At 38.6% G+C, this 144,179-nt stretch overlaps 1 protein-coding gene and 1 long non-coding RNA gene across 12 annotated transcripts; one reads left to right on the top strand and one right to left on the bottom strand.

The window, feature by feature from the left end:
• Window positions 1–54,151: 54,151 nt before the first annotated feature.
• On the bottom strand, window positions 54,152–107,214 carry PXYLP1 (2-phosphoxylose phosphatase 1). Of its 6 annotated transcripts, XM_062005442.1 has the most exons (8): window positions 107,125–107,201; window positions 100,523–100,582; window positions 98,938–99,631; window positions 90,328–90,459; window positions 68,674–68,835; window positions 67,626–67,752; window positions 57,730–57,869; window positions 54,152–56,464 (listed from the first exon to the last, which is right to left on the bottom strand). In XM_062005442.1, exons 4-8 carry the CDS (start codon window positions 90,404–90,406, stop codon window positions 55,533–55,535), a joined length of 1,440 nt encoding a protein of 479 aa, XP_061861426.1. In that variant the 5' UTR covers window positions 90,407–90,459; window positions 98,938–99,631; window positions 100,523–100,582; window positions 107,125–107,201; the 3' UTR covers window positions 54,152–55,532. The 6 variants fall into 6 exon arrangements, with proteins under 6 accessions (XP_061861426.1, XP_061861425.1, XP_061861424.1 ...); XM_062005441.1 differs by lacking the exon at window positions 100,523–100,582 and having other exon boundaries at window positions 107,125–107,188; XM_062005440.1 differs by lacking the exons at window positions 98,938–99,631; window positions 100,523–100,582 and having other exon boundaries at window positions 107,125–107,214.
• On the top strand, window positions 72,042–98,919 carry LOC133626428 (uncharacterized). Of its 6 annotated transcripts, XR_009819499.1 has the most exons (5): window positions 72,042–72,188; window positions 77,185–77,299; window positions 84,541–84,610; window positions 84,744–84,923; window positions 86,743–89,196. It is a non-coding gene; the product is annotated as an uncharacterized LOC133626428 (long non-coding RNA). The 6 variants fall into 6 exon arrangements; XR_009819502.1 differs by lacking the exons at window positions 84,541–84,610; window positions 86,743–89,196 and adding an exon at window positions 95,186–98,919 and having other exon boundaries at window positions 84,744–84,880; XR_009819500.1 differs by lacking the exons at window positions 84,541–84,610; window positions 86,743–89,196 and adding an exon at window positions 95,186–98,919.
• Window positions 107,215–144,179: the final 36,965 nt, after the last annotated feature.

Raw genomic sequence — 144,179 nt, 5'->3', positions numbered from 1 at the left:
TCTCTTGTGACACTAGCCCTTGACAGTCTTTCACTCTTTCCACACACACCCTTAGCTTGCCTCCAGGAGCACCTCTGCCAAAACACTCTGAAGTACTTACACTCCACATGTCTCAAAATTTGTGCTTAAAAAAATTAAATTGATTGAATTCCAAAGCTTAGGTTAGATACCTAAATCTTATTTCAAGAACTAAAACCTTTCCAGTAGGATTGTGATGTTTTTGTTCGCCTTTATACCACCATGCACATTTTCCCATTATCTGCAATGTAATAAGGAATAACTAATGCTAAATAGGCTGTCAAGATCTCACATCTTTAACAGAAAATGTGTATTGTTTAAAGCAAAAAGGTGGGGTGTGGGGTTAGAGTAGGTTAACTTGTTCAATGGTATTTTTGCAGAGTTCAATGCATTTAATGAGTAAAAAATCCACATCTTTTTTTAAAGTGATAAATGCTTTTTTTAAAAGCATAGGAATAAAGCAGTAGGATTCCAAAACTCCTCTCACTCTCTCTCCACATTATTAATCATGCCTGATGCTTGCTTGAGGCAATCTGAGAACCTGTATGGATTGTCTGTGATCACCATCAGGTTCAGCTTAGTTCCTTCTTCTTGAAGGAAGAGCAGATACTGTTACTGCTTTCAAGAGTTTTCCTTCTCAAAATTGGAGCTTGCTGAATCCAAGGAGATGAGTAGGTCTACAAAATACAACTCATACTTTACCTCTAACTCCATGTGAAGGGTTTGAGTGTTAAGTAAAATGATCCTATACTATGGAGAGATTGGTGAGAATTTTGCATCAAATATTTACTTTCTGAACATCCTACAGTGCAAACAGGCTGTTAAGTAACTAAGGGTCAAGACAATTTTTTTCTACGTGATGCAGCTCAGTATGTATTTATATCATTCCTTCCCTACTCAATAAGAGTATATTGGATGCTTTGGCAGGAATAAATGCTACCTCAGGCCATATTATTCCCACGGATGATCCTACATGTGCACAATCTGCTCATACCTTGTCTCCTGGGCATCACAAATACCCTAGACACAGAAAAGCAAATTCCACCTTTCCTGGAAATTATTACAAGCTGTGTTCATTATATCTTTTCTATCTTCCATGTCCTGGGATTTCTAGAGGTCAATGGAACTAATGAAGTAGAAATTCTCCATTTAGGTCAGGAACTTAGTGTGTTTATCTAGGGTTTCAGGTTTTCTTTCTGCTCCTGGACTCTTAAGTTCAGGATATCACTTTACTACTAATAATTATTTTCTCTTCAGGCTCACTGTTTTTCAAGAGTTGCCCTGCCTCAGGTGTTCAAGCTTGCTTGAATCTTCCCAAAGGACTAGGTACTACCCTCTTCCTAGGAACAATATGCAAGAACCTAATCACTAACTTAATTCCTCTTAAGTCAGCCTAAATCAGGAAAGTGCCCAAGTCAATCAAGAGTATAGATACTATTTTGTACCATTTCCTGTCTCAAAGTCCTCAAAAAAATTATTTTCCTTAGCTACTCACTAACTGTTCCCTAGAGTCATCTTTTCCTTTTCTAAATATTTTTTTTTTAAATATTTGAGACAATTTGTCCCTCTCAAATATGGAACAATATAACCAATCTTGCAAATCTTCAAGGAACAGGATCCTGCAAAGTTAGTTTTGGGTCTTTTGTTGAGTGTTAATAGCAAGAGTCAAGTAGCATGAGATCATGCTGTCTACCCAAGAAACCTCTGAAATTATCTGCCAAGTCTCATTGACTTGGATTTATTTTCATGCAGTCCTATATAGCAAAGATGTATTGTTACACCTATTTAATATATGTCACTTCTTCCAAATTCACTCACTGAGATATTCACAAACTGAAACATCCTTAGAAATGCCACACTTCCACCAAAATACCTACTGATTCCATAAAAATGTGTCTGGGTTATATACTGCAAGTCTAGTTGAAACCATAGAAATCAGGTACTCCATGGACCAATGCAGGAATATGATGATTATTTTATGGAACTGTGATCTTACCTGATTAAATATTTGGGTTCAGTTATGCATATTCATTTAGCCATTAGCCAAGTAAAAATCTAGTTGAAAATAACTAAAATTGTTCGAAATTTAATGAGTTAAGACTGAATTTCATATTCACTTACTCGTTCCATGGACAACACACCTACATCTATTAGCATTTTCTTTAAGTGAACAGCTAGAGAGACTAAACAACTCATGTGAAGCAGAAACTCATAACAATCTGGCATATGAAAAAGTTCAACATTTGAGCACTGACATTTGGTTTCAGAAAAGGAGAGAATTAAAAATGGTTTTTTGCTACTTTGCAAAATATTTTACTTGCTGAGTTATATTGTCACAAGACAGATTAAAGCCTGAAACTGAGTCACAAAGCTGAAAAATCAGACTTTAACACTTCTATGAGTAGCCAGACAAGATAAAGAATATATATTTTTTTTTTCCAGGAAAATAAACAAATTAAAAAAACCCACAAAAAACTTGCAGCTACTTTTTTTGATTGTAGAGTAACAATATTCTCTAGGTGAAGAAAGTTCTTCATTTTTGTACTAGAAGCAAGACTACTGAATTTGATACTTTCAGTTTCAGAACAGTCTATGACAGAGAATATTAAATACAAGTTACCATTTAGGCATATAAAACTTGCAGAGATAGATAGGATTCAAACAGAATAAAAGCTGCAAGAATATTCTCCCAAAATTTTATTCCTACTCCCACCAAGTATCCTTCATAAAATAAGCACTTGTATTATACTGCGTCCACTTTTATCACCCAGGCAAAAGATATGGAAGAGGTAACCCAGATCTCTGTTTCTCTTCCCCTACCAAGTGGTTTGCTTTGACCTCCCAGTTCTTAAGTCTGCACTAAGTCGTGCAAGAGAAGGAATTAGCTGCTCACAGTCTCAGACTCTGAAATATAGACTTGAAAAATATTGAAGAAAAATGATCATTTGTCTGTTAAGAAATTCCAAGTCTTTCAGTCTCAAATACCATTTAGCTTCCACAGTCATTTAGCTGGTGCCTGGGAGAAGTTGGTTAGTATAAAGTGCTTATTTTTTCTGTAGAGCTATAAAAAATGGTTCATCCATATGATAAGTACATGTGCTATGTGAATACATGCTTTTTCACAAGTTTGAAGAAGCATACACTTAAGTGTCAACAAATATGATTCAGGCCCTACCACTATCTGTGAACATCATGCAACAGCTTTTCAAAATATGCCTGGACAAAACACTGGAGAATTAACTACACAAAACAATCCTGGTTTACCACATGTATTTGAATGATACTTCATAGTCCCTTTCCATCTGTAGTTTCTAGGATTCTGTAACTGTTCAGAGCTTCCAGATTCATAAAATCCTTGAGCAAATTGACAATAGGCTGCAACAATTTTCCACCCTTAAATCTACTACAGGTCACAGACCTCCCTGGGAAAAGTACAAGGGAATTACTGTACCTGAGAACTAAACTCACAAGAAGATATTTGTTGAGTTCAAATTCTCAGATACATCCCAGTGACATCAATATGTAACTAAGGGGTATGAACCCAAACAGCCCTATTTGGGTTCAGCACGTTGGTCAATGCTTCAAGAGAAAAGGCTCTACTTTCAAAGACAGCATTTTGCAAAGAAGGAAAGTGATGTTTCTTTGATATAAAATCAGATATAATCATGGTGATCCAGTGAAATATTAACAAAACATTTATCTAACCTCACTTAAGGATCCAACTTACAACACAAGTTGTGTTTTCAGACATACAAAGGAAAGCAAGACATTTAATAGAACCCATTATGGAACTGTCACCACCCTTAAGATTAACTCTTTGCTGTATAGACTTCTGTTCATTTGAGGGAAGAGGCATTAGAAAGTAGAATTTTGCCCCTGTATGCAGAAGGTTACCCCAGGCCTAATGCATACAAGAGGCTAGTTTAACATAGCTTAAGGACTCTTAAGATGCTGTTGGTTACAGGGGTTTGTTAGGTTCCTTACTTGCCCTGTTTTCTATCCAAAATAACCCCTCTACAACAAACTCTCTGTTAACACATACAGTATGTTGGGGACAGAGGAGAACATCCCTTTCTTGGGAGTATGTATACTACTCCACTACCCTTAGTATTACTTCATGAGCAGAAACTCCACCTGAGAGTACTTCATCTCGTTTGGCCTTTGTTATTAAGACCTAGGTTTTATGTCATCTCATAGATTAGTGCAAGAGAGCACAGACCACAAAAATCCCCAAATAACTGTACTTCATACTTGCCTGCACAATGATGTACATAAAAAAGGTAAGCAAAGCCTGTACCAGATTTTAGAGGGTCTCTGAACTGCCAATGGGAAGAACTATCATTTTCATTAGTCTCCATCAGTAAGTTTGGTTCATTTTGGCTTAAACAGATTTCATCCGCAGTGATTTGTGCAGAAATGACTTTCCAGTTTGAGGCACTCTCTTTGCATTTGGTAGTTCTTGAGAGATTTTTCTTCCATGCATGTAAGTCTTCTTTTTATACTGTGTAAGTTTCTTATAGCCACTGAATCTTTCAGTAGTGAGTAACACAGTTTAACATGATATTACAGGAATAACTCACAATGTTTGTTTTGATCTTGTTGCTTCATTTACATAAGTTCCTGTTAGTATCAGTTACTACATTTAAGTCATAGCATAAGAAGTTATCTGGGCATTTTTATATTAATGAAAGAACAGAAGCTGCTTTTATTATTTAAAATAAAACCCAACAAACTAACAAAACAATTAATGTGCCTACACAAAATCAAACCAGCAGAACAAGACACACATTTGTGATACAGAAAATCACTGTATGGAAATAAATTAAATTATATGACACAGTACGTGTCCTTGGCACATTGGTGTAGGCAGTAAAACACTACAATGTAGAGGATACGGACACGTTATTTCCTTCCCCTACTACATTTTGATGCCACAAAATAAAATGAAAGATACTTTATCATTACTATAAATAAAAAGAGAGAAATAAGCAATAGGATTACCACAACAATCTTTGGAACTAATGGGTCTCTTAAACATATCAGCAACATGCTCTATGTCAGACAATAACAGGGCAAGATATTTGAATCAAAACTAAACCTAATAAGATGATAGAAGAAACTGTCTCAAGAGAACTCACAGCTTGCTGCTTAAAACTGTGATATTAAAGTATCTTACATATTTATCTATCATATCTCAGGATGTTTTTCCTGCAACTTCAGTAAAAGAGTCTGAGGCAGTGTGCAAAATTAAAGACCATAACCAGAAAAAACATACAAATGGAGAATCTCCTGGCTAGCCAACCATACAATGCAGCCCATCTTGTAAATTATAGTTTAATAATACTTTCATATATGAGTTATGGATCATGGGGTATTAACATAACGATGCCTGGAAATGGGAATTTTACGATCTCTTAAAATGCAGTTCTCACTTCAATTGGTTCATTGTGCCTTACTGTTATGGGTAATTATGGCTACTGTCCTACATTAGGCAAAATTACAATTGATGTGAGCAGGTATTTTGATCCAAGGGGATTCTACCTACAGTTTTACTCCATGTCAATCAATGCTGTAATTATTTAAAAGGAAAAAAACACAAGAAACTGAACACCTGATCCCAAGGAATTCACATCAGCAGCAAAGTTTTCAACCTGTTTGAATGAGTTTTGGGGTGAGTACTTTCACATGCAACTTCTATATATTAGCAATGCTAATATATACAAGTAGAGAAGCCAATTTTTTATTCCAAAGATGGTATCCTGAAATCTGAGTTCATGACTTATTTCCAGGTTTGAAAGAGGTATACTGCATTATCTACATGGACAAAAAGGGGTCCGAGTAGTAGAGAACAGAGAAAATAAAGATTATGGACCCATCCCTGGAAGTGTTCAGGGTTTTGAGCAATCTGGTCTAGTGGAAGATGTCTCTGTCCATAGCAAGGGGAGTCCTAATGGCTTTGATTTGTCCTAATCTGCCACTACATTTTAATTTGGAGTCAAGTATTTCCCATCCACCTTTTTACACAAAGCAACATTTGTTGGAGTTAACATATGCATTGCATGTGGCTCAAGCTGCTTGCAAACAGAAGATGAATGTATTTACTTACGCTGTCTCAAAAGTTGATTTTCTAGAATAGATTTTTTGTGTGGCTTGGTAGCCTTCCAAATGCAAAGGATTAAATCACTAGGAAGTGCTATCTTTCCGTTTTCAATTCCTTTTTAAAATGTGTTATTTTGTGATGCCATCGGATATCAGTAGTGATGCTTGGCAACATTACATACTGCTGTTTAATTGCCTTAAAAACTACTTCCCTAGTAGTATCATTAATAATACCAAGCCTAAATTGGATTAAGCACTACACCACTATAAAGTTAATTCACTGTGATACTAATGAAATGTCATGTGAAGCTTCCTGTAAATCGAGCTAAACAGTCACTGCCAAGGATCATTAAATCAATGGCATGTTCAACTATTCTGCTTATAAAGTATTGTTTTAATTGCTACCAGGTGATTTTCATTAATGCAAGCATCTTCTATTTTACCAACTTTTTAAGTTTGATGCTATATAGAGCCTTTTATAGTTCAACAATGACAATAGTTTGCCATTGCTAGGAAAGGAATGAAGCTCACTTGAGAAGGTGGTTGAACTGGAACAGTAAAACTTCAATCAAATTATTCCACTGCATATTTATGAAGCACACAACTAAAGACCTACTCTAATTCTCAAGCAAGCTAGGACTTTCTGGAATGAATATCATCTGAAGCCATCTGAAATGTTAAGTATCTACAGCTCCCACAGGAGATTTCCCATTGGGCATCCAAGTTGGCAAATCCTCAGTCTTCACCTCTCTGTACTCAGTTACTCAGGTAGAAACTAGAAATAGAACTTCCCTGCCTTTGTGAAATATCTTTCAACTCACTGGGGGAAGGATTGTGACTGATATTGTAAGTGCTAGGCTCAAACATAGCCTGAAAGGGTTTGTTAAGGGGCTAAAGGGTTGCCATGATCTTGACCTGTATGTCACATTGCTTTAAGTTTATTGTTCACAGCCTAAGAAAGAGATGTCTTTTTTTTAGTTTTGCCCTGAATCCCATTATTTTTGCTCTACGTTTTCCCTTACTTTTCAAAAAAAAATTACAAGCCTGTGGAAAATAGTCCTTCCAAGCAGAAAATATCTATTGGCCCTGAGGTTCATTCATAGCAACAATTCAGAATCTGAAGACTGTGACTCCAATCATAAAGAGAGTTAAAAATATATAAATAATTAAAAGGAAAACTACTTCCTCAGAGAGGAAAAACAAGGAGCAGGAATGTCCAGAGGAGCACAGCTCACACACACACCAGCTGATATACTTTTCAGATATGTAAGGTAAGAGATACAGATTGACTTACTGTGTAGAAGTAAGGAAAGGTAGCTTTAAAAGGTGAAGAGTTTTCACCCATCTCTGAGCCTGCTGGAAGTTACATGGTACTATGGCACTAAATCTCTCCCTAATAAAGCCACCTCTCAGCAATCTGTCTTACTAGCTTAATATCAGGCCTAGGCTGATGCAGGACACTGTTTATTCTGAATGTTTTATGAGACCTTGTAGGAGAAAACAGGATTTTCCCCCCTATTTCATTGATATTGCACAAACAACACAATGAAATCTATGTCTTCCTAAAGAAGAGTTTAATTGAGTGGAAATCTCCCTAAACAGCTTCAATTGCAAGTGTTCCTTTATTCTTAACAGCTCTTCTTTTTAATAATTTTCATCCAAATCAAGGCAATGATAAAACTTCATTTCAAACAAACCACGTTCAAGGTTAGTTTTGGCAATGACATAGTTTTAAATCTTGCTAATCTCATACATAAAATCATTGGTAAAAATCTCTTTTTTTCTAGTAGAGACATTCTTCAGCAATACTTACACTGAACGGCAGCATTCTTTTTCTTCTCTTATGACCCAGCCTGCCCAAAGAACTGTTAAAGTGGATAAGCTGTAAATCAGAAAGCATTGCCAGGCAGATCTCATTCCACATCACTCACTTTTGTAGTCAAATTTGAAATGAGGAGGGGTCAGAGCCATTAAGCAACGCCTAGTAATGGGGAAAGGCATCTCTGAACCACCTGTGGAGAATTTACAATTAAGAGCTAATATAGCTACCAGAGAAAATCTTAACTCTTTAAGCAACAGAAGGACACAGACCTGGCTTTTTATCCTCACCTCTATTTGTCAACTTTCACAGCTATTTTAGTTTTACAGGTAATTTGACTTTTAAATAATATTTTTAGGCATTCCCCTGCAAAAATGAATATCATCCCAGAACATCATGAAGTCTGAAGTCTTGTCATGGTGTTTCTTTGATAAGTAAAAGTCCTGGTTGAACACCTGCCTCCTGAACCCGTCAAGCAACTGATGGAAGTCTCAGGTTTCATACAGCTGAGTTCCAGTTTGTATCAAGTATGGCAAAAGTGTTTCAGGGACTGCTGTGGCTGTTGTTATAATCATCACAAGCTCTTTGCTGGCCTATGGATGTTTAGTTTATTTCCTGAGCAGTCAGCATAGCCTCTTGCTACAAGGGAGCAAACTGAATAACAAGAAAGTCAAGGACAGTATAAAGGAGACTAAAAATAAGTTGTTTGATGCTGGGACAGGAACATGGCCTTAGTATAAATGAGGAGATATTTAACATTTTTGCCTTAGTTTTCACTTTATGAAGCTATTTAATTTAGTTTTTGCTTGTAATATACTATGCAAATGCCAATTCTTTATATGTACATATAAAGACATGTTTACACTAGGAAAGCTTATTCATAATATCCTAAGTACAGTGGTTTTGCCTAAAAGTCCAGAAAAGCTTAGTTTCCTTTTGTTAGAGATCTTTAGAGTGGTATGACAATGTTTCTGTTTTCTCATTCTTTTCACCCTATACCTCCAGGTTAGATTTCAAAAACAGTTAAGAGTACTCAAAGTAAACACAACATCTGTGTTCAGTGTTGCCACCTCTTCAGCTCCATTTCTCTGTAACGGTTATTCTTTTGTCATGAATGGTTTATCAAATGTAAACTCCGTCTCTCTCCAGACAATTAAAGGCTATAGATCATACCATAAACTACCCCACTGTCAGCTGGCATCATAAACCACAAGGAGACAGTTGTTGGATGTCATCCAGCCTCTGACCAGAGGCGAGGATGAAAGCTGAACTCTGACCTGAGTGATTGAGAATAAATTGTTTGCCACTGTCTACAGAAAACGTGAACTGCCTTCACTGGCATCCAGACTGGCTAAATTTAGCTCCCTGATAAAGTCTTCAGATTAGTGAAACCTTTCAAAGAGGAGATGATACTGCTTTGTGTTTTATCCCAGGATAAAGTTTAATCACGTTCCTTCCCAAGGGACCTTACAGCACGTTTCTGAAATAATAAAATTCTGGATGTGTAAATTTGGAGACAGTCATTCAGATTTTATGCTCATGTAATGGGATCTGAAACCCAGGCTTGTCAGTGCAGGAACTGAGGCTACTTAAAACATTCCATCACAATATCTGGCAGTTTATCCTCACATAGCTATGGTGTTCTCTGTATGTGTTTTCAAATACTGGCCTTCCATGCATATATTTTACACATTTCTTATGACTCAGGAAGAGCTGCAGTTATGAAAACATTTGAAGCAGAACTGAAAGCTTGGTGGTAGTGTTGTTGCAAGTTACTGTCAATACTTGTCAGTCTTTGCTGGGCTTTGACATAATTTCTGAATGCCCTATCAGGAGGATGGAAGTGCAGTACTTCCTCTAAAACAGTAATTCTCAGCAATGTCTCTTCTTTCAATCTCCTCATTTTACCTCTCTAGCTCACATATGGGGAACTATGTAGTGTGGTGCTCTCAGCCATACAATTTGCTGCCTTTTCAGAGGGTACCCTGTAGTCATTCTGCACCAGAACTTATCCTCTTAGCACCTACCTCTGGCCTAGTTATCATACCTTTTTTACTGAAATAACAGGTGTAACTTTTACCTTGGGATCCACTGCTGTAAAATGCAGAGCTCACTAACTCAGAGGTATCAGTTTAGTGATGTCCTACCATTTCTTCCCACACAGAAAGGTCTACGAGATTTAAGGTAATAGTGAAACAACTTCACATTGTTTCACTAGCACCGAGTGCTGTTCCAGCTTGCATGTAGGTCTTCAGCCTTCCTCACTAAAAGACTGAACAGTTTCCAAAAATCCTGGTTCAAACACACAGCTATAAAGGCTATCTTCTCTGCCACGTACTCTATGTGAAGACTTTCAAAGACAATAGAAGGAATTTTAATGATTTTTTTCCTTACACATACACAACTCATGTTTGTGTATATGTAACAGATTTCTAATTATGCAGATTTTAGTACATTGAGCCTATCATAACCCAGTATTAATGCTTTCTCTCTCTTCTCTGGGTTGTTGTCTGCTTATTTGTTCAATACTGAAGGTGTAATATAGACATGAGCAGCACTGACTCATAGTAGTTTGTCACACAGTAAGAAACATTACAAAATACAAGCCTTTCTGCACCTTCATGCCATGAGAACTGAGAAGCCCTATGTGACTGCAGGAGTCAGTCAATATGCATGAACTTGAAGGAGCAAAGTCTCCGAGTACCTAATTTTGTGCAGCCAAGGAAGTGGCCCAAGGTCAGAAAGTAAGTCATCATCACTCAGAAATAGAGGCTCTGACTCAGTCCTTTGAGATAAACACCCAACCATGCTTCATTTCACATCTTTCTAAAGAGTCATTAAATGTTTCTTCAAGTGAGCATAAAATTTGCTGTATTCCATGTCTAGTTTTTATTCTCATACCAAATTTATCAAGTCTGATGTTTTATTAGAACACCTCAGAAAAATCACCACTAAACAGAAACTGAAAAATACCAAAGTGGGAATCATTTATTTTCCCATTTTAGTGGGGAAAAAGCAAATACCTTTTTCCCTATAATATATTCACTAATGATATGCACTCTTAATTTAAAACATAGAAAGAACCATTTTTTGGAAACACAGCAATACAAGATGACCTTGCCAGATTTAAGCTCATATTTGGAATTCAAAAATTGGTTTGGTGAAGTTTCAAAAGATATTTCTGATAAAAAAGCCATTAAAATGATGTGACACTGTATGTATGAAACTACTATGTTGCCTAGCAATTTCCAGCTTCTTCACTATTAAGGTTTTAGATGTCATTTCTTTCTATTTGACAAGCTCAGCAAAATCCACAAGCAACGAATATCAAGTTGGTTTAAAGCTACGTAAATTGTGGAATGTTCCAGTGTTTCTAATTTTCCACATGTTTGCAAAATTACAATATTTTGTTTTCTAGCTTGCAGTTTTAATTACAACAGTAAATAGTTCCACCAGAAAAAGAAAAAAGAAAACAAAACACAAAAAAATACATTTGGTGCTTCAGAACTTACTTGTAATACAATTGCAGATAGGTGATAGGGACTGAGATTCTCTTCTACTGCTTATTACTTAACCACAACAGGGAAAGAATATGTGTATATTTGCTTTACTAACTTAGAGTCTACTGACTGGATCAGACTGAGGCTACTGGATAGACACCAGTTTCCTAAATCCTGTCTCACCACTGGGACCCCTACTTTACATACCAGAGTTAAAATATCTGTTTGCTCTATAAGACAATAGTATCTAATCAACTGAGGTGCTAAACCTTACTGACTCCAGCACACACCTTTACAAGCTCAAAGGAAGACCAATCCCTTCCAATGTCCCTGTTTTCACCCTGATGTCCTATTCACCACACCACCAACATTTTATTATTTTCAGGACCCAGTATGTATCCACCATATTCCATATCCACCATTCATTGTTTTTTCCCTATGGAGTATCAAGGAGCAGTAGATGTTGCATATAGTCACAAGGGAAAATAATAACAAAAATTTTAAAAAGATAACAGGAATTTGAAATCCAAGTTGCTGCTTCCCTGACAAAAAAATAACACCACTTGCAGTCAACTTTATTTTTCCCTTATTTACAACTGTTGAATGAGTGACAGTAATGTACTAGCATGTTATACACAGATCATTAAATAAAGGAATTTTATCTTATGATGACAAAGGAGAAGAGTTAACTGTACAGAACTGATGTGTCTTAAGCTGAATCCTGCTGAAGGATGGAGCTCCCAGGTTCAAGTAGTATTCTTGTTTATAAATGCATATGAAGTTCTCAAAAATTAATTAATGAAAGCTATATGCTCAAGGAAAGAAAACCAGAGCAAACATTTTCAGTGAATAATTTATGTGATATTTTTACCCACATCTGAGAGAGCAGTCTTCTTAGAGACAAATTGACCTGCTTTATTTTAAAACAGCATTTTAGTTTTTGGAATTCTCAAGCATGAGTTGCTATGTTGCCACATGTACTGCTCATTTGTACATGTGACTATACTGCTTATTTGTACATGTGAAGCGTAATTGGTTAGATAAGTTATTCTGTGGGTTTGCATGACATCTTTATGAACACTTCCAACATGAATAGACCAGACCCATTCTCTTTCACTTATGCTAGTTACTTTAACTCTCCACAAATACTGTGCACTAATGTACACATTCCCACATAGAAGAAATAAAACAGGGAAAAAATATTCTCCAAGGAAATAAATGATTCTCATCCAAATACATATTGGCAAATACATCTAAGGAAAACACATACTTGTGCCTAAAACAACAGGTGAATGCACCTGATGGTAAGGCATTCATCCTCTCCTAAAGAGTGCCCTCTTTAGGTCTACAAGGCATATCTGAGCCCTGAGTGTGAGCTATTCTTGATCTTTCCATAGCTGACATGAGAGCAAACTATCTCTCTTCGATTAGTGACACACAGACTATCTGGAACTCATGAGATGAGAAGGCCATTCCTCCAGAAGTTTAGAAATATATTATATCTTGTTTCTCAACAACAAGATTTTATAAAAAGACATTTTCTCACCCTAGCACAGTAAGCATTCCATAGTTTGCTAACAAAACCTTGGCTACCATAAATTTTGCAGAGACAAACTTGTCCTGTGACAGTAATGAGGGCTGCTATGCTTCTGTGTCATTCACTTCAACTTTTTATGCTGCAACCAGATTTATGCTACTGCTGTGTTTGTGCCAACAGTAACACTCAATGATGTACAATATCCACAAACACTCTTAGTCTTCAGCCAATTGAGAATAGCATTCATGACACTAGAAAACTACTCCAAATCACCCAAAACCCACTTTCAGAGAACTTCACTGCTGAAGCAATTTAAGAAAACAGATAAATACCATTGAATTAGAAAGAAACAGTTGAGATTTCTCTTGATCCTGGCATACTACAGACTCTTTGAGTCACATTAAACTGTGCCTAAGAGCAGCAGGTTCATTCATTGCTACAGTAACAGGCACAAACTCCAGCCACAAAGCAAGACCCTGTTTTCTGGCCTCTGTACACATACAAGGAAGAGAGAGTAAAGACCTATTACTGGGAACTTGCTCTACCAGCAGGCAATTGTGTCACAGAGAACCAAACTTAAAATATTTTCTCTACCTTTATTTCAGAGGTATTGCAGCAGCACATTGGTCTTGAAATTTTGCATTTCCATATATACTGTGACTAGCAGGAAGGAGGTAGCATAGAAGGGTAGAGGGAGTGAGAATCTTCCTCACAAAATGTAAAGCCTGCAGTAGAGACAATAAAGCACAAAATAGCTGTAGTTAGCAATTATACTAAGCACCATGTTTCTACCCCAACTACCTCCTATGGGGAGAATGAAGAACAAATAGCTCAGGGGATAGGATTGGGGATTTAACAGGAAGGCCAGGAAGACAAATGATGTAAGAGTTATGGTTATGTTATGGTCCTCTTCCCTCATATTTGTAAAGAAAAATAACCAAAATATCTATTTACTGATAAATCAGACACAGATGTGGGCAAGGCCCTGGCAGCCAGAAAACCACTGCTTGGTTTTGCAGAGATTCCAGGGGGATCTTATAGACCTCTTTAGAATCATAGGACGGTAGGGTTGGAATGGACCTTTAGAGATCATCTAGTCCAACCCCCCTGCAGAGGCAGGTTCACCTAGATCAGGTCGCATAGGAACGTGTCCAGGTGGGTCTTGAAGACCTCCAAGGAAGGAGACTCCACAACCCCCCTGGGCAGCCTGTGCCAGGGCTCCCTCACCTGAACAGTGAAATAGTTTTTTCTTATATTTAAGCAGAACTTTTTGTGTTCCAGCTTCATCCCATTACCTCTTGTCCTGTTACTAGCTACTATAGAAAAAGGGGATGTCCCAACCTCCTGACACCCACCCTTTAGATATTTATAAATGTTAATAAGATTTCCTCTCAATCTCCTCTTCTTCAGACTAAACAGCCCCAGTTCCCACAGTCTTTCCTCATATGAAAGATGTTCCAGTCCCCCAGCTGCTTCCCTAGGGCCAGGTCCTGGGCAGGCATAAGTCATTCCAAGCTCCAGTGAATCCCTTGTAAAACCACCCTGATTTACATCAACAGAAAGAAAAAAACAAAAAACAAACCAACCCAACCCTTTTTGTCTCTCCTAACAATTCCAAGTGTTTGTTTCCTTTTTATCCAGCAGTTGTGCTGCTGAATGCTAATGAGACAAGATGTGATTCATTCCCAATCAACCATTTCCAGATTAATTAGTGTGAGCATCTTCACTCCCTTTGCTTGTTCAGGTACTACACAGCCCCTACTATCCACATATACTGGGATACTGCATTGAGTATTCCAGCTGTAGCCCAGCTGTAATTATTTCTTTAAGTGTTCAAGACATTTTGAAGAATCACAACCACTCCTTAGTGTTCTAATGAAAATGAAGTTGTTATTTTTCTATGTAATTATTTCATCATATTTATTACTTAAACCATCTCTGAGAACAAAAGCCACACAGAGAAAGCAAAGCTTCATTTCACCAGGTGCTCTCCTGACAGTTTGAGGAAAGCTATTTAGGGGAAAAAAAAAACCCACACACACCAAAAAAAAACCTCAAACTCTTTTCTTTTAACATCACTGCTCTGACAACCACAAAGGCTGCCTGACAATCTTGATAGCTCTATTTATGATGCTACATTATCCTGCAACTGTGAGGAATGCAATTTCTACTAACCAGGCTTAGGTCTAAATAGAGCTGTGAGGCAAACTCTCTTTTTCTCTTTCCAACCATGTGACCTCCTGGAGAGCAAGAGAAAAAGAAATGGGAAACTACTAAAGGCCTGCAAAGATGGAAGTAGTCAGTGTCCCACTCCTTCCCCCACCTGGAGGCCACTGTGTCTAAGGGAGTCTTAGACTGTGAAGTTTCCCTAGCGTGAAAACAGCAAATCTATCACCAAGCTGTGAACAACTGCAACGTGTAACACAATGAAGAGAGCCATTTCAGCAGCTCGTATTCTTTCTTTTATATGACTTCAAGTAGAAGAGGTCTTGGACATCAGTGATGGATTGTGGCCTTTTGGAACTTTAAGAGAAGAAAAGTAAGACAGTGGATTCCTGACCCAGCCACAACAAGAGAATCTGAGCCTGTAAACCACAGGTGGCAAGTTGTAAGCATTTACCTACACCAATATGATGTGTCTCTCAAAAACTATAGATGCTACTGGATGGAGTTCCATAGCCTTCTCTATAAACAATACTATATTTGATGCTTATAAGAGATTTATGATAAAAAGTATTTACAAAGGACATCACAACCATTAAGATCATTTTACAAATGGAGAAATTTAGGTAAAGTGATTTTCTTGTAGCAGAGAGGATCTGGAGACAGATATTACATGTTCCTCTTAGATCATGGTGCCAAATATATCCTAGCAGAGATAATTTTTTTGTTATTATCTAGGGCAAACTACGAGGAAGTTCTGTTAAGAAAAAAAATTGAATAAATAGAACACGTAAAAATTAAGGTTTTAAATCTTCCAGCTTTAAGGCCTATAAACCACTTTTTTGTTACATCTTAAACTACTTTAAGTCAATTTGCTAGCATTTTTGAGACTGATTTCTTAATGAAACAGAACTTGTATAATTGTGCTGTCTGTTCCTGCTAACAGCCTTTGAATCTGCTAGGCAATTTAAACCAAATACAGGAAAGATATGGAAATTTCAAAAGTAATTACATTCCTATAGATTGTAACACTGGTCCCAGATAGGGCAGAGTTGGAACCAGTTTAGTCCTGTCACTCAAAGATCCTGACAGATATGGCAACAGTCAGAACTTACAGAAGAAAGATGACAAAAGCATTTTCCAAATCTATTTTTTGGTGTCCATTAATCTTAAATTTCCTGTTCACTGTATGCATGAGTTTGTATTTCAGTGTACTGGGCAATCAGCATAGTGACAACCTATCTGAAAGTGCAGCAGATTCTCCATTCAGAACTGCTGTTTCAAAGCACACTGACACCCATGCAGGTGCAGAGTAATAAAAAGAATGGTTATTATCTGGGTTTGTGGTTGATTGTTTTATTACTATAAAACAATTAATTTATCAAATTGAATTAATTAATTGATCAGATTAGAATTTTCCAAAGAAATCAAGTTTTAAAGCTTTTACTTTCAGGAGTTACAAGGCAATTTACTACCAATATTTCACAAATTTTCTTCCATTACCTTCAGAACTGCTATGCCACATCAGAGATTAGACCTTTAGTACATTATAAAAATTTGACTAAGAGTTTTGCAGATCTTTCCAAAATGACAGTTATTAATATCTGACAGATCTCTGTTGTCATTTCCATAAACCAGGTTCCACAAAAAAAATCCATTGCTAAATTTGTAAAGCAAGACCAGGACTCCCCTATAAGTTAAAATGTAGCCCTTGTTGAAGCTGAAGAAGCTAAGATATTTGTAGGTCTATGGACAAAAATAAACACCTTCTGAATGTCCATATAATCTAACACACAATCTCATTTAACAGTGTGTTTTGTAACAAATACTTCATATAGTTTCTCCTATAGCTCCTGTCAATTATAATGCAGCAAATTCATTGCCACCACAGCACTGGAGCTATTTTTAGTACTTCTGACTGTTTTCTATTAAGTCTGTCAAAAATTACCTGTTGTCCTTGAAGCTTCATATCTAAATACAAGGAATATCTTTCTGAAACAAGCTTAGTCCTACACATTAGTATACATCCTTCTGACATTTCCATTTATCCATAAAGGGTAATACCACAAACATACATGAAAATACTGCAAAAGAAAACGACAGTACAATTACATCATTATTTGCAAATTACAGTGAGGTTGTGTTAAGCATTCTTTTCAATCAGGAATGGCACAACACAGTCTCCTGTCAAAGATGAAGCTCTCAGAACAGTTTTCAGATCCACATACGCCAGAAGAATGGGAGTAACTGATGATTTTTTGTAGAAATAATTACTCATACAGGGTCAATATTCTGAACTCAGATTGTGACTTCCACTTAACAATTGGGCTATAAATAAACATGAAGTACATGCAGAAACTCTTTTTTCAATCTATGACACATTTTTCTTAGGCTATGAAGCCTGTGGCTTAAGTACAGTATTGGTAATTGAAATTCAAATGGGACACGCAAAGTTTTCATTTCAGAAGTGTTCTAGTTTTTCTTTCCTGCTTCAATTCCTCTCTGAGTCTACTCTTTGCATTGATGATAAATTTTACACTCATATGATTTTCAGGAAAGCAAATGTACTAAAATCCCACCAACCCGTTAGAACACTCAATGCAAGAAACTACTAGGAAGATTTTACATCTCTTGCCACCTAAATAGCAAGCTACCTGTCTGAACTCAGGTCTGCATTGCCATTCCCTGATCACATTCTCTCAAATGACCAGAATTTTTTTTCACTTACAGAAATGGATAAGTCATAAATGGGAAAAGTCATAAAATGGGGCATTTATGAGTTTTACAGTGTTTTCTACATGCATTTGATGACCAAATAAAATTTGTAGCTATGGCTACTCACAAGAGGACTCTCCTGCCATGACATTCCTCTTGGCCACCCTTGGGATGTGTGTGGTGTGTCACAGTTAGTTTGTCTTTACTCCAGGATGTCATTCGATTCCATCATTCACATCTTTCTAAAGTGATAAAAATCCCGAGTTTCTCAGCATTTGTGTTTAATAAACAGAAGTATCTTTTCCAATGTCACAACCTATAAAGTAGATCTGTACCAATGCCTAGACTTCTGCTACTATTAAGATATTAAGAACATTTCACCAGAAGCTGAATTACTGAATGTAAAAATTTGGCATTGCAAAACTTAGGACATCCATGAATTACTAGAATGGAAAAGGCTATTTTAACCAGTGGAAAAATGAAGGTACATTTATCAGCCCTCAGTACAATCCTACTGGTAGGCTGGATTCAGGGACTCAAGCCAGATAGGTTGAACTGTAAGAATAGTTACAAACCACTTTGGAAGAAAATGTCTCCAACACTACTTGCTTCATTTGTTACTTTAAAATCTCTCTGTTGTTTAGGAACATTGAATCTTTTTTATTTTAACTACTTGGTTTCCCACCTATGGCCCAAATCTCAGACTATGTATGGCCTCAAAGAATTGAATGTATTATGAAACACAGCAATTTATATGCAAATCTCCTGCTTTTTCCATGTAAATGATGTGATAGTATTGATGTTTGAAGACAAAGGAGATTCTCACAAACAGAATGGTATTCTATGGCTATATGGAGATAAAGCCCACCTGGAAATTGTTATTTTTTTAGTTTCTTTTCCCCCCACACTGTTTACCTGTAAAAAAAAAAGAGGAAATACATCCTAACTATAAATTTCACACTTCCAACTGGAATAGAAGCATTCAGAAATGGATTGAAACTCAACATTACAATCAATATTTTCAGAAGTATTCAATAAAGAATGGTGATATCTGTCCTCCCTTTAATTTTTGTGGGAACCAAGGATTCAAATCTCCTATGCAGACTTACAAATTCTGCTTTAGACACAAATGTTCGAGCAACACAAAAGCTACTGAATATATGTTATTGGCCCAAGAGCTTCACAGTAAATAAAAGCAATTTGACAGGTATATCTTCATATCTTGTAGTTTGTTTAGCTGATGTCTTTTCTATCTCAACTGTACTACTTTAAGTCTTTTTATGACAGAAAATCCTCTCCAGTTTTCTCCCCATTTTTCTTATCTGGAATCAGACTGTACAGCAGCAGATCAGTTTTGTCAGTTTAGAATAAAACTTATTCAGTGTTTCATGGAAATCTTGTGAAGTAGTTGATTTTTCAATTTCAAAAAAGAAACAGTCTAATATCACTCAAGTCTGGGGTTATGTGCTCTGGTGTGTTCAGCAATACTGACAGTTAAGCTATTTGCTGTTTATACAGTTATGCTCCTCTCAGCAGTTCTAGTAACTAGGGGAAGAGTAGGATACAAATGCAATGGTATATCGACAGCCTGAGAGGGAAATATGTTTCATAGACAGCACATTTTACTGGTACTTGATTCTTGAGTGAAGTATCAGACGTCATAGACATTTTCTTTGTCTGTAGTCTAGCCTTTCAGAGGAAGTGCCAGAAAAGTAGTTGTCTAGTGACATTTAAAGCTATGCTAGACAAATGGCTAGAAAAGTCACTGCAGGAAATGATCCTCTATTAACAAGGGAATGAACTGTATTACAAAAGGGAGTAGATGCTGCTCACACTTACTTTGGATTAACATCAGTGTTGCTGAGATAGAAAAATGATCCCAAGGGCTGTTTCTGTCTCACTTTCACATGATCTATTTTCTCGCAAAAGAGCTTTAAGGTTATGAATACAGTGAGATATCTGAAAGAGATGCTGCTCGAGACAATGAAGAAAGTTCTTATTCAAACATACAGGTCTTCACTAAAAACAGACAAGGAGGAATTAGTGTCAAGCTATTTTCTTTATAATGTGCTCCATTGTCTCTCAGAAAGAAAGACTCCACTTTTCCACACTCTGGCATCTGCAATTTAGCCATTACTGTATTGTACTTCTTGGAATGTCAGTTTAAGAATCTAAATTTGTTAATTTTTTTATCAAAAAGAAACAAACTTTCTGTCACTTTTTTCAGCTACTTGTTCCTTTTAGCCCAAACTGTTTAATTTCACTGTAACTCCAGTTTTTCCTTTCAATCTAGAAATTACCCTATTCCCTTACTGCCTATTTGAGCATGGTTATCTTGTTCTGCCATCTAGCGAACCATTCGCAGAATAACATGCTTCTGACCGTTCAGAGGCATCTGAAGACCTAGTAAACCTTCAAATTTCTTTAAAATCTTTATCTCCTACTGTGGTTTAAGCCTGGTTAGGTGCTAAGTGACCAAGTTGTTCTACCACTCCTCCTCAAATGCACAGAGGAGAGAGAAATGTGCAAAAGGGCTTGCAAGTCAAGATAAGGACTGGGAGATCACAAAACCAAAGAATGGTAGGGGTTGGAAGGGAGTTCTAAAGGTCATCCAGTCCAACCCCTCTGCTAAAGAAGGTTCTTCTCCATCAGGTCATACAGGAACATGTCCAGGAGAGAAAATCTCCAGAATCCACACTCTCCCTGGGCAGCCTTTGCCACGGCTTCCTCATCCTTACAGGAAAAAAGTTTTTTCCTTAAACTTCAGTGGAATTTTTTGTGTTCCAGCTTTTTTCCATTACCCCTTGTCCTGACACTGGACATTAAAGAAAAAAGTTTTGCCCTATCCTCTTGACACCTTTCACATACTTGTAAGTATTAATGAGGTCACCCCTCAGTCTCCTCCAGATTAAATAGTTCCAGGTCCCTCAACCTTTCCTCATAAGGAAGATGCTCCAGTCCCCTGATCATCTTGGTGGCCCCACACTGGAATCTCTCCAGAAATTCTCTGTCCCTCTTGAGCTGAGGAGCCCAGAACTGGACACAAGACTTCAGATGACACCTGAACAGAGTAGAGTAGACAGGGAGCAAAAATCTCCCTCGATATGCTAGCCACACTCTTCTTGATGCACCCCAAATGCCATTGACCTTCTTGGCCACGAGGGCGCACTTCTGGCTGATGTTTAATTTGCTGCCCACCAGAATTCCCAGGTTTCTCTTATGTTGAACAAGACTGGCTCCAGAAACGATCCCTCTGGAACCTCAGCAGCCACAGGGCTCCAACTTGACCCAGCTCTGTTGATCACCACCCTCTGGGCTCTGTCACATGATGAATCCATGTTGAGACTCCCTGATAACCATCTGTTCCTTCATTTGTTTAGACATGGCATCCAGGATGAGTTGGTCCATCAGCTGTCCAGGGATGGAGGTGAGGCTGACTGGTCTGTAGTTTCCCAGTTCCTCTTTCTTGCCTTTTCTGAAGACTAGAGTGCCATCGGCCTTCCTCTAGTCCTCAGGAACCTCACCAATCCTCCATAATTGTTCAAAAATAATGGACAGTGGCTTAGCAATAACATCTACCAGCTCCCTCTGAACCGTCTGTTGGTGCATCCTCTCAGCTCTCAGAGATCTGTGGGTGTTAAGCTTACCCAGCAGGTCTCTAACTCCATCCTCATCCACCAAGGGAAAGTCTTCCCTTCACCAGACTGTTCTACTATCCTCCAGGGACTGGGCTGCCCAAGGGCCGGCCTTGGCAATGAAAGCTGAGGCAAAGGTGGCGTTCACTAGTTCTGCCTTCTCTCCATCACTAGGATATCCTCCTTGTTCATCAGCAGGTTCACATTCTTCCCAATCTTCCTTTTGTTGCTAATGTATTTGAAAAAGCCCTTCTTGTTTTCCTTTCCTTCCTTTGCCAGGTTTAATTCCAAAAGGGCTTTGGCCTTCCTACTTTTGTCCCGGCATGCTCTGACAATGTCCCTATGCCCTTCCCAAGCAACCAGGCCCTTTTCCCACCTTACATAAATTTCTTTCTTCTCTTTGAGCAGTTCCAGAAGTTCTGTTTTTACCCATGTAGACCTCTTGCCTCCTTTCCCTGATTTTCTACTTGTGGGGATGCACCCTTCTGCATTCCTCCCTTCACTTCCTCCCCCCCAGTGGTGCAGGGGATAGGGGACTGGGGTTGCCCTCAGTTCATTACAGATGGAATTTGCTGCTGCTTCTTCTCAGGAGGAGGCCTCCTCACACTTCCCACTGCTACAGTGTGGGGTCCTTCCCACAGGAGAAGAGTCCTCCACAAACTTCTCCAGTGTGGGTCCTTCCCATGGGCTGAAGTTCTTCACAAACTGCCCCAATGTGGGTTTTCCCACAGGGAAAACAGTCCTTCAGGAATGTACTGCTCCTGCGTGGGTCCCTAACAGGGTCACAAGTCCTGACAGCAAACGTACTCTGGCATGGGCTCCTCTCTCCATGGGTCCTACCAGGTCCTACCAGGAATTTGCTCTCACACAGGCTTACCACAGGGTCACAGGCTCTCTCTGGCATCTGCTTACTATGGTGTGGGGTCCTCCATGGATTGCAGGTGGATCTCTGCTCCACCACGTCCTCCATGGACTGCAGGGGCACGGCTGCCTCACCATGGGCTGCACCACAGATCACAGGGGAATCTCTCTTCCAGTGCCTGTGCACCTCCTCTCCCTCTTCTTGGTGTCTGCAGAGATGTTGTTCTCACATTCTCATTCCCTTCTGCTACTGCCATTTAACACCTGTATAGCAACTTCTTCACCTTCTCAAATACATTATTCATAGAGGCATCAGCTCCAATGCTAATTGGCTAGACCTTGGTCAGCCATGAGTACATCTCAGAGCCAACTGGCTTTAGCCCTATCAGCTATAGGGGAAGCTTCTAGCAGCTTTTTGTTTAAAGAAGCCACCCCTATATCCTCCTGCTACCAAAACCTGTCCACACAAACCCACTACACCTATACATTTATTCTTTCAGAAAACATACAAATAAAAGGTTCCATTATGCTGTAGATTAATGTATCTTTTACCTAAACAGCTAAACCTATTATTGTCATTTACCATTTGATTTACAAGAGGTTTAACGGTTTCATCTTGTGACAGGTACTAATTTAAGCATTACCCACCAATGTACTATAGCAAACGGTTTGACGCAGGCACAAGCGTCTCCTTTCAATAGGTATATCCTGTGATGAGTACTTGTGGATAAAGGTTCTGTTGTGCCAAGATAATTAAACTGCCAATATGATGTCTCGATATCTGCTAGGCTACATTGATGTTAACAAGAACAGCTTTGTCTGTTTGAGGATATACCACAAAAGCAAAAATACTTCCTGCAATCGACTGAGCCTCTCTTTGGTTAGCACTGCAGATTTCAGCCTCATTTGAATGAAGTGGCTGCTGTTTTTTTTGTGTTAGATGACAATGCTATACATACAACCTACAAATAAATATTTCTTAATACACTTACAATATAATCCAAAGCCCATTGCAGTCAATGAAAAGACTTCCAATGGCTTTAAGCTGGCTTTAGTCCAGGTCCTTTTCCTTTAAAGAATTCTTAATTGACAATTAAAAGATGCAAGTAAAAAAAAAAAATCAATCATACAGGAGACTGGAAGTGCAGATTTTACCCAAAGAAGTGCTCCTCAGGTACATGTTAGGATTAAATTGGAATTAAAACTACGATCATCACTCATAGAAAACATGGTCGGTACACGACTTAAAATAACACTACAACAGTGAAACATGCAGTTTCTGTTACTATTGCAGAAACTCTTCTTTAAATAAACCTTGAAAACAACATGAAGGTTCCAAGAAATCACAACAGAAAAAAAGAAACAGGTACCAAGATAACTTCACATTTTCTAACTCCTAGAACTGAATTAACTTGCATAGAAGGTATAAAGTCTTGGCCAATGTTAGCCATTTCACTTTCCTGTTTGTGTGTGAATTTCAGAAACCAGGTAATGTTTCAATACACACACACACACAAAGTAAAGTGATTGCTTCGGCCTTTCATTATTACTATCTGTTTGTCCATTGCAGGGAACATAAACAACACTCTCAAAACAAAGTACTTGGTCTATTTAGAGCTATATTGCCATGTTAGTGTAATGCCTTTGAGGTCTGCCATGAGCTTCTGTTCACTGATAAATTAAGTTCATTTGAAGTTGTTTTCTGACATGAAAGAGGTTTTACAAGTAAAATCAGATTTTAGTTTGCTGTAATGGCATAAAAAAGTGGTTTTAGCAACATGTATATGTGTAAGTATGTATTTCCCCAAGTCTAAAGATACATGACAAATATGACTAAAAAAATATGGTTGAAAACGTAAAACTAAGCTACTTGCAGAAATATAATATCCTTAAACTGATTGCCACAGTTCAATACCCTTGAAAAACAACCAAACCCAGAAGCAAACATCCATTTACACTGCAGAAAACTGCCCTGCATTATGTCTTACTTCCTAGCAATTTAGAAAAGCACGTTTAATGCCAAATCACTTTTCACTTAATTGTGCTTTTTGTAATAATGTAATATACAACCATGAGTACAAATTACTGACATTGTGGAGCTGACAGCTGCAGTTAGCAATATATGGGTCTCTCTTTCTTCTCCATTTTGAGTTTATGTATTTGTACCTCTTCCTGGAACTTTCTCTCATAATCCCATTGCAAATTTTCCTGCATTGAGTAGTTTGGATTCATTCAAAGTGCAAATGATTCTTAGCTTGATTTCCTAGAAAATAAAGTTTCTGTCATCATATTCTAGATATACTTGTCTAGCTGTCTTTCCATTAGTAAGTGCTGAAGTTATTGGCCAGTTAATGTTTTGATTACAAGGAAGGAATCCAAATAACATTAATTTCTTAAAATTACATTAAAAAAACCCACCAAATCAACTGGAATGAGAAGAGGTAGATTTAATATTCTGGGGAGATAAATACTGCAATAGGGATCATAGTCCCACTGTATCAGGTACTCTACCCCAGTGGCCCCATGCAGGACATAAATCTTGAGAAAATCAAGTTTCATCAGCTCTGCAGTTCACAGGAACTGTTTTGCCTGCACTTTTGCTTATGTTAACAACTCTTTCATGCTTTAGGCATGCCAGTTTATTCCATGGCAACACTTGAGATCCAGCTGTCTGAACCACGCACAGACAGGCACTACAGCACTGAGGTATGCCTGCAGGCTCAGACACAGGAACCAGAATGCTTCCTGCAAACACCAGCCAAGCATCTGAATTAAGCAGTAGCTTCTACTACTACTACTACAGTAGTGGTTACTTTTAGTAAATTGCACATCAATCAAGAGAAAATCCCTGAGCACAGCCAGTCAGCAACTGACAGCTGTGACTTAAGACTCTCCACTTGACTCTAGGAGCCTGGCAAATGGAGCACAGTGATATTAGATGTATGCAGACTCTTTTGTGCATCTTTCAGAAATGAATGCCTTCCTGCTTTAAATGCAAAATGTTAAACACAGAAGTTTGCAATAAAGCTGAAGTAAGACTCTCCTAAACTTCTAAATCACAGTATTTTTTCCTCACAGTTTTATTAACAGAGAGGTTGAACATCAAGTGCCAGAGTCCACCTCAAACATAGATGCAAGATATCTTCCATCTTGGGAGAAAACAGCTAGCATCATAACATACAACACGCCTGCTTTTAGTCTCTGAAGACAAATGTTGCTAAAGATGTCCTGATTGGAGGACTTCTTGCTTGATCCTACTTTCACTGAAACCAAGAGCCTCATGTTTTCAAATCAATGGAGTGATGAGACTCAACTCCAAGGGAGTGAAAGCTGCACCACGGGAATGCAGCCCCTGCACTCATTAGTGAGGGAATGGCTGGTTTGCAGAGGCAGTGTAGACACAGGCAGAAGGGACACAATGATTCTGTAGGGATGAAGAGACAGAAACTGTGTGCCTTCTCTCACACAAACCTCAAAGTTAACAGCCACTCTGACACAATAGACTGGATAATGCTTTGTCTATCAATACCAATTTTAAACATGGAATTGTATAACTTCAGTAGTTCTATCATGCAGGTATTTACGAATGCACTGAGGATTTGCTTTGTTTCAATATAATTTACTGAAGAGTCTCAAATCAATAAATGTTGAAAAGTCTATCCTGTTCAAGAATGTTCTCATCAAGCAGCAATAAAGACCTATTAATTTACCAGTCTCCCTTCACTTTCAGCAAATATGGCAATGCCAAAAAACCATGTTCTCACCTTTGAAATATATAAATTGTCTGATAATACTAAATCAGAAACTGGAATTTAAGCTTAAATGTTACAATTCATTCCCAAATTCTGGCCAGCATCCAATCCACCAAGGTCTCAATCTGGGACTGGAAAGAGAAAAATAAAAATTTATTTTAAAAAAAAAAAAAGAAAAAAATAGGGACAGAAGGAAACATGGACAGAGAGCAAGAGATAAATATTTGTCTTCTGTGTTCTCCAAAGATTAACACTGTATAATGTCAGTACCCTGTCAAGCTGAAATCTGCCAGAAATAGTGCAATATATGAACAACCTCCTAAAAATCACAATCCATTTCTTTATTTCAGTATTTATATTAAAAATCAAAACATATGGAGGATATGCTTAAGGGCTCTGTCACACACTATCTAAGTTCTGTTGCATATTTTTATTGATTTTTAGTTCCTTACATTGTAATTCTTTCAAATAAGTTGGAATATATACAGTAATTTTGTAGCTGGGATCAGAATACTATGATTACATAGACAACAGCAAAATATCTTCTGAAAACCCCTGGTCCACAGTCACCTCCTCACATGTATCTACTGATAACAGAGCATATAAAACTTAGGCAGGTATTCTTGGCAGATAATGTCCTATGAGGAGCATCCCAGGTTGATTTCAGGACAGCATGACATAAATCAAGGCATGTACAGAAATATCAGAATTTAATATGCCTCACATACCTGGGGATTAAAGAAAAATCAGTGCTAATCATAATATATTTAGGATGAGTGGAACAGGGAGAAGGAAATCATGTAAGCTTCAACTAAGCACAAATGCTGGGATTTGTCTCTTCCCATACACTTAGAATGCAAAACTCATCAGCTGCTACCAGTGAACAAAGAAGGAATCTTATTCCTTCCAACCTCTGTAGAAAGAGCATAATTGCAGTCCTGGTACACTTCTAGAAGTACTATAAACCCTACACTGACCCAGCCAAAGGCCATGTATCCCAAATGGTGAGTGTGGTTGTAGCCTTCAGATAAATGCCAGAATTTTGTTGAATAAAACTTAACCTTGGGGATTCTGCTGTGGTTTCACAATCTGCAGGACACTTCTCAAGGATATTCAGATGTTTTGTTACCAGAACGTTTAGATGAAAGAACTCTTTTCTGTGGTGTTGGAGCTGCTGTAGGTATTACAAGTTTCTGGAAACACTATTGTGATTGTTCCAACTTGCTGAGACCATGACTCTCTGACTTGCAGAGATCAAGGCACTGCTGCCTAGTGACACCATGTCTCTAGAGACAAGCCACTGCAGTGATTTCAGGATCAAGCCTTTACTGTCCACATAGTTCCTCATTTCAGATACAGGGTATTCTGTACTTTGCTTCTGGCAGTTTTGAAACTTTTTAATGACAAAAGGTTAAAAAAAACCCACAAAACAAAACCAACATCAAAAATAAAAGCACACAACACACAGGAAAAAAAACCTGTACATTTTAATCCAATAGATGTCTGAAAAATCCTGCACCATCTGACAGCTGCAAGACAAAACTAGATCAAAGGCTCACATTGCTTAAAGAGCACCTGAAGGCTTGTCTCTAACCAGAAAGGATGTTGTACTTGGACAGCCTGTAACACAACACTGTACCAGTAACAAGGAAAGCACCAAGAAATAAGCTACTTCTATTATAACACTAAACAATCTTTCACTTACTATTGAAAGGTTTATTTGATAACCCAGATACACATATCAGCCCAGTTTCTGTCACACAGGTTTGCATTTGTAGCCCTACCACAGTCATCACAGTTACCTAAAAGATTTTTTAAATAATCAGTGTGACATGTTTTGATGTTTTAAACTTTTGTGAAATTAATTTGTTACACAATGACACTGAAAATTGTCTGAATTGGGGAAAAAAAACCCAACAAGTATGTCATGTGCATCTTATTCCAAGGGTGAAATCTGAGAAAGAACAAAATTCAATTGACAGTAATACTTTGTGGAGATCAGGCCTTAAGAAGATCCTAATATTGACTGAAGGAAATAAAAACCAATGTAATTGGGATGTTATTACTAGTATGAAAGTGTATCTAGAGATCCCCAAGGTAATGGGGAACTCATCCTGTTGGGTCAATGTACTAACAAATATAAATATCATGTGAAAGAGGCATTGCACAGCTGGCAGGGTGAAGGAGTAGGAGTATGTTGTGAAAAAAATTATAGCCTAGAGACCAGGAAACAGGATTTGCTTGAAGTTCTGGAATTAAGCAAAAGCAAAATAATGTTGCCTTTCTAATCCCATTTCCTATTCTCTATGTTCCACATACTCGTTTGTGAGAAGATGGCTGAAAATACATGGAATTAACTTTCAGTAAGGAAAAAAAATAATTTATATTTTCTCAACTTTGAACCTTCAAAAAAAACCCAAAAAAGGCAACATCTGAGGGGAGTGGCTGACACACCAGAAGGGTGTGCTACCATCGACTGAGACCTGCACAGGCTGGAGAGTTGAGTAAGGAGAAATCTAATGAAATTCAACTAGGGCAACTGTAGAGTCTTATATCTGGGAAAGAACAACCCCATGTACCAGTACAGGTTGGGGAATGGACTCTTAGAGAATAGTTTAGGGGAAAGGGACCTGAGGGTCTTGGTGGGCAGCAGGATGAGCATGAGCCAGCAATGTGCCCTTGTGGCCAAGAAGGCCAATGACATCCTGGGGTGTATTAGAAGGGCTGTGGGCAATAGGTCGAGAGAGATTCTCCTCCCCCTCTACTCTGCCCTTGTGAGACCACATCTGGAATATTGTGTCCAGTTCTGGGCCCCTCAGTTCCAGAAGGACAGGGAGCTGCTGGAGAGAGTTCAGTGCAGGGCCATAAGGATGATTAAGACAATGGAGCACCTCCCTTCTGATGAAAGGCTGCGGGAGCTGGGGGTCTTCAGCTTGCAGAAGAGCAGACTGAGGGGTGACCTCAATGTTTACAAATGCGTGAAGGGTAGGTTTTGGGAAGATGGAGCCAGGCTGTTCTTAGTGATGGACAATGATAGGACAAAGGGCAATAGGTACAAGCTGGAACATAAGAGGTTTCAAAGAAACACAAGGAAAAACTTCCCTGTTCACATGAGGAGTCACTGGAAGGGGCTGCCCAGATGGATTGTGGAGTCTCCTTCTCTGGACACATTCAAAACTCACCTGGATGAGTTCCTGTGTGACCTACTCTAGGTGGTCCTGCTCTGGTAGAAGGGTTGGACAGGACAATCTTTCAAGGCCTCTTCCAGCCCTTAAGATTCTGTGTGATTCTGTGAACATGTTAAATATTCTCAGATACTGCTACACCATCTCTCCACTCTTTGCTCAAATTCTAACAGCTTTCTGTGAGAGGCCATGTTAATGACTGAAAAGCATGAAAGAGTTACCTCTTATTGCCTTTCTTTATGTTCAGAGAATGAATTGGGTGGGAGTGTCTTGCCAACGTTCAAATGTTCCCTTTATGTTTTATGCCGTTTGCCTCCCTCATTTTAGGGGATCATTTTCAATTTGGAATCTCATCAACCTTGTGAGTTCAAAGCTGTAATTCTAATTAAGACTTTGCAAAGGTTAATGTTAACTTTCTCAATAGCTATAATACGAGAAATAAAACCCACCAAAAATTAAAAATGAAGCAAAGCAGTTGAAACTAAAATAGAGCACCTCAAGCATTTCTGGAGGACGTGCTCCTTTGCACACCTCACTTCAACTGACACCTTTCTTCAGGCAGTAAGCATGACTGCATATTGCAGTCAGCTTTTTCCTTGCGTGGTTTCATCAAAGTGCTTACAAGGCAATGGCTACCCAGCATTGCAAGTCTCTTCCCATTGACCTGGGTTTTTTTCCTGCACTCTGGAGCTGAAATATTTTCTTTCTTTTTTGACATTTTTGGTGGCTGACAGCTCAGAATTCAAAGGCTGAGCTATTTCTGGATGACATAGGAAAGTGACTAGGAACTAAAATTTGCAAAGCAAGAATCACAAGAAGATTACAACATGATCAAGCAGTGGAGCCATCAGAAATCTGGTTCACAATGTCAAAAGATGCTTATAGGACATACAGAAACCCCCAAAAACAGCGTTCCTTCAAAGTACAATAAAAAGTGAAAATGCAGAGAAAGATATTCTTAGCCATTGTGTCTTTATTGTGAAGTAATATTGTCATCTGTAGATCTGGTAATTTCACTTATGAAAAGTAATCACGTTCTGGCTTTGAGTTTTCTCTTTTTTTTGTCTTTAATGCGATTGATAGCTGCAGTTAGGCCCTTTTAACACTTTCTGTACTTCAATTTCATCTGCACGTCAGTTTCTGAAGACTATCTTGGGCTACAACAAATTTCTACTCTTGTTCTGTCCAATATATCTACCTTTGTTAGTTTATCCAGGATGAGTTCAGTGCTTGCTGTATCATTTAGAGACTCATCCTTATAGGCCAACAGAGGGCACCAACTTGCTTTTGCACTGATCTTGTCCAGTGGTTTCATATTTAGGGCCTATGAATCTTGCCTTTCAGAAGCTTATCCCCCAAGCTTGAAAAAGATGCAAAGAAAAGAATCTCACTTATGGAAGAGTCTCACTTCTTTTATAGAGCTTATTTAAAGCACAATAATTACAAACATCACTCTCAAGTCTCACATTAAGATCAAGGTATATGTTTTCCTTTTGTTCCAACAAGGTATGTATATTAATGTATGATTAAGTTACTTTCATATGTGAGTTCCTACAGGCAACCAGAAGTTGTCTTCAGGAACATTCTTGAGGAACGTTAGTTTTGTGGATATTTCTACCAAATGTCTACTTTTTACATAAGTCTCCATAAGAACACCATTAAATATTGTCTGTGCAAGTATCTGAAACTCCCCAAGACAGTAAAGAATCAACTGCATGAATCAGAGATGGAATTCTTCCAAAAGAGTCCATTTTAACTCTTGCAATTCAGCCTTCTAACACTACAGAAACACATACAACTTCTTATCTGTTTACAAATCTTTCCTTAAGGCAGTTATTTAGAGCATTTCCATAAAGAGACACACTAGTTGTAGAAAACATTTGAGAGATAGGCACATGAATAGTCACACAAAATATTACTGATCAGTTGTTTGGTTTCATTAGTATTATTTTAGCTTAGAAAGACTAAGACACCAGTCCTTACTATGCAGCTTAGACACAGAGTACATTTGATCTTGCAAACTATCACAGTATGTTTTGGACCAAGACATAGAATCACAGAATGGTGGGGGTTGGAAGGGACCTCTAGAGAGGTTTGATCTTGAACATCTTTGAACTCACAGTCCAACCCTTGCTGAAGGAGTTTCACCTTGATCAGATTGCACTGGAACACATCCAGATGGGTATGGAAATCTCCAGAGAAGGAGACTCCACATCTTCCCTGGGGAGCTTGTGCCAGGGCTCCCTCACCCACACAGGAAAGAAGTTTTTCCTTGTGTTTAAAGAGCCTATAAAAGCCTATTAACAGGGATAAGAGACAGTGAGATAACATGGTGTCTCAAATATCCTTTGGTTCATAAAGTTTGATTAACGATAACGATTATGCAACAACAGAACTTCCAAATGAATTTGCCATTAAAAAACATTTGCCATTCAAATCCACCTTAGAATAGAGGAATATTGGAGGACCCAGCCTTGCACAAAAACTTGTTGCATTTTCTACTGCAACAACTATCATTGCTCCTACTCACTGTTAAAAGGTAACAAAACTGTGAAGATCACTTTACTGTAGTCACTGCTTTCTTTGGCCTGTAAGGATAGAGATAGTGAACAATGTTCTAGCATGAAGCCAAGCAGAGGCCATTACAGTGACACAGAGTGCAGAGCACTTAAAATGCTCTTTGATTCAGGTGAGGTTAGTGCTCCATTTCAGCAGTAATAGTTATCTTAACTAACTGAGATAACAATATTAATTACTTCCATGTACCCCATCACAGAAATTTGTGATTTTTCAATAAATGTAGTCATGGAATATAATGGACAGAGGTGATACGAATTAAATCATTCAACACAGAGAAGGGGTGGATGTGCCTTATGTTGGTGGCTGCAATGTTGCTCAGTCTAATTCTGTGATTTGATTAAAGATTAGTGGTTAATCAAAGACTGTCATTTACTTTGTGCTTTTTAAATGCCACATCTGTGAGAATGATTAGTTTATAACATTGTGTCTTTTAAGAAAAAAGGGAGGCAGACAAAACATTTTTCTGCTTATTGATTGCCTCATTTCATATATTAGTAGTTAATGAGAAGATTTGTTATCTCTTGGAGGAATTTTACATGGAAAAAGTTTTCATCAAAACACTAACATGCATGAGAGGAAAAGCTACAGCTTCCTGCTGTGTCTCATAGTTAAGACTGTTTCACTGTCATTCTTCCATTGAAAATCATTAGAAATTAATAAGCAATTATTTTGTTTGCCAAGTTCAGTGTGATTGGTATTTGTTAAGTTGATGTAAAATACAATGATTAAGTGGGTAGATGAGCCAAATCACCCATGAGTAACTTCTAGTTTTTCAGCACAGTTGAAGGCACTGCCACATACTGTGTTCTTGTCAGGTCTTGCCTACAACAATGTGTGAGACTCACAGAGAACAAACTGAGATACTGGGAAGTGAGTTCTCTAATCAATTACACCTACGCTTTGTATATGACAAACAGATGAAAGGCACCACAGTATGGTCATAAAGAAAAAAAAAACCAAAACAACAACAAAGCCAAACACAATCAAAAAAGTCAGAAAAGCCTTGAAAGGAAGCCAAGAAGTGAAGGATGTTGTGTTTTATTTCCCTTGAAAGCAAGTCTGTATGAAGACCATCCCCCCAGTTCATAAGAGTCACCAGGCCTAAAGATAAGAAAAGGAAAAACAATAACTGTATTCTATAGAGATATAGTGCTTCCACTTATAAGTTGTGTGCTTTCTAGGTGACTATGCCTATCCCATTGTGTTGGTAATATTAATCAGAAAGTTTTATTTTTTAATAATATTTGCTCCACCAGGCATGATGGACCCTGGAGATCTGAGCTTAGATATGACTAGTCACCTTCCTTTTTTATGGCCAAGGGGACCTGGTTACATCTATGGGAGAATTCTATTTTGGCTTAAACTCTTCAGGTTCCTCTGCAGAAAGTCCACTGGGAACTGGGATACATCAGACAGACAACACCTGCAGCCACCAACTTCCAGTTTAGCCCCAGAAACAGTGATAAGTCATTAGTGAGCACAGCTGGAATAACAAGCCCCTGCTCCTCATATAAATATCCAGGCATCTCCTCAACCTCTTTCCCCCAGCAAAGAGTAGAATAGAAGTTAAATGGGGTTTTTTTCGGGTACCTACTCATTTATAGAGGCAGAAGTTAATATAGCCCAAGTTTCCTAGCCTAAATTCAGGTGCAGTTAAGGACTGAGCAGGAACTGGTTACAGAACCCTGCAAACACTACAAAAGTGGAACAACACACAGAGAAGCAAGGGGGGAAAAGGCTTTTAAACATATTATCTTTTCCCATAGAGGTAATAAGGCAAGTCTACCACCCCACTTCAACCATGCTACCCCACAGGCAGGCTACAACTGAAGAGCAGTGTCAAACCTGACAACTTGACTAAAACCCACTTGTGTTTAGGTGCTAATTTGACAATGAAGAAAATGGTAACTTGGTCTTCTAAACCATGAAAGAAAGAGTTCAGATATAAAAGATACTTTTTCCTGAGGGAGAGCTAGTAAAAAAAAAATTGCTCTTATAGCAGAAAGTCTTTCAATTTCAGCTTCAGAACGGTTCTTGGGTCCGTAATTGTTCAAAATCCCTTCCAGAGATGGACACTTAGAGGGTAGAAAGGATTGGATGTAATTAGTGTTGATGTGGCACCTCAGCTGTTACAGAATCCAGCAGTTGACCTATGCTGTACAGTCACTGTTACCTCTTGACAGATATGGATTAGCTGCAGTACACTGCATTGTGCCCCCGGTCTCATACATGCAGTTTAGACCCCTACAAGGTATGTCTGAAGTTCTGGAATAATCCATCATGTAACACATCCATCACATACATATTATTGGTCACCTCTAATAAAATAAATTTTCTTTCAAACAAGCATTTTCCTTTTTGCACACATCAGTCTTTGTGCAGTTATGCACACAAAAGAAAATGTGACAGTAATAGCAAGCCTTGGAAGATCAAACAGTAATGTATTTTACAGTGACCTCTAGAACAGATAAGCTTTTGATAGAACAAAGAATCAGCTTAAGGCATGTGTAAAAGATACAAGCCAAGTCATGACTGTCCCCCCACTATACCCATGAAGTCAAATTTATTAGCTGAAGGTTAGAACTGTAAAGGCTGTAAGAGAAGCACCTTACTATGACCTTCAAGGCAGTTAGAAGTCAGATGCACTGAAGCTTTTGAAAAACCTCGCATCAAGTGATTTTCAAGTTTCCTCTTGTGACAGACAGTACTAGTGGGTCAGGATAAAACACCATTTGTCCACTGGTGGAAAACAGCTTGTTTGAATTGATGTCTGTAGGTTAAGGAACCCTGGCTTTCTTTTGTCCTTTCTTTTTAAATATCCACAGAGATGACTATCAGTTGTTTTAATCTTAATGGGAATGTGCATATAATTTAAAGAGACAAACTGAACCAAACCTTTCACTAATCCCTAAGAAAATCATCTCAGTAACCTTAAGGAACAGTTTTCATTTCACCAGGGGGTAAGGGGAGGTAAAAAACTTCAAGAAACAATCAAACAAACAAAAAAAACCCCATACCTAAAACTTTTCCACACATTAGAAAATATTCTGTAAGGAATCGGTTTTTTCCTTCCTTCCTTCAGCAATTTTCCTGGTAGATATCTAATCTTTTTTTAGAACCCACTCTCCTCTGGTGTATCAGCAGGCACACCTTTGAAACGAGTTCCATTCCTCCTCTTTTTAATGACTCATTAGCAACATGCATTCCTAAGCATCAGCTTGTCCCTATGGCAAAAAAGCCAAAATGTAAATGTTAAGGTCGGTCATATTTACATGTCACCACTTATGCTAATAGCAATCCCAGTACCTTGCACTTAAGGAATGTTATCAATCATCTTGAATATGATTAAGCAATAAACTGAGCAAACAGCTCACAAGGTGATCTCCCCTACTTCTCTGTCAATTAACGCTGTATTGTACTCCATCTGTTAGGAGGAATGCTTCATCTTGAGTATTTCTTACCTCCCCTCAACAAATGAGGAAGTAAACATGAATAGCACCATTTTATCATTATTCTTGATAGCACAGACATGCACCTCCAGCAAGCTGCAGCTCCCTGAGCGTGTGCTTTCCCAGATGTAGTCCAGATGCCTCCTAAATGCACATGGCAGGAAATTCTTCGCAATCCTTTCTGTTTCCCGTATATTATTGGTTTATAATTGCTGCTATCCATCATAATTTTTTTAGCTACTGACTACTGCTCTGCTTTGCAGGTGTGTAGAAGAAACACAGGCCTACCACGTGAGCTAGTTTTACATCTGTCTTGGTGGGGAGCAGTATAGCTAGTTTCTAAATGTTAGCTTTAAGGAAGCCTTATTGGCAAAATCTAACATAAACAAGAACGTGGTATTGCAGAGAATCCAGAAGAGAAATACATAGTTGCTTGCAGATAGTTGAGCTGTTTTCATGATAACTGTGTTCCTTTGACTGTTGACTAGCTGGAATTGTGCTAACTCACACCTGAAGCATAGTGCCTGTTAGGGAATTACAACACAGCATAATGCTACAAACACTCTAGCTCTGTGAGAGCTTATGTGTCTGTGGTTCAATGCACAGATACCAGTTTTTGCTTCCAGCAGCAGTCTGTCTGTGTCAACGTGGTGTTGTGCTCTAACCTACCTCTGGAGTTGACTCAAGGGTTCTCAGCAGATACAGGAAAATTATATCTGCCCCCAGGGTAAAAGGTTGGGTTTTTCTTGTGGCTGCATGGGAGAAGAGAAAAAGGACAGAGGTATTTTACAGGTACATACTGCAGTGCAGTCCTCAGTGTAGAGTCCTGGTGAGCAAGGCTAGATACCACTGGAGCTGGGAGACATAGAGGTAAAGCTTATTGGAGAGTCTACCATAGCTTTCAAAAGGAGGGATATCTGACAGGTTAGCTGTTCCCAGCAGAGTACTTCAAATGATGTCCTAATTTACCTTAAGACCCTTTGCTTCTCTGACTACAGCTTTATCTTGTAGTGCAGAGCACAGACATACTGTGACAGTTATGTGGCCTGATCAGCCTTTAGTCATTGCTTTCCTTAAGTTATTCAATGACCTGCAAAGTTTATCAGGATTTCTGCAGAGCTTTGTCCTTAAATAGTGTCTCCGGTGCATTTCTTGTGCTCAGAAGTTGAAAAGAACTTCTCAGACAACAATTATACAGTGTCTTCCCTGGAATATTTCATTAAATACTCCACCAACCTTTAAAACTTGTAACTATGGATTAAGGGGCAGCTTGCTTAGTTTTAAGTGATCAGAAAAGGGGTGAAAGCCTCACCAGGTCACTTTAAAGTTCTCAGTAAGTGGCATTGCTAAGCATAAAAGACCAGCTCCAGTAAAAGCACAGCAGAGAAACAATCAGAAAAGAACTAACAAGAATAACCAATAAGACATCCATCCATCTCTGCCATTTTTAAAAATGTTATTATATAAAATCCTAAACTAGGCCCAACAGCACTAGATTAATCTCATCAAGAAAACAGATAATAAGGGTTTGGAGTGTTTAAGTTCATGCTGCTTTTTCTCCATCACTTAATTCTGAAGTTCGACACCGTATTGACTTGTAATTGTGTCCATGTACTCCTTACACATTCTTCTCAGTCAACAGACTGGATAAACACATGAATGAAGATCTGAGACAGTTATTAATGTTGCCATGACCTTTACTTTCTCATGACCATAGAGATTTGCATAACTAGTGAAGATGTACAGGTTATTAATCCAATGTGTTTTCTCTGCCCCTATCAGATCAGCAAGGACAACTATTCAGCATCATTTTTTTTTTTCTAATCTATTTCAGCTATTTTACAGACATTTTTCCGAAGTCACAGAAGGTATGACATTACCAGTCATTTTTCAAGTTGGAAAGGAGTCTTAGAGTTTATGAAAATGAAATTTCTACACTTTCTACTTAGAATTGAACTTAGCATTGAGAACTGTACCAAAACAAATCACCTCCACTAGCACTTTTCATACTTGACCTCTACAGCGCTTCCATAATTTAAGTCATGCATGTCCCTGGAGCACAATTTGTTCACCATGCTTATTGTTGATTGCCAGCTTCAGTTCCTTGGTGTAATGATCAAAGCCTATTTAACATCTTGACACTGAGCAAAGTTTCATGAAATAGCATGGAGTTCCATTTGTGTCTCTTTTTTTACCCAGATTCTTTTGAAGAAAATTAAAATAGACTAAAACATCACCTCACTTCATCAAAAATCCAAACCAGAAATCTTCACAGTCCTCAGCAGACACATTCAACAGCTTAATCTGTCTCCTACTGATGCACATGTGGATGTGTGTACTCATGCACCAGTGAGGAGGAAGCAGTTCTGTTTCATAAAGCTCTCAGCAGACTATATAGTTAAGTAGTTATGTGTGATAGGGATGAATAGAATTTTCAGAAGTACACTTTAAAAAACACCTTCTTAGAAGAGAATTCCTATAACAGGCTTTGAATTTATTGTTGTTTTAATATTCACCATAAAGTTTCCTTAAAAAACAAAAAACCCACCTTCCCAGCTCTGCTGCCTACCAGGACAATACCTGAAGGATACCTTTACAAATGACCACTGTCATACATTCATCATTTTAGTGATGTTCATTAGTTTTATCAATTAGATGGGGTGGCTTTACAACTCGAAAAGATAATTTACTCTGGCATAACAATGGTCATGAATTATAAAGAAAAATATGCAGTGATTGCAAATCTGAATGTATTGTGGATGCACTGTGTTACAATGAATTTGCTCCATGTTGAGTTAATAAAGTTCTCCCTTTGAAAATGAAACAGTAAGAATGAGTTAGATCCTGGACCCACTGTGCAGTAAAAGATAATGAAGCCAGACAGTAGACACAGCATATATCCCTTGTCCTTGCTGTTTTATGCTGTCCCATAGGAGATGTTGCATGACAGCATTCCAAGAAGAATCTATCCTCCTTCCTCCAGTGGTGAACTCTGTTACAATAACAGTTTAAAAAAAATAATCATTTAAATCACTGTAAGAAGAGTCTTTGGCTACAGATTCACACACACTTTAAAGTCAGCACTGCCCTCACAAAAAGCAGTCTTACTTTGACAGCTTCTTCTTCCTGACCTTCACCACCTCATTTCTCTTCCCAGTCACAGCATTTGTACAGCAAAACAGACTGGGTAATGGATGCAGAATAAAAACTGGCCAGTCAAAAACAGCACTTAATTCTACCCAAATTAGTTTCCACTAGTAAAATCCAGCTAAAAATACATATGAAATGACAGCCTTAGTCTTCTCCTAACCAAAGCACATAAAGAAGACACTGATAGTTTTTACAAGCATTTTTCATGAGCTAAGGCATTCTAAGGGAATGAAGTAGACATGGAATACAGAAAAAGCTATGCTGATTCTCACTGCTCATTAGAGTGGGGTCAGTCCCTTATACTCCATCTAAGTAATTTCTCTAAAGTTGTACAGCTGTACTTCCAGCTCCATACTCTGAGGATGCTGCATATCATGACCTGGATAGTCTATTTTGTCTAATCTAAAGTAATTGATTTCAGTGCCAGAATCAAAAGCATAATTCCTCCCACCCACCCCCTCTCAAGCTGATCATTAGGCCTCCAAAGTTATTTCAGGGAACACGAATACATGAGTATACAACGATCTCTGGAGTTTCTGCACCTATATAGAACAAGTAGACTCCCAACTCAGGCTGGAAAGTGAAAGCTACGAGCAATATGCACATCCATCCAAGTTTACATGCACAGAATAGTGACAACATATGGCCTGAAAAAACAGTCTGGACAATTCCAGAACAACCAGCTTTTCTAAAGGGTGGTTCAAAGCTCTATTAGGAGATTTGTTGGTATCACCTAGAAGTCTTCCTCAAGATTTTCAGATAAGCCATTGCTGTCTTTCTGCTCTCCTTAATTGCTCTGTAATGTTCTCCTGGAAAGGTTCATCTTAATGGAACATTTACCAGCCTAGTTGTGAGTGCCTTTATCTTTTGAATCCTTTACTCTTATATCCCCTTACTCTCCTCCCCTGTTTATAGCACTTCAGAACATTTATTAATACCATAAATGCACTTGTTTCTGCTGTTTGCTTGCCCAATCTCCAATCTATCAGCTCACACATTCTTTAATTCAGCTGCACACTCTCCCATCATTCATCAGTCCATTTACACATTCTTCTATCTGTCCTCACATTCTCTCTCTCTCTCTTCTTTTCACTTGTTGCTTTGTCACCTCTCTCATTTTTACAGAGTTCTACTGCCTGTCTCCTGTGGGCTCTGCAACCCTGGCTCTCCCAAACAGTGTGTCATTGTATACCATCTTGCACTCACAGTTACTATGAAACACTTCACAGTTAATCATATCTGCAAACCCAAGTATGTTTTATACATTCAGTGGCCCTGATTCTGATTTCATCCACTTCACAGTAAATTAAAGCAATGCCAGGGGGAATATACAGGTGTAAAGTGAGTTTAAGTAAGATAAAAAAGAACTCATATTTTCTACCAATAGCATTGGTATTGAAGGGCTACAAAGTAAGTCACAATTCAGCCACCGATCTTTTGAGGAGAAGGAAAGACCCTGGAAAATTGGAGCATTGTTGTTTTCTTAGAAGTGTCATAAAGAAACACTCTGTGAGCTCATGTTATTTAGTCCCAGAGACTGTAACACAATGGAATATGTCTTGCTGAGTATAGACATTAAAAAATTGTTTAAAAATCGAGTACAAATGCAATTGACTCCACAGAGATTCATCCCAAGAAAAACACACAAGCATGGCACTAATGGAACTAATTGGAAGAAATGGTGCTCGGAACAAATAAGAGAATCATGAAAATAAGAAAAACAGTTATCTGCACAAGCTTTGCTCTGTTAGCCTTCAGACAAGGCATGAAAAGGTAAGGCAGATTCTCCTCTCATACAAACACAGATAAGAGCTCTAAAAACACCATTGAAAGTAGGCATCCACAAGATCTAAGAGATCAGACAAAGATTTAGAGATCAGATTCAGATCTGATCAAAGGAATCAGATCTGAAATGGACTAATCTAATAGTCTTCAGCATGCAGACAGTCACTGGGTTCCATTTGTACCAGTAAAATTAACCAGGGACAAGATTATCCACTGAAAAGGTGCAAAGTAAAGAGGGTTCTCATTACCTCCTTCAGACAGAAAGCAGAAAGAAAAATGTTTCAAAAGAGCAGCTAGAGATGTTACTGGAGTACAGGAAGAGGACAATGTTCAGACAATATGGAACAAACAGGACTGATGACAAATGAAAATCCAAGGAGGAAGAGAACACAATGCCTGCACCCAAAGAGGAACAACACACAGGAGGAGGACCAAGAGATGAAAAACACAAGACTCAGAAAAATAACCAAGGAACAATGGGAGAGAACATTAAGAACCCACTCATTTCCAATTCCCAAATGTAGAAGAAAATGCCTCAAACCACCAGGAAAAGAAAACTTCTCATTAAAAAAACATGGCAAATACATAGAAAAAATGAGCTAGATCCAAAGTCAACACTACATAATCACTTAGGCTCAAAGTTTAGAAAATAGTATGACAAATGGACATTGCAGATAAAACTGCAAACACTGGCCATAATATCATGCAGAAGTTCTGTCTGCCTTCTTCCATTTTACTGGTGTCAATAATTCCTCTGAACTGAACAGAATTTATTTAAACACAAGAATAAAATTAAAATGGTCTTTTCATATAAAGAACTGAAAAAAAATAAACTCATCAACACTAGGAAAATTAAATGAGGGAAATCAAGACCACAGACAGACTATAAGATCCAGCAGAGAACAAGAAGTCAGTCATTATTACAAAAGAAGAAACAGCATGATTCTGCTTCCACAAATCACTACCACATCTTGGAGAGCTTGAAAAGCATTGAAGTGGAACCCAATGGCAGACACAGAGAGGAAAAGAGGGCAACAGAGGTTATTTGAACACAGAATATGCATCTTAGCTGAGATACAGTCATGTTGAGCAAATGTTTTTGAGGTAATGGGATGCAGATTTAAAGATCATGGAAGAAGTAAGGGGCAAATGAGTTCAAAGAGACCTCATTGACTCTTCCATTCATTCTTGACCTCTGAAATACTTGCAGCTCATGATGAAAGCAGTGACATAGGCTTTGCTATAGCCTTGTTAATTAACTAATTATCTAAGGCCACAATCATAATGAACACTACACAAACAGCATTCAGAACATTTTGTCATTCACCTGATCAAGTTGCAGTCAAAGAAAACTATTTTTGTGGTTTATTTCCTCCCTTTCAGGCTCCTACAGAATTATGATGATGTGTTAATGGCTCAGAATTACCTTTAGCAAGTTGGTACAGAGCTCAGCTTTCACTGATAATCAGCAGTTTGAATGACCCCATAATGATACTTTAGGTTCTGAGTGACTGAGAGCCTTTCCCCTCTCCAAAGCATTCATATGGTTTTGATCTCTTTGCCTTCTCCAGAGGAGACTACCAATAGTTTACAGGGATGGAGGAGAAGGGGTTAAGAGTGTCATTTACATTTCTGGGGGGTAGTTTTCTGGACTTGAGTATTTTAGAAGTAGGCACTTGCCTAATGCTGTTCAGCATTTGATCAGAAAAAAAAATGACTGGATTTTCAAGTAATTGTAACCACTTAGGAAAAAAAAACCCCAAACAACAAAAAACAACAAACCGCAAAACCAAAAACCCATGTGTCAATGGATGCCTCTGTTCAATGTACATAAGTGTTTAAGAAAGTAAACTTGAGGCTGGTTAAAGGATGGCAGGGATATGGATACTAAAATATTGCAAACTGTATCAGTCACCACTGACTTTTACTGTGGAATACTCAGTTATGTTCTGATTCTGCTATGGAATAAACATAAATAAAAGCACCGAAGAAAGGATCTACCTTCCACCATCCTGGCAGTGGGAAGGGGTGGGGAGTAGGGAACATGACTGATTAAAGAAACTCCTTTATTCTTGTCTGACTTGGACATTATGAATTCTGTTTGTTGAAAAAGTTAGGTATCCTAGTTCATATTGTAATAAAACTTATTTGTTTGTTGTTAGCTTAAAGTCTTTGGTTTTCTTTGGGAAGAGGAGTTTATGAGAGAAAGTCTTGGCTTGTTTCTCTCAAAGATTTTGCCAACTTGGGGTCTTGTCACTTCCCTTTACAACAGTAACAGATGTCTGCAAGCCCACTCCATAAGGTCTATGGCAATTCATTTTTTGCACATATTCGTTAATTGATGTCTCATTAAAAATGTTCTTTTGCACAGTATTTCATAGCAGAGGCTAAAGGGGAGACCACTTTCCTAGAATTATGTTTAAAAACGAGACTCAGATTTTCTCTTGCTGTATGTGACAGATGGAATAACAGAGATGAAAGGAGGCCATGGAAATATTAACTAATGAGGAGAACATGAAATGCAGCTAGTCTTTGGAAATACCTTAAAGCATCGAGTTATATATTACCCTATTCTTTCCTAGTTACACATACAGTTTTTGTACAAGATTTACCACTGCATTACATAAGCATTTCAAATATATCATTTCCACACCATTTTTCTGAGGCACACCTCACTGTATTTGTCCATCCACACCTTGAATAGGGAAATGTTCTAGAAACAGGGTCTAGTCAGTGTTTCTGAAGAGAAATCCATCACTGTTCCATTAGTTTCCACTGGGAAACCATCAGAGCGCTGCAGAGCATTGCTTACAATGCCTCTCTCCAAGAACCCTGGGTACCTGCTTAGGGAGATATAGCAAGTAGAAAGCAATGCTAGAAAAAAAACCCCTCCAACAGTTTTAATTAGAGACTGATGTTTTAATTGTCTTTTTTCTTGTCATCTTCGCCAATCAACAGACGAGTTTTAGCATTGATAAAAAGGGTTTGAAACTGGTCCCAGGAGACAAACTATCACACCATTATCTCTCTGCATGGCTAATCAGGCATATCAGCAGCATAAATCTACCCAGATCTCAGGCTCTGTTTTTATCTTGTTTAGCTTGTACAAAGGTGCTCAAAACACCCCGGAAAGAAGGTATGCTAAAAAATAAAGAAAATGTGGGTATTTTGCAAGAGTTGCATCTTCTGTGGATAATCAAAACAGTTTGGCCTCATACAAGTCATCAATACAGCATTTTAAAATACATATTTATGTTATTTAATTAATATATTAGGCTAACTACTGGATTGGGATCTTAAATTTAAACCTGAAGTGATACATATGCTGTTTATTGTATTTCTAGTATCTAGTTTTCAGTTGTTGTTAACAAATTTGGTTTTTGTTCCCTCTGAAAATCAGACCTCTTTAAAATGCCAGAACATCTTGGCCAGCCAAAATCCTCCATTGCTTTCTACACTCTTGCCATGGTTCAGCAAGGAGCCACTTTTGCTTGGTCACAGGGGGAGGGGGTTGCAGTGAAGACCTGGGCCTAAACCAGACAACTCTACAGCCAAGAATATCAGTACCAAGTTTCACATTTCTTCTCACACAGGCTACTGCTTACATGACTATCAGCGTGACCAATGAAATGAGAAGCTTAAATTATGCTTCTGAAAAAGGCAAAACTCATCAGTTTTCCCTCACACTGCTGGTGGAGACTTAATGGAATAGCTAGAATTCTCCCTCCAAGACAGAAACTCCTTCAGAAGAGTCAGCAAAGACGTGCAGCAGTGTTTGAGGGGAACAAGTAGTTTCTTACTCTATTGCTTTACTATTCTAATAGACTTCCAGCACCAACCTCAGAGTAATTGTCCTTCCAAGCTACCAAAAAGTGCATTTCACCTCTGTCACACACTTCTTCAGTTTCTGCATGAAAGCACTGTATGCCCACCCTGTACTGTCACAGCATTCATCTTTTACATCTGGACACCTGTGCTGTAATATCAAATCCTTCCCACACCAGCTGAGAATAGAGACAAAATTATACAGAAATATCAAGCCTGAAGACAATGAGAGAGAGTAGTCATGATGTGGTTATAATACAACATCAGCTGGTCTCAAGGAACTGGGTTTTTTTTCATTTCCTCTGTTGTGAAATTTGTATTTTGGTCACTCAAATCCCATCACAGCCTTCAGGACTGCACGTTAGTCGTACTGAACTTCTAGCTGTCATAGCTCAAGCCAGGACTGTTGCATGTCAGAGTTTAGAATTAAACATGCAGAATGCAGAGAACAGTTACAATACATTCCTTATGGTGAGAAGGAAAACATAAATAAGGCAATTAAAAAGCCCATGTCTAAAATAAAAACAGCAATCACCACCATGGAGAGTGTAAGAGGCAAAATGAGAACTACATTTCAGCAAAACTGCACACACTCCTGTAGCCAGACAAGAAAAACCTTTTCCTTTGCTCAGTGGGATATTAAATTTTATAGTTGTACTTCTCTTTTTTTAGATAGTTCTTTGAATGCATAGCTTCTGGCTTCCTTAACTTCTTCTGTGTGTAATCTGTTTTGATTAATTTTGTTTAAAACTGAACAGCTGTAAATAGGTCCAGGCTGGGTTTGGGGTTTTTGTGTTGGGTTTTTTTTAAAGTAACAGTTAAAACTGTAATGTTAATAAATACTTTTATTCTCCTTTCTAAGTTTGTGGAATGGCTTGACATTCATGTCTCTAACTTGGCACAATAATCAAGTCTCATTTCAAGCTATTTAAGCAAGTAGAAGAGCCTAGGCATACTCCTTATGTGCAGCAAGTGTTGCTAATGCTGTGAAGTGTGTGTGATATAAAGCAGTAAAGGAATCTTCTACTCATTTTTCACAGAGAGGCATCACAATTGTTAAAGACTGATTCATGTTACTGACAGACACATACTACACACCTACATGCAATCCGGTTGCTACTTCCAAAGAGTACAGACACGCTGGGGAAACTTGCTGAGTGAGTGCTAATGAACCTCTGGAAGAGAGATCATCATAGTTTTCATAATGAGTAGGCTGATGATGTCTCAGTTCAACCAAACAAAGAAATTGAAATGAGCCCAGTACAGGAGCTGTGATCCACAGCCACAGAGCCAAGCAAGGGGCAGAGGGAATAACCACTTGTCTTCAGATGTAGCATTATTGATGTGTCTGTTCTAGCTGTGAATGAAGATCTGAATTATTATAATACACAGGACTTGCAAGTCATTCTCAGAAAACTGGTACTAAGCCTTGTTAGAAAATTTTGGTGAGTGCAGCCAAGCACTGGTTTCCTCAAATGTCATTTCTATTGGACACATATAAGCACAGCGACATGTTTGATACCACAGCAAGGTGAGTCTCTCAGACATGCATTCTATCAAATGTTAAGCTTGATATGTAAAACAGGCCCATGGCACAACACCACATCTAGTTCTAATCTTTATTTTGCATTAGACAATTACCATTTTATTACTCCTAAACTAAACATCTCCTTAATTTTCAATCAAGTTCATTTAGTTCAAATGAATACTCCACAGTTGTGGCAAATATCTGGAAGAATTAGTGGTTGTTTTGTAGGAATCTCAGAAGAAACATTCTGTATGTCACATAACAAAGGCTGGGGGGGAAATAAAATAATCACTCTCTTGGTTTGAGCCAGGACAGAGTTAACACCTATGAGGAACTAGGAAGGGGTACAGCCTGGCTAGCCTGGGTCAGCTGCCCAGGCTGCACCCCTTTCTAGTTCCTCATAGGAGTTAGCTCTATCCTAGCCCAAACCAGGACACCCACAAAAGAAATGCTCCATTCATGTTCACCCATGATGCAAGGTATGTTGGCTATTTCAAAGTGATTCACAGGTAGATGGGTAAGTTTAGGTTATGGAAGTTTGCTTATTAAAACTTACAATATTAGAAAAGGGCACATATAGTTTTATGAAACTCCTAGTCTTGTAAGCCCACAAACAGAGCTATTAGAAAGACACAGCTATCTCTTGTAACATAACTATTGCTTAGCACTGATAGTTTCAAGGCTGGTATGTACCTAAATGAAGTTATTATTGCTTAGCCCTCAGTTTCACGACTGGTACGTACCTAAACAAAATTATTATGGCAAAGCTATTACATTAGTTCTACACTTGAACATTTGGACTTTGTATACCACAGATAATTGCAAGGCCTGCCTAGCCCTAAACAAAATTATTATCTGGGATGACAGAGGCTTTAGGCCAGTTTTCATCCTGTCCAAGGACACAGGAGTAAAGATATATTGCAAGGACAATTTGAATCTTAATCCAACAGCGATCCCTAATGACCACTGAAGGCAGCAAGAGGATGCCGAAAGAAGCATGATGGAGGCATAACTTGGGTGACCAGGATGGGACTATGGGTGGGCCCTTTCCTGGAAATGTGATGATTATTCATGTTTGCTGTAAATATAAACTGAAAATCTAAAGGCTGAAATGGACACATTTGGTGGAGAAATCCCCTGTGTTCCCCAGTGCTGCAATAAAGAACTCCTGCTTAATTGGCTATTGAGCCCTGACTGGCTTCTTCACAGCATCAGAAACACAGGGAGAGGGAGGATCAGGTCTAGCAAACAGTATTATAATTAACTGGAGAAAAACACAAACACTACATAGAACATTTGGAGAAACAACTGAAACACAATTGCCAAGAACAACAATGTGGAAATTGAACACAATGTATACACTGCCATCAGCTATCCCTTTAAATCAAAAGATTTTAAGATCTAAGTATGGATTTGATTGCAGATACAATTTGTGAGCCAAGTCAAAGCTAGTGCTTTGATTCAGTTCTAGTAATACCAATTTAAGTTATTTCTGTGACATCCGAGCACCAAAGAAAAAATGTCTTGAGATTATCTATTCTTATGAAGTGACTCAATCACGTATAGAAGATTTCCCTGATTTAGAATTCATGCAGAATCCCCCTAAAATTAACATTTACCACAGCAATAATTAATTGCTGATGCCACTGAGGAGGTCTGAGACAATTTAAAGCACAGAGAATGCTTTTGCAATATAATATCAATTACATTAAGGCTCCTGTGACACAAATAGTGTTAGTGCATATAAAGTATTCATAAAAGAACAACACAGAATCAGGAAAAAAAATCAGATTACGGTTTCCATTCTTTGCTGAATTTGCAATTCATGTCAAATATGTTCACTGTCAAGCTGTCATCTTATATTAGAAGTTAATTTTCCTGGTATTGATCTTCTCTCTGCTTATTCTTTTTCTTATTCTTCAGAGGCCAGATATTGGAAGAGCAATAACAACCAATAACAACTGAAACTATAACAAAAAACTTGTAGTCCCAGAAAAATTTTGTACACATTTGTTTCATAACCATCAGCTAGACTGATTTCTACAGTCTCATGCAAATTTTCATTCAAGCTGCCATGTATTTGAATAAGGAGTCACTATTTAAAGAGAAAAGAGTAAAAAAGGCATCTTGCTGCTTTCATGTTGAAAAAGGAGCTAAAATCAAATAAAAATATTTCACAGTGTAGGTGTATATAATATAGTAGATGCTATACTGAACACACCTTGTTTCTGCAAAGAAAACCAGACAACAATGGAAACATGGGAAACAAATCAGATGCTAGATTTCAGTAAGGAGTTAGAATGCATCATATACAATAGATTGTTACATAAACAGAAAAGGGGAAAGAATTGTGATAGGTACAATAGCCCCCAGTGCATTCAAGATAGGTTCTATGCTCAATTAACAGGTCTCATCTCAACTTCCTGGAAGTTGAGTGAAAGAGTCATACACACAGGCTTTTCATCAAGCTTTTCAAAGACATTATTCTTTCAGTAGGATTTACTGTCTCCACTTCTTCATGCTATTTTTGGCTAAGAGATAGCATGGAGAAAAGTAGACAAAAGTGGACTAAAGTGTATGTAAGCCCTGAGCTTCTAAGTTCTTTCTGGCCTGCAGCAACAGGACACCCCTCCTATGGAGAAACAGACAGTATCCCTACTGCTTCAATTGAAAGACAGGAAACTAGTGATATTCCTGAGGTCTGAAACCAAACAGGCACAACAAATCTTGACATAATGACAATAATTAGGAATGCCTTGATATACACAAGATTCTTCCCAGGACTGACAAAGACACTGTTACATACAGTAATCTTCAGAAAAAAGTAGATTTCACAATTAACAGTGTTAGGCTCTATTAGACTCAGAGGAGAAGAATCCACAGTCTAAACTGGTCATCAAATGAATTGACTCAAATTCAGATCTTCCATAAGAGGGATCCCATTATTTGACCAACTGCCTACATTTCAAATGTGTCACTTTGAGCCTAGCAGGGTATCACCCTTAAGGTGGCCAGCTCCTAAAGTTAAAAAATGAAATAGCTCAGACTGGAACACAGAGTCATTTCGTTTGGTCTGAGTCCTACACTCTTCCCACTCTTCACAATGATCTGGTTTAATACCTTTATGGATTATGGTAATTCTCACTGACCCATTCATATCTCATCTGCATAATTTGTAGAAGGTAACCTTAGGAACTTCTTAAAAGGATGCCTGCAATCTTAAAATAATCATCAGTATGCTATTTTTGGTGGATTAATTGCTTTTTAAAAGGCGGCAAATAGAGCAGCAGTAATTTGTGGTTCCAGTAACCAGGACTAAGTGTGACAAAACCCAAGTTCCTGACTATAGGCTTCAAAAACAAAAAAACTGCAAGTAGGATGCTTCCAGAAACACATCCTGGCCTCCACAGGTCATATTTTCATTGGCAACAATGTCTTCTATGATATCGTGGAATACCCAGGTGATTCATTTTTACACCCTGAGGTGGCTGGCTGCTATGCTACCTGCAGTGCTCTCAGTGAAGTTTCTGACCTGGACACTGCTGATTTGTACCTTAAGCAAATGCAGAAAACAAACCAAAAAAAAGAATGAGAAGAGGAAGACAGCAAGTCACAGCTCAATGTGCTCACTGATGTGGATTTTGAATTTCACTTGACATTGGTAACATGTTTCTCTCATTTGGCGAGCCTCCTGTGCTATGACAACTTCTTAATAACACACAAATCATCAAACACCAGGTACCACTTTCGGTTTGTAGCCTGGTTTAGAAACAGTCAGCAGAACAAGAGAGCAGCAGCACACTACTCAGGCTATGTTGGATCAAGGGGGGATTATGCCTCACGACTGAAGGAGGATTCAGTCACTGTTTACCTCAGGGCAGGGAGGAAGCAGCACCTAGAAAGTCATTGCAGCCCTTAGAAAGTCTACAGAGAGCATTCCCAAAAGCTCAAATGTTCTCAGTGCCCAAGACAAAGTGGAAAATACTCCCTCCATCAAGTTACTTGAACACTGAATCATTGCCTGTAGACTGAAGCTGTCATTTCACACTGAGCATCATCTTACAGGGACAGCAATTCTACTGAAATTATTTACTCTCTCCCTCCTCATACTGACACCCACAGTGGTTTCTTAGACAAGCATTAACAGAATTACTTTAAGGAAGGAGCAAGAATTACATGAATATACATTGAAGTCCTGATTAAATTCAGGAGTTGCATTCCAGTTGCTTTGAACAGTTTTACATTCAATTACAGCTTGGGCTTTATAAAAACATAAATAAAGTTCTCGCTATTTGCTCATGTAAGTGCTAGCCTAAGAGTGAGTGATTTTGTCTATAAACAGTAAGAATGGAGCTTAATGACATGATACCTCTGGTGCTACAATCAGAAAGGCAAGATGCAAATTAAATACAACCACTTCAAAGATGCTCCTGTGCTATAGATGTTATAGCATCAAACTGGCTCTAGGGGAAATAGCTGAGGTTCTGGTGAGAATCAGACAGAAAAGTTTTCTTTCACTATCTAGTTAAAGTACTTTGCAGAGTTCACTTTAGCAAAAAAACTCATCTCACAGATCACACACACTGGTGTTATGGCAGTGGGAGCCACTCTCATCAGGCAGTCTCATGATTGAAAACACAAACACATTTAAAAAGGCAAAGATAAGTAGGGAACTCAAATTATCATTCTCATCATCATACAGATTGGATTAATGGAGAACTACCAACAGAGTAAACTACTATCAGTCCAAGGCAACAGGATATATTTTGAGTCACACACAAGAACATCATGAGGTCTGTAACATTTCACATCCAGGAAAAAGCCAAAACACAGGTTTATAGATGTGTGATTGCTCTGCATTGCTGTATTAGGAGTAGTACTCAATATGTAAATCCCTTTCCACAGGACAGTGAACACTTACTTATAAGAAAGTAATGAAAATCTCTTAACTTTGCATCATAGATTACAAACAGTCTCCTTCAAGAAAAATCCTCCAAAAAAACTGTAAAAAGTTGGTAAAGTCAAGCAGCCTCTCAGCAGAGCACCACACAGACCAGCCCTCTTCCACCATAACCAACAAAATGACAGAATCTGGGTATTGTCTATTTACAGTTCTTATGAGAGACGGCACATGCTTGACATCATTCCACTTTTTTTACTGTCTCTCCTCAAAATAGAAGATTAATGCCGTTCTATGCAAGATAATTGTGCAACAGGAGCACATTCTTCAGAGCTAATACGGACCCGATCAGAAAACAGAACTCAGTAGCCACTCTGAAATGTGTATCACAGATTGTCTATCGAATGTATAAGACCTTTTTTGCTGATCTACATTTGCAAGAAGAGTTGACCTAAAGTTCTAGGACACTGGATTGATGTGTGTGTATATTGATCATAAAATTTATGCTTTAAACTTCAGTAAAATACACAATTAACCATAAACATATAGCATCCCCTAAAAGTTAAACACATCATTAACCAGGTGGATAAAAAGTCTCTCTTCAAATACTATCTCATTTCTGCTGGGTATTTTATCCTAAAAAGTCCTGAAGTAGCTTTTAAAATGCAACTAAGTACTGTATAAATTACAGACATTATATTATCATTTACTTCCCAGATGAACTCTAGTACCTGTTTGTATAGCTGAGCAGTATAGCTGCACAGCAGGCTACAGCTGGAAGCAGAACAGCTTTTTACACCAAAACTGCAGATGGAGTTCAGAGCCAATGTAATGATGGAGTCTGGAATTTCATCAGAACACTAAGGTTAAAACTCCTTTCCCTGCTTCTTGAAAAAAGCCTCTAGAACTTGAATTAATAAAAACATTTTGCTCTAGCCACTCTTTTTTAATTAACTTTTCCTCACTCACCTGGCAATTTCAATGGTCAGTAAAATAACAAAGGAATCCTCTTCTCAGAGCATTACACACTGGAATGAGTTCAGGGTTTTTAACTGGGGTGCAGGTGAACCTATTCAAAGTTCAATTCACAGCTGTGCTCATTTGACTCTACTGAGTGTCCAACAGGTGGATGGCATGTCTCATTTTTTAAAGCAAATATCATGTTACCACTTCCAGCAAGACTTGTTTGAAATTGCATCTTCTCTTGACACCAAGAAAGCAGACTGTCATGTCAAAGAAATTATTTGGAGCTCGCGTACCTGCTCTCCCTACAGACACTTTCCAGAGCAGATCAGCTAGCTGAGACTACAGACACCAATCTGGAAATGCTTCTTTGCAATACCTTTGTGGATAAACATCTATTGATGGAGAAAAACAAAGAAATTTAAGAAGCTTGGATTTCAGAAGCTTGATGTCTGTGCATTTTTATCTCATCTCTGATCGCTTTCAGTGTCTTCAGAACATGCTTTAACTTCCCTTACAGATAGGTCAACTGGAGGACCTCTTTGCTCCACCTGGTCATATCTTGTCACAAAATCTGTAGGACTTGGTGACTTCTACATTCCTGTCAAATGCAGTTGAAATCAACTGAGGTTCAAAAGTTACCAAGGGAGACCTCTCCTCAAACAAATGCTGGGTGTGATTACAAGGAAATTTCACTTCTGTGTTAAAAAGAACAAAAGACCAGATTCAGTCAAGTATCAAAGTTTTACACTCTCTTTTTCCATACATCCAACATTCACTTAAACCACGGAAAATGCAGCCTCTGGGGGAAAAGAAAAGAAATGAGGATACAAAAAGGATAAAATCTATCTACAGTTTCCCTGGTTTTAACTCTACTTTTCCACAGTGCTGCAATTTCAGAGCAAAGGCACTGGGGTTTTTTTTCCAGGTCAGTTCACGTAAACCCATTTTAGCACAACATAAAAACACCACAAGAGGGCATCCTACTTCTTCCTTCAAATCTCTTTCAGCATTTTCAAAGGGAAACTTTTTTCTGTACTACTTTGCACCCGAATACCCAAAGCACCCGAATTTAGATGCCTTCTCAACCACTTCCAAATACAAAAATAGACAACGACAGCTCAAACCAAGCTATTTGGCATTCATAATGTTCAGGAGGCATTCGAAACTAAAGCTATTATACCTATCAACTGAAACGGCAGGAGGATGGGGGGGGAGTGGGGGGACGGGAGAGAGGGGTGGAAATTGCACATCAGCACTGCAGTGACAACCTGAATTTTACGAGGAAACATTACACTTTCACTAAAAGTACTCAGCATGTTTAAAGATCAGTTCCTAAATACTGTGTTGCAGTGTTTTTGCCCTGGCTGGATGCCAGATGCCCACCAAGTCGTTCTATTACTTGCCCTCCAAAACTGGACAGGGGAGAGAGAAATATAATGAGAGGTTTGTGAGTCGAGAGATACGTGGGGAGAAATGGTTTTATTTATCGATGAACCATCAGAACAGAGCAGTCTTCCCAGGACCCTCCCTCCTCCATCCCAGCAGCACACGGGATGAGGTTTACAATCAGTTCATTACAGACTTTGTCGCTGCTTCTTCTCAGGGGCAACTGAGAACTCACACTTCCTGCTGCTGCAGTGTGGGGTCCTTCCCATGGGACAGTCCTTCACAAACTTGTCCAACATGGGTCCTTCCCATGGGCTGCAGTTCTTCACACACTGCTCCAGAACAGGTCCTCTCACAGGATCCCTGTGGACCTCCGTGGACTGCACAGGGACAGCTGCCTCACCATGGGCTGCACCATAGGTCACAAGGGAATCTCTTTTCTAGTGCCTGGGCACCTCCTCTCCCTCCTCCACTAACCTTGGTGTCTGTGGAGATGTTATTCTCACATTCTCACTTCTGCTGCTGTTAGTGCCATTTAGCAACTGTACAGCAACTTCTCCTTCTCAAATATGTTATTCACAGAGGTGTTGCCTCAATCACTAATTGCCTCAAGCCTGTAACGTTGCCTGGGGTTGTTGTGGCCCAAGTGCAGGACCCAGCACTTGGCCTTGTTAAACCTCATACAATTGCCCTCAGCTCATTGATCAAGCCTGTCCAGGTCCCTCTGAAGAGCCTTCTTGCCCTCAAGCACATCTATGTTCCTGGCCACCTTGGTGTCATCAGTAAACTTACTGAGGGTTCACTTGATCCCCTCATCCACATGACTGATAAAGACGTTAAACAGACCAGGCCCCTACACTGAGCCCTATGGAACAATGTGTATAAATACCTGAGGGGAGGATGTAAATAAGAGGGATCTTTCAGTGGTGCCTAGTGACAGGAAAAGAAGCAGTGGCACAAGCCACTGAAGCACAGGGGGTTCCATTTAAACATAAAGAAGCTTTCTCTTGTTTAATGTGAGTACTGGCACAGGTTGCAAGGGAGGTTGTGGTGTTTCTTACCCATGTTTCCAGAAGTTATGTATCCTTATCTGGTATAAAGGCCTCAAATTTTTTATCATGATTTCTATTTCATTATTCATTAAATGCTTACCTGCTCCACCTCAGACTAGGAACCAGAACATAGTAAGTGCAAAAGTTATTAATGCAAGAAGCAAAGTAACAACACACACTTACCTTGCTATTGCAAACAGCTAAGGAAGTCAGAATAAACTTATCACACAGGTATACAAAGAGTCTCCAAAATTTTATTTCAAGAAACATGGTCAAATGCAGCATTGAAAACAGAGAGTGGAATGCCAACAGTGAGAGAACTTATGCTGAGTTTTGTTTTCTTTGACAAACTAGCACCACTGAGTCACAAGTCACACACTGAAGTATTTCTAGAGGTGTAAAAAATCTCCACCATTACAAAATTTCTAAGAGTTCTATTAAAAATTGGTTCTCAATTTACCACTCCTAGAGAGTTGAAAGCAGTCTGAAGTACAAGTTTTCATACCTACTCATTGTTCAAGTTACCCATAAAAGACAGTTTGTTCTTAAAGTCTAAACATCCTGATCAAGGGGAAAAAAGTCTAAAAGTGAGCTTCACAAGCCTTTACAAACTAAACAAGTAAGAAAGATCTACTGTGTTATAAATATACACAGTACAATATGTACAAGGCTGATCTTACAAAATAAGAACTTCCTAGCCCATAAAAATACTAACCCAGCTACAAAATTTTCATAGTGTTTAGTCAAGCTGTCTCAAACAGTCACTATATCAAATTCCTAAAACACCGATTTGTTCCACAGCACAACAGCTTGAACACATTCACAACAGGAAAGAGTCCAACACTTCACCATAAAACTGATTTCTAGTCCTAATTTCCCACTCAGGCTCATTGGTAACATTAGTGTTTGCTATCTAAGTTACTGTCACATGACCTTTACTTATTTCTAGACTGTTTTTGAACTATTCAAAGTGCTGAAAGTGCGATCAAGGAATACAGTTTTGTATCTATTTTCCAGTATACCCTTCTCTGGCAATGGCACCAGTAACCAAGTATTTATAGGTCTGTGAGGTGAAAAAGGCACATGGTTGGTTGTACATGCTCAGGTAAGTATGCACAGATACACACATGCACTTTGCTTCAAAGAATTGCCTCTAAACACGAGAAAGCTTCTTTTTTACTAGTGAACTTCGAGAATTCCTTACAAATGGTTTACCGGAGATATCTGGAATTCATAAAGACCTTGATACAAACTGCTTAAAATGACTGTGAGATGATGGTGAAAAAATAAAAGGTTTTTGTTTTACACTTACGGGATCAAAGCATTGCTCTGGACTACAGAGAAACAAAGTCTATGCTTTCTCTTTCTCAAGCGACCTACAGGTTACAGTAGCCCCTGTGATTTGTCATCACAGATGTGAGCATACATGTACCCATAACATTCCCTCAGTACTCTTCTTCTACTGGAGACCATATGCAGTCTGAATGAAACTATTTCAAGAATGTTTCAAGCAATATCCTTTTGTACTCGTACATCCAAGTACAAGAAATAACAAAACTGAGCTGTGCCTCAACCAGAACAGACTTTTACTGACACATGAGTTAACATTGCTTCTTTTTCACGGTCCCTACAGTGGTCTTCTACGACATGCATCATAATAACTAGTGCTGTTAAAAATTAAGAACATATCCCTCTTGACAAAGCTGACAAATTTTTCTAGTGGGCACATTGGCTTGCTGGAACGTTTATAATAATCCTTGCAAAACGAGGTCTGGAATGTGACATCAGCACCGTTGTACAGGATGCGGATAAAGTGTTCTTTGGGTCTCTTCCCATCCTGCCAAAGCTCAAAAACTAATCTGGCAGCAAATCTAGGAAATCTGGCCTCTGTAACGCCCAAGGCACTGAGAACAGGTGACAACGTGACATCATGTGCAGAGTAAAGAACAAATACTTCTTCTTTCTTGCCTTCTGCAATACGCTGCAGCCGGTTAACAGTCTGGTTGAGGAGTGGATGAGTAGCCAGTACTGCATACAAGAAATAAAGTTTCTTTTCCTGTCTTTCTCTCTCATCCTCCAACTGATGTCTTTTGATTACTTTGAAGTGTTCCATACCAATGCATCCAGTTTTGGTACACGGAAAACTGACATTGTGGCAAAAATAGCACAAGAGAGAGTCTATTGGGTTGGAAGCTCTCAGCTGCCTGGTGGGAATGCCTACAATCTTTGCCATATCCACATATATTTTCTCCAAATCATTGTTTTTCACCCGTAAACTGTACTGTCTGCGCTGTTCCTCTTCTAGGTAGTGGTTTCGCATCGGACAGTCGCAGCTTCCAGAGCAAAAAATGGTGCTCCACTGATGCCTCATGTTAATTTTCCTCCAGTCGAAATCTGGCAAAAAGGTGTAGAGCAGCGCCAATGCACTCTGCAGGGTTCGACTTTTTCCTGTTGTCTCCAAGTACAGCTGTTTTGCTGTCCAGTTACTCAGAAGCAGTTTATGTTTGTTTATGTAAATTTCTCGTAATAGTTGCCCATTCCGCAAGTGCTGCACAACCCCTGAAAGAGAGATTTTAAACAAGTTACAACACAGGATTATTATCTCAGTTTTGGAGAAAACAAAGTACCCGTGTATCAGTCTTAGTGATAAATGAACAGCTAGTTAAAAGGTTAGGAACTTCAAAAGTGAGCTTCATCTGTGCTTGAATATCAGGAAAACTGAATGAAATGTGAGATACTTGCTATTCTTCAGTATCTTGCAGATTCTAGGAGCTAAACTGAGATATATAGATAGGAAAAGTTCATCCCATGAAATTTAAAACCTCAGTGGTTTAATATTTGTTCTTTGGAGCAGAGACATAGATTGAGTCTAACATGATTATAAAAGTAAGATGGGTATGAAGATGGATTCAAAATGCATCCAAGTCAAGTTTTCAGAGAGGTGGTGGATGCTGTGATCCCTGCAAATTTATGCAGCCAATAAAACTACCAGCAGTCAGGAAACTAATACACAGAATGTACATCGGTGTATAAATTCACAAAACAGACTGGTGAGGTGTGGCAATCACATCAAACTTCCTTCTCCATTTTCCTTCTGGAAGTACCCAGACTGTTTGATAATTCTGACATTAATGATCTGCTTTTATCCATCTGGAGAGGACGAGGGTGAGGGTTCTTCTCACATGCCAAAATCTTTTCTCCAAAATTCACTTTGCTTTTGTTATCCTCCCACAGCAGCAAAGCAACAGGCACAAATCTTTAATGCACTTGAAAATCTATAGAACTTGCTACACACAATAGGAGTCCCAAAATACTAGCTCAGTTCCAAGCTGTATGCAGAGATGAATCCAGTTTCCCACACAATGTTCTGCATTAGCAAGAGTTCTGTTATGGAGCTAGGAATTTGTTACATCTGAGGCTCTTGAAGGGGACACAGTAGAAGCATCACAAGTGAAAACTGGCAACTAATGATTGTTCTTCAGCTCTAGGGCCATTCTGAATTACAAACCAATCAGCCACAGACTACGAGATCTTCCTGAGGAGAGACTGAGCAATGTCATTTTTCATAAGGGTGACAAAGCAATTTTGTAGTGTGGAGCAACATAAAGGAAAGGTGGTCTGACTGTTATAAAGTTAAAAGATGCCAAGAGTGATCAAGAGTCTAACACTTGATTCACACTCCAGCATAACCTAGGCCACGACAAAAATTATTAGCTTCCCATAAAAAAGGATTTATTTCAATATAAAGAAAAATGGAAGATGTCTCTTCTTGAAGACTATTTAACAGAGCAGAAGAAAGTGATAAAGCTGCTATGGAAGCTCACCTGTCTGTGTAAGCTCTCCCATTTCACACAAAGAATGACTAGGGTAACGAGGCAGGCTGCTTAAGGAACCATCCATTTGGGCTGCAGATCCTTTGGACATATGTTTAATGAAAGCTTCAAGCTGAGGATGAGAAGGTCTCCTAGAGAGGTAAAGCAGAATGTGAACACTTACAAAAGCATATGGGAAAAGAGCTCAATAGAGTCAAGTATTCTGAGTATGTCAGCTCAGAAATTTCACGGTGAGCAATTATTTCCCACTGAGACGACTGCTCATACTGCTTGCATGTATGCAAAAGAAACCTAGGGAAACTGATGTCTTGTTGTGTTAAAACTATGGTAGTTTTTGGTAAGTAATTTGGAAAGATTTTTGGGTTTTTTGAACACAACCACTAATACTGTTGTGAATTTTAAAAAAAGCAATCTCTCCCAAAAAAATACTCTTGGCCAGTTTCTGAAGTACCATTGCAGTTTAATGCCACAGCCAGAGGCACTAACATTAAGTGTGTGGTCTTGAAGGAATTCTCAAGTTTTCTAACACACAATGTAGACTACAATCTAATTTCTCTTATTTCTAATGACTTCAGGCTTCAAATCAAATAGTAAACGTAGCCTCAATTTAGCAGTAGTCAGAAAATAGTATCCAGTGGCCTCATTAAAATTGGAAGTCATTGTTTTGGACATTGTACTATTACCCAGGAAGAAAGAGTAGAATACTGCTAGACACTTAAACAGGTAACATACCTCCACAATGAATACAACTGGAAGAGAGATATTCACAAAACAGTCTAGGTTAACTCACCAAAACTGAATTCAAGTCAGAGAAAGGATGCTTAGATCTAACTGTTCTGCAAATTCCAAATACTTTCAGCCTGAATACCATAAATATTTTTTATGTTATTCACAAAAGAAAAAAAAAAAAAAACCACAAATTACAAGGATAAATTTGGTCACAGAACATCAAGAGAGTTTGTGTTTGTTCACATTTACACTTTGCTAGGATGACAAACTGTTTGATACAAAAACCTCATAAAAAAAAAATCTTCCAGAGTTGCAGGAACCACAGGAGGGAGTAAAAGCCCTACTAAAGAATGAATAAGCACATGGAATCGAAGTTTACTGGGACAAAGACCTTCATGCTTACATAGAAGTGCCAACTGAGAAACTCTTAAATGAGAAAGCAGAGCTACTCTCACAGCATGCATACCCAGCAGGTCTCATAAGAATCAATGCCTCTGTCAATAGAAAAGTAGCTCATTGTCACATAATTTTATAGAACTTGAATTTTCCAGGAGTTAATTGATCTTCAGTAAAGAAAAAAGCAAATCTTGCAGGAAAATATTACAATAAATAACAGTATAAACATCCAGTAAGAAAAAACTTAAAAAGAGACAGAGCAAAATGAGAGAAAAATAGCACAGGATTTTTTTCATTTTTACTTCAAATTGAAAGGAAAACCAATGAAATGATAACATGCTAAATCCACTGCTGCTTCTCTATATTATATATTTAACAAGACAATGAAGATTAATATTTCAGAGGCAAAGGTACATAAAAAAAAAGCTTTGTTCCTTTTTAACACTGTGGAAGCTTCCTGCTGTACCAAGCACACATTAGAAAGCTTAATCCAGTTCCAGATGTGAGTTTCAAACAGAACTTTTTGTACATTTCACTATTTTCACAGCTCAGCAGTTTAACCTAAAAATGAAAGAATTAAGTTGAGAAAATTCAATTAAGACCATTAGCAAACAGCTTTTTATGAACTACCAGTTCTCTAAATCTTGCACTTTAAACTCCATCCATGAATCAATTGTCAATCATCACTTTCCTTAAACTCTGTTTACTTAATTAGCAAGTTACGCAAATGCATGTTCAACAAATGTTCAAATATGTTCAAGAAAACTATAAGAACTGCTTTATTCATTCTGCTTCTTTTGCTGCTTTGCTTATAATAACCTGAATTCTAACAGCATCAAACCCATACTGACAAAATTGTCAGCAATCACTTGTGAGAAGGAAGAAAGGAAAGAGGAAAGTAAAGTATCCACGCTTTGCAAAAAGATTTATCTAAAAAAGGTGAGGCAAGATAAACTATCACCCAAGATAAAATAATGAAATGTATAATTGATAAAATTATGTTTCAATGTATCAATATAGCTCTTCATGTACATATGTAGATGCAAGTTACTTAACCTTGGATTACATTGCTTTTAATGTGAGCACAACTTCAGCACATGCTTAGGGAAGTGAATTAAGAAATATAACTATTAGATGTATTTCTGAGTAGGAATTCAAAGCTTACTACTTGTCAAATATATTTCAGTGGAAGAAAAAAGTAAAACCCAAACAACAGAAATAAAAGCCATTCTGTGTGAAGGGAATTGATATCTCAGGCTATAATACAGTTTTATCCTGAATGTGATCCCCATGTATATAGACAAACACTGAACACAGCAGCCATTTGCCTAATTAACTCCATACAACTGAGCAATTCAAAACTTATTTTTCTCAACAGCAAAATTTAAAGCATTGCTCAGGCTACCAGCTAACAAATGATTCCCCCCTCTCCACCCAAAGATTTCTCTTTTACTTAGAATATGAGTCGTTCTGTTGAATTGGACAATTTACAGATGCCGCAGGAGATGGAGTAGCTAGGCAACACAGCTAAGACTGCTGGGACTGTTTGAGCAGGAAGCAAAGAAAATTACTCAGTTGTATAGTTGAAATGATTGAAATATCCTTAAAATCTTATTTCTACAAAGATAAACAGAAAACAAAAATGGGTTAAAGAAATACCTCTCTGTGATTTGCTGGACAATATGACATCTGAGGAATGTATTAATACAACAAATAATAACAGAAATAACTAAATAACAACAAAGCTGAGGATGCTTCTTTTCCCTCAGACAATGAATTCAGATTATCTTTTTGTTATTTAGAAACGAAACACTTGGCTAACAGATCCCAGATTTAACACTGTAGTTTTCCTGCATCAGTATTAAAATGGACCTATATTTAAATCCTTACTTAACATTTAAATATCTTCTTTGTAAAGGTCTTGGAAAGCTTTAATATCAAAATGTCACCACTTTATTGCTACACAGTAACCAGTGTACACAAAAAAAGTCACACTGTGCAACTATTTGAACTATAGGTGGGTTTCTGCCAGCAACAGAGCTTCTGCCAGAAAAATCCTTCAATAAAATTCTTCCTTTCCTTGAAGAGTTTAGATGCAAAAACATGGATGGGGTTTGATTTCAGTTTTCCATTTTTTAATGAGAAGGAAACACCAGCTTGCTGGTGGTTCTGAGTTGCCACAGCAAAGTAAGACAGTCAGTACTAAAGTATATGCATATAATACCTCAGAAAATCTGCTGGTAGATTTTGGATGGCTTAGCCATAACAGCACAAAACAGTGTGTCAGAAACATGCAAGAAAATCCATTCCTTGCACCTATTCTATATGTGCAAAGGTATGAAATGTGATTCACGCAGCTCAACATTTAAGTTCAAACATATTACACAGTGAAGCTTCAAATCTTGCATATCAGCACAGAAATTTTGTTATAGGACATTTTTGCACTCCACCCCCATGAGACTAATTGAATTTAGGACTTCAAAGACAGTATTTGGGAACTGTTACAGGAGACAGTGGGGCTTTCTGCCCTGGGACAGAGTGTACCTCAGACTTTTTGAGTGTGTGGAAGTCTCTTTCAGCAAGAGATCAGATCTTTGAGAGAATTGCCTTTGTTAAAAATGAAAACAATAATAAAGTATCAAAATATGAAGACCATTGCTGGGAAGAAGAAAATCATCCTTACTTCTCACGGCTACTTGTCTCAGGACCACTAAGGGGAACATTGCTATTGATTTCTATTGTCTATTGGTGAGACATTTACTTCCCTAGTGATCCTTGTGAACAGAATCTGAGTTTATGAAATAATTAAAACATCACTAGAAATCAGATCAGATCAGAGTTTTGTTCCTGCTTTAGACTTAACTTGCAAATCAGAGCCAACAAGGTTTATTTTGGTAAAAATTCCCCACCTCTCAATGCTTATGTTCATGAATTTCAGGAATATTTTTGGTCAAAATTAATTCCTTGATAAGAACAGGCTGAGACTCCTTTAATGTTCTTTGCTATCAAAGTGATCGGACGACTAAACTACTGCCTTATTTCTACTATGTATGCTGCAAAATGACATACAAGGTTTTTTTTCCTTCAACAGACCTAATGGTCAACAAATCACAGCATTCAGTCTGTCCTCTGACTCATTCAACTGAATACTTTTGAACGATCTACAAATTTGAAACAACATATCTGCAAAAATTGCCAACTTACTAAGATTAGGATGAAGTAGAGAGTGCAAGAAACAGATGTGGAAAGACATTATCTTGACAAGATTACAAATGACTACAGTTTAATAATGTCTATGTACATAAAAACTCAAGAGTGGTATAAATAACGTATCTTCACCATCATATGAAAGGCTACAGACAAAAATAATATGTTGGTCAGGGTTATGACTGAAACTACGATGGAAGAAATATTTAATTACTTAGGTCAAATAGAAAAAGTCATTTCTTTAAAAGCTAAAATTGAACATTTAATCAAGGAGAAAACTAAGAGCAGATAATGAGTGCTTCACAGAATTAAGGAGAGGTAAACTTTTTTCACAGAATAGTAGGGGTTGGAAGGGACCTCTAGAGATCATCTAGTCCAACCTATTCATCTTATCTCTGCTAGTGTAAAGTATTGTCTTCCCATAGCATTTTAAAGCTCTGCAGGAAATATATATGCCTCAGGAAGAAACTTGGAGGTGGACATTAATATAAATGAGATACTGGGTTTTCTTTTTTCTTCCCAAAAGGCATCTGTCTATGCAAATGTCACTTTTGTTAGTAAATACAGAATTTGTAAAAGCTAAGAGGTCCAAACTTCTCGCAAGGAGTTGTAGTGTGTCACTAAGTAAACGTCAGCACACCAGGCACACCCTAAGTTTCTGACAAATGAACATTACTGAACATGTAATACCAGATCCCATCTGCTAAGTGTGCAAAAAGCAAGTCCCTTTCCTCTTCACTTAAAATGCAAAAAATAGTTTTATAACTTCAAGTAAAAATAACGTGTTTTCTGTGAAGTTCAAGTAGATAAAGAGGTAAGATCAAAGAACTTTAGTGTTTTCTTTTTAGAAGGCAAATAAATGGAAAGAGTCAGTAGCAGATTATTGTACTCTGCAAGATATCCTTAAGGCAGCATCAGTACTGTTGGGCTTACTCACTCATAATGTTCTTACAGCTTTTATACTTTTACAACAAACTCTATTGTGATCCAGTCTACTTTACTGCTCTTTAGAGAGCCTTTAGAGAAGTCAGAAGAGTTGTCAGCAGACCCTTCATCTAATTCTGCTCTGAAACATGCTTTGACCTTGCTCTAAGTCAAATCCACACCTGCTTTAGCTCACAGTACACTTGCCTCTCCCACATTTTTTTCTCTAATTTTTCTGGCAGTTTCAAGACATGCACATTGAACCTAAAATTCAAATATTTGTTACTAAGCTTATTATTATTATCATCAACACCTCTCAGAATGCCTTAAAGCATATGCTAATTAACCCAGCATACTATCAAATTATAACAGTCTTCTGAAATCATTTTAGCATCTTCCAAAATGCATTTCTGCTCTATCTCACATGCAAACTCAATGAAGAAACATTGTCTATTTTTTTCTTATTTTGACACTACAAATTTCAGGCACAAAGGGAAAAAGAACTGGGATATTAGTTTATTCCTCCTCCATAAACAAACACTACAATGAAAGGATTTTTGTAACATCACTGAATTACTTTTCTCAAAGGAAAAAATACATATATATCATTCAGTTCCCTTTGGAAATCTGCTTCCAGAATAATGAAAATAATAATAATTTTAATCAGAGTTTTAGATGGAACAAATCTCTAAAGCATTTAATCCATTTGATTGTACTCATTCCACACTTACATGTCACATCCATAATTCACAAAAGCAAAGCGTGACCCCAAGGCTATTTTGCATACCCATTAGAAGTCCATGCGGCTGTAGCATAATCTGCTTAATTAATGAATTCCATCAGCTGAATGCCAAGTCAAATAAAGAACAGACTGAATATGAGCAGCATACTCATCTGAAACTGAAGTCCAGAAAGCTTAAATAAGCCAGACTTTCAATCAGACATATCAACGTAATTATACAGCATCAAGAAAACTCCAGTTCAAAGGCAGTGATTATATACCTTGTAATACCCTCAATGTAAATGCATTTGCAGATGAGCACCAGATTTCCAACACAAAGGAATATAAGCCTGACAGCAAATAGGTTCCTCATGTTAAAACAAATACTGTTCTTCTGTTCAAAATGATGGCAGAAACAGCAACAATTCTAGCTTTATTCAGAAAGGTCAGCTTTAACACATCTGGACAGAATGATACAAAGCCAACTCCTAATTTTTCTGCTGCCCTTTCAAAGTCAGCCAGGAGACTATTTTATGTAAGGAGACAAGGTCTTCTTGCTTCTCCACTCACTCTAGTGGCTGTGTACAGTAGTGGATGTTCCATCTATACACCAATGCTTCATAAATTAGTAAGTCAAGGGTACCTACACTGCTGGCCTCCTCGTATCCTGACACTGTGTCCTCTTAACTGCTTGACTTGGTCATTCTGCTAGCAGTGTCAAAAGCTGCTCTACTTCCTTGCCTTTCATGGCTAGTTATCCTGACTCTAGGGCCTTCATGTTGGATTCCTTGCCTAAAAATGAAGTGGAAATAGCTATAAAAGCTTCTGACAAATACGAATCCGAGATCTCACGTGGCACTGGAATATTGAAAAATACAGCTACTCATCCAACATTGTCACTTGCAGTTAACATCTTTGCTATAAAGGTCTCTCACATACATTTTAACGTGACAGATACTGAGCAAGATCAAAGCCTTTAGGAACTCCAACAGGAATCTGGATCATATTTCTTTACTTAGTATTTCATGTGGAAAATAATCTCACCCTTTAAAGTCAGGTCATTAAAAGTGTTATCATAGCTTTTAGCAAATGATTCATTTTTCATCTTGTTAAATAAATTAATTGCCCACTCAACTCTATGGCAGAGATATCTGGAGTCTGGTCTCCTGTCTGCCACCTCAGGGCTGCATATGTAATTTCAGAAAGCCAGTCAGTTTGCAGAAGGCACAGAACACTGTTGGGGCCAGGCACCTCTCGAAGAATTCAAACTTGTTCTGGAGTATGCTAGATAAGACCAACAAATGCCACTTTTTGACAAAACAAGCACTTGAAGTATAAATAAAGAAAAGAAGCAGCCAATATGACAGCAGATGGAAGTTCTTTACAAGAAAAATGCACTATGCAAAAGGTCCCAGACCATTATTATTTATAAAACTTTTTCAGTATAGTCAGAAAAATTGAATATTTTGGTAGTCTCTTTTCAAAAAGAAAGGAGGATATGGTTTTGCTCAATTCTTGATTTTTATACTTGTATCAAGTATCTAAAAGATGTAAGTACACAGATACATTCTAAAAAGTGAAACAAGTTATTGAATCTTCTAAGTCCCAATTATATATTAGCTATAAAAAGCAGATTCTTTGTGTCTATTTTTTTCTCACTTTAGTCTTTAAAATGTATAAAATACATTTCTGTATGTATATTTGTATATATTATAGACAGAAGTGTATATATGTGAGAAAAATGGTAAATTTCCCTCTGTTTAGATCTTCATACAAAACATAGGCAAGATAAATAAGGTTGCCCAAGTATAACTTCAGAGCCTCTACATGTTTCCTATGAACCAGTAGATACAGGGATGGGCTAAAAGTAAAGGTGGTTTCAAGGATTCACAGAGTCACCCCAAATACCATAGCAGAAGCTTGATTCAGCAGTAACGGTTACTTTCCAATTACTCATGCCAAATAGCATTACAACACTGACTAAACTGAAGACAGCATTGCAAGCCTTGCAAATTTGGGGACAATTACTAACAACAAAGGCAATTTCTCCTATGCAGCCAAGTATATGAAAAGCAAAGCCACATATTTCAGTGTTCTTCAGAGAAAGATCCAATTTGCTGACCATTTTCTGACAGCCACTGTGTTCACTACCATATGTATCTAGGGAGCAAGCCATTTTAATCAAGCTTCCTGTCACCTTTACAAGTATGAGACGAAGCTGTATCTAAACAATTAGTTTCAGATCAAGTCACTCTAGCAACATTCATCCTGTGTTTGGTTTTTAATATACTTGAGCTAGAAACTGCCACCAGGTATGAAAAGTGGTTGTTTTTTTTAAAAAGGAACTGCCCTAGACAAATTAATCCCAAACCTAAAAGTGTACCATAATCTGTCTTCTCCTTCAGAGAGATTTTGTTTAAAGTCCACTGAGGAAAAGCTGAATGGACAGAGTATTTCAGATATAGAAGATAAAATCATAAATGCTACTGATGACTGGAAGCTACTAAAATTTTAAGGAACACAGCCCATGAATCTATCAAAATATGAAACATGCATTTCAGACATTCAAGTCAGAAATGCACTTTCAGTGTGCCATTAACACTTTCAGTGTGCCATTAACACTTTCAGCACCTGTGCTATAGCAAAGTCAATTCTAAGTAATTCTGCAACAGAAAGGTAAGTACATTATTTCTTTATGATAGATGACATTTCATGTTATTTTGGAAAATGACATACTTCTGGTGTACCTATAATGCTTTGTATACCAGTAGATCGGGAGATTATGCTTCTTTTCCTGAGTAATATATGCAGGTACACAAAGCAGATGCAGCCCTCAGTCACTGAAATCTCCACAGCTGACACTGCTGAGAAGGCAGTAGCATGAAGGTGCAGATTTGCCTAAATATTTTGCTAACACACCTGATAGTTTTATTGTCATTTTTCTTTAAACTGTAAGAATTCAGTAGGCTCAACTGGAAAGTCTTCAGTTGTGAAAAAAACCCACCATAGATCCTACTGAAAAGGAAATAAAATGTACGTAATCAAGCAAGCTAGGTCAAAGGTCAGTGATTTACACCATCACTGTTTGTTTCTACTGTTTTACATCATACTTCTTTATCAATGAGTAAATTCTAACCAAGAAAGAAAGGTTCTTCAACAAAGAGAACGAACTCAGACCATAGCTAAGTGCAAACTGGCTCAAGTACGAAGGCAAGCATCAGCAAATCACAAAGACATGATGTTAGACAGAAGTATGCTATACCGAGACAGAAAAGTAAATGGCAGTCAACAAAAAACCTTATGTGAGATAGTTTTAAACAGCAAGTGGTATCTACAGAAAAAGGGTAGTTTGCAAGTAGTAAACTGCAGTTTTTGTTTCATTTGTATTTTAACAGTCAAACGTACAACCCCTGTTTTTTTCCTGAACTTTGACACAAATCATTAAGAGAAATCTGACAACATATACCTGTCCCAAGTAAAAATCAAAAAAGATAAAACACAAATAATCAATTTTCCTATGTTAGTGACAAACTGAGACTCTTCTGTACTCACACAAAAGGACATGTGTTTAGCTGACATGGAGGAGACATTCTCAAACACTACACTCACATTGTGAAAATATGTAGAAGCCTTTTCAAGAGGAATGGTAATCTAACTATTTCATTATATTGCTTCTGCTGTTAAAGAAATAACAAGAATGCCTTCTGGTCTGAACTGGTAACAGGTAATAGCTTCTGTTTCAAGCAAATATTGTATAGCAGTAATACAAAGTGGGTTTTTTAATCCATGACAACACAAAGATCAGAAGTCACAACATATTTCAAGCTGCAGAAATTGTTTCCTGAAGAGGAAACAAAATAATTACCAAGCAAAACACACACTTAGTAATGATAAACACAAAGAATTTTACCTGCTAGGCAGCAACATACAGTCAATGTCAGGTCTCTTGGTCTTGGGAATGGCATAGAGAGGATACCTATCACCATGTCTGATCAACACTTGAACTGACACTAGCTTAAAATAATGGGGTGCGTGACCTAAAGTGAAGAAAGAAATGAAGAAAAAAGAAAAGAAAAAAAAGAAGAAAAAGAGGAGGTAAAAAAAAAGTTAAGTAAATGTTTCCTCAATCTTTCCCCTGCATCTGTTTTCTAGAAGGAAAAAAATCAGGTACAATTAGCCTGACAGCTAATGAAAGAAAAATCCCCATAAAAAGTAACTTACTGTTTGAAGAAAGATTTCACTTTAAGTTGCAAGATAATTTACACAAGCCTCAGATGCTTAGTGCATTCTCCAGAGTACATGTAAAGTCTCACAACCATAGAAGACATTATTCAAGCACTGAACTCTGCCAACACAAGTTTACCCCATTTTTATGATGTCTCTCTTCCAGATCCTACCATAATGACAGATTTTGCAGCATGTCTAATTGGGAGCTTTTCAATATACTAGTTTGTAATTAACGTTAGATGTATTAGTGGGTTACACTAATGAAGGAATTCATTCCGACTAACTTGCTGCTGCTTCACTATGGGGTGAAGAATGCAAATGTACCAAATAGCTGACTATGTCTAATAGTTTGGACTTCCAAAACTAATTACTTCTGTTTTGTGAGGGTTTTTTTGCAGAATTCCAAGACAAGTGTTTGCAATACAGCTCACCTGTAACACGAACCACAATTCAAACATTAAGTATCTATTCTCTCCCACCCCTTTCAATTTTAGGCCTCCAGCTGACTATTGTGTGGAAACAGAACCACTTCCAAAAAATCAAGACAACAGAGGGGATACAAAGAGATAGAAAGAAGGACGGCACATTTTGAATGATTTCACATAATTCAGCAACCACTTGCTGCACTTTCCCCCAGGCACCAAAGAATTGACAGGACACAACTTTACCGTTTCCAATAGCAGGACACAGAAATGAGCAACTGGAGTGCTGTTTGCATTCAGCAAGCTTACCTTCCATGCTGTGTTCAGCAATGGTGGGAATATTGCAGTAAACATGAGCTTCATAGACAGGATCTATTGCAGGAGGCTCAGTCAGCAAATCAGGCATTATTCTCTTTCGGCTCTTAGGATTCAACCCATTTTCTCTGATGGGGTTTACTGGGATTAAATGCACTGAAAGATACAAAACACATATCATATACCTTCTCAAGGGTGGACATACAGGACAATGACTATTTTTTTTGATCAGGCACAAAGTTTATGCTTTCCAGGAAAGGATGACACTCCTCAATACAAAGCTTTGGTGTGAATTTTCCACGATTTAAATGGTCAAGAAAGGAAACTCAGAGAGCTCTTTAGCAAAGTCAGTGCTTGGCTAAGACTGCAGAACTACATCTGGCTGTAGGCAGATTGTGCCTTTTGCACTCTTCTTGAAGGTGCTTTTCTGTCAGTTTCTCATGAAGGTCTAAGAGCAGAAATAGGAAGAAAAGGGCCATAACAAGGTCCAGGTGTCTCTCATTATTTTAACTTAAACCCAATGCTGAAGGACATCAGCAAAAAACACAGCACACTTATTATGATGATGTTACTACAGATCATTGAGAAAATTTACTTACTAGTCCCTACCCTTACTTGGCAGCCTTGCCAGATTTAGATAGTCTAACTTACCTAAAGAAAACACACACATACACACATGAAATATTTGTGAAATGTAACTGAGACTACTACTACAAAAAACCATTAAGTACAAAGAAATGCTTACAAACAGTAGGGAATTTAACAGAAACACCTCCACTAAGTCTTCCAATATGTGGAAACATACTGAGGTATATCTGAATTTAAGAGTTGTATTGACAATGTCTCTTTACCTTGCCTTGATGTGAAAATACTAGTTAATTTCTAAGCTTTACAAGACTACACTTGTCATAACAAATGCCCACATTGAGTGGTTTTTTTTCATTAGTGCTTTCTGATATTTGAATGGGGGCAGATTTAAAGGTGAAAATGAGGAGGAAAAGTGTTAATATTTTTATCCCTATTAGTCTTAAGAGGACAATTTTTGAAGCAGAATTTTAGAGGTGAATTTGTTCTGCAACAGAGAGTTCCAAGGACAAAGAAAACCAATGAAGACAGTAAACTGATGAGAAACACGCAAAGGCCTTAAGAGCACAAAGCCATTAATATAACACAGATTCTTCATTTTAACTCTACAATACACTACACTACAAACACTTTCCTGTGGTTGCTCTTTGCCTGCCAAAACCAGAATTCAAGCATTTTCCATACCCTTGTTAGTGCTGTTGACGTGACTAATACCCACAAAGTGCAGTGACTTTAAACTCTTCCATAAGTTGTTTCAGATTTTGCAAACAATTGCCTGTGGGACTCTGCTTGGTGAGTATATTACACTGTAATTTTGACTTTGGTCACTTTACTCTCAGAGCCCAGCTGCCATTGCAAAATTTATTTGTCAGATTCATTTTTTAGCTTTTTCCATCCTGAGACTCACATTGTTGTTAAGACATTGCAAACCACTGACTAAGAAACTCTTAGCAGTAACACGGATTCCTGGCAGTATCTATCAGAGGTTGGTAACTGGCTTAAAGGTGACTTGCAGCAAATTTGTACTTGGGGTATAAATCCTAAACCTAAGGATGGGTTACAACAGTTGCTGGACTCTGCAAAGAAACAGCATTGCAGGATACTAGTTGCCTAAAAAAGTATAAATGGGAAATTATAGCATTTATATTGATCAAGTTTCCCAGCCAGAATAGGTAAGGAGCAACAGCTTGCAGGTTTCTGTTAATTTTCTCTAGAGCAATCCACAACATTGCCACCACTTAACTTCACAAAAAGGTAGGGAGTTAGCTTAAGCACTCAGGGGTGTAACATGACTCAATTCAGCTTTGACCCACTAGTGTTTCAGAAGACAAGGGAAACCACATCCCAGTAGTAACAGCCATGAACTCTGGTGCTAAAATTCAGTTGGGCAATTTTAAAGCAAAGCAAGGAAATTGGGTTTTTATCTATATCAGTTTTAACTACAAAAAACTGAACAGATCACATTTTTGCACTGAGACTATTAATATTAACTACAGCAGTCAACAGATGAATACATTGTCTTATTAAGATAAGTGTCTATGATTCATAAGGCCAAATATTTTGTTTGCAAATAGTTCCATTTCTAATCACACTAGCTGAGTGAACACTTCAACTCTCGCAGACAAATTTAAGAACCAGGAGAAGCACTGAACCTTTAAGAATCTACTCATTTAAAATATTGAAAGTAAAATAGAATATTAAAATAATAAAAACAGAATACAAAAAAAAAGTCCTACAGGATTATCAGATTACATGATTGAAGTTCAAAAAGCCATTGATAGAACATTTCTATGTCATTAATTTTTAAAAAAGCTTTAGTAAAAACTATGCTATTCTAAACATTGCTGCTAACTACATTTATTAATTACCTAGCAACCGCTGGTAAATATTGCTCTTACCATGCAGTGAATCAGCTTGACTTATACCAAGGAAGAAGGAGGGACACAGCATTTCCCCACTAAAATAATACCACCCTGTACACGTCCAAGTATCTCAGATGGGGACTGGGCTAAAGGAAGTTCTAACTTTGAATTCATTTGGGACATAACCATGTTGTCTGGATTTCTGAACATATTGGAGCAGCTCTAGTGAACAACGTCTCTGTCCAAGGCAAGGGAATTGAACTAGATGATCTTTAAAAGATCCCTTCCAACGCAAACTATTCTATGATTCAACTGAAATGATGCAAATTGTTTGTGGGTTGGACAAAGAAGATTCTATTATAAGAAAAAACTATTTTACTGTGAGAGTGGTGGAGCAGTGGAACACGCAACCCAGAGGGGTTGTGCAGTCTCCTTCCTTGGAGGTCTTTAAGACCCACATGGACATGTTCCTCTGCGACCTGATCTAGGCTGATCTGCTTCTGCACGGAGGTTGGACTTGATGATATCTAAAGGTTCCTTCCAACCCTACTATTCTATGATTCTATGATTATTATAAGATTATCAAGAAGGTAAAAAACCCTGCAGTCACCTAAGTAAGTGTTGTCAGAATGAGTAAGGTTTACTTTTTGAAGTAACATATATTTGGAAAAAGCTCCAAAAGTCACAAAAGCAAGCAAACTACCTCTGCAAATACCTAGGTCTTCTATTTAACTGTTAAATAGAAAAAGTCATATGATCTAGGCCTCAATCTAACCAGTCTACTGGAAATTTCCACTAGATGTATTCACCTAAAATAGCAAGCACTTCAGAAGGGGTGGGGAGAAAAGACCAAGTTGAGAAATTTCAGTTGGAAAGCTGCTTTCTGTTTGCTCAGCCTTATCAGCAGTGATGTGGACGAGCCCACCCAGCAAGGCTGGTTCTCCTCCACCCTTGTTAAAGCTCCTCACAAGGAGCAAGAATCTTGCCATTTCAGTGCTTTGGGATGAGGACTCCAAGTAACACAGCTTCTCTTCCTACTTCTGCCTGCTCCAAACAACAGAGGTATTTGTTTTCTCATCTTCTGCCGTTCCCAGGACACTGCTAGTGCCTCACGTATATATGATGTTTCCTCCTTTCAAGTACTTGAGCTTCATGCTGCATTGGTGTCTTCATTTATCCTGCTTCCTAGCTGTCTAGTCCTACTTTGCATGCCTCAGTCTTTCCATCTCCTTACTGCACAGAAGGCTCAATTTGTTCCTCCATTTTGGTACTCCTTATACCACACAGAGTAGTTATTGAAAGCTCTTTGAAGAGCTGACTCTCTCTCTGTATCTAAATATTTAATTGCTGAACGTCCTCCTTTTCAATGTCAATCCCAGCTCTGTCTCCCAGGTGGATTTTCTGGTCCCTATGTAACACGCAAACTTAGAAACAGCATTGGACTGACATAGCTCAGAGGAGGAGGAAAACTTTTCTTTTTTTTTTTTTTTTTAAAGGAGGAAAAAAAAGGAAAATTTCAAAAGGAGAGAGAGAGAAAGAAGAGAAAGTAGAGAAGCTGAAGAGGAAGAGACAGAGGAGGGAATGGAAAGAGAAGAGAGGGGGGAAAAAGGGAGGGAAAAAATAGTCCCTCATATGGAGTCAAAATTCATCTTCTTTCCAAACACTCCCCTTCTCCAGCTTTAAATCATTCTATGATCAGAATTCTATTTTGTAGTTTTCACACAGCTTTATATATCTTAGCACTGGTTTATATGCCTTGTTCTATTGGTTCACAATAGCACGCATTTGCCCTAAAGAGAAGCCTGACAGTGCTAGTCATTCTATAGTCATTCTTAAATCTTTGATTAAGTGAGGTTTTTCTTTTAAAGAGGATTTCTACATTGCCGTGCCTTTCAAAGCTCATATTTTACTATGACTGGAATACAACAATGTAGAACAGAAATAAAATTGATGATTTTCACATGCATTTTCCACAGCCAGAGTAGTTAATATATCCAAAATATATTTGGTGATCTAACTGGAAACTTTGCCAACACTGAAACTATAAAGCATACACACATATTATTATAGGTGTAGTTTGACAACAAACAGGGAAATAAAACAAGTTTTAGTTCCCAATATTCATGAACTTATTTTTATAACTAAAGAAGCTACATAGAAACTACTCTGAAACATTAATTTTGAGAAGTTACATCTAAGGAAAAAAGTAGGCAGCTTACAGAAACAACAACATGAAAAAGATCTCAATGCAACTCTGTTCAGTGTCCCACCAAGTTAAAACTGCTTAAAACATGAAGTAAAAACAAACACACAGGCTGGTATCAGACAAAATTGAAACAGCAAATGCTCCTGTGAGAGACCAGAGGGGCACTGGTCACACAGTAAAATAGATAAATACTGCTGTAGAATTACTCCGTCAAGAATTTTTGCAGCTCTGAACTGAGACACAATTTAAGACAACAGAATTTAGAGGAAATAAAATCCAAATTGATACTAATTTTAACCAAACAAAAAACCTCCAGTAATTTTTATTTTTAATCAAACCACAGAACCTGAAGACCTAATTTTAAAATTACGTTAATGGTTTGACTAAGAAATGTCTTCATGAACAAAACCAACGGCATCTGAAATATGACGACACGTGGCTTTATTCTCAGTGTGCATTAAATATGATCTACTTAAAGAGCAAAAATCTCTTTTAAATGACACAAAATATACCCAAAAAAGACAAATATCAAACAAGTACTTTCTAAGCGAGACAGACAATCATGCAGAAGTGCTTTCAGTATAACAGACTGTAACAATTGCTACATAGCAACTAATCCCCTCTGGAAAAAAAATGGTCTGTTTATCAAATCAACTACTGTACTCAGAAGCCCAAGCAGAGAGCTAGTCTGATGTGAATTACGGCTACAAAACTGACATGAATTCGACAGAATTCACTACAGCAGAAAAACAAACACAAAGCAAAATACAGTTCATGGACAGCACCAAATTAAATGTTCAGCTTGAAAAACAAAAGATATCACCACTGTTTACCAAGAGGAAAGATTTGTCTCTGAGAAAAAAAATATTACCTGTAACCAGAAAGATAAGCAATAAAACAATTTTCCACTTTTGTTTTCCCTTGTAGCTCCAACCAGCCTGAGAAGCAGCAGCACAAGTAGCCATGTTACTCTCAGTTTTATGACTAAACAGAGACCTGAAGTTTTCAACCTTTATAAAACAGAAGGTTCTTTCAGCCCCAGGCAAACATACGTGTCTAAAACAGCCACGTGGAAATGAAACCTCACAGCTAAAATGAGAAAAACAAACAAACAAAAAACCCCAACAAAATATCCACTGTAGGTAACCTTACTGTAATGGATAAAGAAAAGCCAAGGTGCATGTCAGACAGAACAAAATGTCACTTGTCCCTCTTCCACATTTTTTTTTTCCTCCCTCCACTTCTCCTTTCTGCTCCCAGCAGGGCACTAACCTGCCTAGCACAGAGAACACTCATGCTTCTGAAATTCTGATGATGAATGTAGACTTCTCTTCTAGTCACACTCTGTCTGAAAAAAATGGAAGCTAGAAAGGGAGATGCATAGGGAAGAACAACCAGAAAGAGGCAGGAATGCTTTAAAACAATCAAGATGGGGGAAAAAGATGAAGACGCGTGTAGCAAGGACAACCTGGAAAAAGCAGGTAAGGAGTGCATGGGCTGAAGAGAATGTAGTGACACATGGAAGGTACAGGCTGCCAGCTGAGAAGCGAGGCAGCCCAGGTCTAGCCCTATTGGAGCTCTGCCAGCCCCAGGGCCACCTCAAAAGCTCTGCTCAGATTACCAGTGCACATCTGGACATCGATGAAGTTCAAATGCACCGGTGGGACACACAATTCACCTTGCTTGTTTTATTCTTTTGTACAGCCAAATAAAGGCTCTGAAATTACACTGAGGGCCTCATCCACACATACAATGACACATCACTAATGTGTTGTATTTGAACATTGAGAAACCGCACAAAGAAAAAGGGCTTATTTGCCTCACACTGGTCATTTTCTATTAGGTGCTACCAAGAAAAGCAACAATAAAAATATTTCAAAAGGCTTTCTAAGCCTGTGAACACAAGCTTCTAATTTTACATCTATATAAAATAGACATGAAGTTACTAAATATCATTTAACTTGATATTAAACTTTCACTCTTTCAATTTATTAAGAATGTACAGTTTAATTTTAAAAACTCCAGTAACTTTAATTCAAACCACTTGCCCTTCAGGATCTGATGACAAATTTTATACTTATAGAAAATCCATCCACATTAAATTTCTGAAGTGAGAGTCTTCAGTATCTCTGAGAGTGATGGAGCAGTGGAACAGGCTGCCCAGGGAGGATGTGGAGTCTCCTTCCTTGGAGGTCTTTTCTGTCAGTTTCTCATGCCTGGACATGTTTCTATGCAATCTGAGCTAGGTGAACCTGCTTCTGCAGGGGGATTTGACTAGATGATCTCTAAAGGTCCCTTCCAACCCCTGCAACTCTATGATTCTGTAGCCTCTATCCCATGGCTATCCACATCTGAATCTACTTCTTCCTGCTGCCCCTAGAATTGTCTCTTTCTCTTCTTCACTTTTGTGCCTGCTCACAAGCAAATGAAGCTGTGTGTCCCTGAAGCACTAGTGTGTTCTCCACAGTTCCTCATGCAACTGCTGCCCTTTCTATGCAGAGTAGGCTCCAAATTTCAAGGTATTCTTCCTACAGCACTGCTATCTTCTCAGAACATCACTCCAAAGGAAAAAAAAAAAGTGTGAAGGGAGCTATAAAGAAGGTAACAGAAAAAAGAACAGCAGGGCTCTTTGGGACACATACCTAAATTCAACCTAGAATGGTAACAACAGAATGCTCTGCCTTGACAAACCCCTGAGAAGCTAAAAAAGGCTCCGTGGTTTGCAGTTCCTCCACAGTATTTCAACCTAGCAATAGTAAGTGTTTCAAGGTCACAGAGACACAGCTTTCAGATTGCAACTGTAGCTGGGCAGTAGAGGTGAGCATTTAGTTTTGTATATACACTTAAAAATGTTACCAAACCAAAGTGGACAGTTCAAAGTAAAAATTCATCAACTTCAATGCAGGATCAGGCAGGAACTTCCAACTTCACGGTATTCACTCACATTTGAGCAGTCAAATGGGAGCAAAGAGTGAACAGAGACTACAGATCCCTTCCTCTGAGTTTCCAAGAATTTGCAAACATTCAGCACTAGTGGCAAGTTATGAATGATGAAGTGCCCAGACATATATACCTGACATGTTCAGTTTCTGGATTGCTGCTGCTGTTTGTCTTCTCTAAGAAAGACCATAGTCATCTAAAGACTTTTCAAGGAGTTTGTTGATTTACAGCATAATCCTATTGCCAACACCCTATGTATGAATTTCTAAGGCAGATTTTAGAAGTATTTATAACTGCAGTAACCAAGTAGCAGATATCATTGAGCATTCTTTTCAAGACAGTGCTTCTAATCAAAAGCACTGAAAAACGCTTGCTATTGCAGCCTTGACTAAAGTTACTACTTCATATTGCAGCCCCAGAGATTTCTGCAATAGCCTTCACTGCAGCAGCAGATTTTGACACCAGAAGTTAAAGCCCACTAGAATAATTATATTGATCCTATCAACTAAACATAGACATTTCCCTTCCTACAGCAAGAATGTCAATTACTTTTGAAGACAGACAGGAATGCTGCAGCAGACTTGTGGAAAAGAACATCATATTTTGAATTCTTACATATAAACATTAATCTGCCAAGAAAAAAAGTATTAAATTCATGAAGTTGGGGGAGTTTTTCTCCATTTTAATAAATTTGATAAATTGCTGCATTACCTGAGTCAACATTAGAAAAGTGATGCTTTTTTAATATTCTGTTCTTTAGTGCTGTGTTTAGTGCTGTATTTTTCTCATGTTTCTTGAAGCGCATCATCTGTTTCAAAGTGACAACATAGAAGTTACAGTCCCATTTCCTTCCTAAATTACTTCTTGTGATTTAATAAAGAGCTGGATTTCCCTTTTCTTTCACTCTTGCAGACCCAGTCATCAAAGAGCCTGATGCACTAATTCCCTCACTGCCCTCCATCCACTTGGAGAACTCAGCCACAGGCAGTCTTCAACCCCAAACATCGTGGGGACAGGAGAGGGCCAGGTAAGAGTGAGGAGTCATCCTCCTCCAACTGAAAAAATACCCATGGGAAATTTGAGTTAAGACTTAGGATAAACAGATATTGTTTTTTCATAGCCAGATCTTCAGTATTGCCTCAACTGTTCTTCATCAAAATCATTCTGCAGCCTCTGGCAGGGCAGCTCAGCCCACCATCATGACGCGTGACACAGTTTTTACAACTGTCACACACTGCTATATATTTTGTCTGTAAGAAGAACAGTGTCATTCAAGTTAAGGTACATACACAATGGTTGTTCTTCAAAGCTTCACCTGAAGCCTTGCTGCTCATTTTAATCACCCAAGACACAAACAGTAGTCAATCACGGTCCCAACTTGGGCAGAGCTTCAGTGAAGAAGAAGAGTACGCACTCCTCAAGTGCAAAGCCTGGACTACTGCTTGCACCAGCCATTATTGAGTAATTAATAAATGTACTTGTACACTATACAGTCTGCATTGCCCTCTGGAGTGCAAGTATTATTGCTATGCTAACGATACCCAACTGCAGCATTAGGTTATCAAGCTGACTGCTAGAAAATAGCAGCTCAAGTCACATTCACTGTCAACAAATACTTAAAAATAAAGGTTTCTGTTGTCTTTAAAAGACTACCAAACACATCATGAGAGGAAAAATTGCAGTAGACAACAGAACTATCAAAACCAACAGCTACAGCAACTCATAAACTATTAAAAGAAACATTATTTTCTTGGTTTGCCTGCTACATTTTCATTTGTAACCAGAGGAAAGTCACCTGTCCAAAGCTGAGATAGATATATCTACTGGAAATAAGACATTTTAAAAAATGGTACCTAAAATTTCCTGGTTTTCCTTTTTTTTCTAGTTCCTTAAGCTTTCATTAATTTTTCTTGCAATAACTTCACAGTGGTCTTCTGCCATGCACAAGCTCAAATATAACATAAGCTAAATTTTAGATGAACAAAATGAAAGTCCATACTTATGCCCCAGTATGAGCTTTCACAACACACACCCTTCTTTGTCCCCAGAACAATCATATGATTGTAGCTGCAACTTTTAAGTGCATCTTAACTTTACTCATGAATATTGACATTGTTTTACTGCACAAAACGCAACCAAAAGCTTATTCTTAAGTCTAAATCTAGCTGAGTTTTCAGTCTTCTTGGTTTTCAGATCCCTGAAGTTTTACACTGCAGATGCAAATCTCTGTGTGGACAATTGAGAACTGCTATAAATTTGTTGCATTTCTCAGGTGTTTTTCACAGACTTAGAAGTAGCCAAGTGACCCACTCCCTTCCAGGAGTGGGTCTTGGCCTAATTGTCTGCCTATTTTCTGGATCACAAGTTGGGAACTTCTTTAAAGCTTTTCCTCATCTTAGGATAATTTCCCAAAACTAGCCTTTTGCCCACAGAGTCATAGCTCCCAGGTACTGACCCAGGGCCTTATTCTTTAGAAGAGTCAGTGAGAAAGGTCAGATTGCCTTGTCTGTGTATTCGTGTTCAAAAGTAAGTACAACAACTACACACGACCACCATACATGGCAGCTCTACCAAGCTTTAAACAACTTATGCTAGGACTTCAACTGCATTAGCTGCATGCTTTGCTGATTTTTTCACAGGGTCTCAATCTGACTTACAGAATGAAAATAAATGTGTTAAGAAAATCTTTTTTGCACTAAAGCCCAACGTGGCAGGCCTTGTTGTGTTATGTTTCTTAGAATGAATTTAATCAGCCACATTAAATTATGCGATGTGTGCATGCACTGATGCAGTCCAGATGTGACTCTGAAAAGAGCTTTATAATTCTAGGGGTTGTTTCTCTACTCTCAATTGTTTTTCACTTGTCAATTCAGAAGGGCATATGGCACTGCTTAAAGAGCTTCCAGGATTTTCAGCTTGACAGCAATAACACAGCAATGCTGACTGCAAATTTGAGCCTTTTCAAGTTCTGGAGAAGACAGCCATTTTCCACCTCTCCTCCCAAAGTAAAAAATTACTCTCTATTTCATTCTGTTTTCCTGTTATACTGAAACATTACATTGTTTAACATGGAAAAGATTTATATTTCCAATAATTAAATGTACTTCTTTCTTGAATATAAATATATATATGCTGAATAAAGCTCTTCCTTACCAGCTTCTCACTAATTACCTCACTGCTTGGCTCTCCCGTCACATTGAAGGAGATGGAGGAGGTTCCTACCAGACATCTAGACAAATACATAGATTTCCTGCTCTATAAACACATTACTCAAGTCAGATATTGCTCATGCTTCAGGTTCTTTAGCGAAAAGATGCCAAAAAAGCCCCACCACTGCATATGAAGAAGTTGGTCCCTTGCCTACCACAGGCTCTTTAGGATTCATATATGAGAAGTGTTGTATAAACTGCATAATGATGCTGTAATTGAAGACATTCCTATCTGTGTATCTGCATAGCTGCCATAGCTCATCAGGCTGTGAGATGACTTTGATTACATCAAATCAATGGCCTAAGGGCCAAGTAAGGCTTAGGTACACAAACACTAAGTAGGATTTTTTTTTTATGGCCTGAAAGTATGATTTTTATAAATAACAAGATTCACGAGGACTACAATAAGGTTTTAAAGCTCTGTCCTGCTTCTGTCTACAAAACTCAGTAACTAGTAAGTGAACTAATCCAGTTAAATTGTCCTGGAACAGATTCTCAAAACAGCTTTTATCAGCTGCATTCAGAAACTGTTGGCAACTTTTCCTATTTCATTGAATCAGAGTGGTTTGGGTTGGAAGAGACCGTAAAAATCATCTAGTTCCAACTCCCCTGCCATGGGTAGGGACACCTTCCACTAGACCAGTCTCAAAGCCTCATCCAGCCTGGTCCTGAACACTTAGAGGGATGAAGCATCCACAAGCACTCTAGGCAACCTGTTCCATTGCCTCACCACCCTCCAAGGGACAAGCTTCTTCCTAATATCCAATCTAAATCTACTCTCAGTTTGAATCCATTACTCCTTGTTCAACTATTCCATGTCCTTGTAAAAATTCCCTTTGGCTTTCTTGTAGGCCCTCTTTGAAACAATACTATTTCTATAGGATTGTCTCAAAATAAAGGTCAACATGAAAAGGTAGCTGCAGAAAACAGTATACTGAATGCTACAGCCATAATTTGCCCATGCATGTTGACTTTTGTTTTTTTCTTTTTGTCCTGTATATTTTTATATGTCACAAATCAAGTGGGAAGCTGTGCAGCAGTGATTGCATCATGACTGGGAGACACTTGGCAGATTCCATGTGTGAACTGAACATAAACATAGAGGCCAACTACACTAAGTGTTTAACATAGGAGAAGAAAACATGGAAAATTGTATTTTCTCAGGAACATGAACTCAAATCCATGTGAAGAGGAAGTGTGAACAATTGTTTTCTACCATTCTAGATAAAAGGAGGGGCTTTTTCCCCTTTACAATACCAACTAATAGGAGCATATAGTCATGTGGAGCTTCAAGTGCATCTCATTGCTTCTTTTTCTAAGGGCTGACCTCAGCATTCTGAAATACTCGGAATGGCTTCTGAGATTTAAGTAAATCCTTATTAGGGAACACACTAGAACATCCAGCTATTCAAATAGAAATTGCAAAATACATAGGTAAAAACAAAGAAATAAAAGGACTTAAAAGCACACCTTGGCTCTGCCTACTACATCTTCACGAGCATTGCTCCTCTAATTTTTAGAACACCAAATCAGTGTCTTTTTGAGCTGCAAGAAATTCTGTGTATCTGCTCACTAGTAAAAGCATCTTTCTGTCACCTTTCAACAGAGCCTCTTTCTGCATTTCTCAGTAGTATCCCTGTGTCTGCACACCTGGGTCAGACACAGTAATCTCTCTTTCTCTCAAAGGGCTACTGCCCACAAGGGAGGAAAATCTGTCATGGCTACAGTTCAGCCACAGCCCCTGAACAGGCACAGGCCACAAATTGCTTAATATGTTAATGTCATCACAGTCCACAGACATCTGGCACTTCTCTACATCAGTGTCCTTCCAAGATAAAAAGCCTTAGAAATTCAAATCAATATCTTAACTACTGCATTCAATTAGCACCTTTCTGTTTCACATCTAATCCTAACTGTTTTCTGTCCATGAACTGACCTGCGCAGGGAAGTGATCTCAACACCATATGTCACTGCTTACTCAAGCCAAGCCAGCTCGCTTGTTTGTCCTTGTCAACACCAGGGCACAGAAAGCTGCCACAGATTTGCTAGCAGCAAACCCCAAAACAACATATTTAATGCATTACAGCCTGATAGATTTTTTTTTGCTGGAGAAGTTGCAATGACAGATGTAGTCATTAATCACAGAAATTCAGAACAGTCTTCTCTGGATCAGAAAATTATTGATATATTTAGGACACTTGCCATAAACAAGCTTAGTGGAAGATGGTGAATCTTATTTCTTGCTTTCATCCACTATTAATGTGCACAGTTGGTAAATCCCAAAATCACACCACATACCTAGGGTTTCCAGCTCTTTTAATCTACCTCAAAAATCATAAATAGGTCACTTGTACTTTCCAAGACTTCACACTTTGAGGCAGAAAGTTCACAAAAGTCTCAGCCTTTTATGTACAAACTACTTCAACCCTACCTCATTAATGAATAAACCACAATGCCAGTTACTATGTGCCAGCACTGCTTTTCTCTCAGGGAGTGAGCTCTGAAAACTTAAAAGGAAACTTTGGGAACATGAATTACTCTTAGTTTAAAAAAAAACACAAACAACATGATAAACAATTAAAAACTGCCTGCAGGCATTAAAATCTTCAAAATCAGTACAGCTTAAGAAACTTTATTAATCACAGAAGATACATAAGCCCAAGAACACAATAAGTTTTTCAAAAATCTTCATGTTGAAATGCCAAGGCACTCTGGATTAAGTCACTATATCACTTCAGCAATTAAAGCCCAGCAAAAACATAGATAAAAGACAATTTATTTTCCAAAAGGTTTTTAAGAGGGAAATTAAGAGGACTAAGAGGAAAGATGAACAACATCTATCTGAAGAATATTAAGTATATCTGGAACAGATACATACAGGAGAATTAGCATATCCAAAAAAATGTTGGTTTTCAGCTCAATTTTCAGCAGCACGGTATGGATTAAGGTAGGTAAAAAGCACAGCTCAGAAAAACAAATCTATAATCAAAGCTAAACTTGAAGCAGTCATCCATGCTTTCCTGAAAAGTGCACACAGCCTATAAATGGGGGAACACAACTGCATTATACCCATTAATGGTTAAAAGAGTTTTCCTGGTACCCTCCAGTTGAGACTGTCTCTACTCTGAACAAGGAGAGGAGGGAGATTTGGGTGAGAACATTCCTCTGATGAAGATGTAGAACAGAAATATCAAACAAAGGACAGCAAACAGCGTATGAGGAATCCATTTAATAAACACCATTGTCCTGAAAGCTCTGATGAAAGTAAAGAGGGATGAAACTAATATAGTATGAATTGATTGTGAATTCTCAGAAAACTGGTTGAACATCAGAGTAGTACTAAAACAAAGCTGAGTGACAAGGCTGCCTTCACCTTCTTAGCTTAAGACAACCAGGTTTTGTTTTGATGCCATCACCTCTGTAATGAAATATGAAAAAGCAAAGGTATAAAGGAAGTCAGCCTACAGCAATGGGAAGAGCAGCTAAGAAATGGCACAAGGAAACCAAAAAACCTCCAGGAATCAGAATAATTTCCCACTATCCAGGCAGCCTGAAAAGGAAAGCTCAGCAGCGAGGGCGGAAGAGAGTGGTAGAATCACACACAGGCAATCTCTGACTTTGCCAGCTCACCACAGGTGAACAAAGACCAAAGCTGCCCAAAGCACAGCTCCCAGGCAGCCCTGGCAGGAAGGTGTTTGGAGGGGCTGGGTCCACACAGCTCCACCACACCATCAAAATCTGTTATTCTGAAAATCCCAAGCAAGAGTTAGAATGCACTCTACGCAGGGAGGCTGTATTCTTGTAAAAATTGAGGGCTTATATTGTGTAGACTTCATTAGCTTGAATTAACCCTGAATCATTGAACCACATTTAACATTTATATAGAATGTTAACAGTTGCACATTAGAAACAAAACCATCTCTCTCTACCGTTTCTACAAAGTAATGTCAATTTCAGAATTTAAAAACAGGTGTTAAAAACACAGTTCAGAGGGCACAATCCTAGGAACCGTCTTTATGGCTGGAAGACAAACATGCCAATCTAAACACATCTACAATTATCTGTAAGGCAGCTTGACTCAGCATCAAGAGCTACGAAAAGCAAACAGCAGAGAGCTAGATTAATTAGCTTTTGTTGAGCTGGTAAGGGCAACACTCCTGAAATTTTCAACAACAAACTTTCTTGCAGGTATGAGGAACAAGATTTGGATTGGATTTGGAAAAAAAACGATGTTAAAATACTTTTTATTTTTCAATATTATTTCCTTCCCTTCAGAATTTAACCCAACTGTAATAAGGATTTGCAGAAGACTAATAACTTGCTGTTAGTTTTTGTGAAGTATTAGACTTATAATAGCCTTCAACTATATGTTTTAAGACCTCACATTAATTTCTACTTATAGCTCAACTACCCATCATGGATGAAGCCAAAATATACATTTAAAGAAGATTTATGAAGCTCTTGTAGCCTGCCAAGTAACTTCTACTGGTCAAAATCTTTCTGAAGCAACTTAACCTGATCTATATTTAAAGCAGATATTTAAAAATTATTGCTCTATTTTTGTGGGAGAAAGTAAGATTGTCTCATGGTATCATTCTTAAGCACTTATCGTGTCTCATATCCCTTCAAGGGTTCATTTCTAGACTGATAAATTATATTACTACCTTTGAGAATCACAAAAAAGGTTATTTAAACAAAAAATAGAGAGATTTACAGTTATTTTCCTTCACTTACTACTAAAAGTTATACAGCCTTGGCTATATCATTTGTGGCTTGTTTTTCCCTTCAATCTTAAAATCAGATTAAATTAGTACTTTCAGAAAACCCAGGAAGCCTTCTCATTAGGGGAAAATCTGCCACACTTTAAGCTTGAAGGCAAAGCTCAGGAAAAAAGAAATCTGGCCTCCTTTTCAATTCATATGCTGGTAACACATGGAAAACAAGTTCTCTGCATTAAGAATTCTAAAGTTGTGGCTTTTTAAATATAGTTAATTGTATAAATCACCAAAATGCAATGCTCTTTTTTTTTTCTTCCACTGAAAAAATTATCTTAAAACAGGAAACATGAGCAGTTACTGCCTGTTGGTATGGAACATAAAGAGATGGGAAGAATCCACCTTAGAGAGATGGTAAGGATATCTATTCTGTCCAGACACAACAGCGTCTTGTAGTATCTTTTTACTGAATACCTTAGGGTTGGAGTTTTTTTCTCCTTCAGAAAGGAAGTTCTGGAAAAACCTAACACACTTATTTTTTCCACAGACTTTGCAGCTCCTCTTGGCATCCCACTGGTAGTCTCTGGGAAGGAGACTGCAGGTGCAGTTCATGTCCCCATTCTGATTTGAGGTAGAGACGGGGACAGAGGCAGCTCTTCAGTGCCGCAGCCACAGCTTTACAAGGTGAGGACACACATCCTGCTGTGTAAATGGAAAGGCAGAACAGGTACGTTACAGCCCCTTGGCTTCCACCCCTGTTCCCTCCTGCCAGTCCCTGCTTCTCCCTCAGGCACCTTCTCCCCTGGAGCCTCTTCCCCAGACCATCCAAGCATCCCCTGCGCTGCGGTTTGTCTGCAACGAGGAGCTGTAGCAACCATGGCAAGGATACCAAGCTGCCCCCAAACGCTTCAGTCTTGCTCTTGTACAGCTGTATTAGGCTACCAAGCAGGGATGCAAGCAGCAGCAATCATGCCTCAGGGGCTGAGATTATTAAAGCAAGCAGGCTTCCAAGAGAGGCTGTACAGTAACACAGCAGACACCACCTACAGGCAACATCGTGGTGGGATTGCATATGGTATTCTCACCATCCTCATAAAATAAGAGCTGCCCAAAGCACTCAAGCCAATAAAATAAAACTCTTCTGCTTTTCCTTGTGGAACATCCTAATTTTTGTTTCCTATGACTCATATGTAAAATCAAAACCTCCACCACCAAACACAATGACAGAAAATAGAGAGAAATTTTTACTGGAAGAGCAAAACGACATGCTGAAAAACAATGCCCAAGCCTGAAGCATCAAAATTCAGGAGGTTTGGGGAAAAAAAAACAACCCTCACACATTTCACATGGGAAGCAGCACCCTGACAGGGTAGCTGTCAACATCCTACAAAATCATGGCAGATATTAAAATTCTTTTTATTCCAAGATAAGTCTGAGACACTGACTAAAGTATCAAAGTATTTAGGGAAACACACTTCAAATCAAAAGAGCAGCTCTATATGTAGAATCTGCCTGAGAGCTGAGGACTTCATGATTCTGCAAGTGCCCACAACAGGCAGGCTCAAAGTGAAAGTCTAATTTATGCTCACCACAGAGTTAAACAGCTAGCAGAAAGAGCTGCTTCCTCACTACAGTTGTAGTCCTCTTCTGTTGACTGTGCCTTTCCTTAGGCTTTCAGTAAAAGGAAAAAAAAGAAAATCAAAAAAACAACCAACATAAACAGAAGCATTTACTTTGTTGGGAAAAAAAATATTTACATGTATTCAATCAAAAAAAACCAAGAAATCCACAGTCACTGTCAAGTAAACTTCACAGAGGTTACATATGGCATCTGAACAGCTAACTTGTAAATTTCCTTTGTTTGGTTTATTCAAGGTAGGTTCAAAGATAAATAGTCGAGACACTCTGAGGAGATCCACCTTCAGGCTTCCTTCAGTCACAGATGTTCTAATATACTGGAAGATTTGTACTTACCCAGTAATTGGGTTCTTATGTATTACACCAATCTTAAGGGTAAAAAAAGAAAGCAGCTCTTCAGGCATACTTGCAATCTCCTGTTCTTGAGCCAATCTAAGGGCTAACTAACATGATTAACATTGGCAGGGTCCTAAATTGTGCCATTTCTCCTCAGTGTGAAGCTGTAGAGCCACAGCAAGTTGTGACACGTCTCTTACAACACATTTGAATCTAGCTGCACTGCTGTCCTCCATCTCTGTACTACAGGAACTTCCCCAACTGCTGCATTTACAATCCCTTTGCGCTGCTCTGGGCATTTTACATAGCACAGAGTAGGAAGGAAGATCCCATCCACTACAGCCTTTTCTCTGGCAAAAAAAGGATCAAATATCCCAACTTGTGTTCACTCACTTTGTACAGAACTGCCTCAGTTTTAGTCAACAGCACTACAGATAACACTTACACTTTTTGCTTGGTAACAGGGGGAGGGAGCTGGAGTGCTGGTCATAGTAAGCAGTTCTCAAAACATACCCCAGCTCTTGAGGCCAGCCAGTCAGGCCAATCTGGTGCTCATGCAATTATTATTTCAGGAAGGAAATCTGAGCGCCACAGGAGGAGATGTCGGAGTGGTACAAGATGGAGGTGACCATGCAAACCCCACAGTCAGATGAGGAAGGAAGGAGGAGAACTGAACCAGAGACTCCTCTGCAACTCTGGTTGCTGTCAAGAGAGATTCTGAAAGAAACTTTCTCAATGATTTACCCTGCAATCTAAACATTGATAAGTATCCATGCAAACTACCAGCCTTGGGAGGAAAAATCAACACAGTAAAGCAGACTAGTTTAGATCAGAAGGCAAAAACCACAATGGAAGAGAAAGGGACCAAGAACAAGCACGAAAACAGGACACAAGGTTTTTGTATTGCTCCTGGGCCCATCCCCAGCCTACCAACACTGAAGACTAAGGTCCAATACTGGCTGCTTTCCTCAGCAATTCTCTGCTTATATCTACATCTAAGACACAAGAAGTATTAACTCTGAAACAATTGCCTGGAGGTTTGTCTTACGAGGAAGGACGAAGTTACATTAGAACTGCTGACACTCACAACACTCATCACCTCCACTTTACCATGGCTGCAGAAATCACTGCTCATAAAGCAGTTCCAGGCCCTTCACAGAGAAGTCTATTAAAGCAACACAGCATTGATTTCTGCTTGTCTGAGCTGTGAACTGCTGAAAGCAATTCCTGAACCCTCACAGCTCAAGCACAGGGCAGACTAATCCTGTCAGCCATCCCAGTGTGGGCTGTTTGTAATACTGAGTCAGAACATATAGAAAGCCAGATAAACCCAGCCTTCACTACTCACTACTGAGTCAGTTAAAACTCACAATTCTGGCTTCAAATCACCTCAGTTCCATGTGTGGACAAGATGTGATAAAATATGAAGCATTTATGGGAATGATGCTCTGCCCTAGAGCAGAAGTTTTTAAAAAAGGAATATACTTACCCTTTATATAATTATGCATTTAGTATTACTGTTTCATTTTCCTGAACAAATTTAACACCAAGGAAAAGCCATTTCCAATATTCACTGCTAAGAAAAGTAGTAGTAGGTTTTAAAATGACAAGCCCTCCTCAACAAAGCTGTGTGCTGCTTGTTAACAGAGAATCATCTCACAACAGCCTAAAACATCAATTTCCACTTCAAATTCCTCAGAAGGTAACTCCCTTCAAACAAAACAAAAACAGTGGCTTGAGCATTTTCCCGAGTCTAAACATATAAACTCTAATTTTCATTCCACAATCTGACATAAATTACAAAGCAGTATAACCAAAACTTTTCTCCAGGTAGCTGAGAAGGTAGCTGCAAATCAAATTTTACAGTCTGAAGGAAAAGAACAGCAGCAAATTGCTTTCATAAAAAAAGGTTTGTACTTGAAACAAGACTACACCACTACCACTTTGTGCAACAGTGAGAACCAAATTGCAAGGGATGTGTGTCTCTGAAATACATCATGTGTTAAGAGAAACAGATTCAGTGCAAGGAAGGACCTTCAACATGGTAATAGGAAACATAATAAACACAGATCTACTAAGTACACAGTGTCTATGTGCTGTGGAGCCAGACACTTCAATCTTCTGTCCTTTGCTGCTCTACTGCAGTAAATAGGGGCTGACAGATATCCTCTGATGTCCTGCCATTTCCCAGGTGGAGGTTACTGCCTTATTCAGTCAGCTTGTGGGTCACTGTGTGCTAGTACTTGATCCACTTTAAACAAAAACAGCAATTTTACCATTATATTAGTAATGGACACCAACCAAAGATTCTCCTCTAAGACAGTACCAAAACTATGCTTCCCTTAACACCACATTGCAAGTATTTCCATAAATGTTTGCATGCCCACTTCATTAAAAGCTAAAGTTCAGAATTAAGAGTTTCCAGAGTTTAATGTTAAACTAGTCAGAAACTACTGTTTGGAGAAGACTAATATTTACAGCTACATTTAATTTGAAAGAAGCTCATCAAGCACTTGTAGATCCTAACGTAATTTTGCAGGTAGCAGATTGTTTTGTGGTTAGAGGTGAAAAATTGGTTTTGGCTTTAAGACTTTGGTTTTTAAGCTCTCCATAATCCAGATGGTTTCCATAATAGTTTTATACAGTGATAGAAGAAGAGTTATGTCTTTGCTTTGGAGATGGCCTTTGATTGGAGTTTGAACTAGTGTCTCTACAGGTCAAAGCGGATAGAAGTTAAAATATCAGGCTACCTGTATGTCATAAACTACTTGGTTCCTGCTAGCCTCTCATTATGTAAAAATTTCTATATGTATTTTGGTATTGTCACCAAGCTTCATGATGGCTGCTTGCTGTAACTTAATTGCTTTTTAAAGCATTTCTCAAACATCTTGATCTCCCGGAATTCTTCTTGCACAAATGTTATCTTTTAATTAAGTAGAAAATAACTTCCTCCTTTGGGGAGATGTGATTCACTCATCTATATGCCTACCTCCTCATCTCTAAATAAAGCTCATTTTTGTTAATAATTCGGTTTCATCTTTCAGCTGAAGTTCCTCTAGCACCTTCACCCTACACACAATTCATAACCAACCATATAGCATCAAGGGCAGAGTCATAAAGACCCTATCAGGCAAAACAAGCTGCAATTAGATCCACTGGCATGTACCCACAGAAGGTTGAAAAGGCAATTCAAAGCCACACGTCTCTATTACATGCAGATGGGTTTAAATACACACGAAAAATAGCACAGTAACATAAAACTAGAAAGTGTCACACACATACGCTTATTTTTTTAATCATATGCAAAAGACACACTACAACATAATATAAAGTATTCCTCTGGTTGGGTTTGGGTTTTTTACACTATGCAAAAAAAAAAAGCATAGACAAGAATGACCACACTCTTACATTAAAACATGAAAACTAGAAGAAACAAGAAGAATGTTATTCTATATATGCATTTTTCCTTGCCTTCTAACAGTGGCAAATTACATAAGCATGTATTAGTACATTTTAGATTTACACACACCACCACTTTACCTAGTAAATATTATCATTTGAGAGTCAAGGGAAAATGGCACAATGTTCACTTGTCACCACACATTAACCTGCATGCAACAGCACCTTCCTGCTTAGTCATCAGTAAATAACAGTCCCTGGGTATGACCCATAATTAACGGTTCTGAAGCACAATCTAATTTATCTTCTTTTAAACAAACTGGTCACTTGTCATGAGTCAATTCAATTGCTTAAAAGTTCCCTAACATGAGGGGACTAATAAGAAGAAGTTCCAATGCTTAACCCTCTCACAGTGTTCTTCTCAATCCTATGATGTAATGTTAAAACAGGAATTTCATCAGCTTTTACTCAAATGTCTTTTGTCTCCTTTCATGGAAGGATTCAATCACATTCAATTACTTACAAATCCTAATTTTGTAGTGCTGTTTTTTCCTGAGATAGACTGATTTGAAAGTGTCTGGACTGTATAGATTCCAGTGGCACAAAAAACTACTTTTATTTTTACATTTCTTATTTTTGGAAAAAACCCACAACAACAAGTATTTAAATACAGAAGGAGTGCTTAAACAATATGTAAGTCATTTTTCAACACACCTATAGACCAGTATATATTGAAAACAATAGGGGAAGTCACTTACAGAACTGTAGACTGAGGCTCAGAAAGGCTAATAAGGCTGCCAAAGCCAGCAAGAACAGAAAACGGTTTCGGAAAAGCATTATTATTTGTTCTGCTTTCTCTTCATGGTTTCATCTTCATTTATCAATGGTTCCTGCAAACAACAAAACATTAGGAAATATATATCAGATGTGGAAGTATCAGCTACAGTAAAGAAAATTCAAATAACTTTTTGACACCACTGAACTATTTCTAAACAGCAAGCAAGTGAAGCAATGCAACCTGGCAACAACAGTATCAATCAGTTGTCTTCACCTTGGTTATGAATTAGTTACACTTCCACAAGACAGAATTTTTAAGTGAATAACATAAATTTGATATTTCCTAAAAATTTTTCTCCTGCTAACTCAGGCTTAACGCTCCTGTCATAAAATGGTCAACAGTTGTTCAACAAAAATCTCTTGTTTGTGTACAAAGCAAATCACAAGAATATTATTACTTAAGGGCTCTCAAGAGCAACTTGTAAATACTCTTTCCTGCATAGGAATTGGTAAATCATCCCTAGAAACAAAATAATCCTGTAACGTGTTGAAAAGGGTACACACACACTTTTAAACAGAGGTCAAAAAATAGCTTCTCTAACTGGTAGCCCTTTTATTGATACAAAGTTCACAATTCTTCTTTAAGAGAAAAAAAGAGTAAGAAAAATTACCAATATAACTATGCAGGAAATGGAAAAGTATATTGACTTAAGATTAACATCTGGAACAATTCTGTGTTACAATATATTTAAACAGCTGTTCTGACAAGGATTGAAAAAGTATATTCCAAATCAGTAGCATTTAATAAAACTTCAAAACCCAAATAACTCATTGCAAAAGTTAAAAAAGACAAATGAACTCAGTCCTCTCCTGAAATCACCCAACCAAGAAACATGTACCGCTAGTAAAGACCACACTTCTCCTTGCAAAATGACATCCTGAAGTGCCTGGAATTTGCTGAAGTGCCATGTTTTCACAGATGTCCATTTTCTGATACCTCTGGAGCTCTATGTCAGTGGTGGGGGCGGGGGAGCGTGTTCTTCCCCCTACACATTTTACTTAAGCAGCTGCTCTTATGTGTAAGAGATGCCTTTTCCTAGCAGTGACAGTGTGCTGCAGGAAATTAGCTGGCCTTGCAAGAAATACTCTAAGATTCCCAGATCCTTTGAACTGAGCTTTGTTTATGATGGCACATTCAAACATGCTGACAGAAAATAAACCTTTTTCCCCATCACTGTTTCTTTTTGCCACAACACTTATTTGCTCACATAAAGAGATCTCTCCTGCTTCTTTCTCACTTTTAAGAACAAAAAGGCTCATATATACATGTAATTAATACATAGTTATCAAAACTCCTCTACATTCAAAAAACTAACCATTGTAGCAAGTTTTAAATTGTGATTTTATATGGTTTATCATCCCTCAGAGATACAATCTCAAACATCAGATTTTTCCCCCCCAATTAATTTTCTCATTAGTGTTCTAAAATCTCTCACAAATTACTAAATAAACACAAACTTGTTTTATGTATTGTGGTTAGTCTTAAGAAAAGCTGGGGGATCCATGAGTTGGCCTAAGGTGACTCCACAGTACACAGTAACGGGACTCAGAGAGTGTTGCACTTGCAGAAATGAGTGCAGTGCAGCCTGCATTAAGTGAAATGTATTATGCACGTACATTTTGCAAGACTGAGGTCTTTCCATCTCATTTTACTTGGAAAACTACATTTACAGCTTTGGGAAACTGGAAAAATTGAAAAAAATGGAGATTCTGAAAACAAGAAACCAGAGCTATTACAGTACTTTTCCAAAATGCCAAAAGCACCATAAATGGCATGTGCAAGCAGTAATAAAGTTGTGTTTTAAAGAAGATAAAGGAAGAATGATTTGAACAGTCTCATTTTCACAAAATCATAGCTCATCCTGGAACCTCTTCAGCATAACCGAAAGTTATGCTGAAACTAAACTGAGCCAAACCACTCAAACTACACAAAGCTTCAAAGGGTGGAAGGAAGTATTAGTGTATACAAAACACCAGGAGAGACTAAAGCAGTGAAACCAAACAGATGGAAGAACAGAAGGGAAACCACAGGAAAAAGTAAAATTAGATTTAGCAGTGATGAGATGGTAAAATCTATTAAAAAGCTCTCAGGAACAAGAGGTCTTGTGCACAGTCTACACTCATTAATATTGCTGTTGCACAGAAAAAAAGTTGACATAAAAGAAAAATGGCAAGACTGGAATAAAAGGTGATCATTCAGACCTCATTAGCAAAATATTTTGGAGAAAAAAGCTTAAATCAGCTTTAAACCTTAATTGCTAGATTAGAAGTTTTTAAATACTTAGTTTTAAATGCAACATTTGGGAAACTATAAATAAGGTGGAAAGATTTTCCTTTTAAATATACTTCCACCAGCTAACAAATTAAAAGTTGCTGTGTTACAACTCATGAGGAAGAGGAACAGCTCCTGTTGAGTAGCTGTTGAATAAGAGCCTGTCGATACAATTTGTTATCAGCTCCTACTTGGTATCAAGCTGCCTGGAATCAGGTGAACATCCGTATGATCAAGTACTGAAGCCTCAGATTCTCCGTGCTGGCAGGGTACTCCCAGGGAAACACAGCACTTCACCAGCATGTATTAAGTGAAGGCAGTATAAGAAACATTGTGAATGCTCATTGAAGTGAACACTTGTAAGCTAAAAAAGCTAAAGCTGAGTCTGACGTGCGGGGGAAGGGAGTAGGAAATAAGGAGCTAACCAACCTTATCTCCCCAGAAAACCATTTCTATATGCAGACAGATCAAAAAAAACAACCCCACCACACACCAAAACACATTTTGGATCCTCAGAACAGACTGCCACGTAGTAAGAGGCTGCAGCATTGCAAAGGATCTGCCACTAACACGACATTTAGAGAATATTGATCTTTACCTATTTACTCTGTGCAGAGCCCAGAGCGCAGGTCATGCCCTAGCCTCGCCATCTCCACGCTGTAAGCTCTCGCTACTCAAAGGTCAATTCTATCAACAACTGACAACTCCTCCTCACTAGCCTCCAGGTACAAGCCTTGGTTCTTTGCTTCAGAGATAAGTAGTTACTGCTTTAAAGGTGAGTAACCACACCAGGGTAGAAGAGGTGGAACTCAGCACTGAGAGCAACAGTGCTCTGGCAGCAGCTTCTGACATGTGCCAGAAAAGCAGCATTTAACGCTTATCCCTGAGAACAAGTCTTTTTCTCAAGACTTAAAAGGCCTTAAATTGCACCAGGGGAGGTTTTCATTGCATTATTAGGAAAAATTTATTCTCTGAAAGGGTTATCAAGCCCTGGAACAGGCTGCCCAGGGAAGTGGTTGAGTCACCATCCCTGGAAGTATTTAAAACATGTGTAGATGTGATGCTGAGGGACATGGTTTAGTAGTGAATGAGGTAGTTGATCTTAAAGGGCTTTTCCAACCTAAACGATTATATGATTCCGTGCTTCTTTGAATACAGGACTTGATAAGGACAACCTACAGAACTCCAAATTTATTTCAGCAACACTGATTATGTGTTACACACAGAAGCAGTCTAGATAGTCTGAAAGATAGCTGTTAACAAAGCATCCTATATCAAAATGCAGATAATTAAAAGGCTACTTCTAAGCCACCTTTTGCAGCATACCTACCCGCCCATAGAATTTATCTTTCTCTTTTAAACATGATTCAAAAGTCTCTGCTCAACAAAACATGCCAGAATGACTCACAGCATTTAGAGTACCCTCAGTTCTTACCTAATCTCACAAGACAGTGTCAACATGTGCTAATGTACAGTACTCACAGAGGGCAGAGACAGTCTTACAATTGAAGACCAGGCCGGGGAGTTAGGAGACTAGCCAAGCATCTGCTAGGCTCTTGGAAAAATTTGGTCAAGGTACATTCTCTGCTTTAGGCCATTTCACTGGAAAAGTTAGTAACTACCCAGAAATGCTGGGAGAGAAGCCCGTCTGTAAAAGCCTAGGCTGAGAATGTAGCTCCCAGCAGACCAGCTGGCATGACTAACCTACTTTTCCTTCAGCACTAGCTGGGTATTACCAGCTACTGCTGCACATGAAACCTCCTCCCACTCCAGCAACCAACCCCTCCTCTTATGCAAAGTGAAAAGAGGCTTTTTTTCAGAGTTAACTAGCTAAACTATTTCTTTTGATTATTTTAAGTCAAGCCCTAAAAAATGACTTGACATCAAAGCTTTCAAAGTGCTTGTGAGGGTAGGCATGACACCTAACCCCCACTGCCAAACTTCTGTTCCAACCGATACTGTTACACCCTCCAAATTACCCATACCCACCTAGAACACAAACTTACTATTCTAGCATGAAGCGTAAGCACATTATTACACTGACTCACCATGACAGCTTAAGTGAATTTACTTGACGAAAATAGCATGTCTCCATAAATAATCAATAGTACTCTTCAATGTCTGCTTCAATAAAATTACTGCATTCATCTCATGTGGTATATCAAAATGACATTGTCTACTAATATTCAGGAAAGCAAAATTGGTCGCGGTGAAACAGCAAAGAGAAATGGTGACTTTGCCCAAAAATGGAAGGTAGCTTGAAGTCTTTACCTAACTATGTGCCAAAGAGAGATAAAGGTGCATTTGGCAGCAAGCTTACAGAGCCTAGGAAGGAGAGCAAAAAGTATACAGACAATGTAAGGTTGATTTGGAGTAACACTCATAGACAGTTTTAGAAAAAGTCATGGATGAACACAGGGATCCACTTACTAGTGTGACGTTCCTACGCTGCAGAAGAGTTTTTAATTGTAATTGTTTTTGATATATCTTTTCTCTTTAACCTGTAGACTTATTTTCTGACAAAACATTCTTCGAAGACATCTGAAATGAAGCTGACAGCTCCCGATACAATTATAATGAAGACTTCTGCCTTTAACTCATGACGCTTCATCAATTATTCCCCAGCCTTTTGGCAGCAGACTACCAGGCAGTACATTTTTCATCTACTAAAACCCACAAGTCCAGCATTCAGACATTCTCAGACAGTTGAAAAACTTCATACTTCGGATGGAAATTGCAGAAAATCACTATGTCAGCAAGTGGCACAAATCAAACCTTTCCTTTGGTGCTTCAGAGGATTTGCTTTTTTCTTGCAGGAATGAAAAATAGTGGCTGGGATCTTGTGGTTATGACCAAATCAATCAGTGCTACATAGATCTCTGGCAAGCACCCGAAGAGAGGAAACAGGAACACTCAACAGAACCAAATCTCTGGTCAGCATGACCTGCTTAGTTACTCATGCTTGCAATGGTCACATTGAAGAAATCCTCACAAAACCCCTGCAGCTGACTGAAATGTCAGCAATTTAGACTAGACATACAATTCCTGCAACACTTAAGCTGCTTTTTGCCTAGCATCACCAAGTAACAAAGCTAGGAACTGTGTATTGCTAACAATAAATCCTCATTTTCTTATCAGAAAGAAACTAGGATTCCATTTCAAAAAAATCCAAACACAAAACTGTAAATGAAAAATAGGTTGCATCACTTGGCACAAAAAATTGCATTCCTAAAAGCAGTACAACCAGCTCATCACTGAAAAAGTTAAATAAAACCTGCTCGGCAATGTTATCCGTGACTTACACTGGAAGTTAGTAACCACAGGAAACAGAGAATTTGACTGCAAGTAGACAAGTTAATAATCTCATAAAAAAATTGAGTATAAGGAAAGTCACAGTAAAAAAAGGCAGCATGTACAAAGTCACAGTGAAAGAAGGCACTTCATAGCAATCATGCACAGAAACAGCTGAAAGCAGCACCTATCCAATAGAGCACAGCTACATGTTGAAACATTAAACCTGTAAGCAACTTACAAGATCATTTTAGTTTCAATTTACTTAACATTTTAGCAGCAAGCATTTGATTTAAAATAATAATAAAAAGAACAGCTCAGTTACTAAAGTTTAATATATTATATTATTTAGAATATTAAAATACCTACACATAAATTTCTCTTTTCTTCCTATCCCAAGATTCTTCCTTATCTAGGAAGTTCTAAAACCCTCATACTGGCACAGCTTGTCTTGAGATGTGGAGAAGCTACTGAAAATGGCACAGCAAATTGCCCAGTCTGTCAAAGCAAGCAACACAAGCTCTCAATTCATTACAACTATGGAATCAAACAGACCTCTTCACTTTTTGTCCCTCTCTACAGCATTCACTATTTTCACTGTGCTACAAATTTACCAATGGATTTGATAACTAAAGAGTTGCTTAGCTTTGTGAAGTGATGAAGGGATCATTAGTTATATTGAAATTGACATCACCTTGAAGATAATCCACTGTTCTCAAAAGGTTCACTTGACTCCAAGATCTTAGCTTCTAAATCTCAAAGCGCAAGTAGATAACATGGTGAACATTTTAAACAACTTTCTCCCAGACAATTTTCATGTTTGAGTAGGACTGTCATACAGTTTTACACTAGAAATTCTGAGAAAGCAGTCTTCAGCTCAACTTATACCCTCCAGTTTATACCCTTCAACTTCAATCCTCCAAAGGATTTTCCAGATTTTTCTGTTTTGTCCTAGTCAAACCACCATTATGAGTTGCCTTCTTTCAGAGATCAGCAGCTAAGAGACTAAAGTAGAACAAGTTTTTACATAGTTTAGGTTTGCATTTGATTTTTGTCAGTCCAAGTCCTTTAGAACATATTTCATGTACAGCAGAACCTGCAAGTCTATGAAATTCTTAAAACTGGGCAATAAATACAGTCATGCAAAGACATTTATATTCAAGTTATGTTTAGTGCATTAATGCTGTAGTCAATGTTACATAACATAAGAATATTACAACTACACATTATGGGTTTCCCAGCATTGGATGTTGACTTGTTTAGCAACCAGAAATATTCTGTTTTCTTGGATGTTCCTTAGACTTACATCAGTTTTCTGATGAAATATGATGGTTTAGCCCTGGCTGGGTGCCAGATGCCCACCAAGTCATTCTATCACTCTCCCTCCTAAAATGGACAGGGGAGACAGAAACATAACAAAAGGTTTCATGAGTTGAGATAAGGGCAGGGAGATTACTCAGTAATTAGCATCACAGGCAAAACAGATTCAACTTCAAGAGAAAAAGTTTAATTTATTAATGAACAATCAAAATAGAGCATGGAAAATGAGAAAAACAAATCTTAAAACACCTCCTCCCACCCGTCCCTCTTCCCACGACTCTCCCCTCATCCTCCTCATCTGGGATGGGGTTACGGTCAGTTCATTACAGATGGACTTTGCCACTGCTTCTTCTCAGGAGAAGGCCTCCTCACACTTCCCACTGCTACAGTGTGGGGTCCCTCCCACAGGAGTCAGTCCTCCATGAACTTCTCCAACAAGGGTACATCCCACAGAGTCATAGACTCCTTCCGGAATCCACACGCTCCAGTGTGGGGTCCTCCTCGGGCTGCAAGTGGATCTCTACTCCCCCATGGTCCTCCATGGCTATAGGCGCACAGCAGACTCATCATGGGCTGCACTCACAGGTCATAGGGGAATCTCTCTTACAGTGCCTGGGCATCTCCTCCTTATCCTTCTCCAGTGACCTTGGTGTCTGCAGAGATGTTTTCACATTCTCACTCCTTGTTACTGCTGCAGTTTTGCAACTGTGCAACAACTTCTTCTCCTTCTCAAATATGTTATTCACAGAGGTGTTACCTCCATCACTAATTGGCCAGGCCTGGGTCAGGTGCTGGGTCCATCTTAGAACTGACTGGCCCTAACCCTATAAGCTACAGGGGAAGCTTCTGGCAGCTCTTTGTTTAAAGAAACCATCCCTGTGGCCCTCACTATCAAAACCTGTTCCAGGCAAAACTACTACATGAAATTATGCCTGTATTTTCTTGAACAAAGATACCTGTAGCAGAAGTGTTGGAAACCTGTTAAAAGCATGCAAATGTCATCAAGTGTTTGATCCTTTTATGTTTTTCACACTTCTACAGAACACTGCTTGGGTATATGAGCTTTCTTCCCCTGTACTCTGACCACTAATCACTTTACGAGGAACCACCTCTAAAACTTAATGCTTCTGACAATTCAAACAAGAACTCTTGCATGAAAAAAAATAGCTGTGACCTGTAAATATCCTTTTTATTCAGTAACATTTAAAACTGACACTTAAACTCATGCTTAAAAAGACTTGAGCACTAAAGCAGTATTTTTTTAAGAGCAAGCACAATAATTTTGGTATGTAGTCACCAAAGGGTATGAGTACTGCAGTTATTTCTACATAATCCACAGTTCCTGGGATTATAAGAAAAACAATAAGTAAATGTATCAACTGATTTGGAGATTAAGGAAATTATAGTGTGTAAATATAAAGTACTGTAGACATCTCATTCCTTTGGGAGGATGCCATTGTCCCAGAACACTCTCTTCCTTCTCCAGTCTCTCTGCTATTCCTAAAATAAACAGTATATGAGAGAGAAGTTCTGAACAGCTGCAATTCAAATATAATTTCTATGTCCTGTACATCCTTCTATTAAAAATAAATAAATGAAAAAAACATTTAAATATAGTCTCCTTTCCCTCTCTTCCCAGAACACTTACCATTTAAAGATTCAACTTGGAGACAGTTTGCTGCATTCAGGCCCAGGCTCTGGCAGCACTCTGACAGCAGAGGCATTTCCCCACCTTAACTAGTCTAACTTAGAAAGAGCATCAAGTGCTCCAATCAGCTGGGACCCTGCCTGGAGGAAGTTAAAACAGTCTAAATTAGCTCTGACTATAAACAAAGAGAAAAAGCAAGATTGCAAGAGAAACAATTACAGAATATTTATTGCAATCTGTCTGTAGTCTCCTTCATGTTCTACTTCGTGCCAGATTTGAATATCTGTTTAGTTCAGAGGACAACAGAACGGTCAGCATCAAAATTCATGCTTGCCAGCTCTCTTGATTAGTACTTTCAGTCATACTTGTTAGTCATTGGTGCACTGACGTATCTCTTCACTCCAGCGGGCTGAAAACTGATACAAGAACCTCTTCCGTTCATTCTGCTTCACATTAAGGGAAACACACAGGTAAAGCTCCACACCACACTCATGACAATCTGTGAACTCCAGTCCTTCAGTAGAGATCTACATTGGAAACAACTGTTTGAGTACTGACTCCTCCAATTACAAATGTTTGTCCTTCTACAAGGCTTCTGAGTTCCAAATCACAGGTGTCATGCTGATCCTGCTTTCCATCAGTCAGAGAAGTATTCCTTTACTTTTAATAGGTGCCGCAGTTCCTTTTATCATTGCTGTTTCACAGAGGAAAACAAGATGATTTTGTCATCTACCACTGCAAACCATCTCCACCCTTTAACCTGGTCCCTTTTACACAATCTGAACCTCTATATATTTTCAAGTCCCATGTACCCAACTGATTACTTTTTCTCACCCTTCCTAGTAGGTTTTGGATTATCTTAATTTTCCAGGGTCTGTATATTTTTAATAATTAAATAAATACATGAATAAAAAACCCCAAACACCTACACAACCATATATACAGCATGTCCTTATACCAAAGATATATATAACACACACCATTTCACTTTCCTTGGTTATCTGCCAAAATCACTGTATGTGCACAAGTTGGAAAGAAGTTTTAATTTCTTTTGATCAAAAACAGTTTTATTTAAGTTTCTATTTATGTCACAGCTTGCAAGCACTAAATATAACTTGTTTTAACTTTGCTATTGCTGGTTGCATTCAGTACAGGATTCATAGGATTACATCTCTAGGACACATCTAGGGAAAGTATGGTGATAGACAGCATGATGCCACATGATGTATCTGGGTTATCTTGCTGGGCTTGTTTTCAAACCAGCATGCTAACAAGCAAACTACCAAAACATAAGAATGAAAACTCCCTACCACAGACTTCCATTGGGTTTTCCCACTTCAGAGGTCACAGAGATGAGGTGCTAAGCCCAAATATGCCCTGACTACAGCTCTTGCTACAATCAGTTTGCACCACTGCTGTTATTTTTTTAAGTTGTAATGGACTTGTTTGAATTGTAAATGTTTAAGAGCATGAAATATTTCAAGGAGTATGTGTCCTTTCTTTTGACCCATTTAAACTCTTAGTTCAAGAGATTCTCCCATTCAGACAAACTTTTTGATGAGTGCTTTGAGATGGCTTTAACTACCTCTTTTTGGTTAGATGTAATGCCCAAGTCCCACAGCTGTACACGTTACTCTGTAGAAACCTGGAAAAAAGTCAAAGTCAGCTCCATTCATCAGTCTAGTGCATCACTTTGGAGACTCTGCGGAAAGAAACTGTTAATATCTAGGAAAATCTGTCACAAGTCCAACTCTTTATGTCATCCACTTCAGGAACGTCACCATATTCCTACTCCTTTTCCGGCTTGACAATAAGTCATAAACACCTCTGAACTGCAGGGAAAGTAAAAACAGAAACAAGGGAAGTGCTTTTATTTCCTTAAAAGAAGCCGAGCAACTCTTTTTCAACATTATTAAGAAACTTAAAAGAAGCATTGTAATTTTGATGGCTCCAGGCCAGAATTGAATCTTAATTGGCAGCAAAACCATTGCAGAACATACAGACAATGAAATAATTCTTTAAAAACATTACCAGAATGTAATTATTTTAAAGTCACATTTTTAAAACGATACAGCATATGTTCATAATTTTATGAGCATAATCAGACACAGATGACAGCCAGTGGCTGTTCAGATAACATCACAGCTCCAAAAAGCACACAAAGGCAAAGCAGTTAACATGCTTGAATTGTTATACTTCTCTTTTTAGTTAAGCTTTTACCTTTATAATTTTAATTGTTTGAAAAACTCCCTCTCCTACTATAAGACTCCCCTCCACATGCATTTCCAATATAGATCTTTGAACACTCCTCCGAATGGGAGCTTTCCTCCATCTCCTCCAGTGTCAAGGCTTGTATTCAGCTGCAAATACCTTCTGGCACTAACTTTGAAAGTAAACATTGCAGAGATGCACTCAAAGCTAGTTATGACTAACCTGGGAAGTCAAATTGAATAAACAGATCGATGAAGAAAGCTCATAGATGTAAGAAAACATTTCTTTTTCTCACATCAGGTCAAGCTTATCCTATCCAACATTTGAGATGATGTTAGTATAAAGGAAAATATTTTCCTCTGCATGTCTGCCTTCCACTCAGGTGAGATGGATTTGAGAACAGGACCTGAGCTCCCAAATCTGTCCTTACTCTTTTAATTCCAGATGATCTGAAGATCTGGGTCTGTTTACAACCTGCCTGCACACAGATACATATATTCTAGTGCTGAAAGGTCATGTGCTCACGGTTCTCAGGGGTTCACACAAATTAAGTTGATTTCCTCACAGTATTCAAATTGAATGGATTTGGGGATTCTCGTCAGAAGAGCTCACTGACTTGAATTACTCCAAGTTCTTCAATCTATTTGTCATCTCACCTTGTATTCCTTCTTCAGCTGGTCCTTTATTCCCTCTGGAAAACTGCTGAAATCTGAATCCTGGCAACTCATCCACAACTCCATCTGTGACCATTAGCTAGCCATGCCTTCAGCTACCTCAAACTGTAGCATTTTACATCTCGTGATTTGACCATTACTAAGAGCTTTCCATAAAGTAAAAACCAGTTCTAATACATTATCTGAATCATATATGCGAAAAATAGCAGTACACCAACCTGGTGTTAGAAGTCTTCATGCAAGAGGGTTGGAAGGACTGACATTTCTTTTGTTACTAGTTACATTAATACTCTGACCTTGAGCCCATGCTATTTTGACCCTCATCTCAAAATATTACCCACTGCAAGTGCTAGCAGCTGGTAGCTTATACTAGAGAGGTAGAAAAAAACAGGGGAAAAAAAGACTAAATAGGCTTTGTTCGTCAATTTTGTCATCTTCCTGTAATTTCACCCCAGAATGTTGATTACACACGCATTAGCAGACAGTCAGCATTTTTTGCTGCCCTTTCTTCCCCACACTTCATGTAACTGCCAATTTGCTGGGTGCTGGAGACCTGAATGGGAAATAATGCAGACAACATACTGGGAAAACTGCCGTGATGCTGGCAAAAGGGCATGCCTGGTTTTTCCCTTGATCCTCACAGCAGCAGCACCAGCTAACCTCTAGGAACATGCTACCTTAAATTTACAGACAACCTGGACATAAAGGTGCAACCAGGTGAGTTATTTCTTCAAAACGAAGAATATCAATAGCTTTCGGTAAACAGCATTGGTATTAAACAACGTGTCCCAGCATTGAATTTGGACGACCCATTGCTCATATTTTTGTTGCTTAGTTACACAAAAGTTATTTTCACAATTTGTTGGCCCAAAGAAAGCTCCTCACGAAGTCACCCTGAAGTTTTCACCAACAGAAATGCATGCCTGAATTCAGACTTCTACTTCAGGCACAATCAGTAAACCAATATCATAACCATGGTTGTGAGGAAAATGAGCAAACAATGAAAAACATGGCAAACTGCAAGGTTCAGTATCAGCATTGCTCTATGCTTTTAAAATAATAGCGAACACCAGAGTACCAGGTATTCACACCCTTTTTATCACCAGAGACTAGCAGCACTAGGAAATCAAGGTACAGTACCTTCCACTCCGTGACTGTGGAATTTTTCATAGCAAACACTGAGACAGTTACGGTGCTTAATTTTTTTCATTTTCACAAGGGAAGCTACAGCTCATGTGACAACTTTCTGGAGGAAACTCTCTTCATTTTCAGTACATGAAAAAGTTTAAGGTGGCTGTAGCAACTAGGGACCAAAGAGTTGGAAAACAGTCCCTGACTAGTAGTTCCAAACAGCATTTCTGAACATCTTTGCCAAGTGGCACCAAAAAATAAGGTTAATTATTTCAGCTTCCAAAATCTATTGTTGTTAATAAATATGACAGCTATGTCACTTTTCACTGCTCAGTTTGTCCCTCTAATCAATATGAAATAGTCTATCAGTCTTGGCTCTGAATCCTTTGTCTGTCATCAGAACTACCTAGTGCATAATCACACTTTCCATCCACCTCTGTAGTCCTCCTGCTAAACGTTCCTATTATTACCCAGCACCATGAAAAAAAGGATCTTTTTTGCTGCTTAGGATGAACAATTGTGGTTTTGATTCAGGCATTATCTGATTTTTTAGAAGGAATCATAAACACTGATTGTCACAGTACAGCTTCCCACTCTGTTTCTTCACTGAGCAAGAAAATATCCAGCTGTAGTCAGAGAACACCTAATACTTTCAAGACTAACTTTTTTCAAGAACATTACTTTTGCATTCTAATCTAAACCTGCTGCCACAAAGCAAGACACATGGGCAAACTTCACATGTTCCAGCATATACACAAGTCAAGACTCCTGTATCATCTGATACACCTTTTAGCAGTATCATTTCCAAAACTTTCTGCCCTAAATGGTTTGCAAAACCAAATGCTTGCTTAAGGGGACTCCATTCAGGTTCCACCAAAGTGTAGTCTGATTTTAACAGAACGTGAAGCATGTCACGGTCTACACAACACTTCTAGTGTCTTTCTGGAAACCTGCTACATAAACCTTCAGTCATCATCATACTATATGTAGCTTTAAGATTAACTGCTTCCCTTTTTATTTCTATTTCTGTGTAATTTATACCATACATTGGCCTGCACTTGTTATGAAAAGCATTTCAAAGAAGAAAAAAGATCTATTTTAAAGTACTATCTTTTTTATCAGCACTGCAACATTTTAGTACAATTCCAGTAAAATTATCACATTAAAACCCATGAAAGTAGAAATCTTGCATGAAATCTACATTTAAAGTCTCCTCCCAGGCATTTGGCATTTCTTCCCCTTTTGCTACACAATTTAAGTTTTCCTTTTTATATATAATTTACCACCCAAGCTAGAGTATTTTTAAATACAATCTTCTGAAAGGGAATCAATGTACAGCTCACTAACTCTACTCCCTCTCCCAGTGAGTCAAGATTAAAGGCTACTTCAACTGCGATGCACTGCTTGAGCATTTTTTAACCAAATCACATCGTTTGCCCAACATTTGAGCCACTAAGGTTCTTTTAAGTAAATCTTTCCTCACCCTTGAGACTGCTGTCTAGCAGCATTTGTGTGTGCTAGTCAAGCAAGTTCTTACTAGTTCAGTTGAGCTAGTTATCAGTAACTAGCCCACACATCTACCAAAAGCTTCCTGTATTACCTATAACAAACTCTGTCTGCTTTAATCCTCCCAATACTTACACTTCAACAAATGATTCCTTTAACCTCTAAAGCAACAGCTGTGTAATTTGTGTGCACTTCTCAATGTACCTTCATCATTTTAGTACAGGCACACTTGAAGACCCCACCCTCTTGAACACCACCACCACTTCCTTTGTAGCATGCATCATAAAGCATAAATCTACTCATATTTAAATCATTATAGATACATTAGTAGGTGGCTCAAAAATTAATTCCTACACTCATTTGATATATGTTTGTGAGCAACACATTTCTCATGGTGTTTTTTGCATGTTAACTGCTTTTTATTTTTTAATTAGTGAAAAGAGAGTAAAAGCCTTGGGGAGAGGGAGGGCAAATGCAACTAGACTTGACTATAAATCTAAATAAAAGCCACACTTAGGACCACATGAATTCATCATTTATCTTTCAGGCAATAATATGCAGATACACTTAAAACACAAGCCTTTTATAACAACAACAACAAAATTAATTTTAAAAATAATCTGCAACTTCAGCAGAAAAAGGATCCAGAAAAATTCAGCTGAAGTTTAGTTTCAAAGGTCTCCTATGAGATTATGAAAATAAAGAAAGATCTACATACAAAACCTCACAGGGCACTTAACAGTTCCTTTCATCTAAGGAGGTCACGAAGGAAGATAAGTATGTAAAAATATACATCCCATCATAAAACCACCCGAGAAGGCAAACTTCATGGGAGACAGTACTTTTGCACACCCTGAAGCGCTGCTTTTTCTAAGCATTCATTCCAAGACACTCTTTCTCTAAACTGAAAAAAAGCCCAAAAGATACATGAAGGCCATTAGAGAAAAGCAAGTTCACGGTTATGAAACTGAAACAATATAACTAGACACCCCAGGTTTAACCAGAGGAAAACCTCTGGTTAGGTAGAGATACAAAGGTTTAGTTACACCAACGGGGTTTTACAGCTCTGCTGTTGTCAGACCTCACATGACACCCTGCTATTCCTCAATACTTCCTTTTTTTGCAGAACAGGGATCTCGTTTAGTATGTATTGCATCTGACCAAAATTTATGTTTCAGCACTACTGAATTTACATAAAATATTTCAGACACTACAATTAAAAGCCATTAGAGAGAGAAGCATATGTGTTTTAACCATGTGCACTACTTATAGTTAGAGAAGATTAAAATTAAGCAGCTTTTCCTTTTCATCCCACTCACACCCTCCCACTACAAATTCTGTCTGAGCTAATCCTCCTTCTACAGACGTCAAAACAGGGCAGAAGTATTACAGCTACTTACTGCCAAAATGTGTTGGTTTAATATCCCATTACTATTGTAATACTGGCACAAAAACTTATTATATGTGACAGCTTTTACAGCTAGTCAAGGATAGAGCCACTTTACTCTGTAGTTTATTCATCCACATGAAACTATATTTCTACACTCTGTAAGAGAGAAAATTTAAGGTCTGAACTAGATGTTCATCTCCAACTATAATGCCAGACAAAATAAAAGGCTTAAAAGGTCATTACACACACTCTTCCACCCTGCCATTTGCATTGTCTCAGCCGTCATGTAAAGTAATTCGTCCAGAAACTCAGGTTATGGTTTTTCCAAAAACATTTTTTAACCCCTTTCTTCCTAGCATTTAAAAAAATACTATCACTGATAATTCTTTTTCTCTTTTGAATTAAGTGCAACATTCTGCAGGAAAGTCAAGACAATGTCCTTCTCAGAACACACTTGCAATGAAAAGCCCATGCTTGTCAAAAGGCTCAGGACTACTCTTCAGGAACTTGCAGTGCAGAAATACACTAAGAAAACTGTTTGAAGCTCAAAAATATTTAGGTTCTACTTTACAGAAAGAAAGGGAGATACACTAAAGGCAACAAGCATCCAGAAAAAAAAAGATAAATTCAAGTAAGTTACTCCAGGCACAGGGCACCCACCCACAACAGATGCCAAAGTCTCAGTCCACTGTAGAACCAGAGCAGCTCCACAACAGCACCGCTTTAATCTGCCAGCCGAGGCTGGGAAATACTAAGTCGGTCACACGGTGACTCCGAGGCGCAGACCGGACCGTTCGGGCCACCGCCTCACACGCACGGTCCGAAGGCACTCACACCCCTCTAACCCATCGAGGCCCGGGTCTCTGCCTGCAGGTCCTGTCCTGCAGACAAAGTTTACCCCGCCGAGGCCTGGCGGCGGCGGCCGGAGAACTGTGGGGCAGCTCGCCGCCGGCCGAGCCCCGCCGCCCGCCGGAATCGTTCGGCCAGCCCGGTCGATGCTGCCGCTGCCCTCCACGCTGCCACAACCCCACGGCTCCCCGGGCAGGCGGCACCGCACGGACCCTTTCCGGCGCTCGGAGTCGGGCGCGGGTCAGCCGCTCCCGCCCCGCCGGTAACCCGTGCGCCGCGCTCCCTCCCGCCCCGGGCCTCGCCAGCGACCGCGCGTCGGAGCCACCGGGTGTTTAAGGAGGGAAGCACTGCTGACAGAGGGAGGACATGGCGGGGCACCATCGCAATGCCCGCCCGGGGGCACCCTCCCAGCCCGCAGCCCCTCACCTGCCGCTCCACACCTCCGCCGGGGCCAGGCTGGAGCCGCCGCCCGCCGCCACGCCACGGCTCGGGCTCGGCTCGGCAGCCCGCCGCGCTCCCGGCCCGCGCCAGCGCCAGCACCGCCCCCGCGCTGCCGCCCCGCCCCCCCAGCCGCCGGCGCCCCCTGCCGCCCGCCCCCTGCCGCCCGTCCCGCCCGCCGTGCGCCGCTCCCGGCTCCCCGCGGCGGCAGCGCCCTGGCAGGGACGGGTCGGGTTCCGCCGTTCCCACAGCCGGGCGTGAGGCGCGGAGGGGACGCTCGTTGCTGCTCGCAGCACATACGGACCCCGGGCCGCCAGCCTAGGGACTGAGTGGTTGCAGCCCTCTGAGAAGGGCTGCTTCCATGCCGCATTTGTGAGAGACCACCTTCGGGAACTTCCCGCCCCCCGTCAGAGCCCCCTGTTCTGAGACTTCCTGCGAGTTCCAGCCTTTTGAGCAGGTGGCCAGCGCTTTCCTTGAGACCGAGCACACACTTCTAACGCAGCCAAGCAAAATGGTCACTGCTAGGGACTCCACTCATAAATTCTTCTCATACTTACCGGGGAGCGCAGCTGAACATGTTCCAGCCCCTTGTAAGAAATGCCAGTTTCAAGTCCTTGTCAAAGGAGAATTCCACAAATTTCAATAAAAAGATGAATCAGCCATATTCTTTTGTGTAGCTGATACAAGTGAAGTAATTTCACAACTTGCAAAGTATTCGTCTGAATTTGTTGCCAACACAGAAGCTCCCAGCTAATCAGACTTTCCCCCCACCAGACCTGATTCTGCTCCACCAGAAGGATCACTTGTTTGATCATCTAAATATCCCAGCTTTCCATTTATCCCTGAAGAGATCCTAAAATGTATTCTGCAGATCTAGGGAATGCTTTCCTTCCTTTTACACACCTACTTTCACATGTCTGAGCAGAACCCATGCAAATTATGGGATATTCAAAGTAGAGGCGTCAACGCTAAACACTTGGCACCAGTGCTTACCACAAATGGCCGTAGGAGTTTTCCCTGTTGCAATCAAAGAGCATGTGTGGTTCACATGCTGCTGCAGTTCCTCTTGCAACCCTGGATACTTCTGCTGGCGGCTCTGTCATGCTGCTCTGCCAGCCAAGCTGCTTATCTGCATGCCCTCTATTCCTGGGTCATTGTGACAAATAGTCACTGCCCTGTAAATAGCAGCATGGAGATGAATTTTCTTGTCTTGATATTGCACATCCACAGAATTAACATTTCTAGCAAAAAAGACTGAGCATGTTTTTCTAGCTAAACTAGGTCTTTTGCCTGTCTGGTATGATTTCACCTGGAGGTGTGCTCCATGGTTTTTCCTTTTAGAGTAAGAATTAGTCTATTTTTACTGCACAGTGGTGTGAGAAGTGGCCATCCAGCTGTAGATCAGAAGGCTGGAGCCTTTACCAACTGCTGTTGTTTAAAACCATTCCCAGAGGTGCTCAGCAGCATGGTGCTTGGACTGCCAGCTGACAGCTACACATCAAATACACAGAAGCTGTTCTTCCCAGCTACCAGCATCACTTCAGATTGCAGCTAATCAATCATAATGATTTTGAGAAAACCAGTGGCAACTATCTGAAAAAGAATGGTTTGCAGAAGACTAAAAGACAAATTATGGGGTCCCAGATGTGGAACAGTGAGACTTCTGGCTGCTGTTCACTGGATTGCTGTTAGGATTGCAAAATTCCCAACATCAGCACTAAGAAATCTGGCCTTTCCCTATCCATTACAGAAAAATCATCTTCATATGGAAATAATCATTTACCATGATAGCAAATGCTTGCCAGACAGTTACATTTCCACCTCCATCCAGAACAAAGTGCAATTCACAAAGGATTTGGGATTCAGGAACTGTCCATCTGTTCTCCATGTAATAAAAGGGTTTCATTTTCTTCAGAGAATGTTTTTGCTTTGAACAATAAAATACAGTTGTCTATACACACAAGAGAGATTGAGTTTGTTAGAGATAGCCATTATGGTATTTATAATACGAAAGACTATGTATTCAAGGGTTGTTAATAGCTAGAAAATTCTTCTGCAGAAACTCCACGGGCTTGGATTTTAAAGATGGCATACCTTAAGAGCAGAGCAGCTGCAACAACTGTCTTTGGAGAAGACTTGGAGTTATGCATTGTTCCACCATATCCCTCCCTTGTTAATTGTATCTCTTGTCCCCTACACATACCACTATGAATCCAATGAGCTTCTGATAGTGCCAACACTATTTTGTATCATCAGAATTTGCTGTTCCAGCAAGTATTGTAAGGATGTTCTTACAGTAGAATGAATTAGCTATGAATTAGCTATGAACTAGCAAAAATTAGATTGCATTAACCAAACAGTAGCTGTGTACATGTATAGACAATAAAACTATGAGCTCACTCACTAACAGCTACCAGCTGCTACTGAAACAATCCAGTTATATGTGGTCAAAACACTGTTGTGTTCCAGACACAAAGCACTGTGTCTGACCTCAGTCCCAAGAGGTAAACTGACAACCTGAATTACAGAGAATAGGTCATGGTGAAATACAGCCTCATCACCTAGGGAGGACATTTGGTCCACAACAACCCCAGGCAATGCTAGAGGTTTGGGGCAGAGTGGCTGGAAAAGGACCTGGGGGTGTTAGTCCACAGGCAGTTGAACATGAGCCACCAGTGTGCTCAGGTGGCCAAGAAGGCCGGTGGCATCCTGGCCTGAATAAAAAATAGTGTCACTAGCAGGACCAAGAAGGTGATTGTCACCCTGTACTTGGTACTAGTGAGGCCACACCTCAAATACTGTGTTCAATTCTGGGCCCCTCACTACAAGGACACTGAGGTGCTGGAGCATGTCCAGAGACAGGCAACAAAACTAGTGAAGGCTCTGGAGAACAAGTATGATAAGGAGCAGCTGAGGGAGCTGGGGATGCTTAGCTTAGAGGAGGCTGAGAGGAAACATGATCACTCTCTACAACTACCTGAAGGGGAGTTATAGTGAGGTGGTGGTCGATCTCTCCAGTAATGAATGATACAAACATGAGAAAATGGACTCACATTGTACCAGGAGAGGTTTAAATTGGACATTAGGGGGAACTTTTTCACCAAGAGGGTTATTAAGCATCGGAATGGGCTGCCCAGGGAGGTGGTGGAGTCACTGTCCCTAGAGATGTTCAAAGGACACATAGATGAGGAGCTGAGAGATATGATTTAGTTTAGTGAAGGGCCTGTCAGTGTGAAAACCAAACCATTTCCACCTGGATGGTGGGTTTTTTCCCCTCCTCTTCCTTCATTTCTAGTCACAGACTCAGAGCAACTATACATCTTGTCAGAGTCTTTGAGTAGGAGATTCCCAGGAGAAGGTATGGATTAGTTCAGGGTTTTCCTGCACACAAATTCTAACACACATAGTACACAATCAATTATGGTTTTCAGTATAAATTAATTCAATTTTCTATTTAAACCAACAGCTAATACTTTTGCAAGAAATGAGAATCAAGAAGTAGGTCCAAAGACTTTACCCAAATACCAGCTAGATCCCAACATAAGAAGGACGTAAATATGTTGGAGGGAGTCCAGAGGAGGGCCATGAAGATGATTAGAAGGCTGGAGCACCTCTCCTCTGAGGGCAGGCTGAGATAGTTGGGGTTGTTCAGCCTGGGGAAGACAAGGCTTTGGGGAGACCTTTTTCCTACCTTCTAGTATTTATAGGTGCCTACAAGAAAGCTGAGGAAGGACTTTTTACAGGGACATGTAATGACAGGAGTAATGGCTTTAAACTGAGAGGAAATTTAGATTGGATATTAGCACAAAATTCCTTTCTGTGAGGGTAGCACAGGTTGCCTAGAGAGGCTATGGATGCCCCATCTGTGGAAGTGTTCAAGGCCAAGTTGAATGGGGCTTTGAGCATTCTGGTCTAGTGGAAGGTGTCCCTCTCTATTGCAGGAGAGCTGGAACTGGATAATCTTTAAGGTCCCTTCCAGTCCATACCATTCTATGATTCTATCATCCCAGCTAGTGCTCCTAAAAGCCATTACACCAGTAGAGTGTAGTACGTTAAGCACAAGTACATGGAAGAGAGAGAAGCAAGTCACTGCTCTACAAACAAGTTTGCAGTCAGTTTTGCTCGTTAAGGAGGCTTTCAGACACTTCTAAGCTATGTGCATTTGCACTATATATTTTATACCAGGTAATATTTGAATAAGGTTTTTCAGTTCTAGGGTTACTTCTTCACTTTAACAGTTTCGGGCCCTAGACATTTGTAAAGGTTTTTTTCTTCTTAAAAGAACACAGGAGTTTTATCACTCTGAATCATTCTTTCAGTTCCATTGTTTGACTTCAGCTGGATGTCTCAGCTACATGCCTGAATGCTTTAGAGAGTCCTTACTCTATCTAGCAAAAGGTCATTTCAGACAATACTCCATTCTTAGTAAGCACTGTTTTCAGTTTGCTAATTACTGACTGAGATACTTTATGCCTCAGTCCTACTGTTTTGAAATATTTAAAGAAACTCCTGACCGTTCTAGAAGGAAACCCCTTTTAAAACCTGCTTCTTGCCACCACACATCTGAAGTCTGATGTCACCTTTTCAATTGCTTTGTGCATATTCCTGTGTCATCCCAAGTGTCACGTGGCATATCTATCTGATGCCTGACAAAGTTAGACCTGGTTTTGTGGCTTTCATTGCCTTGATGACTCCTGTATACTTCAACACTATATTCCCGTAACCTCCCAGGATGCTGGTATTGTTACCCATTAAATTACTTCACTCTGAGTCTCATTGGATCTTTTGGAATCTTTTAATAATGGCATAACCATAGGTCTGCATATGGTGCCACAGCCACATGCCCGGATTTCTCTAACTCTTCTATTGTGTTACAGCAGCTTCTGGTTTCTTCAGAAGCAGCCTGCTATCTTATTTGTCAGCAATTCTACATTTATGGCTTTAGAGCATTTAAATTATCTCCACAGGGCGTCACTCAGTTCAATCCTCAAACATGCTGTTTTGCAGTATATCATGTTCATGTTAAATGTTCTGTTTTCCTCTCCTGCTCTCAGGCTTAACTTCCTGATAATATCATCACACTCAGCCTCATCAGTTTCAGCACTAATCAAGCAATCAGCAATTAAAATACATACTAGAAATATTACCACATATTTCATTATCTTCCTCTAGTCTTTCACAGGCTGATTAAACCCAAAATACTAATTACAAATTCTGCATTGTTTCTAGGTGGTATTAAACAGACACAGCAGAAGATGCTTTATCTGGCTGTACTTGCCAATATTCCCCTTTGTTCTGCATTGCATCATAGAAAATCCTGTTTATTTTTCAGAGTGAACAGAAGATTGCTTGTTTTCAAATAACTATGTCCTGGAGTATAAACAGGTATTTCCTTCATTTAGAAAGTCATCTAGTGTAGTTCCAGGATTTTCAAAAGTCAGTTAGGACCTCTGAACAAATATAACTTCAACAGTTAATTCGACCCATTAATTTCTCCTCCTTCCATTTCCAAGCCCCGCTCTCACGCAGTTGGATGTGTACCAACCACAGGGTTAAAATACAAGCATCTCATCTCAGCTGGTCCCCATTTCATCCCAGCAGGACCCTACATGGCCACAAGAGCATTGCCAGGGCATATGAGAATAATAAAGACCAGTTCATTGAGTAATTCAACAAAACAATGCAGCTACCTGCAATGGTAGGTTTAGAATTTATGGGATAGGTATAATGATATATATGATGTTGCACATCACATTCTGATTGTGCTTTTTCTACAGGGTGACATATTTTGAAAAAAAGGAGCTTGTTGTCACTTAGTTATGGAGAAATTACTGCAAGCAGCAGAAACCACAAACTAAATTTGGGACTGAAGTTTTTGAAAGGGGAAGTCTGCGTGGGACCACACTCATGAAGGAATGTGTGCAATATAAATAGTCTTTGCAAGTGTGCTAAGAAAATACTTCTATCATGCATTGCTGATTTCTCCCCAATAGAAATCCAGTCTTTATAGCCAAACTTCATCACAGACACACTGGCATGAGACACACTATGGGAACCATAGCTCTCATTTTGTTTAGAGCCACTGGAAAGGAAGCTTAAGCGATTTTTTTTTTTGGCATAACATCTTACGACACATCATACATCAGTTCTGATCAAAGAGCTCCTGTTCATAATTCACACTCCAAAGTAGTTTTAAATAAGATCCTACTGTCATTTGAGAGCATAAACAAGTGATTTAAACAGTAGCTTTTGTTACCATCTAAGATCTCTTTTAGTGAGTTATCTAATAATTAATCAGTTATTCTAGTCACAAATTTTTATCTCGGTGTTATTTTGAACACCTATTTCAGTTTTAATAGCATGTATAATGAGAAATGACAGACAACTTCTCAAACAACACCCTTAATCCAAAATTTCATGTTAAGGAACTTCGCTCTTAAGTCACCCTACTTGGCTTATCCAAATAGTAGTCGGCGATGTAAGGGTTATGAGATGGAAACAGACCTGGAGAGAGCATCCATCTTTGCCACTCTAGTAGGTAGGTGTTCTATGTGTCTAGCTTATTATTTCACCTATTTAAAACTCCATTTAGTATTTTTCCACTAGAATTAGCTTCTGAAAAGAAATTCCTCGAAGAGTCTACCACCATTTGCTGAAATACAAGTCTCAGATTGCCTGAATATGTGTCATTGCTTTTATTTGCATTTCAAACAACTCGATGAAAGTGCAAATGCCCAAAAAGGCAGCAGGTGCTCAGAAAAAAAACTCAAAAACAAGCCTTAAAATAACTGCATATATACACAACTACTCTCTACTGTCATTTAAGATCCCAAACAGCCTCCTCTGTCTCCCCAGAATAAAGCAAGCCATTCTTACAGAATTTATTTAGTTCTAGGAGTAACCAAGTCCAGCTGCTCTGTCTAGTAGAGCAGCACAGCTGCCTTCTCTCAGTCCAGAGGAGCTGCAGAGAGGGGGAAAAAAAGCAAAGCACCCACCACTTCAAGAGCTCCATTCCCAGGGTCTCACAAACCTGACTAGAATCTGGATGGGAATTTTAAATAGATCCCTTAGGAGCAGCAATTGGCTTCCTAGGCAACCAGGGTGGCCGAATCGCTGTGCTGCTTACGTGGAGATAAGAGGAAGGGGAGACGATGTGGAAAAAAATATATATAATTGCCCTTTTACACTCACAGGAGGGTTTCCTAGTTCATAAATATTCTTGCTGCAAGCTGTGATTTTAGTTAAATTCAGACTCAATTTGCCAAGGTGGCAGGCAGTAAAGCTATTCAGAATGACAGCTTTTAGCCCTTCTGTTGCTGGGCGAGTTGGGACCAGATGGTTAGATGCCAGCAAAACTGGCTTTAGAGTACCTGAATGCTTCCTGGTGCCTGAGGAACACCCAGGCTGGGGAAGATTTCTGACACTTCTGGTGAGTGGAACTAGACAAGTGTCCATGAAGGTAAGTTAATTTTAAGCACATTATTTCCCTGTTGTATTCAGTTCTCAGGGAAATTGCCAACTTTAAAAGTCTAATTAGGGAAATCTACTTAAAAAAAAAAAGACCTCTGACAACGTCAGAGGTCTGCCAGCCTTCTTATTATCTCATTCTCTGATATGCTTCAAACTTGTCTATGAAGAGCCCCAGCCAGACATGAAAAGGGACAGCTCTTCCTCCTTAGCCATTGCCTATCCATTAAAACCAGTACCAAGGGCACCCATACAGCAAATGTATGTCCCACACTGAAGATGGGAAGAGCCTTGGAATACTTAATAAAGAAACATGGAGAAGCTCATGTTGACATAGAAATATTATTCATACTGTACCCTTTATCCCCATAGAGGCAAAAAATTAATATAGAACAGGCCATGCCAGTCTCCTTAACCTATAGTTAGTAACACTGATTTGCATTAAAGCCAGCAGATGCAATTGCATTTGGCATACTGACCTGATGTTCCATCAGGAAAGAATGTACACATGGATACAGATGATGTGGTTAGCAGAAACAACGTTCATATATGAATATTAAGTCATTGCTACTTGAAATGAGAATAACAGCAAACAATTTAAGTATCTAAGTATCTTAGCTTCCTATTTCTGTGAACAAATCCAGAAGCTGAGAGTGCCAGACATGGATAGTCTGGAGCCATTTCCTAGTTTAAGATAAATAGTACTGCAAGGTCTACCTTTCCAAACTTTTAATTCTTACTACTTAAAATTAACACTGACTGATATTTTGTGAATCAACAGAAGGCTTCTTCTACGCACGTACATGTACATACTGCTGTATCACATGAACTTCCAGTATAAACACACACAATTGCTCCAAGTCAGGAACAGTATCACACTGAGCAGATATAAAGCAAAACACTTCAGTATAATTTCTTTCTAACTGTATTTAATATTCATGTGAAGAATACACCTCATTTGTAGGGCTCAATTTTTCTGTGTTAACAGTACAGAAGGCACTTCCTCAGTGTTGTAGGAGTAAATAAGAAAGTGGGTAGAATGTAGATAGTGAATGAGTTGTGTAGTGTTTTCTCAGCATGACAGAGAAAAAGCAATCAGTGTAGCTAAGCTGTATGTCTCTTTCTACACCCACATGGGGCGAGTATTTCAAGTATTCATTTCCTCCTTACTACTTTCAGGTTTGTCAAATGAACAAATCCAATAACCTTAAGAGTAGCTTCAACCCTAGGAGAACTTGTTTTCAGACAAGGCCTTTAATATTTGATTCAGCCTGGATGAGCCTGCTGTGGACACCAGCGATGATCAGGCAAGAGACTAGCCTGAGAAGATCCAGATAAGGCAACTGCAGTTGTAGCACTGTCTGATTCTTATCTAGTCATTTAAGCTTCTCCTAATCTAAGCTTAGCACATTCTAGGGGGAGGAAACCCCCATTTTACACTATACTTATGGATTCTTTAGCCAGAAAACTCCTAATCTTTCCCTTGCCTTTTTTAAGGGATGAGAATACTTTGATTTTCCACCTAAAGTTTTCAGATACTGCACAGCTGAAGATTCAGGGATCAAAGCCAGAGCTTCATCAGAATTAGATTTTTGACAATATAACTGAAATACAACAGAAAGTGAGAAATAAATATCAGCCGAAAATAAATATGCACACACTCAGATGCATGGACCTTTAGGAAATAATTTCTAGGTCACAATAAACTTATATAAATACTGAGATGATGGGCCAGTGTTCTGTACTGCTTAGGCAGCTCACAACAGCTGAGAAACTACTGTGCTCCCAGATGTGGGCTCCTAAGTCCATTTTAAACATCATTTTTTTCTAGTAGAAAAAGCATATTTGGTCAAATCCTGACTAGTAAAGCCCTAAACACATTTTTATTTCTGCTAGAATGTGAAGCAGAATTGGCAAGTCCAAAAATCATCATTTGGAAAGGCATTTACCATTTCTTGCCATTCAAGTTTTGTTAATGAATTAGAAATACATTATCATAGCTTCGTAAGTCATTGAGTGTCCTTACTTTCCTGAACTCTAAGGCTATTTTGTATGGGGACACCAGGTGAGGGTGTTCAGGACCATTAGGGCCTGTTAATGACATAGGGGCCATAACACATTTCCTTCCCATGTGAGCATCTGGCAATGCTTCTTCTTTACAGCCATGCCGAGTGACACCTTCCTCAGTGAATTATGTTGTGCATTAATCAGTTCTTTTAATATTCTAAAAATAGCATTATTAGCTCCCAACAATCAGCTCCTAGGAGATTTATGCTATCAATTCAGATACTATGAAGTGCGGCAAACACAAACAAAAGAGAAAAAAGGCCAAGATACTAGGCTGAACTGTGAGAGTAAATCAGGAGAACGAATCCTTCCCATAGCTCAAGATCTGTTACATGCAATGGGATGGCAACAAAACTACTCCTGTGCTGTGATTCTAAAACAACTGCTTGGAGATTATTCTTTATTGAGTAAGGGGAAATGTAATAGTTTTATTTTTACTATGTTAAAGACAGAATAATTTTTGGAGGTTAAATGAAGAAATAACAGGCGAAATGATGGCCCTGGAGGTCACCTCTATCTAACAGATTGTCAGCATTCAGTATCCATGAAGAGTGCCTGCCAGTGTAAATCATTTGTCATTGTCACTCACGGGGTTTTTTTTTCAGGAAAACTGCAACTTCTTTGTCTTGTTAGTTTTTGCATACAGCTAACTAGCATGTTTCAAGGGCAGGACAAGATCAAGAAAAGATGGGAGGGTATTCAATCAGGAATGTAGGAAAGACAAATGAGTTGTGCACTGTGTGATGATAAAAAGAAGACCATTTGATAATAGGCACTGCAGAGAATAGCTAAATAACACAAATTGTATGCATGGGCGTCATATTGCCCATAATGAAAAGAATCAACCAAGCAACGGCCCAAATGCTTATTATCCCAAGTACGTGTCTGAAAACAAATCTATTCATGTGAATGAAGCTGTCAGTAAAAAATTGATTAATCCCACGATCCCAGATGAAGTGACCCAGCTGCAGCTGTCTAAAGAGCTTCATTTTCAGATATAGGAGAAACAGGAAGAATTTTACTATTGCTACCCAAAAAAAAAGCTGGAGGCCTCCTTAAATATGAATTAGGGGTCATACCTGAGGAATAACAGGTCCTGCCTAGGGGTCAAGACCTAAGAGATTTACATCAAGCTACTTATTTATATATAGCATGGTAAGGAATACATGCCATGCACCTTACCACCAGACAGGCAAAGCATGAATACTGCCAGTCAGTCATTTATTCAAAGGTCTATTAACATCTCTCAGTTTGGAGTCTCCTCTACATGCCTGTGCTATGGGAGAACTGGGGTTTGGGTCTGTTTCTCAGCACTAAATATTGTTAGCTGTAGACTGAGTGTGGAGAAAATAGAGCAACCTGCATTTCTTTTACTTTCAGTCAATTAAGTGAGCTCTCACTGCTTTCACAGCTGCAGGAAACTGAGGGGTTATTTTCCTGAGAGCTTTCAATTGAAAAGAGTTTTCTGTTTTGAGAGTTTTGTTACTCTTCTCCACTTCCTATATTTTGATGTTCCTTTACAGAAGCTTGAAAATAATATTAGCCACTGAAATTTGTCCTTTTTTTCCATCAAAAATTGATGTTTTCAGATTGAATTTGAAACAGAAGAGGCATTTAAGTGACTTTTTTTTTCCTGCCTGCAATGGCATTCTTAGAAGATTCTTAGAGCTTTTAAAGTAGCCTACATTGGTTGTGCTTATTTTGTAAGCTGATTTCAGATACACAAAGATGACTGGGCCATCTCCCCAGTGACCTCAGTGGGGTTATTTCAAGTTTACATCAGCATGACTGAGAGAAGGAGAATTGGCCCTTTTAAAAAGTCAGATAGCAATGAATGCCTCTTGCCCAGAGTCAAGTCCAAGTTCTGAATGAGGAAAGCATTCTTACATTTATTACATATTTGAGTTCCACTGAAGTGCTGCTAATATTAGGTACATGTTTAAACACTATTTAAACAAACAAATTTTCTTTAAATAGGCACTGAAACAAGGCAAGCTGCTTCTTACATTCTGATCTCAGATATGCTGGTGTCAGATTTACTTCACCTTTCTGCATGAGAAGTAAAACCAAGCCAGATGGGAATTATGAAGATAAGCTGAGGTGTCTCAAAGGAACAACAAAAACCAGACAGGCTAACTATGACAGGTAACTCAGGTAAATTCTTTCAAGGCTTTCTGGCCCTTTGGGGGAGACTGTGTGCAGTTGGGAAAAAGACAACTAAAACCAGACTTACACAGGCTGTGCTATGAAACTTAAATGTCTCTTTTCTGGCTGTCTGTACTGTATAAGTCTCAGTTAGGTTTATGGGTCAAATCTTCTGTGAATAAAGTGAGATTGTACTGTTTGGTTTTATTTGATATCTTGTACATGAGGAGCAAATGCTTCTAGTCAGACTATACAAAATCCTGTGCTTCTCTAAAGGTGCTATTTGACATTTAGAGGACCCTATTTATGATGCATTGGGTGATTTCTTTTGGGTTTTTCTACTTGGGCAAATTAGAAATCGCCTGCAGAGGGGAAAATATTTAACTGCACACTTTTAGCAAGTCTTCAAAACTCTTACATTTAAAAAATGGTTGTGTACAACATTGTATAATTTGTTGATTAAATGTAGTAGCCTTCAGCCTCTTAACATATAATAGAATGATAGAATGGTAGAAGTTGAAAGGGACCTTTAGAGATCATCCAGTCCAACCTCTCTGCCAAAGCAGGTCCATGAAAATCAGGTCACACAGGAAAGTGTCCAGGTGGGTTTTGAAGACCTCCAGAGAAGGAGACTCTACAACCTCCCTTGGCAGCTAAATAGGCAGCAGAATGGTAAAACCTTTTAGCAAAAAATCTAGCACCAGTAGTCCTGGGCATCATTTTCCCTTCTCTCATGTACATAATTACTTCTTAGAACAAATGTGCAGTTTGTAATCCAGTCAGTACAGGGTTTGATAGACTTTAGGTCCTTGTGATACTGGCTCTCATAATATGATCTTTAAGATCAAATTCATCACAGCATTTGTCACAGCAGGCAATACTGTGTTATGGCCTGTTTTGTTTTCAGCCAATAGATGAGTGGGGTATTAAACCACATACAGATGAAAAAGCTAATTTAACACCCTGGATGGTTAAATAAATAAGCTTATTAAAAGATAGTGATTTCATGTGGCTTTCCTACTGCTGATAACTAAAAGAATGATGATTCTCTTCCTTATTTTTAAAGGTAAACATTTCAGTTCTGAACAAAGGAGGTGAGTAAACAAGTGGCTTTTAGAACAGGAGGAAAACATTGCTATTCTTTGCAATGAATGCCCTAAAGCGTGAAAGCAGAACACTCTGCATTGTATCTATGATACTGTTGTCTCCCTAATGCACAGAGGGATGACACATGGGCTCACACAACTTTGACTGCAGTAAAGTAACAGTGATCCCAGTGGTGTTCCCATGGAGCTTTCATTAGAGATGGAGACTCGTGGTGTGTTTAATCTCATCTCCGGAAAGACTGCTATGTGTCACTTGGCAGCAGCGCATAAAGATTAGAAGTCTGGCAAAGCAGGTTTGAAGTTGCATGATTTAGTGTAAACCAGCACCCTCAAAACACAAAATATCCTAAAAGAAAGGGAAGAAGGATCAGACTTCAATCCACCAAATATAAAGAGTCTGGATTATGGTGCCTCTGCCTTTCCTCAGCACATGGCTAATATTACAAGTCAGACTCCTGTTGGGGTTGCAGCTCATACGTCACATGTGATTATGTACTGTTCTCACCCTCAAAGTCAACAGAACGCAGGCACAAAGGCATTCACTAATGAGCACTCAGATAAAACAGAGCTAAAAATGTAGACTAGAATTACCTGAAAAAGTGGTTGTATACTGAGGAATTTCTTGGCTGAACAGACAACTTCATTTTCTGTCTGCTGTAAAAATCGGAAAATGATCATGTCAGACAGATCTGCCCACAAGGTTATTGTTTTATCTTACCGTGCCTCTGAAACAGCTGCTCTACAATTTTTCTCTCCAAAAAGGCAGTGTAACAAAAGACTGCACTTAGTATCTCAGCCTTGCCTCTAATTATTTTGATTTCTCTTTGTTTGTTTCTCTCTTCTGACACAGGTTGCAGGTAGAGCTGAGAAATTGTTTTGTTAACTCAGAATCCTACAGGGTCAGCAAACTCCTCAAGCCTATGTTTTCTTGCAGAATTTTATCTTTGTGTACTTTGTGAATGGATGGAGAGCAGAAATATTACTTGACATCAAATATAGATTAATTTGACTACTTCTTGAAGAGGAACAGTATTATAAGAAAATAATTGAACTCAATTCCTTTCCATTTGAAACATCTTTTTACACATCACCCAGTCTAGTGCCATGCAGACTTTCAACTTGAAAGCTTTTCAAATACAAGTGATACTAAACATATTTCAGCTCTAGAATTGCTCTCTTTTTCTTGGTCCAAACAAGTCCCATACCCAATAATGCTGATGCTAAAATGTGCTGTGATTTTTATTTCATTTTTAGGCTAGTGATTCTTGTTACTGTGGCAGGAAAATATTTCTGTATCAGCCAGTTACTGCCTGGAGAATAACTCTTAGAAGTTCCCTACGTGTCCACAATGGACACAACATTCTCTGCTTTCAGTGTTACTTCTTGCTTTTCATCTTTTGGTTTTCCTTCATGAGACAATGGTAAAAAGGGTCATTTAGCATCACCAATTTTAAAAAAAAATGTTTTCAGTCCACTGCTGTATTTTATTTTCTATTATCTCCAGATGAATTCTGTTAAAATGTTTTTAATTGTACATATTTCATTTGAAAAAACATTTTAGTATGTGGAATATGAGAAATCCTTATTGGAAAGAGTTCTTCAGCCTTGAGGTCTGCCCTGGTGAGGCCTCATCCAGAGTACTGTGTCCAGTTTTGGGCTTCCCAGCTCAAGAGGGATCGGGAACTTCTGGAGAGAGGCCAGTGCAGGGCTACCAAGATGATCAGGGCACTAGAGCGTCTTCCTTATGAGGAAAGGATGTGGTAACTAGGGCTATTTAGCCTGGAGAAGACTGAGAGGGAACCTCATTTTGTTTACAAGTATTTAAAAGGTGCACATCAAGACGATAAGGCAGTACTTTTTTTCCCTCGTGTCCAGTGACAAGACCAGGGGTAACAAACAAAAGCTGGAACACAGAAAGTTCCACTTAAACACAAGAAAAAAACTATTTTACTATAAGAGTGAGAGAGCCCTGGCACAGGCTGCCCAGGAAGGGTGGGGAGTCGCCTTCTCTGGAGGTCTTCAAAACCTGCCTGGACAGGCTCCTGTGTGGCCTGATCTAAGTGGACCTGCTTTGGCATGGGGTTGAACTGGATGATCTCTAGAGGTCCCTTCCAACCCTTCCATTCTGTGATCCTGTGAGTTAAAGAGCCGAGTAATACCTGCAGTAATAAAATGGACCATTCTGGGATAGAAATAAGTGAGGTATACAACAAAACTTCTGCTCTCAACTTGAAGCAAACAGATCAAAACCACAACCATAATAAAAATCTTTTCCACTGCTTCCATCAGTTGGTTTTGTTTGTGTTCTGCTGATTTAAACATTTGTGCTATCAGTCTTTATCCGTTCTGGCTATAACAGACTATCAGATTTCAGTAGCCATTGTGTTTACTGTTTTACTTCTGGGAAAGATAGAGGAACTGCTATGTTGTAATTCCCAAAAGTGGCAAAGGACTTGGGTAAAACTCCTTAACTTCATTGTTATTATAGGATAGGCATGTGTAGACTGGCTGCAGGTAAACAATTTGATAGCAACAGAAGCCACCAAAATATGTCTATACAGCAAAATGAGGATATCATTGCATTGGCACTTACCTTGCTGGCTCTGCTAATGCTTGCCACAAAGATGTGGCAGCCAGCTTTGACAATAGCAAGCTCTCACATGGCTACTATTCTGTGCTAGAGAGCATCCCACCAAATCTCTGCTGCACACTTCACTGCTGCTAGCTAAATTAAAGTTATCACAGAGACAGTAATCATGCTGTGACCACTATAATATGTTTTATTACCTTCTATGAGTATGTGCAGAGAGAAATAACCCAGTACAAACAGCCTCTATGCATAGAATACTGCTCCAGAGTTGATTTGCTGAAAAGCAAACCAAGTGCTTTGAATATTATCTGACAAAACACATGAATATTGCCTCAGCTTTCAGTAATGTCTGTAATAAAGGACATAGAGAAAAAGGTAGGATCAATCAGAAGCCCTCTCTGCTAACTACCAGGTTACACTTTTGTGACACAGTCAAAACTTAAATGGATCAAAGCACATACAGAGGTTCGATGATATCTATTTATGCAAAGTATACCTGGCAGTCTACAAATACTGGCATCCCCCAGGGATCGGTACTAAGGTCTTCATTAATGACTTGAATGATGAGACAGAGAGCACTCTCAGCAAATTTGCAGACAACACAAAATTGTGAAGAGCTGTCAACATAGTGAATGGCAGGGCTGCTCATCAGAGAGACTTGAACAGGCTGGAGAAATGGGCTGACTGGAGCTTTGGGGAGTACAGCAAAAGAAAATGCAAATTCCTGCATCTGGGATGGAATGACTTCTTGCAACCCAGTCAGGCTGGGGTCAACTGTCTGTAGCTCTGTAGAAAAAGATCCGAAGGTCCAAGTAGACAAGTTCACATGAATCAGCAGTGTGCCCTTGAATCAAAGACTAGCTTCAGCCTGGGCTTTATTGGTGTAGCCAGCAGGTCGAGGGAAGTGATCATTCTCTCTGGTGCTTGTAATACCTCTCTGGGATAAAATATCTAGAATTGGCATTTCCAGTACAAAAAAGACATTGACATACTGGAGCGAGTCCAAGCAGGTGGCCAGCAAGAGAGTTAGGGGCTGGAGAATGATATTAGACTAAAAAAAAGGTAGAGAAAAGCAGGCTTCTTCTGCCTAGAGGAGAAAACACTTTCAGGGAGTCCTGTCTGCAGCTACCTGACTGGAGTGTACAGAAAAGATGGAGACAGATTGTTCTTGAAGGTGCACAATGGTAAGATCATAAACAACAGACACAAGCTGGAACATGGGAAATGTTAAATATATAGAAAATATTTTTACCATGGAAGTGGTCAAATGCAGATGCAGGCTGCCCAGGAGGTTGTGGAATCTCTCTTCCTTCTTAGAAGACTCAATTTGCCACGTGCTGGCACAAGCTGATCTCATTAGATCTTCCTGGAGCACAGAGTTGGACTAAATGACCTTTGGAGGTCCCATGAAACACAAATTGTTCTATGAGGAAAGGTTGTGGGAACTGGGGCTGTTCAGTCTCCATAAGAGGAGACTGGAGGGGGTAAATCTCATTAATATTTACCAATATCTAAATAGTGGATGTCAGGAGGTTGGGGCATACCTTTTTTCTACAATATCCAGTGACAGGATAAGGGGTAATGGGAAGAAGCTGATACCCAAAAAGTTTCATTTAAACATAAGAAAAAACTATTTCACTGTAAGGGTGAGGGAGCCCTGGCACAGGCTGCCCAGGGAGAGTGTGGAGTCTCCTTCTCTGGAGGTCTTCAAAACCTGCCCGGACCAGTGTGACCTGATCTAAGTGGACCTGCTTTGGCATGGCAGTTGGACTAGATGATCTCTGAAAGTCCCTTTCAAACCCCACCATTCTATGATTCTGTGCCCTGATTCCTAGATATAGAAAGAAATGCTACAGGGAGCTGTTGACAGTTAACTTGCACATGACTGGAAAATAACTACAAGAAAAGCAATCTAAGTAACTATCAGCTCGCTGGTCTACCTTCAATAGGTTTTAAGGCTTTAGGACATATTTTAAGGTCAAGAAATATTGAAGACCAAGTGATGAATGGACACTGAGATAATATCCCATGTCAGATTGCTAATAGCATGTTCTTCAGATCATCTTAGTTTCTTCTTTGAAAAGAAATTCCAGGTAGTTTAGACCTGCTGTGTTTAAAAAGCACTTAAAGTTTTTCAGTTGAGGAAAACATTTAGTGCAATAAGTAAAAAGCAGCAGGAGATCTGATTAAACTAAGGAACTGATAATTTGTTGCAAAAAAAAGAAGGCTGAAAACTGTTCCTAGCTATTCTTTTCAAGGTCTGAAATTAGGACTGACTCTCTCTTTAATATTTAACTATGCCATTGCCATTAAAAGGACATGAGAGAGAAAATTTGTCAATGTCAAAGATGGGCCACATTATCAATATGAGAAAGGACTGAAATAACCTACAGAATGAAGTGAAAGAACTTGGAGATGACAGCAGAGTAACTGGATGATACTTAATTGCACTGTATGCAAAGCCATGTATTTAAGGAATTACAGCCAGCTGGAAATGACTAAAGAAAAAGATCTGGACACACTGGCAAATCACCCACACTCTGCGTGGTGAATCAAAAGGATATGATGCAGCTGCACAAGATATACAACTCAACAAACATCTGCAATTTTTGCTTTTGATGCTTCTAGATTTCCTACCAGAGAGTGACCCTGGGTGTTGTACAGTTTTTCAGAAAGAGCTTTTGAATTTTTGGAAAACTTTTGGTTTCTCATAGAGAGAACAGCAAATGTGAAGTATGTATGTGTACACAGAGGCAGAGCATTGGAAAAAGAGGATAGATAGGGGAAACAAGGAAGGAAAAATGTCAGGTTTAAGGGTTGTGATTTTCTGTTTGTATAAACAGTTGTTAGTTCCAGAAATATGTCCAAAGACTGCTTTTTAAAGCTTTTGGCAATATCAAATCCATTAAGTACTGTTACAGTAAGTGATTTTAGAGGGTATGAATGCAGCAAAGTCTCACCAGCTTCTCTTTCCGCAATGTTGTTTTTTCTATGCCACACCTATAGCAAAGATTATGCATGCTTGAAGTGTTCAGATAACGTTGTTCAAAGGCTGTAAAATCCAGAAGTAACAATTTTCCTAAATTGAATAATATTAATAAGTTCTCTTATTCTGCTCTGATAGTTTCTCATTTTATTATTATATACATTATTAACTATGCCAGCAGCAGGACAGAACAAATGCAAAATACTTGTTCAAGAACACCACTGTTTTCAGCAGGGAATAATTAAGAATACATTTCAATAATATTTAGGATTCTAATGAATAAAAGATAACCCACATAGGCAACTCAGAGGCCTGTATAATTTTCTCCAAGGAGGTTAAAATGCATGATGAGTGCCTAATTCACAAGGAAGCACTTTTGGGTCATATATTTCAATAGCAGACAAGATGTGATCGAGGTTCAGGTAATACACAGGTTTGAAATGGCATCTTTCCCAAAGGAAGACTTCAAAAGGATGTCAGAAGTCTTCAGTGTAACTCACATGAAAAGCAGAAAATACCTGTGAGAGGTGGAATCTTAGAGCTTCAGCAGTCTGCAAACAGGACGCATATCAAACCCAGAAACTTTACCATATATTCATGGAAGCACTGATTGCATTTCCCAGCTGGATCCAAGCTAGTAAACAAGCACTAAGCACTACTGTGCTTCCATCTCCATAGCAGTGACATTATGAAAGCAGTAAAGAATATCACAGTAAAGAATATGGGGGTTGGACTGGATGATCTCTAAAGGTCCCTTCCAACCCCTACCATTCTATGAATATGACCATCAAACTCGCTTTCTTTCAGGCCCTCTACCATTCTTCTAATTCTCCTAATTGCCAGATGAAGCTATTTAGTTTTGTATCCTGAAGTTGCTTTGATTTTACTTTTTCTAGAAAAATAACAAGAGAGAACAAAATATATTTATGGGGCTCAGTCCATTCAGACTGCCTGTCTAATTGGGTTAAACTTTGCTGTCTACAGTAAGTGTAGGCTGTAGCAGCATCTTAACCCTCTTGGATTTCACACCACAATACTGTAACAATGCAACTGGAGATGACTCCTGTCTCTTTATTAATCTTCATTTCAACTGGCCATTTTACATGCATTTGAGGGGCAGGGGATGAGATGGAGATTATGGGGAGAGAAAATAACAAAGCAAGCAAGTGCAAGGACTGTGATTGTACCGAACAGCAGCTTAGGTAACCAGAATTGAAAGAGATGGGCATTTGTATGTGGATCCACACACAGTACTGCCCTTAAAAGAGCAGATCTGAAAAGTATCAGAAATGTCTAACAAATAAGATTATCTTGTTGATTTGGGATTTTTAGATGCCTGTCTCAGTCACTTCATCTGATAAAAGCAAATGCTGGAGTTCAGCTGCTGTCTTTGTAGCCTCTCTTGGCATAGCTTCCTCCCATACACAACTCCAGCTGAACACTTCTTCCAAATTTTCAAAAGTTCCTCTTAAAGTTTGAACCAAACCTAGAAAATATCTTTTTTATATCTTTTTTTCTTTTTTGGACAGGTTACAACATATTCTCATCTCTACCAAGTGAGCAGATAGCAGCTAGGATTGCCTCAGAGGCACTCAGGGTTTTTCAGACTGACATGAGCATCTGGGAGGTAACCAAGCAAAGTCAGGCCTCTGGTGCAGACTGAAGCTGCTCAGGGCTGTGCAAGGCACACAGAGGAAAGAAGAGGCTTTGTGTGGCCCATTTCATTGCCTATAGAATAAGAACAAGGATTTTTACACCACTTTTTGTCAGCATTGTTCAAAATACTTCTCAACTTATAAATCTGCTATCCTGACAGCCTGCTTTGTCTGTATACATGCAGAGATTGCATCTAGCTAGTTTCATTCCTATTCCAAGTTGGGATAAGCTACAACAGAGCTAGACTTAAGGTAGCTTTATTTTTCTACCTCTCCGCTGTTGCCAAGACAACAGAAGACAGACTGTTTTGGCTAGGTTGGTTCCTATGATGGATGGGCACAATGAAAGCTCTTCTGCCCCTCTGGGTGGTTCTTTCCCCTTCAGCACAGCTCTCTCCCTAAAGCAAGCTCTTTCTCTTGACCCAGTACCATGTCACATGTATAAATACTTGGTTTTCTTTTTATTCTTGCCACCCCATTTCTTTCTCTTTCAACACAATTTCTTCTACCTGATATGAGGAATACTGAATTCCTGTGACTGATTCTGCAGGCTCTAATTTTCTAGAAGATGATGACTGTTTTACCCATGGGCAGTCTTGTGAATTTGACCTGCTGATCTCCCAGTTCTAGGGGCTTCCAGATTTTTAAAGGTAGGTGATGCATTTTGAAACTTTTCAAGCTTTCATGGATTCAGAGTAAAACCTGGAAATGTTCTCAGAGCAAATACTATGCTTGAAAGACAGAAAGTAAGCCAAAATGGACTTACAAGCATTACAAGTCAATAGACATGTTTGTTTAAAGTCAGTATTCTAGGTGCTGCTTGGCCACTGGAGATGTAATAAAAAAAGGTGTTTGTGACAAGGAAAATGCCTAGAAGTTGGTCTCCCTCACCCATGTTTACTAACTGCAATGATTTACATCAGAGCCTTTGAGGGTATTTTTTAAAGAGTAAGCATGTGGTGGAGGCCTATCAAGCAATTTGACATTGTCATATCATCTGATCTCCACCAGCCAGGCTTTGCAACCAGCAATGGGAAACAGGGCATCATCTGGCAGCTCTACTTTTGTATTCCAAAGTCTGAGGTATATCTTGCAAGCCATCTGTGGCCTGGTCTCAGGGGGACAGAAAACACATAGGAGTGCTTTGAATTCTAATGTGTGCATTGACTTCTCAATGCCCTCTGCACTGGCACCCTCTTTCCCTTTGCACTCAATGTCATTTACTTCTTACTTGAAATCACAGCTGAGGATCTGTGCTAAGTTATCACAGCTAACCAGAGGTGCAGTGCTTTGTAATATCCTGACCATATATCTATAACTCTCTTTTCCTCCTATTCTCTGAGCAGACAGAGTTTCTTGCTTGGAAATAAGAATCTAATGAGGATGAGGAAAGAATCTCTTTGCTAAAAAAATAGTTAGGTACCAGACAAGATTTCTCTAGTTTGAGAAATGCTATACAGCACAGATTTTGAGATATTGGAGACCAGAGGCCAAGCAATAACTTAGTTGATGTATCTTGTCTTTTCACTGACCAGTCTAAGGAAACAGTGTGAGATTTGCTACTCTGTGATCATTTCCTGGAGATGTTTTCATGGGAAATTATTCCTACTACTGATAAATATTCAGCAAATCCCAGAGAGGATGACAAAAGAGAATAGTTCCACTAGAAGCAGAATAATTATGTTAGACTTACTGTGGTGCAAATGAAGTCAGTATTTGGCCCTAGGCCTCTGTTTCAAGCATGTAAGTCTAAATGCCTTTCTGAAAACAGCAGTTACAGTACTTTCCAGCAAACTAGGCAACATTCCAGGGGTATGCTTGGATTTACTGGAAATGATCCTTTAATTCATGGTAAATGAAAGACTAAAAATTACGATCAAGTCAAGAGACAGAAGGTCTGAGGTGCACTTCAGAATGCAGATCAATAGTCAGAAAAATTCAAGATAGACTCCCGGCTAAGTGTCAGTGAAGATTTTCTTCATGAAATGAATAGAGTGCTGCTCTATCAGCAACCTCATTATTCACTACTTAGCAGATGCAGTAACGACTATAGGCAGATGTGAATATTGAACCTGAAAGGTCCTAGTAGCAGAAGCAGGAAATGAGTATAAATGACAGTTGTGTTATGTCGTGGCCCCTCAGAGGGCCAATGGAGCAGAAAGCAAGAACTCAGAATTTCAGCAAATTGTTCTTCTAAAGCAGAACTGCTCCGAGAGAAAGGGGATGGAAAGTGAAGCAGAAAAACCTCTGTGAAGTTCCTTTCCTTGTTTAATGTAACTTTCTTTGAGAGAGTAGGGGCCCTGTGATCATGACACGTTTCTAGTAATGTGCAGGGGTGGATGGATTGCAGGGACTTGTACCTCTCTGATACCCCACTGGTGGGGAAAAACATGAACCATAGCTTCCTCCAGAGGAACACCAAGCTAAGTAAGAAGTATAGTATGGGAAACACACACAAGCCTGAATGGAACATGTTACCGTATATAACTGCAAATTGTATTTCATCAGTCAACGACCCCTATACTGTTTAACAACCTAAATAGCTATCTAGGCAGAACTGGGTTCTTCTGAGACACAATATGGTGCCCAGTCTGGTTCAGACAGTTCAGAGGAGATTCAAAACTCTATAGAACAGATCACACTAAATTTTGCTGTCCCAAAACCCTACTGAGCAGCAGAACCTCAGAGCTGTGATAAAGTAGGTCTGAGATTGCAGTGAAATAAGGCCAGTGCTATCCCCTGGAAAGAAATGTTCAGTAGGGTTTAAGAGAAAAGGGGAAACATCAAAGAGTGATTTGGAATCTTGGGATAAGTCTGAGGACAGCTGTGAACTGCAGTCACTCAGTAAGGTTTCAGACAAAAGCTCTTATATCAGCAAGCTCTGGGAGCTTTGTAAAAGGCTTTGAAAAACTTCAGTAAGATAACTGCTTCCCCCTGAGATCCAGCTCCTTGCTTATTGACAGTTCTGTGTGGAATAACTGCTGCTCAACCAGCAATACCCTGAGAGGAGCTGGGGCTTGGGTGCTGGAGCTGGGTGGAAAAAGAAATGGGTCTAAGAGAAAGATATCTGCACATTTCCCAAAGTACCTTCTCCCTCAGCAAGGGCAAAGATTGTCTGTCTGATTGGTGCTAATCCCAATCTCCTTCAACACAGGTACAGGAGACAGTTTCTCCCAGCATCCTACACTGACAGCTTCTTTGCTAGTACTTTAAACTGGTGAAAAGGTAAATTATGGAAGCCACTCTGCTGTGTTTCAACCAAGAAAAACATTTCTCAGGAAGATGAGAATGTAACAGTTATTCTTTTTTAAGATTAACCAAGGAGGGAGCAGGGGCTTTGTGAGGAAGCTGGCTCCAGAAGACAGGTAGCCTGCACTATAGATATTTTAATGAGCTGGACCACATGTGCATAAAAGACATGTCAGAATAAATTAGATAGAGCATATTGGTGCTCTTAAAAGGAAAGCAAAGGCACAACTGTCCTTTTCCCTTGAGGAAAAAGAATACATAAAGTGCTAACTTGCACTTAACTTAAGGCAGGTAATGAATGTCTCACCATAACAAGGTGAAGTCTGTTTAAAGACTATGCACATGGTGTTTTTTCCTGCTTCTGAAAGCTTAGAAAAAGTTGATAAAATTACAGGATGTTATGAAGTTTAAGATTAGCTATGATTAAAGATACTGCTGCTATTTAAAGTGCATGTGTGTTATTAAAAACATTTTAGAGCTCCCAGATTCTCAGATCTCTGCAGGGTAAATGCCACCCTCAAGGAGGTGAAGCAGTAGTTTGCCATCTCAATTGTCTTAAGCAGTTACTCAGGAAGCCATTTCAATCAATTTGCTCTAGCATTTCAAACACTATATAATGTTTGGAAAAAAAAATCCTGAAAACTTTCCCATATAAGTGGCAATTTACACATAATTCCTATTTTTTTCTATGTGGTGCCTAGTGCAGTCTGTGCTTTAACAGTATTGAAACAGGCTTCAATTAATTGATATTTCTCATAGTTCTTTGGACCTGAACAAGACTCAACATGATTCTTTTAGAAGATCTTCTGGAGATCCTCACAGTTCTATTACTGTCTAGGTTTCTTAAATTCCTCTGAAATTATTGCAACAAACTGTGATCTATCTCACCATTTGTTATACTTAATTGTTGTTTGTCCTCTGAATACTCTACAAAGGGCTGGATGAAAGGGGACTATAGTAGGCCAATCTCTTCCTTATTGAGAACAGTTTGTATAGATAGGAACCCAGAAAAGGAAGCAAGAACTAGAACTCTGTTAATTTTCTCTGCAATTGCTCTTTGAAGTAGAAAAAAAACTCTATTTTTTTTTAAGAAGTTAGCAAATCTATGGATACCTAAAGGAATTCATAGTCATCAGACAAGGAAAGGTGAGAAAAAGTGTTCTATGAGGCCCTCTGTAGTGCATTGTGACACTATATTATGTGCAATGCTGTAAGCAAAAGCTGCTGTGAAGAAGCATTTCCAGAGTTAAATGTTACAACATGGAAAGACTTAAAATGACTATTTTCTGTAAACATACATTGAAAAAACTACTAGCCAATGTTTGTAAAATGTTTTTCTGCTTCTGACAGGTGAATTTTTTTTCACAGGGTTAAACACTTGTCTTCAAAAACAAGAGGTTTGAAATAGTAGTGCTGTTTCTCTGGGAGTTATTTGGTTATTTTTTTCTGATTTAGTTAGGAGGACTCATGCTTCTCCCAATGCAGTTAAAGTCTGTGAATGAAGATCAGTTGCCAACTTAGGGAAAAGGATCTAGAAAAGGTGAAATTACTTTGATTTAAAGCCAATCATAGCACCTAAGTCATTCAACTTGGATGTCTGTCATGAAACTTCTTATCAGATTAGGAAGAACTGTAGCCTGTAGGTCCAAACACTTTCAGTTTAAAGAATAAGATAATAATTAGGATCCAGATACCATGACAAGTTTCCTTAACGCTGCAGTTTAACACACCACCAGACTTGGAGGACAGTGTTACTGTGTAACAGCAAGCCTTATTTAATGCTTCCTTTGTCCAATATGCCTGAGAAAAGGTAAGATATTACTGTTCCTATAGAAAACCACTGAACACTGAGGAATACACAACCAAAACCTAACTAAACGATTCCTTTAGATGTCTAGTAGAACAGAACTGCCTTTCTAGTTGTGCAACACATCCTGTCCTGTTGCTTGAAGTTGCATTGGATTCTCTCATGTGAACAGTTCATTATTTCCCTCCTATTACTCAGAGTGAGTAAAAATAAATTAGAAGTCTAAAATTAACTGTCTAGTGAGATAAAAATCTCTGTTATTCTAAGTGCTGAAAGTTGAGTCTGTTGTATTTCAAGCCTGGGAAAAGAATTAACAATGAATTCCAATGGCATTAACATAGGTAGAAAGACCTGTCACAACCAGTAGCACTGATTCTAAAAAGGAGCTTTCCTCTGCCAAAGGTACACAAATTCTCAGAGCAACAAACTAAAGGGAAATCTGAAGCAGCTGAAAACAACTCCAAATTCTGTCTGATCCTTATTTGGTTGCAAGTGCAAAGCCTCACAATATGGCCTGGAATTCTCCTCAGAACTGTTAGATAGGGGTGTCACTTCACAGTGGAGTAAGGGAAGCTCCTCTGGAGAAAGCTTTTGGGTTCACAGTATCTGATTTAGTGTCACAAAAGGAATTTGTTGCAGATCTTGGCCTGTGTTCAATTAAAACTGGAAACACAAGGATTATAACTAATTTAGCTAAGGGGAAGCTATAGTAAACTGTAACTTCTACAAGTGATTGTATAGTGTATGAGCCTTCCTCTTTGCTTCAACCCTACTGAGTGTAGTTTCAAAAACTAAAAGAGTGCATGAGGAGGAAATCCCCTCAGCCTGCAGCTCCTTTTGTAATTGCCTATCCTTGCGTGTAAATTTTAAATGCCTTTTGAATTACATGGTGTGGAAATTATTAAATGAAGCTGCTTATGTTGTCCCCTAAAAACCACAACGTTCATCACCATTGTTTCATCTGTGTCATTTCCTTTGCCCACTAGCTACTGTTCAGTTAGGCTTAAAATCAGGCAACCCCACCACATCTCTAACTGCTTCAGTGGACATCCCTTCACTTGTATATACCCTTTTGCTGTGTTTTTCTTAAACGTGCGAGTGAAATATGCCGTTAATAGGAAGAGTGGCAACCTTTTGCATTTTTAGGACTTGCTAAGTCCAGAAATACTTGACATTTTGTAAAATTTCCTGTCAACTGAAGACTGCCTGCCCTGCCTCCCTGTGGTTAGTGCTCTCCATAGCACATCACAGGGCTGAAGAGTACGACTGTTCCTGACAACCCCTGCCAGGTTGAAAGCAAACTCCCTCTTGCAAGGGCTGCCTGAGCAGCATTTTAAAAAGTTGCAATGTTATCTGTGATGATGGTCCACGATTTCTTTGTGGATTCTTTTTAGGGAAGACTAGCACAGTAGAATCTGGTGCTGGACAGAGAGAACTTGTACTCAGCTAATGGCCTGCATACCTCTTGAAAAGGCAGACACCCAGCACAGTGAACAAGCTGCCAGTACTATAAATAGAAATTACTTGTGTATGTGGTCCACTGCAACCACTTCATGCATCATCAATACTCCATCTGTGCCCTTTGCTTTACACACTAGCTGGTGCTCAGCTGGGCATAAAAGAAATAGTACTACACACACCCCCTGAATTTGTAAAGAACTCTCTAGACATAATTCCTCTCTCAATGCTACCTTGGCCTCACCAAGGGGTTGAGGAGCAGACAGTTTGTCAGCAGCTCAGCAACTCATTTCTCTGATTTAAGCCTCAAAATATTTCGGAATAAGCAAAAAGAAATTCTGTGTGCTGTAGAAGCCAAAAGCATCATCAGTAGCATGTCAATAATCCTGGACTTTCTCTAATGCCTCTCTGATTATGAAGAGCTATAAAGAAAATACCAAGTAAAGAAAGACATTCTAGTATAAATTAACTGAACTCTGATCTCTATGAACTGGATTAAAACTATTCCAAATTAACATAAGAACCTCACAGAAGGAGAATTTTCGACTGAAGCTTTTAGGAATCTCTTGGCTAGAATTTATTTAAACTCCTCTTTTTTTCTAGTCTAAAGCCTGATAACACTTATGTAGTATGCTTGTATGCTTGTGAAATAGGTTAAAGGGCGTTTGTTATTATTAGCTTTTCCCTTTGTTTTACAACAAAGAACACTCTCACAAACTTATTATGAATATCAAAACACTTTGCTTGAACACTTGAGAGTAATTTCCATAATTTACATAAAATAATCGCTTGTAGTTAGAACATTTTGAAAAGTCATTAATTCTGTTGGCTTACCGACCCTTGAAGCGCCGCTCACAAAGGGTGATGATCTATTCAGATGACTTTTCAATGTTGAAATACGGGAGATCGTTTTTATTCACAGCTCTTGCAAGGTCTCATCTTCTCCACTAGAGGGCACGATGTTCTCATATGTCTGCTTAACAAAAGTAACTCGGAGAGTATACCAGAAGCTCATACTAAAAGTAAGTGAACTTTTCTAGACAAATAAACAAAAATAAAGAGGTTGAGATCCTATGTCTGCCTTTTCCAATTATTCTAGAGCTGTAAAATTGGCTCCAAATTCTTCTATAACGACGAACACCAATTCTCTGTGAAATGGATGTCTATGTCTGAGCTTCAGAAAAATAGTTTTAGTATATTATATTTTGGTCTTTGCTAATGCATTAATGCCCAAAATAACAATAAGTCATGAATAAAGAGATCTTCTATGCACAGTCTCCTATCTGTTAATGCAATGTATAGAATCTAAATCAGATTTTCACAGATACATGGAGATTTTCTTACCCTCTATGTTTTTATTAGGAATTTGCCTAAAGGCCATGATAAAGAAAGAAAGGGTTTTTCCTCTCACCAGTTATATTTTTTTCCTTCCAATATCTGGACAACTTGACTGTCAGCAAGTATCACCTTCAACAGTTTTCTCACTACTGCAATCTGAATACAACTGTCCTCTGAATAACAGCTTTAAGGTTCTAACACTTTGTGGATGTCATATTGGTTTTGACATTTGAGCACATTATGATGGACCTGTGCTGGCAGCAGCTTGCTTGTTCTACAGTGCAGTCTTTTCCATGTAGGACCTACCAGCCAGCTACTTTCTGTTTGATACAGATGTCATTAGGATGGACATTTTTAAGTCTTTTTGGAGAGATCATTTTCTAGTGGATTGTCATTTTAAATTGAAGTTAAACTTTTTCAGCAGACGCCTAGAGGAAATCCAAGCAGGACTAGGACCTACATAGGTCTAAAGAACTCTCAGGACCAGAGGGTGTCATGCAGCCAAGAGGTATACTCAGCACCGAGGGATGTGTTCTGCTACTGATCATGCCTCTTACACTGATGATCCTTTCCAGACAAACATTTTTTAAAACACTATTATCTCACTTCCAGAGAGATAAATTAGTATAAATTCCCTGAACTAACCATACATACAGTTCTTGGGGAAAATTCTTCTCTCTGCTTTCATAACATTTTAGATAAATACTAGATGGCACTTAAAGTGCAAAAAGGAGTAAGTTGCAGAAACTTTTTAAAACATTAGTTCACACAGTAATATCCTCACTGAATAGCCTTTTTACAGTTTAATAGAAAATGAACAAAACATGGCACTTCTACTCTGTTACCTCCAGCAATTACTACTTTTGAGTTTGTTTTCAATTAGAAACCAAAGTGACAATATTTGTCTTTCTAGGACATCATAAATTATCTCCTAGAAACTGACTGATTGCTTCAGAGTGACAAAGCTTAGACACCACAGCGAGGAGCAATCTGAGACCTGTAATGGAACAGGGAGATCTGAAACAACAATACTGACAGATCTCTGTGGCAAATCTACTTTACCTAAAAGCAGAGCAGCTGGTTCCTACCATTTGTTTACATATTTCACCTAAATTTTCATGTGTTAACCTAAACTCTGGTGTAGAAAATGTGAATGAAGACTGAAAAATGAAGTATAAGAATCTGAGGCTGTATTTTCAAATAACATAATTTAAAAATAAATGAGAAGTGATGCTCAAACAGTTCATAGCCTGAGCCTGTCTAATAGCCAAGTAAGATCAAGGTGCTGCTTCAGTCTTTTGTGTAAGTGCTTGAGAATCCAGTAGTGATCTTAAATTACCTATATATGCTCCATATCCCATTTATGTAGCTGGTAGAAGAATAAAACAAATAGGCTTTCTACACAAGACCAGTAATACAAATGATGCAACTGGAAGCACATGTTGACTTAGAGGGACAACAGGGAAAGACATCAACAGAAATAAGGAGTGGAAATAATGTTCTTTGTGCCTTGCCATTCAGTGACCTATGACAGCATCTTGTTGAAATTAACAATGGGGCTGAGAGCTTGACAATATGGCCTGATTATAAGTGATAACTAGATAAGGAACAAGGCATAAAGAATACTGCAGCTAAAACACATCAGCTTGATTATCTCTCTCTTCCACCAAGGTGAGAAAAGCATCAGTGACTTCTAACTTATTCACAAGTCCTCCATGATCCTGAGTATGTTTAACAGAGGTATCTATCATGTTGCAGAGCAAGAAGGATTATTTTATTTGTCCATTAATAATGCCTGAAGGGAGAAGATGAAATTCTTGTAAACTCACCATCTATTTTTCAATTAGATTTTTCTTTTTTAATTAATGTAACAAGTTTTAAATGCACATCCATATTAATAAGCACAGACAGAGCAAAATCTTGTAAATGTTTTATAAAAAAAATCTTGCTATCCTAATTAAAATCAATTATACCATAAAAGAGCCAACCAATTAGCTGTTGGGGTTCCACATGGACTTGGAAACAAAGATTCAAATGTTTCCTCTGCAAATGTATCTCTACAAAATCAAACTAGCCTTTTTTAGAGCTCTCTCCTTTCCATGCACACATCACTGGCCATGAGGAAATATACGTTAGTGAAAAATTTAGTACCTATAGCAAGGGGAAGGAAGTGTGATTTATACCCACCCACCAGCTCTGCACATACAAGATGATATATTGCATACTTCATAAGAGATAAGCTCAAAACCCAACACATCTAAAAGATTCAGCCTACCTTAACAGTCAACCCCAAAACCCTTCTAAGCCATTGTCAGGTTTTCTAAAGGCACACAAACCATGTAGGAAGTTGGCTGAAGTCACCTATCTCACCATGAGGCACCAGACATCTGAGGAGCTCACATCTTGCCCTTAATTCTGCTGGAGTGAATTCATGCCACTCCAAATTACTGCTGCAAGTATTGTCATTGAGGGATCCTAATGGAATAAAAGGAAGTATGTTACAGAAACTAGCATAAAGCAGATTAAGACTCTAGATTTCTAGAATTTGCTTATGCAATCTAAATATAACTTTCTTTCTAGTCTTGATTTATTTCTAGCTGTGGTTTACTCTGGCCTTGGTTTAACTTGTCATGCTTCAGTTCACCAGTCTGTAAAACAGGTTTTTAAAAAGCATCACAGAGGGATAGTGAGCCTTTTCATGGTTTGGTAAGCTACTTTGAGAAAATGCTGCTGTATTCATTAGAAGTGGTGTTCTTGTGTACATATTTCTTAGGATATTTAGAAGGTCCATTCTTTCACAGAGTTTCTACTGCTGTAAGAGTAAAGAAGGAACTGAAACCACTAAAATAACAGTTTCAAATAATTCTGAAAAATTAGAGTTATGAAATTTGATACTAGTGTTGAAACCTGGATAAACTCACTCATGTTCCAAATTCAACTTTCAGGAGACAAATTGCCTCCACTGCAATTAGCATTAATGTGTGGCATTTTGGCAGTATCAAAAGGTAGACAAATACTTGTGTAAAAAGATTAATTCAATTATATTTTCACCTCAAAGAGTTCATCAGATGAAGATAGGCCAATAAATATTTATATTTTTTTTTAAAGTAGTGACACAATCAGTAACCCAATACGTCACCTATCATGGAAATTTTTCCTCCAGTGCTTCTTTTCATGATGGAGTTCTCATTAAGGAGTTTCTTCATTCCTTTTCTAAACTCAATCTAAAAACAATACAAGGATTTCTGCCATTATTCTGAATTTGCTTCCTTAAACTTTTTGTTTCTTTATATCTATGCATGAGGTTTTGCATAGACTTTGAACATATAAAAGTAAATCCAGAGCTGCAGATTAAGTGCAGTCTTTCTCCATTCTCCAACTTAAAAACTTAGATAGCAGGAAGAATTCTAACATAAGTATAGCACCCGAAAAAAAATGGTTGAAGAATTGTAAACAGTAAAACACTTACGTATAGTAGACATTGGAAGGACTAGCTTAGGGTCAAATCTATCACCTTTTACTCAGTCAAACTGTACCATCAATTTTTCAAGTTCAAACAAAGCTTCTAATATCCTTTTCAGAGGAAACATTGTAGAAAACTTACTTGGAATCCTTACTGGAGTCTGTGTAGGCAGAGTGAAGACATAGCTTAAAACCTGAAAGATTAAGTTACCTACAATTAATGATGTCATACAGAACAAATATCTTCAGAAAGTAGGAAAGGAAGCAATGATTGACCTTCCAGATGTGTATCAAGAATTCAGGTGTGAAACGAGAGACATAACAGAGATATACATTGACCTACAACTGATACAGATGCTCCCTCATGTCTTCACTGGGCAGTCAACTTGTATAAAAGTGTGAATTAGACAGAAGTTTTAGATGTAGGCAACATAGAGAGGAGAAGGATTGGGCTGAGATTAAATCCTACTTAGGACTTCTCTGTGCAAATTCTTTTCCTGTAGTAATGGTAAAGGAAAAAAAATAAACACATCAGTGATGATAAGATGTATGCTACTCTCACGAAAGAGTCAGTCTTCAGAAGTTGCTAAAAAGCAAGCCCTGCATTGAGAAGAACAAACAGGATTTCTTTCTCTTTCCAAAGAGGTATTTCTAGGAAAATTCTCCTAACAGTATTTCTATGAGTGATGCTCTGAACAAACTGGTCTTAATAGGTTCTCACTTGTTCAGATGGCCTACACTGAGCTTCTCTAGCCATGAGACTGAATTAAACTTTTAATTAAACACTTGCTACAATTACTGATAAATTTCTCAGGAACTGATGGTACTAAGCTCCTTTTTAGTGTATTACTTGTACCTAGATCAGAGAGATAATTGATCCACAGCTCCATCAAGGCAGACTGTGCAAACACAGATGATTGGCCACTGTAGTGCAAAGAACCAGACTCTGGACAACTAAGAGAGCTGGATTCTACTTCTATACCACCAAACAGCCATACATGTCCTGTTTATGTGGGATATACTTTCACCAAAAAGCATCTATTATCTTCCATCAAATGGACTGCCTTGCAGGGAAATAGTGTGATAGAAAATGTCTCTCATCACTGGTACTCATGAGGAAGAGTCACTTCAAGTATAGCAGCAACGCAGTTGCTCTTTCATCTCCTCCTGTCAACTATGGATGTAAGGGCCTACAATTCACAAGGCATAACTGCTGCCTAATTCAGTCTGAGTAAATCTTTAGATGCATTTTTGCTTCCTATAGCTGAATCAGGGGAAATAAAGCTGTGTGAGCAACTACTTTTTTAGGACACTGATTTCTGATCAGAATTTAAAAAGGAATAAGGTGCAAAATATTTTGCTCCAAAAAAAGCCAAACCACAAAGTTTTGAAAGTATAATTTTTCTGATATATAAATCCTTGCTTTGCCCACATCTTAACTGCAACATCCCAAAGACAGATGAATTAAGAGAAAGTAAAAGAGAAACAAAACAGAACAGGATATGCTGTACTGTTTCCTAGATGTGCAGCATTTCCTAAAGCTCCATTGCTCATGTACAGTTTTTACAACCAATACCACATTCCCCCGTTCTTTAAAAGGGCAGGGAGCACTGTTGACTACATTACTTGATAAAAGGAAAGTAGTCTCATGAACTAACATTAAATTTATATTTTAACTTGGATAATCCCTTCATTTTCTCTGTCCTGTGTATGTGGTTTTCTTAATGCAGTGTATCTCCAAGAATGTTGACTGCCAAATGTCTACCTATGAGTCAAACTAGTATGATTTTTTCCTGAAAATTAGCTCTTACTAACTGAAATCAATTAAAAAGAGCAAGGAGTTATAATTTTTTTCCCATTCAGGCTCCCTGAGTATTATTTTCTCTTATGGGGAAGTTGAAGAGTACATATCTTAAACTTTAATTCCTCCATGTTTCTTTGTGGAAAAATGCAAACAAAATGAATTCAAATTGTCTCTACACAATTCTGCCAAACGTGTAAAATAAATAGAAATCTTTGATTGTTCTAATCCATATAATCTATTCTGCCTTTACAGAGTGGTTCAAAGATCTGGAATGCTAGAGTTGTGGGGTTTTTTCCCCTGAAACAGCAGTATCCCTTTTCTTTCTATTAAAAAAAAAAAATACAAAATTTAATATCAATGATTCAGATTTTTAAAAAGACACAAGGATACAACTGGTTGGACTGAGAGCGACTCCCACAGACGTGATACTGAGTGTCACTAATTTGACTTGGAATAGACTTTCTAGAACATGCATTTCGAATTTGTCTGTAAATTTGAGGAAATCTGACTCTGCTTTCAAGAAGTTGGCAGTAAGATAGCAAAGATTCACCTGCAAAGAAGCAGATACTGTCTAGATAATTGTGAGATTCATTTCCAAGACTTTCTGAATGCCTTGCACCTACAGCACTGACAGCTGGGTTCCATTCTTCCGTACTGTACCCAAGCGTATGGCTTTCCTCAGAACTGGCATGAACTCTTAATTGATGAATGTTTTTCACAGAGAGGAACTATTCCTCCAAAGCTGTAACCTTTCTTAACGACATATACATCATTTTATTTTAAGAAAAAAAAATGCAGGAAAATTTGAGATCCAAGATAGGCTTGTTACTTCTGAAGGTCACATAACCAGTTTTCTTGAGCCAAAAGTGGCAGCTATATACAATAAATTAAAATATCTGTAAGGTTTTAAGGCCTATATCAATGAAGGAAAATAAAATTCTGGAAAGTTATCAAGGGAACTGTCCAGAGACTCTCCAGACAGGACTGGATTTATGAATACTGGAGGAAATTCTACTGTCCCTTAGGCAACATCTCAGGTGCAAGAAGTGAAGCATGAAATCTAATTACTCTGAGCTTAGAGGGCTCATAACATCAGTCATAAAATTATCCTACCTTTTTGAATATTTATTCTCCTAACTGCATAGATTAATTCCGGTGACTTCATTTTTAAGCTCCCTTTCAACAGCAATCAAATTCACATGCACAACTATATGTTGTGTGAGTAGGTCAAATGTACCACTGTGAACTAAGCATAACTTCCAAGGCTAGTAGAGAATTTGCAATAGCTGACAATGTGGCTCACTACCTGTGCTCCATTAAATTAATGCTGTAAAACAGATATGACAAGATTGGAAAAGGAACTTCATTGGGTAGGGGGGAGGGGGGTGCTGTGCTTAGTTTTTGGGTGGTTTGGGACATACTATCTTTCTCTGCCTCATGGGAAGAGGAATAACACTGGTTCCATTCTGGGATGAAAGTGTTGCAACAGAGAACTTGATATCACATCTGAATCAAGCAAGTCACTTACATGAGCAACATTGTGCACAGTGCTAATGCACACTGCCTACTCAGGTGTGTGCCTACTCACTTGAGAAACTGAACTCTGTGGTGTAATTAAACAGAATGTGAGTGATAACACCTCCTTGTGTGTGTATGTGGCTTTGGCACTCTAGCAGACAGTATCACAGCTACACCAGTATCTGTGCCAACAGTCCTCATTATTAGAACGTAGTAATCCTACTGTTCTCCTGCTTGGTGCTGTGATGGGGCAAAGACAAGCCAAGCAGTGTGATAGTTGGTTGGGACTACAGCAGGTGAAACACTTCAACCTCTTACAAACCAGCCCTAGGCTTCAGAAAAGCATCCATAAAGCTGTATATCATTCCTTTGTCAGATGTCTCTATGACATCTGATTATTCTGATATTAAGTTTACAATATTATTGGAGACAAAATCTGCAGAAAAACATGAGTAGCATATGAATGAAAGCTTTCTAAGCAGCTATTATGTGGAAAATGCCATCTCTGATCCAGATTTCATGACTCACTCAACATGGGTTACACAATTTGTTACTAATTTTAGAAATTAACTATTTATTTTTAAGTATTATTTAAAATATTATTTTTAAATGCCTGATTTCATCTTTACATAAAAAATAATCTGACTAACAGAAGGTGTTGCTTTTTTCAATTACACTTATGAAATACATGAATTCCGTTTCATTTCATATAGTATTACATTAAAACCCCACAAAGTCAGTAGAAACAATTCTACTGACTATGTGGGCTCCAGATGGGCTTCAGAGAACCCAGTTTTCAAGCCCTTTCAGAGGGACCTTTGCTGGAACAAAAAAAAAGAAATATAGATCAAACATAAATACTGAGTTCATCACTACATTTAGTCACTCCTGAAGGCTCAGCATGGAAGCAGCTTTAATCTAATTTTGCAGAGCTTTCAGTGCTACAGCAAGTAAGAAAGGAAAAGTACATGACATCTATTTTCACTAGACTTTCCTAGGTGGTGACAAGGTGCCATTGGTTTAGGTGAGAAGGAGGAAAGTGGCGCAGCCATCTTTCAGTTTGGGAAAGAGACCACATGCAGAAGTCACAGAATATCCTTGACTTCAGACTGCCGACCAGAATAATCTCCAAGTTCTTCCTTACTATTTACTTCTTCATAGACTTCAGTGCAAGGAAAAACATTAGTCAGAAAGTTAAACCAAAACAAACAATAACTCACACAGTCTACCGAAATTATCTACAAACCCAGACATCTCTATATGAATAACCTTTGATATCATTCACTCAGCCTTATTCCTCATTGTAGCTCTGTACATACACCTCCCTCTTGATTATGGAAACATATGTGGCTCCATCTGTCTCACAGCTGGCTATGTTTTCTTGCATGATAATTGTGTGGTATCAAAAACTATGTAAGAAATCACCATCAACTACCAGAGTGTGTTACATTTTGGCTCATTTTTCTAATAAGATGTTTGTAAATTTTCTGAGCTACAGCCAAATGACCGCATCTGCTGTGGATTAGAATACAATCCCATAAGGCTTCTCATGTACTTCTCTCCATCACAGGCCCAAGACAACAGGCCCTTAGAATCATAGCAGCCAATTCACTTGCAAATCACTTGTAAGACATTCTGATTCAGAATATACTTCATCAGGTAAACAGCCTCAGAGATGGCATCTCTGACTACCGGAGGCATCATTGTTTGGTGACTGTAAAACAAGGCTGGAAATGAAAATATCCCCTTCATCTTTAAAAAAATATACAAATACACAAACTCACATCTGAGAAGGTGAATGCCATAGTTTCATCTAAGTCTATTGAATTACAAGGGTTATTTACATAAAAAAGCCTGGATAATAAAGGTCAATGGATGGTAGTCAATTGTAGCTTCACTCCACAGAAAAAATCAGTATTGTTGACAGAGACACTTACGAGTTAGCACACTTAGGTTCCATTTAGAGCCTGAGGAACTGAAACGGGCACATCATTTGAGGTTTTCTCAAACTGAAAAAATGAAACCTTCACATATATATGCATCACTACCAACTTTCATTCTGAATGTCGAAGTTATGTTCATGCAATTGGAACAAACATTGGAAAGTGAATGAGGTTGAGAAACAATGTTACTTTCTGTAAAGCAGGTTTGAATATTGTTTTCACTCCAAATCTACACTCTGCTTTCTGTGACAAGTTTGAACACAGAAGTTTTCATCGGCCACATTTGTGATATATTGGATGCAAATATAACTGATGATTTGGCAGCCTGATCTCAAGCTAAATTCACACCACCATTTAAGAAAGGAAAAGGCTATTGCACTGGAAAAAGCCTGTTGTTTATCCTGCTTTTAATTGATGTCTCTGTTATCTGACCTCTCAAAAAGACTAC

Source organism: Colius striatus, chromosome 12 (assembly GCF_028858725.1).
Source record: "Colius striatus isolate bColStr4 chromosome 12, bColStr4.1.hap1, whole genome shotgun sequence".
Classification (NCBI taxonomy): Eukaryota; Metazoa; Chordata; class Aves; order Coliiformes; family Coliidae; genus Colius; species Colius striatus.
The sequence above is the reverse complement of the archived record's forward strand: the minus strand, read 5'-3'. Positions and strand labels throughout refer to the sequence as shown.

Coding starts and splice junctions, on each gene's coding strand:
- PXYLP1 (XM_062005439.1), bottom strand. CDS start 74,297: ATGGCTACTTGTGCTGCTGCTTCTCAGGCTGGTTGGAGCTACAAGGGA. Junction 67,753..68,673: donor TGCTGAACACAGCATGGAAG/GTAAGCTTGCTG, acceptor TCTTCACTTTAG/GTCACGCACCCCATTATTTT. Junction 57,870..67,625: donor TGTATGTTGCTGCCTAGCAG/GTAAAATTCTTT, acceptor TTACCTCTCTAG/GAGACCTTCTCATCCTCAGC.